This window comes from Sorex fumeus, unplaced genomic scaffold (assembly GCF_029834395.1).
Source record: "Sorex fumeus unplaced genomic scaffold, SorFum_2.1 ptg000015l, whole genome shotgun sequence".
In the NCBI taxonomy this organism is placed as follows: Eukaryota; Metazoa; Chordata; class Mammalia; order Eulipotyphla; family Soricidae; genus Sorex; species Sorex fumeus.
Genome location: NW_026606072.1, coordinates 1068463 through 1212641, shown reverse-complemented (window position 1 = coordinate 1212641; position 144179 = coordinate 1068463).

Below are 144179 nucleotides of genomic sequence, written 5' to 3'. Positions count from 1 at the left end.
TTAATTTTGAAGATAAGTAATTTTATTTTTTCAAGTTATAAGAATAAATATCGTCAAAAACTATGAAATAGGTTGGGTTTTTTTTTGCCTTAGTGTGTTTTTTTTCTAACACAGATTTCTTAAGATCTTTATATTTATTTACTACACCTCTTGCCAAATCTGATTTCAAATTCTTTTTAAAATTTAAAGTAATAAATAACTGGTGGAAGACCTCACCCAGGGGATAGTTTCAGTTAATCAGGATTAAATCCTTAAGTACAAGAGTTGGCTTATAGAACGTAAAACTTTAGTTATTAGCAAGCTTATATAAAGGATTTGTTTTCACTTTGAAGCCCCTTGAGACCTGATCACATGATTTTGTGAATGCCTTTGAATATAATGTCTAATGTTCTTGCATAAGGAAATTATCAAGGGCACATTTTTTTCTATTCAGATTTTTCATTCTGCTGGAATTAAGCAACTCTTTTTATAATCATTCAGCAAATATTAGTTTATTGGTAGGTCTTTTATACTGTAGAAAAGACCAGAAATATTTTTAGCAACTTAATAATTTTTTTAGTTTTAATTTCTAGGTTACATAAATCTTTGTATGCTTTTAATTTTAGACCTTTTATAGTAAACTGTTGAAACTGAGGATGAAGATGAACATAAGAAATATTGTTGGGGCTTTCTTTGATTGAACAAATGCCAATACCAGATAAAACACATCAAATGTTTTTATATATCGACGTCTATGAATATTTTTTATTTTCTCACAGATCTGGCACAGATTTCTATAGTCCTATATAGATCATAGTTTGTTCTTGGGATAAATTCTGATTTTTAAATCATCTACTGATATTTTTATTATGCTATAGATTCCTCTATCATTTGCACATCTTCCAAAGCAGTCTCCAGGATACCTTTCACTTACTTGTATTGAAATGGTTCAAAAGGCAGATGCAAATACCTTTGCTAGCCAAGTCTGGTGTACTTGAAGCTCTTTTGGTTCTAAAGAGGGAACATTTATGCAACTCTGTGCCAACACTGTCAAGTACTATAAAGAAGTCAAAGAAGTAAATTTCTTTCATGCAATTAAATATTTTGCAATTGTTCGTGTCCCCTCATAGTCCTATGAATATTTCAGACTCATTTGTCATTATAGTGTGGTTAGATGTGCAAGCAATAGAACACAGATTATAGAGTATAAACAAAAAAAAATCAGTGAAACAGAAAACGTGTCAGACTAGACCAAGATGATGACAGAAGATGATCTTTGTTTTATTCCCTAGAGGGACAGCTAACAATTAAATAGATGGATATGTCACTGACAGTTCAGAATGAAACCGAGATAAGCTTTGCACCTCAGAGACTCACATAGACATAAGACAATGCTGATGAGAGTCATACTTGATTGGACAGCAGGTAAGTGGAGGGAAAATTCTGGAGGCTGTGGTCTGTGGTGGGAGAAACAGACAGCAGAACTACAGATCCAACCTCGGATCACAGAAAACAGTTGAAATTTTGTGGAAATTCATGTTCTTGATCTAGGCGAATCCAGATAGCTGGGGTGCTCCACATAGGCTGGGACTTAGCCTGGAGGAAATCAGGGGAAATTGCCTAGACTATGCTACCCGTTACACATCCCTCAGGATGAGTACTGACCTCCTGAAGTATACTGACTGTGAACACTCTTCAAGTCCCCCCTGGGACTCCAGAGAAGAGGGACATTATAGTGCTACAAACACAGGTTCTCAACAGTAGCTGTACCTCTTCCTGCGTGCCCCCAACCTACTGACACAGCAACGGCAAGTACAAACCTTGGTACCTATGGAAGCAAACAGTGGTCAAAAAATGAAGCCAAATCAAATAAATCTACAGCACGCTCAAGTAGGAAAGTAAAAGTGGTTCGACTTACTAAATTTCTGATCCAGATTATTTTTTTTAAGTAGAAAAAAATGAGAAGATAGAAAAGTTCAAATACACGGCCACTTAAGATCTCAAGGTAACATGGCATCTCAAGGAGAAAATAGCCTTGCATAATCCAAACTGAATAACATAAAAGATGATAATCTCTTCACCATTCAGAGACAGATCAAAAGTTTATAATAAAGAAATTCAAAGTGGTAGAGGAGGACTTAAAAAGGAAAAGTGGTTCAAGGGAACTTAGAAAAGATAAACATAATTAAACTAAACATATGAAAACAAATGAATGAAATCAAAAATAATATCAATGAACAGAATAAGGAATTTAGTCCTTGCATTCACTGGACCTGGACTAATGTCCTTTACCTTAAATCTCCCAACCTTGCTGAATGTAACCCTGGTGGCCCCTGATCACTGCCAGATGTGGCCCAAGGGGCCCTTAAGCACCACTGCAGTGGTCTTGGTATAATCCCAGGCCCAGCATCACATCATTCAGTCCTAGTAATGAACCACCCACTCGGTCGGCCAAGAATTTCTGAGAATGGTCCCCAGGCCCTCTGAACATTTCTTGAGAAACCCCCAATCCTGAAACTAAATGGAGGTCTCACATTCCATAACTTAAAATATATTCCAAAGTGATCATATTTAAGACACGATGGTATTATAATTAAAAGAGACACATAGATCAATAGAACAAAATCAACAGCTCAGAAATTAAACCACACATGCATAGTAACCAACTTCTAACAAAGAAGCCAAGAATCCACAATGGAGCGAAGAAAATATCTTCAATAATTGGTATTAGGAGAAAACAAAGATAAACACATGCAAAAAGAGTAAAACTAAACTACTACCTAACAAATACATAAAAATTAATTCTGAATAGATTAAAGACTTTGATATATAATCTGAAACTGTCAGATACCTAGGAGAAAACTCCAGATATTTATTGACTTTAGTCTTTGTCAATTCCTTGACTTTGTCAAGACCTTGAATTTGATCTTTGTCAATTCCTTGACATTGTATTTGGAGAATTGCCTTCAATAGCAATGGGAAAAAGCATAAATAATGAAATAGGGACATATCAAATTAAAATGTGTCTGATAAATGATATTAGATATTTTTGAATCATCTCGCAGCCAACATGGCCAACCCGAGTTCGATTCCTCCGCCCCTCTCGGAGAGCCCGGCAAGCTACCGAGAGTATCTTGCCCGCACGGCAGAGCCTGGCAAGCTCCCCGTGATGTATTCGATATGCCAAACGCAGTAACAACAAAATCTCCAATGGAGACGTTACTGGGCCTGCTCAAGCAAATCGATGATCAACGGGAGGGCCTTTACCTTTACCTTTACCTTATTTAACAAGAGTTAATTCCAAAATATGCAAATAACTCCTAAAGCAAAGCATACAAAAAAAACCTGATGAAACATATTTTAAAAATGTTAATTAAATGCTAATTAAAAAATGAAGAGTGTCTAAACAGATACATCTCAAAAAAAGATATATAGATGGTCAATAGGCACATAAATATTTTACATCAGGGAAGTATAAATCAAAATAATGTTATCATCTCATTTCATTTCATTTCATTTCATCATCCTGTTAATCGTCGATTGCCTCGAGCAGGCCCCAGTAACGTCTCTTTCATCCTAGCCCTGAGATTATATTCACAGCTCTTTAGGAGAATGAGACCCATCATTGTTACTGGTATTTGGCATATTTGGTACGCCACGGGGAGTTTGCCAGACTCTGCCCTGTGGGCAGGCTACATTCGATAGCCTGCAAGTTTGTCCAAAGTAGGAATGAGATAATAAGATGTCATAAAAAAAGTTCTGACAGTCCGTTAGACTCGATGGGTTATCATCTCATACCTGTAATAATTATTGTTTTCCCAAAGATAAAACAATGCAGATGTTAGAGAGAACGTGGAGGGAACGAAGGGAACTGCGATTTACTATTGGTAGGAATATAAATTGCTGCAGACACTTGGGAAATATTAAGGATATTCCTTCTTTCTGTTTGGGGGGCTGGGGTTATACCTGGAGGTGCTGGCACTGTGGGGCGGATGCCAATACTACTTAGGGCACTATGCAGTGCCAGGGTTCAAACCAAAGTCAGCCTAATGCAGCAAATCACTTTAGTCCCTGTATTGTCTTTCTGGACTCTGAATAGTCTGAAAAAAGTATAAAAGTAGTTGCAAGAGAGATAGGATAGTGGCTGAGGCACTTGCAAATCAGACCTGGGTCCATTTCCCAGCACCTCATGTTGTCCTCTGAGTCATTCTAGAGCAAGGAATCAGAAGTGATCTCAGAGCAGAGAAGCATGAGTAAGCCCTGATGATAGCTGGATGCAGCCCCAAACGTGTGTGTGTGTGTGTGTGTGTGTGTGTGTGTACACATATGCTTATGTGTATAAATAAAAACAGGATTTTCATACTATCCAGTTATCCTAGTTTTGCTTATTTACTCTAAAAATACAAAAACTAATTTAAAGAGATATATGTACTCCCATGCATATTTTCCCACTACTTGCAAAAGCAAAGACCTGAAAACAACCTAACTCTTATACAGAAAATAAATATATATGTACACACACACACACACACACACACATATATATATATATATATATATATACAGCGGTAGGGCGTTTGCCTTGCACGCAGCCAACATGGCCGACCCAAGTTCGATTCCTCTGCCCGTCTCGGAGAGCCCGGCAAGCTACCGAGAGTATCTCGCCCGCACGGCAGAGCCTGGCAAGCTCCCCGTACTCGATATGCCAAACACAGTAACAACAAAGTCTCCAATGGAGACGTTACTGGGCCCACTCGAGCAAATCGATGATCAACGAGAGGGCCTTTACTTTACTTTTATATAGTTACCCATATGTGTGTGTGCATACATCAAGTTGCTCAAGTGGGCCCAGTAACGTCTCTTTTGTGAGACTTGTTACTGTATTTGGCATATCGAATATGTCACGGGTAGCTTGCCAGGCTTTGCCGTGCAGACGAGATACTCTCGGTAGCTTGCCAGGCTAGGCCGGGCTGGCTGCACGCAAGGCAAATGCCCTACCACTGTGCTATCGCTCCAGCTCGTGTGCATACATATATATTATATATGGATTATCCAGCTATACTTGAAATTTTGGAGAGGTATGGGGGTATTGGACCATAGCTGGTAGTGCTCAGCAGTTAGCTAGCTACTTGTGACTCTGTTCTTAAGGCAAGTGACTCTATGCAGTGCCAGGATCAAACTCAGGTAGGCCACATGCAAAGCAAGCACCTTACCCTTGTACTATCCCTATGACCCTCCAGCTATTAAAAACAGGCAGGTGCCAGAGTGATAATACAGCAGGCAGGGCTCTTAACTGGCATACAACTGGCATACAGATTAGCTGAGTTCTATTCCCAGCACCACATATGGTCCCCCAAGTCCCGTAGAGAGTCAGGAGTAAGCCATACTGCTGGGTGTGACCCCAAAGCAGAGAAAGGAAGACAAAAAAAAATGAAATCTTGTCATTTGAACATGGACCTAGAGGGTAATAAGCCTGAAGGAGAAAGACAAACACTGGTATTAACTTAAGTAGTATGGCATAAATAGAGAGATCAACAAAAAAGAAGTTTTTAAGCTATAAAACATTTTAAAATGTAAAATGTGTCCAAGTCATAACTGTTAGGGAGAAAAATGAGATAGGAAGTGGATTGAGAAGGGAAGAGAATGATTTGCATTTTCATGTAAAGTCAGCAGAGATTCTGCATTAAAATAGTGACACTTGAATGTGATTACTTTTGCCTGCCTACTGTTGGCACCGTGCAAACATCGTGCAAGGTGAGAGTAGAACTGGCTTGTTTTAAATACCTCAAGGAACCTAGCATTAGTACAATGGATTTTTACAAAAAGGGATAATAATCACAAATTGCGTCTGAAAGTTAAGAGAATGGCTGACCTAATTTTGTTGTTTTACAGGCAATTGTAAGAATGTGACTTTCTTCAGCTTTAGTGAAAAGGGCGACTTTGAAATATTCTGAATAGAAGCCTGGCTTAATTTAACACTGAGTTTTCAAAGGAGGGTTTTAAGGTTTTTGTCTTAAAATTAAAAGTTATAAGAAGACAAACAGTCTATGTTTGAGGCAGAGTACGAAGGGTGATATTCTAGGTTTCACCAAACTCTAAGTTCCCTTAGTGTCTTGGATTGACAGTGACAATTAATCACTCCTACCAATTATTACCGAGAGTATCCCGCCCACAGAGCAGAGCTTGGCAAGCTACCCGTGGCATATTTCATATGCCAAAAACAGTAACAATAACAGGTCTCATTCCCCTGACCCTGAAAGAGCTCCAATATGGCAGCATTGGGAAAGATGAGTAAGGAGAGGCTGCTAAAATCTCAGGGCTTGGACGAATGGAAACATTACTGGCATCCGCTCGAGTAAATCGATGGACAACATGATGACAGTGATACAGTGATACCAATTACCTGGTTTCTTTCACTGGTTCCCTTCCACCCATCCACTCCATAAACTCACTTCTATACCTGCTTCAGTGTATGTTATCTATTTACTTCTAGGACCCTGCTGTCATCTGAGGAGGTGTGAATTACAATACCAAAATTTAAGAAGTGACTGTCAAGTAGGCGGGGGGGGTGGGGGGGGGGGGCTAGGAGGAATCCTGGTGATACTGGCGGAGAGAAGATGACACAGGTGTTGGAACATTTTTTCTAACATTTTTTTCCTAAAACTACTATGAACTTTGTAAATCTCAATGCCTAAAAAAAATTCAATTCATTTAAGATTTTTAAAGAAGGGTAGGTAGGTGTGGTGGAAATAGATCAGCGACACTAGCATTCATGCCTGGAGATTCAGTTTATTGTGAATTAGTGATTATCACTGAGGTATTATGTATAATTGTAATCTATAGTAATTTCTGTATATTCATTGTAACTTTTCTTTATATAAGTTAATAGTCCTTATTTTATTTTGCCTTTTGAGAATATATTAGAGGCATATTATAAGGAAGAAATAATTTTGATTTGCTTTATGACCTTTCAAAAAAATCATGTCACTTCCCTGAGTTTTAGTTTCAGGCTGAGTTAAATAACCACGGGCACTGCAAATAATGGATTTGTATCTCATTCAGGGTCTTTAAAGAAAAGTTGTTCAAAGAATGTAAGTAAGGTTGACTGTTTACTCTCAAATGATCCATTTGTCAAACAAAACCCACAAATGCTGACTAGAACTGGAAGAGGATTTGGGATGCGGGAACACCGTGGGTATTTGGCAGCCAAAATGAATGTCCTTTCAAACTTTTTCCTGTCTTTTGTTTTTTGTTTTCCGTCAGATTAGATTCTTTTAGTCAGAATCATATGACAGAGGCAGACAACAATCTAGAGTTTGATGACAGTCTAAATATTGACCATTGCTTGCATGCATCCTCTGGGTCTTCTTGCTGAATGGTCCATCTAGGAATGCCACAGTCACACAGTCCCGTAGTACAGCAGTTGGGTCCCTCTGGATCCCTGGCCTTTAGCTCCAGGAAGATAATTCTTAAATCTCCAACCATCTCGTGCTGCATTTTTTTCATTCCTCCTCTTCAAATAGTATCTAATTACCAGTGTTCTGCTGGGAGAACCTGGGGAAAATGCTAGAAGGAAACACAGCTGAGAGCCACTGTGGTTTGATAGCACTCCAGCTACTTTGAAAATATTTTGGCAAAAACAAGATTTTATGTCAAACTGTTTCCTTTGCTAACATACCCTGAACTGCAGGTTATACATTTTCTGTTTTCATGAAATGGACCAAAAGGAGAGAAATAAAAAGGGGGGGGGAGAGGGGGGAGAAAAAGCTTTTTGAGAGGGGAAGATAGAATCTTAAGGGGAAGCAGCTTTGCATGAGATGCAGGAATGAAGGCGTATCTCACATTCTCTCCCTATTCCTTTGTGCAGCTAAGGAATTTCTCCTGTCAAAACACGATATTCTCCTTTTCCCTTAGATGACCTGGAGGGATCGTCTGGGGTGACCAGGCAAGGGTTTGTGTTATTACTGACGATAGGATGATCGATAGTGAGCTTGGGAAGGTCAGCAGCGTGTGATGATCCACAGCAGACAGACCCAGGAGAGGAGGGAGGAGTGGTTTTCATCTCAGCCTGCTGCATGGTCCTGGGAGAGTATGCTTATCTTGTCTTGCTTCATTTCCTGGTGGGTCACAGTGACACATGAAGTCCTTCAGCTCTGAAAAACTCCAGGCTCTCTTCTATCTCAGGGCCTTTGTAAACGCTATTTTTTTCTCTCCTCCGGAAGTTCATTCAGTCCACAGACTCCAGCATCACTCAGGGAATCCTCTCCTATCCTCCTGATGATACTGGCTCCCTGTGTTTGCCTTTGCGCCATCCATTTACGTGTTCTGCAATCATCTATAAATTATTCAATTTATCTGTCTACATGTTCTGCAATCATGTATGAATTTTCAATCCATTCTTCTATCCCCAAGGCCCTAGCACACTGTGGATGTTGAATTTACAAGTGCCCGTTAGTTGTCTGGAAATCTGTCTACATTTGCCCTCTATTTCTCAATCACTCTCTTCTTTTTAAAATTGTTTTTTTTGTTGTTTGGGTAAACCCCAGTTGTACTTGGTAGGGCTTACTACTGGCTCTACACTCACGGTTCACTCCTTCCAGGTCTCAGGGGACCATATGGAGTCCCGTGATCGAACCCAGATTGGCAGTGGACTGTGTACAAGGCAAACTCCCTATCCACTTGTAATATCACTTGGCCTCCCACCCTGTTCTTTTTTTTTCCTTTTTGGGTCATACCCAGTGATGCACAGGGGTTACTTCTGGCTCTGCACCCAGGAATTACTCCTGGCAGTTTTCAGGGGACCATATGGGATGCTGGGAATCAAACCCAGTTGGCCACATGCAAGGCAAATGCCCTACCCCCCTGTGCTATCGCTTCAGCCCCCCTTAATCATCTATACTTTTATTGAGTTTGTTTGTCCCATGCCTCCTCTATGTATTTCTCCTTTATCCCTCCTTCTTTATATTTTGCAGTCCTTCCTAAAGAAAGGTTTGTACAAAACATAAATAAAATTTTATGGCATTGACAGAAGGTGCTCAGATAGGTGTAGTCAGTTGTCCACTGACACAGCTGATTTGGAACAGAGTTTTGACTAGAATTTTAGAATCCTGTTTATTCCAATATTGTTATCACATTAAATGAAGTGTTAGAGAAGAAGAGAGCCCCAAAGTACTAGTCAATTCAAGACAGCACAACTTCCCTATCATCCAACAGTTAAAGCCTTGTTGGAGAGAAAAGACACCTTCTGACTCCATTCTAAACAGTCGCCATTCTAGGAATAACACTTAAAACTTTTATAATCAACTTCCCTCAGATTCAAGTAATTCCATCTACTTTGGACTAATTCAAGTATGATATTTTGTTCTTAAAAGAAATGTTAACACAAAAGTACATTGATAAGGTGGGTGGGTAACTCAAAGGGCAGGAGCTGTGAATGAGATTTATGGCATTACATGGTCTCTTGAGCTTCTCTAGGGTGACTCTGGCAATGCCTAACACCAAAGCATCACTGAGCTGCTAGAGTCATCCCAGGTTCCCTGTGGTTGGAAGCCCCCGTGGATTGTGCTTAGAAGCTCCCTCTCTTCCTGCAAAAGGGAAAAAATGTATATGCCAATATGCAATTGAGAGAGATAGGGAGAAAGAGAGAGGGAGGGGAAGGAGAGAGAGAGAGAGAGAGAGAGAGCCTAATCAGTAATGATGACATTTGTCACTATATCTGGTTCTGTTCTAGAAACTGGTTCTGACCTACATTTACTTCTGTTTCAACCCTCACTCCCCACACCCTGCCAAACCCTGTAAAATACTGTTATCCTTGTTTTACAGATGAAGTTGCGATGCCACAACAATATGGTATCACTATTCAATGTCTTTAGCTACTAAACCGAAAGTTGAGATTTTAACTTGGGAAACTCACTCCAAAGACAGCACCTTATGAGCACCTTGGATAAAGCTTCTAGCTGAGGAAGAGGAAAGGGAGATCAAATGTGCAATAACTTCTACAAAAGATTCTGTTAACGCAAATACAGCTTAGGAGCCTGAGGTTATCTGGAGTCAATATCGGCTGACTCCTTTCACAGTTGTATGTCTGACTAGACAGTCTGTTCCCGAGGAACTAAATTCTGAGAGATTTGTTTTGTCTGTCTTCTCTCAATAACTTTCTCCCATTGCCAATTCATTCAGTCAGTAGAGTTGTAGTTGATCCTTTCTCTCATGCTGAGAGGCCTATAAAGGTTGTCTTCAAAGAAGTAAACAAGAGACTCCTCAGAAGTTTGTTTTATTTCTGTTTCCCCAAAGCACTCAGAATAAAATCTGTCACAGAGTCTTACGCCATCAGGGCCTGGTCATTGACCTATCTGCTTCTTGCTCTCTAACCATTGCAGTTCTGTTCCAGAATTGGAAATCAACCAGTATTACCCAAAGACCTGTGTTTTTTCTCTTTCTTCCTCTTAAATCATTTTTTTCCTAAATATCTTACATCAGTGCTTTCATTCAGTTCTCAGTTCGCCTACCATCTTTTAGTAAAACTGGATTAGTTTCTACATTCACTTTATTCCTGTGACTTTTCTATATTCACTTTATTCCTGTGACTCTAAGAATTACAACATGATTATTGAAATTTTATAATGAAAGAAGTTCAAAGAAACAGTAACAGCAATGCCAACAAAGGTGGCAAAAACGTCAGCACATTTTCTGAACTCCTTGCTTTAGTAACACTTTTTCCAAGGCAAATTATTTGTTAATTAAAAATGAACAAATTAAGGTTTGAAGATGTAGCTCAGTGGTAGAGCCCATGCTTTGCATAAGAGACCCTGGGCTTAACTCTGGCACAAAGATTAAATTAAATAAGAAGATTTAATTTAAAAAAAGGTAAACAAATAAGGTTAAAGGGCATTAGCCAAACCAATTTTATTATAGTATTATTAATATAAGAAATTCTTCCAACAGTCTTAATAAAGTAACATTAATTTATGACAACTCTGTTTCAACCATTATTTTTACTCCCATAAAAAATGTCTTTCCCTCTTAACCAGTTAGTTCATGATCCAAGCATCAGTTTTACCTCTCACCACAATCATTTGTTGAAATTCTAACCCACAAAGACTATGCTATTTGAAGTTGGGATTTAGGTGCCTAAATCACAAGAGTGGTGCTTCATGAATGGATTAGTGTCTTATAAAAGAGTTCCAAAAAGATCTTTCTTCTCATCCACCATAAAATGACACTGTAAAGAGAATCAGGAAGAAGGCCCTCAGCACAGCCAAGCTGGCACCTTGTTCTTGGATTTTCTTGCCCTCAGAAAGGGAAAAATTAAATTTTTGTTGCATATTAGTTATGTATTTTATTATAGCAGCATGAATACATGTGAAAAAAGAAAGACATCCACACTTTAAGAAAATATTAGATCATTGGTAAATGAAAGGTCTAGGAGTGAGGGGCTAGAGATAGTACAGTAAGCAAGAGAATTACCTTACCCACAGTTGACCTGGTTCAACTTCCAGCACTCCATATGGTCTCCAAACTCACCAGAAGCAAGCCTTGAGAACTGCCAGGTATGACGCAAAACTAAAAGAGAGAGAGAGAGAGAGAGAGAGAGAGAGAGAGAGAGAGAGAGAGAGAGAAGGAGGGATGAGAATAAGGAAGGTGTGAAACATATCTATTTTAACCCAGTGCAGAGTTTAACCTGAACATTATTTCTGTTAATCCCAACTTTTAAGGAACAGTCAAGATGCATGTGTTAATTATTTAAGCAGAGGACCATGTTCGTCTGGTGCCAATGAGCCTATAAAGGATTTCTGTGCATATTATTAAAAGCCACCAATGATGAGTCTGGTAGTGTTCTCCTGAGGTTATATTTGACGAAGTTGCCTTTCCAAAGTCCGCCTGCTCTTCACACAAAACCCTGGTCTGCACAATCTAGAATTCCTGCACATCAAGCAAGTATTTGATATAAATTCTAGGCAATAAATTAACAGAGCTATAACTTTTAGGAGTAAATGTTATATTAAACTATTTAAATCCTCTCCATTAGCATATGGAATAAAATATACATCCATTAGCACATGGAATAAAATATGCATTAGATGTGCTCAAAGATTACCTTGCTAATAATTAATAGCAGAACAAGATTTAAATCTTACATTTCAGAATAATTAATCCACCTGGGGATGAAACTCTATTTCAAGCACTTTATTCAGATTTTGACTTTTAAAATTACCTGCAGAGCATGAAGGACTTTTCTAAGATCCTAGCAGAAAGCGGCCCGGGAGTTATAAAAATCAACCTTGGATCTGATCTTGGTCTATGGCAAGGTTTCTCAACCTGAGCATGACTGCTATTCGGGATTGGATAACGCTCTGTTGTGGGCGTCTCTCCTATACATTGCTGAATGATTAATAGCACCCCTGTCCTCTGTCCCCTGGATGTCATTGACACGTTTCCCTAATTTTTTCTGTAAAAATGTTCCTTGTGGGAGCTAGAGATACAGTATAACATGGAAGGCACTTGCCTTACAAACGGCCGATCCAGGTTCAATCTCCAGCACCCCATGCGGTCCTCTGAGCATTGCTAGGTGTATTCCCTGAGTTCAGAGCCTGCAGGAAACCCTGAGCACCATTATGTGAGCCCCAAAACAAAACAAAAATTGTTCTTTGGGGATAAAAATACCCACTTTTAATGGATAGGGAAACAAATGATCCAAGTATTCAGAAATATAGGCGGATAACTTTATTTACTGGATTCAAAATGCAGATATTGTACCTTAGGATGGTGCTTTTTTTGTTGTTGCTACTTTTACAGGCAGAGTTACATTCACTCACATGGTTAGATGAATCTAAGTTATCAAATTATTAACAATATACTATGCATGTGTCCTCAAAGGGTCATACTATCAATCTTTGGAGGTCACACAGTCACTGATTTGGGTTCCATCTGATGCTTCACAAACTTTACTTAATCACATTGTCATATGGTTCAAAAAGGGATAAAAATTTGATTTATTATCACATTTTCAAGTTAAAACTGTTTTAAAGTTACTATAACTCTAAGCAATAGCACAGCGGGTAGGGCGTTTGCCTTGCACGCAGCCGACCTGGTCGACCCGAGTTCGATTCCTCGGCCCCTCTTGGAGAGCATGGCAAGCTACCGAGAGTATCTCGCCCGCATGGCAAAGCCTGGCAAGCTGACATATTCGATATGCCAAACACAGTAGCAACAAGTCTCACAATGGAGACATTACTGCACCCACAGGAACAAATCAACCAACAATGGGAGGACAGTGCTACAGTAATATACAATTCTATGGTGGTAAAGAACACACTATGTTACCTGAGGCACATTTGAAAAACTCAGTAAGATGTAGTTCTTTAGCAAATCTTACTGTTTCCGGTGTTTTTAAATTCAAGTCCAACAATATGCTTAGAACGTACAGATGCAAATCAACAGTTGAATGATTGTTTTCTAAGAAATTTAGATTAGCTAATTTTGGCCCATTTTTCAAATTTTGCAAACACAATAAAGCTCATCTCAAAACTACTATATAGTGGAGTGGATTGGTCTCAGAATAAGTTCACTGCTTTACCATGAGATAGCACCAGCTCTGCTCATTAATGAGTGTCTCCAAAATTTTTCTCTTACACTTATTTATTTATCTTTGAAAGTATGTTCCACCAAGTATCAATCCTCTCATTCCTTAGGGATTCCAAACAAGACCCAATCAGACCAGCTGCCAATCTTTGTCACCACAAATAATTAACCCTGCCATGAAGTATTTAAAATATGTACAGGTTAAAAGATCATAAAAATGAGACCATATGTCCAAACATACCACGTGTGCTTTGGCAAGGGGAATGTACATGTTAAGACAAGTCTTAACCAGCCTGCCAGGAAATTAGATCAAAACAATACAGAGAGATTTCTTTCATATAAGCTAGGTATTTCCCTAGCGCTTACACTGAGACCAGCCTGGATTAAAAAAAAAATCAATCCTCCCATATATCTGAAAATATCTTCCTTAAAGTTGAAGAAATAACAGGCCAAGTACCTTATATTTCAAGGGACATGAACGCCTTAGACCACACTCTGGCTCCACATTGAACTCTATAAGCATTTTAACATATAGCAAGATATTGAAACATCTGTGAGACTCAGTGTTCTCATCCATAAAGTGGAAATATATCTTTCTTCTGTAATATTTTAAGAATTAAATAAGCTAAAATCAAAGTGGTTAGAAATTTTCCTAGCACATTATGAGAATTGTTGTTCTTATTAAACAAGAAAATTAATGAGAGTAGTTTCAACCCATTCATAAGATATTGTCGTAGAATAGCCTATTCCATTTATTTTGGTACAATGAATTGAAATGAGTAGGCTATAAAATTTTCCATGAAAGCAGAGAAAAATTAATTGTATACAGCTAATATTGGGTCATATTCATGTCACATTTCTTATCATTTAGAATGGATTGTCCTGTATTTATTAAAGTATTATTTCAAATTGTTAAAGTAAAAAAAAGTTAAATTTTAAAAATTGAAGCTCACTCTAAAATTTAGCGAGGAATGAAAAGTAGTTTATGTGTATATTTACAATATATTTACAACAAATATAGCTCTTCATGTTTTAAAAACCTTTTAAAATTTCAAAAAATAATAAACCATTCCATTAATAATAAGAAGTATAAATAATAACCTAGCAGACTTTGTTGAAACTATAGGCTTCAGGAGTACCAACTTCAATTTTAGTTCCAAATCTACATCTTGCTAGACCCCACCAACTCATCTTGGACCCATCTTGAATCTGAAATAGATTAGATTATCAAATGCCTTGAGCAATTTAGGATTCGGTGTCAGTTTCCCACCCTCTTCTCTTTGCAAATCTAAATAAGCCGCACATTCAAAAATATTTCACTCAGCACTCACTCTAGATGTTTATAGTATGAGATTTTTTTTAGTATATGTAGCCCCTTCATTTTAAAATAAAAATATCCTCCCCACTGTGAGTTTGAAATGTTTTATTTTACTGCATATTTGTCTCTGACCCCATTGTTAAGCTATGAAAGCAAATAAAACCAAAATGACCGTGAATATAATTGGTATGCTTTAGAAATTATTATAAGGGCACAGAATTTTCTATGGCAGAAAGTACTTTTTGTATCTGAATAGGACATATTTTTAATAGTTGCGAAAGAATAGCTAAAAGCACACTAGTTGTTTTTTTGTTACTCAGTAAAAGTAAACTCACCACCCAAACTCTCCTGTCCCCTTTCAAAGGGTTTCTATAAATTCCCCTGTTCTAAGAGAGATTTTCCTTTGAGTTTGCAAATACCAACATCTCACCTAAAGTATGTAGAGTTAATGAGGAAATCCAGTCTGCCTCTTTACTAAACCTTTGATTCCAACACTCTTCTTACCATAGAAGAATGGTTGCACAAACAATTGCTCTCTCTCTCTCAGTATTTTGTTTTGTCTAAGGCAGGCAAGGCTCTGATGAGTCCTGAGCCATCACACTGGAGGTCTTATATTGGTGATTTTGTTCAATAATATCACTGACTTACACTCCTATCTTTGCACCCTGGCCAGCTGAACACTGAGTTCCTCTCTCAGTGTTCTCCCTGGAGGATCTCAACTCCATCTTTATCACCAGATTCTGGTCTTCATATCCCAAGACTGAACAGCTAGTGTCACGAGTACATCATTACGATCATATGTTTGCCACAGTTTCCTGGACCCAGACTTAAGGAGTAGATATTTATCCTAAAATACAAGCAATTTTAAGCCAGTGAGAATTACTACAATCTAAGCAGTGCTGTCATAACATGGGGTGAGGTCACATGGGGTGAGGTCACAACAGTGATAAGAGAGAAAACTCTATCTCCCCCCATCTGTACAAAACAAGCTTAGAGCTTCATAGCCGTCATTAGCCTCACTGTTATTCTCTGCTCTGTCAATACATCAAATTCTAAGAAGTTTGTTTACTCGGACAAGTCTTTCATAGAATCTGCAGTATTTTGATAAAGATTTGGCCAAAGTATCCCTCTATAATAGCTCTTGAAAAGGAATCTGAGGAGAATAATATGAATATGGTTAATATTAAAACTATTTCAATTATACAAGGAGACATTTTAAAATATCTTAGACACTTGCAATAACAGTATAAATAACAGCATATAACAGTTTCTTAAATTATATCCATGAAGAATTTCTACTGGAAACTTTTGCAACTTAGACCAACTAATATTTTCTACCTGAAATTCACCTTTTACTTTGAATTACTAAAATATTTTTATATACAGCATGTTTTTCTGTGGAGTTTAAATTCTCCTTTTACTAGACCTGCTTTTTTCTCTTTCTGGCGTAATGACTTTGTAATCACCATTAATGTCTGCTATCTCAAAAACTGTGGAAGAAAACTTATGGAAGTTTTAAGAAGAGTATGAAATTGGAAAATAGAGAAATAATAATTTTGATTTTACAATATATCAAAATATATTTTAAAAACTTCTACATAATGACTTCAAGCTTAGGAAGTACTTGTTACTAAAGTTCTGGAAAATCAGACACTATTTTGGGGGATTGCAAACAAATCTCAATTAGAATTTCAAATGTTTTTATAAACTAAATATACATATGGATATAATTGTCATCTTATTTGTATATATATACTATTATATATGTATATAAACATACACACACACATACACACACACACACACACACACACATATATATATATATATATATATATATATATATATATATAAAGCTTGGGAAAGTACAAAGAAACCAGCATACTGTTTTCATAACATCTCTACCATTTAAATTTCTATTTTTTTAGCCTTTCACGTGAAATTTTCTGATAATCCAAACTTTAACATTGTATAAGTAATATTCTGTTACTAAGCCTTAGTCCATTTTGTCAATTTTTACCTCTATTGTGTTTCATTTCACTTGTCTTCTAGTCTTCTATGTGATTGTTTTAGGTGTTTATCTGAAATATATGTGCCTTAAAATTAGGACCTTGTTCACACATTTTTATATATGATGTGGTATTTGCAGTTTACTAAATTACAACATTTTTTGTTCTAAATTTACAGTGAATTTTTGTTTTTCATTTAGGAAAAAATAAGTGACTCAGGTAGTAGTGTCTCTTTTCTTCCTGGTGACTCTGAGAATCTGTTACTTGCCTTTTTCTGATTTCTAAAGTCTTATCCTGTTCCCTGTCCTCTATAACTACATGCAGTTCTTCAACTGTAGTGCTTCTATCACTCCACATAAGTCCCTTATGATTACCTTGAGCCCAATCCAGAGTGTAATTTTCTATCTCTAAACTCTATACTTTAATCATATCTTCAAAGTTCCTTTGTCTTGTGAGGTAGAACACTTAAAGGTTCTAGCAATTAGGATGTGGACCTCTTTAGGCATCCATACTGATTCTTGCAAACATGCAAACTGTTGTACTCAACTACTATTTTGGAATCTTTACTAGGTATATTTTCTCAGACTTTTCTGGAGAAGCCTCAAACCCTTAAGAAGAATAATCCATTTTAATGTGGGATACCAGTATGCAATTTCAGATCTTGTGCAAACCTTAATAATCTTTGTTATGACTGTATAAAAGGATCTTCTTTTAAAATCCACAGAATGGTGATGCAGAAACTTTCTGTCAGACAGTACCAATAAACCCAGTGCTGGGAACCCAGTTATCCAGAGTCCTTAGAGCAGAATATCTACATATTAACACATAGCCAGAGCTTTTGAACTAAGTTACCAGATCTCTGAAAAATCTAGAAACGTGACGTAAAAGTGGATTCCATGAAACCGCTTACTCATATTCCCAGATAGTGGTCCTGCTGTAGTGATTACACTCAAACTAGAACAAGTGGAATGAAGAATGATACAGGGGCTGGAGCGATAGCACAGCGGGTAGGGCGTTCGCCTTACACGCGGCCAACATGGCCTACCCGAGTTCGATTCCTCCGCCCCTCTCGGAGAGCCCGGCAAGCTACCGAGAGTATTCGATATGCCAGACACAGTAACAACAAAGTCTCCAATGGAGACGTTACTGGGCCCGCTCGAGCAAATCGACGGTCAACGGGAGGGCCTTTACCTTTACCTTTACCTTTTAGAAAATCATCTGGCCAACCACCTGCAAATAAGTAGCCCCAGGATTGATCATCCCATAAAAATCGAAGCCATGAAGAGCTGGCCTGAGTAAGTTGAAAGTATTAGAGAAGCACCATTGGTACAGGAAATTGGGTAGAAGGATTACCCTGGGTCTCCCTTTTTCATATTCTCTAGTCTCTCACCTTAGTGGCAAGTTGCCATGTAAGCCTGAAAATAGAAAGGTTGCTCCCTTCCTTCCACTTATTCCCCAATTACAGAAAAGAACAGGAAATGTTCTAATTAAGGATCAGAACAATGGTCAGTTAAATTTGAGCAATGGTGACTTGAAACAGAACAATTGATTCCTTAACGAGGGTTTCATATATAAAGAGTAAGATTCTCTAAGAAATATTATATAGTTGAATTCTTTTATGGCATATTATTGTACAGAATTCACCCTCAAAGAAATATGCTTTGGGAAACCCTCCTCAGGTAAACTAATCCAGGAGAATAGGACTAATTTTGTAGAAATTTCTCTGGATTGGCTGCAAGAGTAAGAGGATTTTTATTAGTCACCATAAACATTCTTCTTTGGAAATATGAAGGAAATTCAAAAGAGTAAAGGAAACAAGGAGAATCCTATAGTTTTTATTGCTGCTTCCCAGAAGGATCATTGAAGAATTTGATTTTTACCAATAATCCTTAATTTAAGACCACATTCTAAGTTTTGAAGATTCAAATGAGACTAACTAGTGAAAAAAAGGAGACATTTTCAAAATAGTAAAGGAAGGCAAGGAGAATCCTATGGGTTTTTGTCACTTTTCTTAGAAGGGTTACTAAAATTTTTATTTTTATTAATAATCCATAAACCCAAGACCACAATCTGTATTTTGAAGATTCAACCTAAAGATTAAATGGTGAAGAAAGAAAAGGGGCATCTTGAAAAGTGCCATTTGGGAGAAATCAGTTTTTCTTGTAAACTAATTTTTTTTAGTTGATATAGACCAAGATGTTTTCCCAAGGCTGGTCTACCTGCCAGAAAGTCAGCAGATTGGCAAAGACCAAGCATTCTCTAGTGGTTGAATAGGTAATGAAAACAAAAGAACATGCATCTCCTGGTATTTTTCGGCATGTTTCTCTTACCATAGACAAAAAATAAAAATAAATTATTGAGAGCTTTCACAGCATGATTTCCTGAATAACTGAATTAAGCTTGTTATTTCTTTTAAACAGCTGTTTATTTCCTGAGAAATGTTTATTTTCAATAGAGATGTTACTATTTGAATCTAATTAAAAATTCTTTGTTTTGTTTTATTTTTGGGAGCCCATTGGTATAGTCAAAGCTAAGACTATCTCAAATAACAATTATACATGAGACATAGGAAATTGTAAGGAGAAAGGCAATGTTTAAGAGAAATTTTAGCCTTATCTAAATTCTTAAATTGAAGAGATTATGTGCTATTATACAAAAGTCTTTTCAACATTGAATATTTCATCTTGACCCTCTACTTATTAGCCATGTGAGCTGTACTGATTGATTATTTGTCTTGATCACCACCAACCCCCTTTTCTGAGAAATGCAGAAGAAAGCCCCATGTCCCTTTTTAAAATTTTTTCAATTTTATTTTCATAAAGTTGTTCACAATAATTGATTACATTCAATATTTCAACACGAATCCCACCACCATTATACATTTCCACCATCATTATTTCACATTTTTCAATCACTACTCAAGCTTGACCACATGCAGATAGTAAATAATTTATTTTGTATTGCTTGTTGTGAATAGTACAAGATGCTCCTGGAATTCTAAAATTTTAAATAATTGGGGTCCAGAGACATCTCTGAAATGTACTGGTCTCTTCAGAGACTCATTTGTGAGTCTCTGGATAACGGCTGTTAATACGCATAAATGACGCCCATAGGCAGTTCGTGGGCATGACTGCTGGGATACTGGAAAGGTGGGGAGATGGGAAGGGGCTGCCCAATACCGACTTGGTGAGGCCTGGAGCTTTCAGTCACTGGTCTCGCATACCTGGATTTTTCAGCAGATTCATTCTCATGCATGGGGGACTTAAGATGAGCCTGTGAAGGTCGGCTGTGAGCATGACAGTGATTGGATTCTGGAGCTTAGCAGTCACCAGGGTTCATTCGGGCAGGTGGAAGGACAACGTCTGCTCCCTTCTGTGTCCTGGTGAAATCAGTCAGGCACAAGGTTCAAAGACATCTCTGCAGCGTGCTGCTCTCTTTCAAGATTCATTTGTGAGTCCCATGTCCTTTTATCTTTAATGTCGTCTCTGAAACTTAAAATGAAATCATGTCAGGATGATACTTCTAAATGAGCTAACTCTGTTCTTTAGAAGAGGATAGACAAAAAAATAATAAAGCACATTTCCTCTGACAGTAAGGAAACCTTAACATGCTAAACTACCTAGCAAATATCTTATAGAAAGGAATGACTGTCACTGTCACTGTCCTCCCGTTGTTCATCGATTTGCTCTAACGGGCCCAGTAACGTCTCCATTGGAGACTTTGTTGTTACTGTGTTTGGCATATCGAATACGTCACGGGGAGCTTGCCAGGCCCTGCCGTGCGGCGAGATACTCTCGGTAGCTTGCAGGGCTCTCCGAGAGGGGCGGAGGAATCGAACTCGGGTCGGCCATGTTGGCTGCGTGCAAGGCAAACGCCCTACCACTGTGCTATCGAACTTTATCTGTCCTCAGAAATTTTTGATTTTCTGCAAATTATTCATAAAATTAACATCTAGTGGAAAGTAAATGTGATTTGAAGAGGATTAGCATTGAGAAGCCAGGATTATTGGAGGTTAAGGACTCCAATAATGAAATAATTTTTTTTGATAGCACCATGAGCAGTACTCAAATGGTTTTGGAAAGTACCCCCAATATGTGACCTCTCAAGTCTGCAGACATTTTTTTAAAATTTTTATTAGTGAAACACCATGAGGTACAGTTGTAGATTTACAAATTTTTGTTCTTGGGTTTCAGTTATACAAAGATTGAGTACCCATCTCTCCACCAGCGCCCATTTCCCACTTCCAATGCTCCCAGTATCCCTCCCACTCCCCCCCCACCCCATCCCACCCTACTCCTGTGGCAGGGCATTCCCTTTTGTTCTCTCTCTTCTTTTGGGTGCTGTGGTTTGCAAAAGAGGCATTGATTGGCTATCATGTTTGGTCTATAGTCTATTTTCAGCATGTATCTCTCATCCTGGGAGGGTTCTCTCAAAACCCTTTACTTGGTGCTCCCCTCTCTAACTGAGCTGCCTTCTCCTTCAGCATGTGCGGCTGGCTTCCAAGCCATGGAGTGAAAATCCTGGTACTTATCTCGGCTATTCTTGGGTGTTAGTCTCCCAATTTGTCACTTTATATTCCCCAGATGAATGCAATCTTTGTATGTACAGACATTTTTTATTCTGAATTTCCTATATATGATTTATCCCATTTCACTATGTGTGAATTATTCTCTCTTGACCAAGTAATGGTCTTGACAATAACCATCAAGTCAATTGCTATTCTTCCAAACTCTATGAATGCCAACATTTCATTAAATAAACCGATTTTTGTGTTTATAACATAATTAGTGACATCAAGTTTTCCAAGATGATCTGAAATAACATCAAAATTAAGTTCAAAATCATCTTCCACAGTAGTTTGCAAGTTTTATTAGCAACACATGCCTTTTGTAATTTTTTTCTTTTTGGATCACACGCAGCAATGCTCAGGGGTTACTCCTGGCTCATGCACTCAGGAATTACTCCTGGCAATGATCGGGGGACCATATGGGATGCTGGGAATCAAACCTGGGTTGGCCGCGTGCAAGGCAAACGTCCTACCCTCTGTGCTATCGCTCCAGCCCCAACACATGCCTTTTGTAAAAATAAAATTTTGAAAACACCACTTATAAAATAGATTTTATCATGAAATTTGCCACTGTGAGCATGGAACAAGACAGTATCTTGTTGCACGCAGTCAGTCAGGAGACAGATACAGAATGACCCCTCTACTATACGGGATATAAAGAAACATAATATTGAAGTAAGGAAGGGTCAAAGATAGAAGAACCTGAGAACTTATTTACAGATCTGGACATACCAGACCAGGAGCTGAGGGGTTAGTGAGAGGGGACCCTGAGACATGGTGGAGGGTTTGATGTTACAACATTGTATGTATGAAACCCCATTGTTAACAATGTTGTAAATCATAAGACTTCACACAGAAAAATCAAATACTTTTAAAATAAAAAGCAAATAAAACATGTAGCAGATTGAGAGAGTAAAAACTATTTTGGTTAAGGGCTGGAGCAATAGCACAGCGGTAAGGCGTTTGCCTTGCGTGCAGCCAGCCCGGCGAACCAGGTTTGATTCCTTCACCCCTCTCAGAGAGCCGGCCGCATTGGCCGCACGGCAAAGCCTGGCAAGCTACCCGTGACATATTCAATATGCCAAACACAGTAACAACAAGTCTCAAAACAGAGATGTTTCTGGGTCCAGTCGAGCAAATCGATGAACAATGGGAGGACAGTGTGTGTGTGTGGGTCTGTGTGTGTGTGTGTGTGTGTGTGCGCGTGTGTGTGATTTTGGTTAAAGAGGAAGAAGGAGCACTAGCATATTAGACTTCTTGCTTCTTTGCTTGATTTCACTGAAACTACTTGAAAACTCATCTATGTTATCAGTCCACTCTATATCCGTCTAAAGGTGCCAGACTGCACCTCCTCAAATGCTTCATGCTCTTTTAGAGTTACCACCAACTAGGTTTGCAGTGACATCCATTCTCCAAGAAAGGCTATCTCTTTTGGAATGTTATACACTTACTTATTTTTAAAAATCACTTATTATTTATGGTTTCCTTAGGATTTCTTTCTGTTAAACCAAGAACAAAACTAGATTGTGTGCCATTCCATATATTTAATTATCACATTCTTCTCAAAATATTTTTAATAAGTTAAAAAGTCCATATATTTTCAATAATGCAAGAGTATGTGATCCTAGTCTCTATGCAAATTGCTTTTCTTTGAGTTTCTTTTCTTTCTTTCTCGCTCTTTTTTTTTTTTTTTTTTTTTTTTTGCTTTTTGGGTCACACCCGGTGATGCACTGGAGTTACTTCTGGTTCATGCACTCAGGAATTACTCCTGGTTCCTGGTGGTGCTCGAGGTACCATATGGTATGCCAGGTTGGTCACATGCAAGGCAAAAGCCCTACCCACTCTGCTATCACTCCAGTCCCTTCTGAGTTTCTTTCAGTTTATCAGTGACAGTTTTAATTTGTGTGCCCAGAACTATAAACAGTAATTTCCATCCTAATTATAGCCATCGACTCACATTTTGAACTTATTCTTCTGCTAAGTATCATGTCATCTATAATTGCTTCTGATTTGGAGGAGTCTCTTGAAGCTTATCCTTGATCATTTTTGAATATGCTACTGCAGTACAACAGCTATCTTACTTTAATTTGTAAAATTTTTATGGTTTCAGATGATCACTTTTTCCTTCCTTATGAAGTCAGCCATATGTTTATATTAGGAAGAATCCTAGGTTATTGTATTTTATCACGTCTAGCTTGTGAATGTTGCTAAACCAATAACTGTCTAATAGTTTTCAACTTATTTTGTCAATTATATGATACTTTCTTCTAAATAATAGCAATGTCCTTTTTGTATAGACATAGGAAGACAGTTAATGCTATGCCTTTGTAACATGGGAGTTTATTGACTCCTAAATAATATTTATTCCTGGACATCCATCATATTTACATGACTTAAACCTCAGCTGCCTTTACTTTTTAGCACCCCCCAAAAGCAGGGTCCCAATGAAGGTACTGTATGAACCCAGGGCAAGCTGCAAAAGCTACACTGGCATTGAAAGGAGAAAAGCTAAGCACCATAAGTATAATAAGAGCATGGTATTGGAACAAACTCTGTCATGACCAATAATAAAGTAACTGAATAAGGACCCTGCTGGGGTTAGGAAAGACTAACCTGACCTGAGGACTATAGTCTGAGATATATAGTGAGATGTCCCCAAGAAGAGCCAACCTTTAAGTTTAATATATCTCTTACTGTGTTCATACAAAATGACTAGAAATATTACTGTTTAAATAGATTGTTTAAATGGATTACTGTCTGAGGAAAGGAAAAAGCAATACACCTTAGATTGAATCCCGTCCTTGAGCGAAACTCCTAGTAATCTAGAGTGCTGAGCCCTCAGATGAGATTTTGTCCTTGAGTTAATCTTGAATTCCTCTGAAGGAGTGGCTTTATTTCTCTTTTCTGTTATGACAATGTTTAACCCGACCTTTGTGTACCCCCACCCCTCATGATTTCTTTCCCCTTACTATGCTGTAAGGGGGAAAGGGAGATATATAAGGATGTCAAGGAAGGAGAGGACTTTGAGGTCTAGGAGGAGGAAGAAAATAAGGAAAACCAGAGGATGAGGATAAGGATGAGGGAATTATGATGACTAGGACTATGACCAAAACTGCGACTATGATTGTGCTGTAAGGGACTATTGGACTATTCTGGGAAGGAGAGGAATAAAATGTCTACCAATCACCCTGGGGCCCAGTCCCTGTTTCTCTGTTCCCCTGGTCCTTTGTCAGTCTGTCACCATGGACTGGCTATGGGAACGCTTCTCGGACACCAAATGCTCCAGTCCCGCAAGTTCCCCCACACTTGTTTCTTTGAAAACTCATAATACCCTCCTACCCAAAATCTTCCATTTAAACTATGGGTTTTATCTATGTTAAATACATGCCTTTTGAAGCATCAGTCTAAATTTTTATTCTTCCCTAGGAGTTTTCACAATTCTGTCGGTTTTAGCTAGATTCTTTGCCTTCCTTGAACATATATTTTCATGTGGTCTTATAGTATTTATTCAACATTATTTTTCACTAGTTCTCTGTTTTTAATTGTTGGTAACCATTACAGTGTGGAGCTTTGCATGGTGCAGAACTGATTTATCCATGTTAATGTCTGAGGAGACCATGACCCATTTTATTTGCTGCGTGGTCAGCCTGGTATTCATGGCAGTTTTCTGAATATTTTTGATGAAGCCTTTAAGCACATGTAATTCTAAAAACACATTCCCATTCAGTAAGACTTATCCAGGATGGCCAATATGGCATAAAGTTTCTAAAAAATTCCATAAACATTAAGCATATTTATGTCATAGCATTAAGTTTGGTCAATTTGAAACTCACTGTATTGTAGTATAAGAGGCATTTTGTTTGCTTATGTTGACTTTCCCAGGAGTAAATGCGTTTTGGTTAACCACAATGGCAAACTTAGTCAAGACACTTATGTCAACAAATCCTACTGCTTAACAAAGTCACATTCTTAGTTTCTAGGACAGCAGACTGGATTCTAAGTAATAACGTGTTTATAAGGCGTGCTGTAAATCTGGGACTATAAACGTGTCTACTTTTCTGTTAAACTTACTGCTGTGCATGAGGTACAATAAACTCTCTTTTCAGTTTTATGGTGGCCAGAATGCTGGCTTGCCAGTCTTGATTGCTGTTGATTCTACTGTTCCCAAAGCCTCCTGCCAAATTCTTGACCCAAGTCACGCGCCTCAGTGATGTCATAATGCCACTAAGAATTTGCTCATTCACTGTACCTGCAGGATGCCCCCAGAGACACATACTTTTCTCATTAGTCACACATCAGTTGGAGAATAACATCTTGAAAAAAGGTATGACCCCTCCTTCCCCTAATTTCATCTGTATCACATTTTAGGATCTTTCATAATGAGTATATAGATGTAGTAAGATGACTAGTATAGAACTTGAATTTTATTCTGGATGAATGGTTTTTGGGTGAAACCTGGCTGTATTCAGTCAAGGATTACTCCTGACTCTGTTCTCATGGACCACTACTTGCTGGGCATGGGGAACCATACGTGAAGTCAGGATCAAGCTTGTGCCAGTTGTATGCAAGACAAATGCCCTACTCTCTGTACCAGCACTTGATACAGAACTTGTTTTAATTAAACTTCTTTACGATTTAACATTATTAATTTGGTGTATTAATTTGACAATAAAATCATTTTCTTAGTTTTCATAAGAGTATCTCGCCCACACGGCAAAGCCTGGCAAACTACTCATAACGTATTTGATACGCCAAACACAGTAACAATTGTCACAATGGAGACATTACTGGGCCCACTCGAGCAAATCAATGAACAATGGGAGGACAGTGACAGTGACAGTGTTCATAAGAAAAATTATTTTAATTCACATTTGACAGTCCTGGCAAATTGAGATTATCACCAAGATTGTTAATGTCAAACATCTAGAGAAAGGGAGACAACTGATCATTTTTCTGAAAGTATTAATTACATACCAAATATATAATTTTTTAAAATGTGATTGATAAATTTCAAGTTAAGTTTTCTTTAAATATTGAGCATATAATTTGAATTCTGCTGTACTTCACACTTTTGAGTTCCTCCAAAAGTGCTTACAGAATAGTATTCCAGAGGTCCTATTAGACTAAATATAAAAATAAAAAACAAACCAACAACAAAACCTCACCAAAAATTCTTTTGAATCCACTGGTTTAGAGTTCATTCCTAAACAAATAGTTCATATATTTGTTCACTTTGTTTCTGAGATGAATGTACCAAGATAGTACTGTTGTTTTACCAGGCAGAGTACAAATACAAATTACTAAAACCCACAAGTTAATTTTTAATGTACCATGATAGAATTAGAGTTTATCCTTTGTCTTTTGATAGGTCAGAATTTTTCCCCTGACATTTCATATTTATTAAAAGAGAGTATTTTGTAAAAGATTTTCCTGTTACATTCAGGAAGAAACTATCAGAAAGTACAATCTTTAGTCAAATATTTAAAGCTTATCTCTGGACAGTTCTGATTTATTATATTTATATTTTAATCTAAATACCTGACATACAATTTGCCATTCACATGCATTAAGAAAAAAAGAAGCTTTCTTAAGAAAGTTTTCAACCATAAGTAATATCTCTAGGCATATTTGAAAAGAAAAAAGTATTTATGGGTTCTCCAATATTAAATATTTCATCGTAATGTTAATTAAACATTTAATCTTGTACAATAAAATAAAAATAAATGCACAAAGTAGATTTATATTTATGAAATCTATAAAATTCAGTTTTAATTTAATGTAACATATAGATGGCTTAGTGGCATAAAATTACTTACACTGTAAAGAATTATAAAAATTGTTCTGTCACTATACTTTGATGATGACAGACCTATATCTGGTTTCTCTCATTATTGCTAGATCTTAAGAAATAACCGAGAAAGAATGAGGTATGGATTCTTAGAGATGCGATAAACTTTCAATTATTTTTGCAATTTATATAAAAACTTTCAAAATAATTTCCAAATAGCCAAACAAAGATATACTATGACTTTATACCGAAAACGACAAAACATTTAGAGAAGTTAAGAGGAGCTAAAAAAAACAATGCAAGGGCATACCATATTCATGAATGGGTGATTCAGAATTTAAATATGCCAACTTACCTCCAAATTAATAAAAACAGAACACCAAAATGCCAACCATGAAAAAAATGTATCAGCTAAAAGTACAAAAGAAGACAAAACAACATAATAAAACCAGTGACTTCTCTTTCTGGAATATATTGAGTAACATGGACAAGACTTGCTGTCAATCACGATCACAATCATGATCATCCTGTTGTTCTTCGATTGCCTAGAGCAGGCACCAGTAACGTCTCCTTTGTCCTAGCCCTGAGATTTTAAAAAGTGCCATATTCAAGGCTCTTTTAGGGTTAGGAGAATAAGACCCATCATTGTTACTGGTATTTGGCATATTGGGTACGCCACGGGGAGTTTGCCAGACTCTGCCGTGTGGGCAGGTTACATTCAGTAGCCTGCCAGTTTGTCCAAAGCAAGAATGAAATAATAATAATAAACACAGCCGCGTGCTGCTGGAAGCTGGGTTTTATAGTCTCTGGGTCTTGGCCATTGATGGGATTACACGGCGCCGGTGGGGGGGAGGCAGTTGGTGGGTGTGACCCCTGCCTACTGGAAGGTGGAGGATCTGGGTGGAGGATGCTCAGCCCCGATTGTAACAGGATTGGAGATCTCAGCCCTGGGACCCGCATGCCTTTGTTCCTCTGCTGGTACCTTCATGCGTGTGGAGAGTGTTCTCAGCATGGTGGTGGCTGATTCTGGAGGTCTTCGGCTGCCAGAGCTCTGGTCGGGGTGCGGAGGGAAACTCAACCCGCCCCCCTCCAAGGGGCCCCAGCGAGAACAGCCAGGTGCGGGGGAAGGAGACTCTGCGCTATTCTCTTCCGGTATCTGGGCTTTATAGTCTCTTAGTCTTGGCCGTTGATGGGATTACACGGCGCGGGGGAGGGGGGGTGCCGGGGGGGGGGCAGTTGGTGGGTGTGACCCCTGCCTACTGGAAGATGGAGAATACACACAGAATGAAAAAAAGATTTCTCCAGAGTAACAATGTAAGAAGATATTTGAACTTTATTTTTCAAGTTCCAAAGGAAAAAATTGTCAAGTTTCAGTTCAATATCCAGCAAAATCTCGAGCAATAAAACCAGTGACTTCTCTTTCTGGAATATATTGAGTAACATGTACAAGACTTGCTATCCCATATTAAAGAGAAATAGTAACAAAAGTGGACAACAAACTGCCATTCTCAAGATAATGAAAATCAGGGAGTAAAGTAAAATGAACTCTGAAAGATAGATAAGAGATGAGAATAGCTCTGTTTTGACTATTTTTGTTTTGACTTGGCTTACTCCCTTGAGAGAGATAGTCTGTGACAGAAGGTGGAGGAACCCAGTGCAGCCCAAAAGACATTCAGAATTTTGGAGAAAGAGCAAAGTGTCCAGGGAGACAGAAAGCAAGAATTAATAGGACAAAATACTAAGCAAAAAAAGCTACACAAGTAAAGAACTCTATAGATAAGTACTTAAGCAAGCACTGGTTAGAATACATATATGAGGAAACTACTCGAGGCAAAGAAAAAAACAATAGGCAATTATTAGTGAAATGATTACACAGCACTAACCCAAGATCAGAATACAATGTCTGCGATTGATGATCATAAAACTGGGAGAAAAGTCAAAATAAAGTTGCTTCAGGGAAAGAAATTTAAAACTAGTTCTACACTAAGCAATGTTCGAATGACACCTATTAACAACTCTAGAAAGCAGAGAGTAGAGATACATCACATGGATTTAGGCACTACACTTGCATATGATTAATTCCAGTTTCATCTCAGCACTGCACATGATACCCCAAGCACCTACAGGAGCACTCCCTGAGCACAAATCCAGGAGTAAGCCCTACAACTGTGAGTGACCCAAGCACGCCACCCCCAAATGACAAAATCAAAACCAAAATTAGCAAACCCTTTCCAAATGATTTAAGTTAATAGCTCATACAAAGTTGCAAGACAAACATCCAGAATTAAGGAGATAAAATCATAATGCCAATTTAATTGGCATCTAATTAAAGATTATTAGGCATATAAAGAAGAAATATATATCTTATGATGAAGAAAAAATCAACAAACTGAAGCCAATTCAGATGTTAGAATTAGCAGAGGAATAAAATTGCAAATATAGGCATTAAAAATCATTATAATTTAACAGAAATGGAGAAGATATATAAAAGAACCCAAATCTATCACAGATGACAATAACAATGTCTGTGATAAAAGTCATTTAATATCATAACAGTCTGGGCATGTTAGTAAGGAAGATTAGTGAAATTTTGTACCACCAAAGATGGATGGAGACACAAAATGTAGTTATAGAAAGAATGTCGCCAAGTTTACCAAATGTATTGAAATATATGTGCCATCAATTCTAGAAACTTTATGAACCATAAGTACAAAAGTATAAAGAAAATTAGAGCTCATATGAATATCAAATTGCAAAACAAGTAATACAGCTAGAAAAAATTCTAAAAATAGTAGTAGAATAAACAATCTGAAATATAGAGATACACACAATGAAAAAAAGATTTCTCCAGAGTAACAATGTAAGAAGGTATTTGAACTTTATTTTTCAGGTTCCAAAGGAAAAAATTGTCAAGTTTCAGTTCAATATCCAGCAAAATCATATTTTAAATGAATAGGCATACTAACAGATCTTCAGCTAATAGAAACATTATTGTTTCTGTTATTGTTTCTGTTATAAATTATTCATTATTGTTTCATTATAGAAAGAAATATAAACATGCATAAAGGAATGAAGATAGTCATATCAACAAACAGCAAACTACAGAATAAATATTTAAGATTTTAATTATTTAAATATCCCTCTAAATGATAAGAACAAGGTATAATTAGATAGCTTTCTCCCTCCCCCAAAATCCAGTATTATATCGAGGAGTATTAAAAAGAATATTTTATAGAATACATATTATATGTGAAGTACTATATCACTTGAATGTAGACTGTGATAGGTTAAAGAAGTGTTTAATATATCCCTAAAGCAACAGTCAAGATTTCATTGAAGTTTTTAAAAACCAATACTTGGCTAAGTACTGCTTACCAAAAATTCACTTTACATACAAACACATAAGTAGTTAAAATAAAAGGATGAAAAATGATAGCCCGCATTAAAACTCATCAAAATAAAGTTATAGTAGCTATTATTATATTAGAGAAAGTAGATCCCAGAGCGAACACTTTTCCCAGGAATAAAGGTTATTTCATAATGTTAGAATAGTAAAATACTCCCCCAAAATAACAATTCTAAATATGTATCTGTCTAATAAAACAACTAAAAAAATTATAAATAAATACACATAGAAATTTTAATACCTTTTTAGAGAAGGTATACACAAATTCTAAGATTATAGGAGATTTCAATAACATAAAAAACAACTTGAGGAGATCGTGAGTTGCCCCCCACGAGCAGTTCTCCGGCACGACCATGGCCACAGAGGCACACAGACCAAATTCAGAACCTAGCAGCTTTTGGCAGAAATGTGAATGGACTGTGCAATAAGCTATGGCGCCGTGCCTCCCTCTCCCCCGGGAAAGAAAGCGGGTCTGTCTCTTCCACCCCACCACCCCGCCCCAGCGGCACGGCTGCTGCAACCTCAGAGCTTATTGGACAACCAGGTACAGCCTCATGGGATGGGGGACAGAATCGGCACGTCCTTCTTGCCCCACCAAGACCACAAGTTGCTCCCCACAAGCAGCTCTCCGGCATGGCCATGGCCCTAGAGGCACACAAACCAATATTGAAACTATGTGGCTTTTGACAGAAATCCCTCCAGACTTAATTAGTAAAATATCAGAAATCCAAAATCATATGGTCTTCATAATCAGCAATAGAAAACAAATTATTTCATCATGCCTTTTCAGCAGGTTTGATTGTTGTGGGAAAATTCCAAATAATAATGGCGCATCTTTTTCGAAATAATGAATGTGATCAAAGTAGAGACAATTAAGTGGAAATCATCTGCCTCACAGGCATGGGGAGGGGTGGGATGGACGGTATATTGGGGTTCTTGGTGGTGGAAAATATGCACTGGTGAAGGGATGGGTTTTTGATCCTTGTATGATCGAGACTTAAACTTGAAAACTTTGTAACTGTTCTCATGGTGATTCAATAAATAAATTTTAAAAAGTAAATAGGGGCTGGAGAGATAGCACAGTGGGTAGGGCATTTGCCTTGCACACGGCTGACCCGGGTTCAATTCCCAGCATCCCACATGGTCCCCTGAGCACCGCCAGGAGTAACTCCTGAGTGCAGAGCCAGAATTAACCCCTGTGAATTGCCGGGTGTGACCCAAAAAGCAAAAAAATAAAAAAATTAAATAAATAAAAATTAAAAAAACAAATAAAAATTTAAGAAAACTTGACTAAAATAATGTTTTCAAACATTCAGCAGCATGAATGTGTGTGTAGCCTTTTCAAATTCAACCAGAGAATTAACAGGATAGATAAATAATCTGGGTGATAAGATAACCTTATAATTTAGAAAGATTCAAGTCATACCAAGTTTGAACTCTGAATATTATGCATATAAATTAGAAATCAATTTTAAAAAGACTAATATAATTTATCAAAGTCTAACCACACTCACCAGAACAGAAGTATATAAGACAACTTACCAATTTGAATAATGAAGTGATTTTAATGCAGATTCAATTTCTACATGTACTTTAAAAGGAAATTTTACATTAAACATTATGTTAATGAATTCAATAACATACATGAAGTACACAAACTAGACAAAATTGCATGCTACCAAAGTTTAATCAGAGGAAAAAAGATAAAATAAATAATCTTATCTGTTAATGAACAATCTACATTTCAACTTTCACATTACGAAAACTCTAACCCCATAATAAAAAATTCTACCAAAATTTTATTAAAGAAGTATTCAATTTTAGGAATTAAGAGAGAAGAATTTACCACATTTTAAAAAATCAAATAAAAACCCTTCAGATGAATAGATGCAGAAAAATTATTGAATGAAGCAAATGCATATTGACTTTTGTAAAAACTTCAATAAAACAACATTAGAATATAACTTCCTTGATATGATAAAGGGTAAAAAAACACTAGTCCAAGAATTTAATGTCATAAAACTAATTTTTCTCCTAAAATAAGGAGCAAGACATAGATATCCACTATCATTTTTTGTTATTCAGCATTGGGATGAAGAATCAAGTATAGCTTGATAGTATAATTTAAAGTTGGAAAAAGAAGAGCTTCCCATCTTTATTTTTTGGAATTGTTTTGGTTATTTGGAGTTTTGTTATCCTTTATAAATCTTAACAGCATTTGGTTCTTGTTCTTAAAAAATGCCATGGAGACTTTTTAAAAAAGAAATAGACAAAACACTCCTGAAATTTATATGGGACAATAAACCTCCACGAATAGCTAAAGCAATTCTTAAAAAAGGGGATATGGGGGAAATCACTTTTCCCCAATTTCAAACTGTACTACAAAGCAGTAGTAATTAAAACAGCATGGTATTGAACCAAAGAAAGAACTGCAGACGAATGCAATTGAGTTCAATATCCTGACGTAGGTCCTCAAATATATGAACATATAATCTTTGATAAGGGAGCAAGAAGAATGAAGTGAAACAAGGAAAGTTTCTTCAACAATGGTACTGGGAAAACCGGGAAGCTAAATGTAAAAAATTTTATGCAGACCTTTTTCTAACACCAAGCTTTATGCAGATTAAAATGGATTAAAGACCTCAGCATCAGACCTGAATCCATATGGTACATGGAAGATAACGTTAGCAAAACCCTCCATGACATTGAAGCTCAAGGTTTTCAATGATGAAACATCACTGACCAAACATGTGGAAGCAAACATAAACAAGTGGGGGTGCATTAAACTAAGAAGTCTTTGATCCTCAAAAGAAAAAATGACCAAGATACAAAGACAGCCTACGAAATGAGAAATATTATTTAACCAAAACCCATCTGATAAAGGGTTAATATCTAACTTATATAGAACACTGGTAGAACTTTATAATAAAAATCATCTAACACCATCGAAATATGGGAAGAAGAAATGAACAGAAACTTCTTCAAATAAGAAATTCAAATGGTGAAAAGGCTCATAATAAAATGTTCCACATCACTAATCATCAGAGAGATGCAAATCAAAACAACAATGAGATACCATCTCACACCACAGAGACTGACACACATTCAAGTGAACAAGAACAACCAGTGCTGGCATGGATATGGGCAGAAAGGGATTCTCATTCATAATTGGTGGGAATGTCAACTTATCCAGTCTTTTTGGAAAGCAATATGGACATTCCTCCAAAAACTAGAAATTGAATTTCCATTTCACTCAGAAATACCACATCTGGGAATATAGCCGTGGAACCCAAAAACACACAGCAGAAACGTCATCTGCACTTCAATGTTCATTGCAGCACTATTCACAATAGCCAGAATCTGAAAACAGTCCAAGTGCCTGAAAACAGATGACTAGATAAAGAAACTAAGGTACATCTACAAAATGGAATACTATCAATTGTTAGGAAAAATGAAGTCATGAAATTTGCTTATAATAGATTGACATGGAGAGTATCATGTTGAGTGAAATGAGTCAGAAGGAGAGGGACAGGTATAGAATAATTGCATTCACTTGTGGGATATTAAAAAATAATATATATGTATGTAGTATGAGACTAATATCCAAGGTGAGGGTAAAAAAAAGGGCCAGGAATTTGGAAGCTTGCCACAAGAGTGTGAGTGAGGTGAAGAGTACAGGTAAAGGGATATACCTGATAACATCTCATTATGGAGCGATAGCACAGCAGTAGGGCGTTTGCCTTGCACGCAGCCAACATGGCCAACCCGAGTTCGATTCCTCCACCCCTCTCGGAGAGCCCGGCAAGCTACCGAGAGTATCTCACCCGCCCGGCAGAGCCTGGTAAGCTCCCCGTGATGTATTCGATATGCCAGACACAGTAACAACGAAGTCTGCAATGGAGACGTTACTGGGCCCGCTCGAGCAAATCGACGAACAACAGGAGGGCCTTTACTTTTTACCTTATCTGTATTGAAAACCATAAGGCCCAAAAGGAGAGAGAGAAATGGAGAGAGAAGGAAAAACATGAGAGAGAGAGAGAGAGAGAGAGAGAGAGAGAGAGAGAGAGAGAGAGAGAGAAAAGTGCTTGTCATAGTGGCAGGTGGGGTATATGGGAGGGAAACTGGGACCATTGGCGGTTTGCAAAGTACACTGGTGAAGTGATGAGTGTTGGAACATTATATGACTGAAATCCAATCATAAACAACTTTGTAAATGTGTATATGATTGTGATTCAATAAAAAATAAATGAAAAATTTAAGACAAAAATTTCACGAATGGGCCAGAACAATAGTATAATGGGTAGAGTGTTTTTCTTGCATGTCATTGACCTGGGTTCAATCCCAGGAGCCATATATGCCAACCAGCAAGTCTTCCAGAGTGATCCCTGGGCTCAGAGCCAGGAGTAAGCCCAGAACACCACCATGTGTGATAATCCTTCAAAAAAATATGACTTTGATTTTTTAATGAGAACTTCACTTAGCCTGGATAATTCCTTGGACAGGGTGGTAATTTTAACCACATTAATCCTTCCAGTCCATGAAAAGGGGTTTTGTTAATATTTCCTTAATCTTCTTACATTTTTACTAGTGCTTCGTGCTTTTTCTTTTTTTAATAGATTTTTTTAAGTTGAATAACTATGAGATAAGCTGTTCATGATTGGGTTTCAGTCATACAGTGTCCCAACATTCATCCGTCCCCCAGTATACATTTCCTACCACTAATGTCCCAGTTTCCCTCCTATCAACCCAACTTCTTCCCCACACAGCCTGTGTCTATGGAAGGCAGTTTCCTCCTCCTCCTCCTCCTCCTCCTCCTCCTCCTCCTCCTCCTCCTCCTCCTCCTCTTCTTCTTCTTCTTCTTCTTCTTCTTCTTCTTCTTCTTCTTCTTCTTCTTCTTCTTCTTCTTCTTCTTCTCCTTCTCCTTCTCCTTCTTCTCTCTCTCTTTCCTTCCTCTTGGACTTTTGTGGTTTGCAATACAGATACTGAAAGGCTATCACATATCTCACTTTACCTACTTTCAACACTCAATTTTTCTCCAGAATGATCATTTCCAACTATTATTGTCATACTGGCCTCTTCTCTATCTTACCTACCCTCTGTTTCCCATATACATGTGGGAGATTTAACCATTGACCAGTCCTCCTGGACCATTTTCCCTGGAATATTTTGAATATTACACATTTTTATATGCCACAAATGAATGCAGTCATTCTATATCTATTCCACTCCTTCTGACTCATTTCACCCAACATGATGCTCTCCATGTCCATCCATTTATAGGAAAATTTCATGACTTGATTTTTCCTAATGATTGCACAATATTCCATTGTGTGGATGCACCATGGTTTCTTTATCAGTTATCTGGTCTTGTGCACTCAGGTTGTTTCCAAATTCTGGCTATTGTGAGTACTGCTACAATGAACATTGAAATGAAGATGGTGTTTCTGCTGTGTGTTTTTGGGTCTCCAGAATACATTTCCAGAAGTGATATTGCTGGGTCATATGGAAGCTCAATTTTAGTTTTTTGAGGAATGTCCATATTGTTCTCCAGAAGGGCTGGACCAGCCACCATTCCCACCAACAATGAATGAGAGTTCCTTTCTCTCAGCATTCATGCCAGCGCTAGTTGTTCTTGTTTCTTTGAATGTGTGCCAGTCTCTGTGGTGTAAGATAATATCTCATTGTTATTTTTATTTGCATCTCCCTGATGATTAGTGATGTGGAGCATTTTTTCATGTGCTTTTTGGCCATTTAAATTTCTTCTTTGAAGAAGTTTCTGTTCATTTCTTCTCCCAATTTTTTGATGGGGTGGATGTTTTTTCTTATAATATTCTATCAGTGCCTTGGAATAAAGACAGGCCCTAAGACCAATAGAATAAAGTTGAATATCCTGATACTCTCACTCAAATATATGAACACTTATTCTTTGATAAGGGAGCAAGAAATAAGAAATGGAGCAAGGAAAGCCTCTTTGACAAGCAATGCTGGGAAAACTGAGAGCTCATGTAAAAAAAACGGCAAAACTGACCTCTATCTAATGCCCTAACTTTAAGTCAGATCAAAACTGATTAAAGACCTCAACATCAGACATGAATCTACAAGGTACATGGCAGAAAATGTAGGCAAAACCCTCCATGATATTGAAGTTCAAGGCATTTTCAAAGATGAAGTACCACTGACCAAGCATGTGGAAGCAAAAATAAACAAATGGGACATCATTAAACTAAGAAGCTTCTGAACATCAAAGGAATAGCGACCGGAGCTGGAGGAATAGTACAACAGGTAGGACATTTGCCTTGCACAATGCTGACCGGGGGTTTGATTCCCAGCTTCCCATGCGGTCCCCCGAGCACCACCAGAAGTAATTCCTGAGTGCAGATCCAGGAGTAACCCCTGAGCATCTCTGGGTGTGAGCCAAAAAGCAAAAAAGAAAAAAAAAGAAACAGTGACCAAGATACAAAGTCAGCCCATCAAATGAGAAAAGTTATTAACTCAATACCCGTCTGATAAGGGATTAATGTCAAATATATACATGGTTTTCTTTATCTAAACAAACAACCCCATCAAAAAAATGAGAGAAGTGCTAACCAGACAATTCCTTAAAGAAGACATACAGATGGTCAATAAGTATAAGAAAAAGTGTCTTTCATCACTTAATCATCAGGGAAATTCAAATATAAACAATAAGATATTTCCTCATATCAGTGAGATTCATACACATCAAAAAGTGAGAAGCAATAAGTGTGTGTGAGCATGCAGGGAAGAACAAACTCTCTCCTGTTGTTGGTAGGTGTGACCTCGTCCAGATTCTATGGAAAACATAGAGATGTCCCAAAACATTAAGAATTGAGCTTTTTTTTTTATAATTTTATTTATTGAATCACCGTGAGAGCAGTTACAAAGCTTTCGGGTCTAAGTCTCAGTCATACAATGAAACACCCATACCTTCACCAGTGCCCATTCTCCACTACCAAAAACCCCAGTATACCCCCATCCCACACCCTCCCCCTACGTGTGGGGCAGATGATTTCCAAATTACTCTCTCTCTACTTCTATCACATTCAATATTTTGACACCAAACCCACTATTATTTCAGATTTTACCCCAACACTCAGATCTGCTGAAAACGCAACAGTACACAATTTGTATTCTATTTCTGGTTATGAATAACATGATGTAGCATGGCTGCAGTAGGGCCACGTGATTTTGAAATTCCGAAATTTTTTTTAAACACCATGAGGTACAGTTGTAGATTTACAATTTTTTGTGCTTGGGTTTAGATTATACAATGATCAAATACCCATCCCTCCACCAGTGCCCATTTTGCACCACCATGAATAATATCCCTCCCACCCCCATCCCTCCAATCCCACCCTGCCTCTGTGGCAGGGCGATCCCTTGTGTTCTCTCTCTCCTTTTGGGTGTTGTGGTCTGCAAAAGAGGCTTTGAGTGGCAAACATGTTCAGTCCATAGTCTACTTTCAACATGCATCTTCCCCCCTGGGAGGATCCTCCAAACATCCTTTATTTGGTGCTCCCTTCTCTATCTGAGCTGCCCTTTCCCCTAGAATGCCTGGCTGGCCTCTAAGCTATGGAGTAATCCTCCTGGTGCTGATCTCAGCTATTCTTGGATATTAATCTCATATTTTGTTACTTTATATCCCCCAGATGAATGCAATCTTTCTATGTCTATCCCTCTCTTTCTGACTCATTTTGCTTAGCATGATACTTTCCATGTTGTACCACTTGTACATAAATTTCATGACTTCATCTTTTCTAACAGCTACATAGTACTCCATTGTGTAGATGTACCAAAGTTTCTTTAACCAGTCATCTGTTCTTGGGCATTCAGGTTTCTTCCAGTTTCTGGCTATTGTAGAGCTGCAATGAACAAACAAGTGCAGATGTCACTTCGACTATACATTTTTGCCTCTCTGGGATATATTCCCAGGAGTGGTATTGCTGGGTCAAATGGGAGCTCAATTTCTAATTTTTTGAGCATCATCCATACTGTTTTCCAGAAGGGCTGAACCAGTGGACATTCCCACCAACAGTGAAGGAGTGTCCCTTTCTCGCCACATCCACGCCAGCATCGGTTGCTTTTGTTCTTTTCAATGTGGGCCAGTCTTTGAGGTGTGAGATGGTATCTCATTGTGGTTTTGATCTACATCTCCCTGATGATTAATGATGTAGAGCATTTTCTCATGTGCTTTTTTGCCATTTGAGTTTCTTCTTTGAGAAAGTTTCTGTTCATTTCATTGCCCCATATTTTGATGGGGTTGGATGTTTTCTTCTTGTGGAGTTCAACCAGTATTTTGTATATCCTTGATATCAACCCCTTATCAGATGTGTGTTCGGCGAATATCCTTTCCCATTCTGTAGACTGTCTTTGTATTTTGGTCACTGTTTCTTTTGAGGTGCAGAAACTTCATAGTTTAAGATAGTCCCTTTTATCTATCTCTGTTTTCACTTGCTCGGCCAGTGGCGTGGCATCTTTGAAGATACCATTAGCTTCAATGTCATGGAGGGTTTTGTCAACTTTGTCTTCAATGTACCTTATGGTTTCTGGTCTGATGTTGAGGTCTTTAATCCATTTTGATCTTACTTTTGTACATGGTGTTAGGCAGAGTTCTGAGCCCACTTTTTTGCATGTAGCCATCCAGTTCTGCCAGCACACTTTGTTAAAGAGGCTTTCCTTACTCCATTTCACATTACTTGCACCTTTATCAAAGATTAGATGATCGTATGATTGAGGGAGATGTTAGTGTATTTAACCCTATTCCACTGGTCTGCAGTTCTGCCTTTGTTCCAGTACCATGCTGTTTTGATTATTACTGCTTTGTAGTACAGTTTGAGGTTCGGGAGATTGATTCCTCCCATTTTCTTTTTCCCAAGAATTGCTTTAGCTATTCGTGGGGGCTTATTGTTCCATATAAATTTCAGGAGTGTTTGCTCCATTTCTTTGAAGAATGTCGTGGGTATCCTTATAGGGATTGCATTGAATTTATACAATGCTTTCGGTAGTATTGCCATTTTGACAATGTTAAGTCTCCCGACCCATGAGCAGGGGATATCTTTCCATTTCCTCATGTCCTCTTTTATTTCCTGAAGTAGCGTTTTGTAGTTTTCTTTGTACAGGTCCTTTACTTCCTTAGTTAAGCTGATTCCTAGGTACTTGATTTTCTGGGGCACAATTGTGAACAGGATTGTTTTTTTCATGTCGCTTTCTTCTCTCTCACTGTTTGCATATAGGAAAGCAATGGACTTTTGGGTATTGATTTTATAGCCTGCAACTTTACTATATGAGTCTATTGTTTCTAGGAGTTTTTTGGTGGAGGTTATTGGGTTCTCTAAGTATAGTATCATATCATCTGCGAATAGTGAGAGCTTGATTTCTTCCTTTCCTACCTGAATGCCCTTAATATCTTTTTCTTGCCTAATCGCTATTGCAAGTACTTCCAGTACTATATTGAACAGCAGTGGAGATAGTGGGCATCCTTGTCTCGTCCCTGATCTTAGAGGGAAGGCTCTCAGTTTTTCCCCATTGAGGATGATGCTTGCTGTAGGCTTGTGGTAGATGGCTTTAATTATGTTGAGGAAATTCCCCTCTATACCCATTTTGGCTAGGGTTTTCATCATAAAGGGGTGCTGGATCTTGTCAAATACTTTCTCTGCATCTATTGATATAATCATATGCTTTTTATTTTTTCTTTTGTTGATATGATGGATTATGTTGATTGATTTCCGAATGTTAAACCATCCTTGCATCCCTGGGATGAATCCCACTTGGTCATGGTGTATGATCTTTTTGATGAGTAGTTGGATTCTATTTGCTAATAGTTTGTTGAGTATCTTTGCATCTGTGTTCATCAGGGATATCGGTCTGTAATTCTCTTTCTTTGTAGTATCTCTGTCTGCTTTTGGTATCAGTGTGATATTTGCTTCGTAGAAACTGTTCGGAAGTGTTTTTGATATTTCAATTTCGTGGAAAAGCTTAAAGAGGATTGGGAGTAAGTCTTCTTTAGAGATTTGGAAGAATTCACTAGTGAATCCATCCAGGCCAGGACTTTTGTGCTTGGGGAGACTTTTTATTACCATTTCAATTTCCTTGATGGTGATAGGTCTGTTCAGGTATTCCAGGTCTTCTTGGTTCAGCCTTGGGAGTCTGTAGGAGTCTAGGAATTTATCCATTTCCTCGAGGTTTTGATGTTCCATGGCATAAAGCTTCTCAAAGTACTCCCTGAGGATCCTTTGAATTTCTGTAGTTTCTGTTGTAATGACCCCCTTTTCGTTTCCGATTCGGTTTATTAGGGTTTTCTCTCTCCCTTTCTTTGTGAGTTTTGCTAGAGGCTTATCGATCTTGTTAATTTTCTCGAAGAACCAGCTCTTGGTTTCATTGATCTTTCGGATTGTTTTTTGGGTTTTCATCTTGTTAATCTCTGCTCTGAGTTTTATTATTTCCTTTCTCCTGTTCGGGTTGTGCTCCTTTTTTTGGTCCTTCTCCAAGCTCTTAAGCTGTGAGGTTAGGTTACTTATATGTACTCGCTCCTCCTTCCTGAGGAATGCTTGTAGAGCTATAAACTTTCCTCTTAACACATCTTTTGCTGTGTCCCATAAGTTTTGGAAACTCGCGTTCTCATTTTCATTCGTTTCTAGGAATCTTTTGAATTCCTCTTTGATTTCCTGTCTAATCCACTCGTTGTTCAATAGCGCACAGTTTAATTTCCAGGTGTTTGATTTAGTTTTCTGTTTCTGTGTGTGATTTACTTCTAATTTCAGCGCATTATGGTCTGAGAAGATTATTGATACAATCTCTATCTTCTTAATTTTATGGAGGCATGTTTTGTGGCTCAGCATGTGGTCTATCTTGGACAATGTTCCATGTACGCTTGAGAAGAATGTGTATTCAGCTTTTTGAGGATGAAGTGTCCTGTATATATCTACTAAGTCCCTTTCTTCCATTGTTTCCCTCAGATGAAGTATGTTCTTGCTAAGCTTGAGTCTGGTTGATCTATCAAGAGGTGACAAAGCGGTGTTGAGGTCTCCCACTAGTATTGTGTTGCTATTGATGTCTTTCTCGAAGTCTATGAGTAGTTGTTTTAAGTACTTTGCTGGTCTCTCATTAGGTGCATATACATTTATTATTGTAAGTTCTTCCTGTTGTACAGATCCTCTGATCAATAAGAAATGGCCTTCACTGTCTCTTATGACCTTCTTCACTCTGAAATCGATGTGGTCTGATATTAGGATGGCTACCCCAGCTTTTTTATGGGAGCTGTTTGCCTGTAGGATTGTTTTCCAGCCTTTGTCTCTGAGTCTGTGTTTGCTTTGACTATTGAGATGTGTTTCTTGCCGGCAGCAGAAAGTTGGGTTCCATTTTCTAATCCATCCTGCCACTCTATGTCTTTAAATTAGTGCGTTTAGCGCATTGACATTGAGAGAGATTATTGTTATGGGATTTTGTTCCATTGTTCTGTTGAAATTTGGTGTATTTGACAGGCCTTTCTTGCCTTAAAGTAGTCCATTTAGTTGTTCTTTTACCCATGGTTTTGAGTCTATGAAGTTCCTGAGCTGTTGTTTGTCTGTGAAACTATGTGTTGTTCCTTCTATTATGAATGAGAGTCTCGCTGGTTAAAGTATTTTTGGAGAGGCATTTATTTCATTGAGTTTTTTCACTATGTCCCACCACTGTTTTCAGGCCATGAGGGTTTCATCAGAAAAATCAGCTGTGAATTTTAAGGATGCTCCTTTGTAAGAGATTTCTTTCTTCGATCTTGCTGCTTTCAGAATTTTGTCTCTGTCTAAGGTTTTGGTCATTTTGATCAGGATGTGTCGTGGGGTATTTTTATTCTGATTTCTTCTAGCTGGTACCCTTCGGGCCTCCTGAATGTGGTCACAAGTTTTCTTCAGCTCTGGAAATGTTGTAGCAATGATGTCTTTGACAGTTTCTTCTTCATCAAGGTTTTCTTCCTGTCCCTCTGGGACTCCAATAATTCTTATGTTAGACCTCTTGGCTTCGTCACGATCTTCTCTTGCCATCTGTTCCCGAATAGTGAGTCTCTTTTCCATTTTCTGCTCTTTCCTGGAGAGTCTCTGAACTTCATCTTCGAGCTCACTGATTCTGTTCTCAGCAGCTGTTACTCTGCTGCTAAGGCCTTCCACTGAGTTTTTCAATTCGCCTACCAGGTTTTTCAGGTCTGACATTTCTGATTGCATTTTCCTCATTTCTGCCTTCAAATCTTCTTGTCTTTTATTGGCATTGCTTTCCATTGTTTCTTTTAGTTCCCTAATCATCCTAAGTAGCTCCCTTCTGAACTCCTTGTCAGAGAGGTTGTCTAACACTACAGTACTGTTGATGTCTTCTGGACTAGCCTCTTCAATAAGAAAGTTTGGTGGGCTTTTGCGTTGCTTTACCATGGTGACAAGTGTGGTTTAATCCTTCACGTTCACTGTTACTATTCTGCTTGATATGCAGTGTGAGTTGAGATAGGCTTATGAGTTATTGGCTACTGAGTTTCTAGTGGCTGAGCTAAAATAGAGAAGATTCCATCTAAGAAGGTAGCTTATGGTTCCTAGGGCATATGTAGTGGGAGAATATTTCGTGGCTGCGTTAGCAGCCACGGCTCAGGAAAGGATCCCTGCACTGGTCCTGCGCAGATCAGGGGGGGAAAACCGGCTGTCCTATGAGATCCAGCTAGCTGCGCATGCCCAGAGAAAGTCCCAGGCCTTGGGGGCGGGCTCTACCTTAAAGGGAGGGGAGAGAGTTTTCGGAGACCTTCAGCTTTGTTGCTGGGAGGTGGGCTCGGTTCCCGTCCCACGCAGATCAGGGGAAAAAAACGGCTGTCCTATGAGATCCAGCTAGCTACGCATGCCCAGAGAAAGTCCCAGGCCTTGGGGGCGGGCTGTACCTGAATGGAAGGGGAGAGAGTTCGCGGAGACCTTCAACTTTGTTGCTTGGAGAAGAATTGAGCTTTTCTATTGACCCACAAAATCCACTACTTGGCATCTACCACAAGAACCCCAAAATATTTGCATTCCTATATACTGATCACAGCATTATTCACAATAGTTAAGATTTAGGAACAATTCAAGTACTCAAGAACAGATGAGTGGATGCACAACGGAATAATACTCAGCTATAGAAAAAGATGCAATCATGAAACTCACCACTAAGTGAATGGAACTGGAATATATCATTTTTGCAAAGTCAGAGGGGGAGGAACAAGTACAGAATGAACTCTCATATGTGAGACATAAAGATAGCAAGGTAATAGCAAATGGACAATAGTGCCATATCCTGATAATCAGTCTACAGAACTGAGTTTGCCAACGGTGTAGATGGGGGTGTGGGAATAAAACTTGAGATTTTGGTTAAGCGACACTAGCACTATGTTGGTGAGTATGGTATTAGAGCATTGTATACTTGTAACTATTAAGAATTGTGCTGTCCATGAGAAAATGCTCTACATCATTAATCATCAGGGAGATGCAGATCAAAACCACAATGAGATACCATCTCACACCTCAGAGACTGGCCCACATTCAAAAGAACAAAAGCAACCGATGCTGGTGTGGATGTGGCGAGAAAGGGACACTCCTTCACTGTTGGTGTGAATGTCCACTGGTTCAGCCCTTCTGGAAAACAGTATGGACGATTCTCAAAAAATTAGAAATTGAGCTCCCATTTGACCCAGCAATACCACTCCTGGGAATATATCCCAGAGAGGCAAAAATGTGTAGTCGAAGTGACATCTGCACTTGTTTGTTCATTGCAGCACTCTTTACAATAGCCAGAAACTGGAAGAAACCTGAATGCCCAAGAACAGATGACTGGTTAAAGAAACTTTGGTACATCTACACAATGGAGTACTATGTAGCTCTTAGAAAAGATGAAGTCATGAAATTTACATACAAGTGGTACAATATGGAAAGTATCATGCTAAGCGAAATGAGTCAGAAAGAGAGGGATAGACATAGAAAGATTGCATTCATCTGGGGGATATAAAGTAACAAAGTATGAGATTAATACCCAAGAATAGCTGAGATCAGCACCAGGAGGATTACTCCATAACTTAGAGGCCAGCCGGGTATCCTAGAGGAAAGGGCAGCTCAGATAGAGAAGGGAGCACCAAATAAAGGATGTTTGGAGGGTCCTCCCAGGAGGGGAGATGCATGTCGAAAGTAGACTATGGACTGAACATGTTTGCCACTCAATGCCTCTTTTGCAGACCACAACACCCAAAAGGAGAGAGAGAACACAGGGGATTGCCCTGCCACAGAGACAGGGGGGATGGGGGGATGGGGGTGGGAGGGATATTATCCATGGTGGTGGAAAATGGGCACTGGTGGAGGGATGGGTATCTGATCATTGTATAATTGAAACCAAAGCACAAAAAATTGTAAATCTACATCTTTAAAATAAATAAAATAAAATAAAATAAAGGAAAAAAAAAGAATTGTGCTGTAGACTATAGACCAAACATGATTGTCACCCATTGCCTCTTTTGCAAACCACAACACCCAATAAGAGAGAGAGAACAAAAGGGAATGCCCAGCTACAGAGGCAGGGTGGGATGGGGAGTTGGGTGTTGGGAGGGATACTGGGATCCATGGTGGTGAGAAATGGGCACGGGTGAAGGGATGGGTATTTGATCATTGTATAATTGAAACCCAAGCACAAAAATTTGTAAGTCTACAATTGTACCTCATGATGTCTCACTAATAAAAATTTTTAAAAATAATATAAAAAAAGAATTGTACTGTACATTATAGTGCCTAAATAAAAATTGAAAAAAATTAATAAATAAACTAAATTCATATGGAAATGAAAACAGAGCTAGAGTAGTTTATAACTTTTAAAAATAGAGAATTTTGATGATTAGCATAAATTTTTGATACTTATAATAAGCTGGAAACGAGGCATTATTTGTGTCCTGACTCAACCGTTAATCAGTCATGACTAATGGTCAGAGCTACTCCTTTCAAAGCAGCTGACATTATTGTTGACTGGCACTGGGTCCCCGAGGCAAGCTATCTCCTGGGACAAGTGTCTTAAAATAGGCTTCATTCTATGGAACAACTTTCAAAATCCTTCCCTTGCCGCTATATTTTCTTCAGGGTCCATCATTAAATATAGAAGCTGGACCAGAGCGATAGCAAAGCGGGTAGGGTGTTTGCTTTGCACGCAGCTGACCCGGGTTTGATTCCTCTGCCCTCTCCAAGAGTCTGGCAAACTACCAAGAGTATTCTGCCCACACAGCAAAGCCTGGCAAGCTACCCTTGAGGTATTTGACATGCCAAAAACAATAACAATAAGTCTCATAATGGAAACGTTACTGGTGCCCACTCGAGCAAATCAATGAACAAGAGGACAGTGCTACAGTGCATAATGAAGCTAGCTATGGTGGTTAAAATTATGTAGTACTGGCATTAAAATGGAGAAATTGGATTATATCAATGAATCAGATCACTGAAATTTAGAAATAGATCAGTATTTGGATAGCTGTTTCTTGACAGAGGTGAAAAGGAAATTCATTAGAAAGCCATTAGGTAGTCTTTCTTTCAACAAAGTGATGAAATAAATGTACATACATCAAAAAAGCTTCATATCTCATATCATAGACTTAAATATAAAACTTTACAAGTATAAAACTCCTAGAATATTTGTGGCTTTGAACTTCCTAGATTTGTCTGGGAAGTACTCACTTACCATTCATCCAAATGCCCTTTAAAGATTGTCATTTAAACATATCATTTATCATTTCTTCATTTCTTCAGGAAACTGAAGGGGAGATCCCACAGATCAAATTTGAGAACAGTGCTCCAAGCAGAATGTGATCTTGAGAAAAGATTATCTTTTTATGGTCCAATGAATTAGATGAGAGAAGTATTTCTTAAGCAACCTAGACCCTAATGCTGTTTCTATTGGATATTAAGAATGCACTGTAGGGGCTGGAGCGATAGCACAGCGGGTAGGGCATTTGCCTTGCATGCAGCTGACCCGGGTTCGATTCCCAGCATCCCATATGGTCCCCAGAGCACCGTCAGGAGTAATTCCTGAGTGCAGAACCAGGAGTAACCCTGAGCATTGCCGGGTGTGACCCAAAAAGTGTTCATTGATTTGCTCAAGCAGGCATCAGTAATGTCTCCACTGTGAGACTTGTTACTATTCTTGGCATATTGAATATCTCTCCTATTATAGATATCAATTATGGTAATTAAAGTCAACAAAGCAGAATCTAAGCAACAATCTCAAAACCATTAAAAACACCTCATATGAATCTTTTGCCTCATTTAAGTACAGATGTAAAGGGTAGTTCCTTTCAGATGATAATTTTGTTATTGTTTCTGTCTTTGTGCCCCACCTGGCAGTGCTCAGGGTTTACTCCTGGCTCTGAGCCCAGAGATATCTTCTGGTGGGGCTCATGGGACCATATTGGGTGCTAGAAATTGAATCCAGTAGGCTGTATACATCGCAAGCACCGCACCATCTGCACTAAGACTCTGGTCACATCAGCTAACAATTTTTAAGGCAAATATTTAAGATTTCTGATAATAAGACCCACTGTGGTTCTTCATATTGACCTTTCTGCTATAGTAGCCTTGGAGAGCATATAACTACACTAGCAAGCGAACTAAATTGGGATATTCTCTGGGTCAACAGAGTCTTCGATTTTCCTGGATAGATTATATTGCAATGAATCACCATCCAAAATACTGCTAAAACAGGCTCTAAAATGTTTAGAGAAATGTGGTTATTTATTGGCATACACTCTGGACAATCCTATATTGTGCTTTCTCCATCAGTAAAAGAGTGGAGAATATTCAGAAATGCCATGAGACTGGCTGAATAGCTGCATGTTTCATATGGCAACTCCTAGATTGAAAGAAACACTACTTTTGGTTTTCTGTATCACTTCTTCCTTACCCCACCCCCAAACTTGTCTTACTTTTCACAGATATGGTATAGCACAACCCAATTTTTTGAACTCTAATTTGCTAGAAATCTAAGTATGCCTTTTTAATCAGAGAATACTACTTATATATCATCTCTTCTGAATTTTGCTAAACAGCTCATATTTGACTGTGCTCTTTTGCAAATTTACTCTAAGAGGTTTTTAGGAATTTGCCTCCACCTTAAATGCCTCCAGACTGCTTGTTTTGTTTTGTTTGTTTGTTTTATTTTGTTTTCTCTTCCCTCCATGTCAATGTTATTTGTTACTGTGGGTTTCTCAAGTTGTTCTTGACTTATAAAAGCTCTCTTTTTGCTTCCTTTAATTTGTGGCCTCCAGTATACTTGGGTTGGAAATCAGACACTTGTATTATTAAAATCACATAAATACAATATATTTTTACATATATCTTTTAAAGACATTATTCGCATTAGCATTATTAGAGATGAAAGATGACTGAAAAAAATCATTATTCTAATTCAATTCTTATGCAAGCAGAATATAGGAGAATACCAGCCTAGTGCCAGTCATATGGTAGTATCATATATATCATACACTCCCTCTGTATAACCTCTTGGCAAAAAGTCTATGAAATATAATTTGGAAGCCACTTTAAAGTCAAATAGAATAGACAGATCAAATTCTAAAGTGTTATTGCCAAGAAGGTCTGCTAAATTGCAAAAATTCCTGGAAATGATATCACATTTGGGCAATCAGCTATTCAAATCTGACTGCTAATATCTCCAATTAAGCATTACAGAAAATCTGGTAGTGGCAAGACTGGTCAATTCTGAAGGAGGAGAACCGTGGAGCTTGACAGTCAGCATTAGAGTACTAGTGCCTGGAAATGAAAGGCTGGAGGAGAAAGCCCACACAGAAACCTGGAAATAAAGGCTAGAGGAGAAATTCCACATAGAAAAGGGAAAATAAAGCATTGTGTCACTTCACTTCCTTCATTATTCTGCTTGAGATAGCTCTAGATATGCTGCATGCTTGTTTCATGAACCCTTTCAAAAGTTATATGAAGGAAAAGTCATGTGTAATCCTTTATATATTTTATGAACATAAAAAACATCTCCCTCAGCATTTTTCCTATGTCGTCATGAGCCTGTTAAACTCATCCAAATATAATTTTCAACCAAAAATACTTCAAAACTAGATCCCTCGGGAGCTGAGTACCTTATTGAAAGACTGCTGAGGCAAAGCACTGCTTTCTATTATATATGAAGTATATTTTTGTACTTGTCTAAATAAATAGAAAAAAATGCTTAGCCGAGACTGACCAGATACTCACCAAATGTTTATTCTTCCTAGGTACACTACTAAATTACATTAGCGAGACTTTCTTATATTTTAAACTATAGAAATAAGTCTTACTCATAGGATGAATAGAACTGAAGAAATTTAAGAATATAACTTAACCATATTTCTTTTCTCTTTTCTCCATCTGCTGGTTGAATTATACCAGGGCAATCTAAGGAAAGCACAAGATGAAAACAGTATGACCACAGTACGTGGGAGTAAAGCCCTCTACTGATTGGGTTAGTGAGAAAGTGAGAAAGAAAGTGAGAAATAAAACTTTGTTGGGTGAAATAAGTCTTGTGTGTGTTTTTTTCAATATCCAGTACTGCTTCATCACAATTACCAAACTAGTTTACTTTGGGAAAAGAAAAGCATGCAACTATATTTAGGTGAAACAGAGACTTTCTCAGTCATGGACTCTAGATACAAAGTCACAAAATCATAAAAGTATGAGAAGTTACTTAATATGCTCTGTCTGATTAATCTCTGGTTTGTTGATTTCCTCAAATGAAATTCCAGGGGTGCAGGAAAGAGGCTAGAATTCATACTATACTATTTTAGTTCTATAGATTGTGGGCAACAGAAGAACAATATGAGTCTTAAGAATTAACCATCAAGACTGGTTAAAGAAACTTTGGTACATTTACACAATGGAGTACTATGTAGCTGTTAGAAAAGACGAAGTCACGAAATTTACATACAAGTGGTACTACATTGAAAGTATCATGTTAAGCAAAATGACTCAGAAAGAGAGGGATAGACATAGAAAGATTGCATTCATCTGGGGAACATAAAGTAATGAAATAGGAAACTAACATCCAAGAATGGCCGAGATTAGTACCAGGAATTTTACTCCATGACTTGGAGCCCAACCACACATACTAGGGGAAAAGGGAGCTCAGATAAAGAAGGAACACCAAATAAAGGTGTTGGGAGGATCCTCCCAGGATGGGAGAAGCATGCGGAAAGTAGACTACAGACTAAACATGATTGTCACCCATTGCCTCTTTTGCAAACCACAACACCCAATAAGAGAGAGAGAACAAAAGGGAATGCCCTGCCACAGAGGCAGGGTGGGATGGGGGAATGGGTGGTGGGAGGGATACTGGGATCCATGGTGGTGGGAAATGGACACTGGTGGAGGGATGGGTATTTGATCATTGTATAATTGAAACCCAAGCACAAAAATGTGTAAGTCTGCAACTGTACCTCATGATGTCTCACTATTAAAAATTTTTTTAATTAAAAAAAAAGAATTAGCCATCAAGTTTAAAATCTTATATATGGTTTGAATCATGGCCATGTAATGAATTCATTATTATCTTGCATATATTGAAGTTATGAAGTTATGAAGTTATTGAAGTTATGAAGTTTGTACCTTCACTTTCCATCTGTAAATTACAAGAAAATAATAGTATCAACCTTGGAAATAAAAAATTGCTAAGTTATATATACTAGGTGCTCAGGATAGTACATGACACACAGTAAATACGATGCAAATGTTTTGTTTTTATTAACCATTAAGATGACATTGAAATTAAGTGGTAAATAAATAAGCTACCCATGACGTATTCGATATGCCAAACACAGTAACAAGTATCACAATGTTACTGGGCCCTCTCAAGCAAATCGATGAACAATAGGAGAGCAGTGACAGTGACACATATACAAACTTAATGGTTATATCTGTAAAATAAAATTAATAAATCCTCTGATTAATCAATCAGAGGTGTTGTACATGGCTACCGAATGTAGCCTGCCCACACGGCAGAGTTTGGCAAACTCCCCGTGGCGTACCCAATTGCCAAATACCAGTAACAATGATGGGTCTCATTCTCCTAAAGAGCCTTGAATATAATCTCAGGGCTAGGATGAAGGAGACGTTACTGGGGCCTGCTCGAGGCAATCGACGAATAACAGGATGATCTGTGATCTGTGATCTGATTAATCAAAAGGCAAATACCGTATTACAGTACTCTAATTATATACTGACTTCCAATGAACCACACCATTGGCATCTACCTTCTCTTTGCATAATATTCTTCATTGACTCAGCACTTGGTGATAAGACTTGCTTTTTAAGAAATAAGCAAATGTGACGAAAGCAAAGGGCTTTATGAGCACTTGTATCTTGGAGCGCTGCCTCTGTCATTAAGACAGTTGGACAAGTCTGTGGGAAATGCCATGTGATGGAGAGCTGAGGCACTTGGGTTACCTGTGCTGGGAAGAACTAACATCTTGACATTAGAGAGTGTCTTTGTAGATTTCCTCATATACATCTGGTGTGCTAAATTTATTCTAAAATGCTTTATTTATAGGATACTCACATAAATAACATTGTGTCCAAAATTTTAGATTCTGTATTTTATTGTAGGTGTATGGGGAAGGATAAGCTTTGGATATTAAACTTGTATTCAGCAACCTTGCGATAATTAATATTCTAGAAGTTTGAGGTTTATAGCCATGTACAACACACATATATGCATAGATATATATACACTTACATACAAGCATGTCATCCATGAACAGATAGTTTTATTTCTTCCTTCCTAATCAGCCTACATATTTTCCTTCCTGCCTTAGCTAGGACTTCCAGTATTCCAGTATAATGAAGACATCTTCGAACTTTATCTTTCTAGTTTCTATTAAAGTTTCTAGTATCTCATTGTTAAATATGATGTTTGATATAAAATTTTTGTTTTTCATTATCAAGTTGGGAATGATTTTTTCCTACCTACCTAGATTGTGAGATAGTGAACATTGGTCTATGTATCTTTCATCTATGATATTGTATTATATCTATCTATCTATCTGGGCTGGAGCCATAGCACAACGGATAGGGCGTTTGCCTTGCACGTGGCCGACCTGGACCACCCAAGTTTGATTCCTCCGCCCCTCTCTGAGAGCCTGGCAAGCTACCGAGAGTATCTCGCCTGCACAGCAAAGCCTGGCAAGCTCCCCGTGATGTATTCGATATGCCAAACACAGTAACAACAAGTCTCACAATGGAGACATTACTAGGCCCACTCGAGCAAATCGATGAACAACAGGAGGACAGTGCTACAGTGCTCCAGTATCTATCTATCTATCTATCTATCTATCTATCTATCTATCTATGTGTATGTATAGACACACAGCACCCCCAAATCCTGGCTCACAGCTCCCCCAAATCCTTGAAATTTCCAAGGAAGCATTTCCATTATAATATTTATTTCTTACCCTCAGTTAATGAACTTGCTTAGAGATATAAATAGTAAATGAATAACTTTTTAATCATAATAAGCCCTTATCACGTATCTACAACTGAGATTATGCCACTTAAAAGATGGAGGGACTCAGTACTAGAGGAACCACCTAGAAGGGGTTTGGGACTATCAAGATTTGAAAAAACAAATCACAGGGCAAAGCAATAGTACGGTAGGTAACGTGTTTGCCTCGCATGCTGCCCACCAGGGTTCAGTTCTCGGCATCCCATGTGGTACCTCAAGCATCATCAGGAGTGATTCCTGAGTACAGAACCAGGAGTAACCCCTGAGCATTGCTGGGTGTGACCCAAAAACTAACAAATAAGCAAACAAACAAACAAAAAATCACAGATGGGAAAAACATATTTGCAAAGAGTATCTGATGAAGTAAAGGTATCCCAAATATATAAATCGCTGCCAAAATCAACAATAAGAAAAGAATCAGTAAAACAAGGTAGCAAACTAGATGAAAATAAGCATATGAAACTGTGTAGTTTAGACAATAAAAATGCCAAATGACACTAAGGACATGCAACAATAGGAACTATCTACTTACCATAAATTATCACCAATATTTAATTATCAGGGGAATACAAAATGATAAATCTCTTTGGAAGACATGTTTGGCAGCTTCTTAAAAACCACATTGTCTAACTTCATAATTCAGCAGTTGCATTCCTTGGTATTTACCCCACATTTTTGTTCACTCAAAACCTTCACATGAATGTTTATAGAAACTTTATTATGATTTCCAAATGTGGAAGTAACCAACTGTCCTTTAGTAGGTGACTAGATTATGAACTATGCTACATCCAGGAGACTCTGTGTTTTTCTCTTCCGGGAGCTTGGTTTTACAGTCTCTGGGTCTTGGCCATTGATGGGATTACACAGCGCCAGGGCAGTTTATGGGTGTAACTGCCTAGCTACTGGAAGATGGGGGATTTGGGTGGAGGTGGCCCAGTCCTGATCTGAGCAGGCTTGGATATCTCAGCCCTGGGTCCCGCACACCTGGGTTCCTCTGCCAGTTCCTTCATGTGCGAGGCTTGTCCAAGTGTGTGGAAAGTGGTCTTAAGCATGACTGTGACTGGGTTCTGGAGGTCTTCAGCTGACGGGGCTCTGCTCAGGGCGGGGAGGGAAACTCAACCTGCCCCACTCCACAGGGCCCCGGTGGGTACAGCCAGGTGCAGGGGAAGAAGACTCTGCATTGTCCTCTTCTGGAAGCTTGGTTTTATAGTCTCTGGGTCTTGGCTGTTGATGGGATTACAGTTGGAGCCTCAAGCATGAAGGAACCAGCAGAGGAACCCAGGTGTGCGGGACCCGGGGCTGAGATCTCCAAGCCTGCTCAGATCAGGACTGGGCCTCCTCCACCCAGATCCCCCATCTTCCAGTAGCTAGGCAGTTACACCCACAAATGCCCCCAGCGCTGTGTAATCCCATCAACGACGAAGACCCAGAGACTATAAAACCAAGATCCCGGAAACTCAAATGAAGCCCCACAACCTCTTATTGTCTAGTTCTCACTCTCGGAGAACCCGGCAGGCTACTGAGAATGTTCTGCCTGCACGGCAGAGTCTGACAAGCTCCCCGTGGTGTATTCAATATGCCAAAACTCGGTAACAATGATGGGTCTCATTCCCCTGACCCTGAAAGAGCCTCCAATGTGGCACTTGTTAAAATCTCAGGGCTAGGACGAATGGAGACATTACTGGTGCCTGCTTGAGAAAATCGATGAACAATGGGATGACCGTGATACAGTGACATTGACACATCCAGACAATGAAATCGCATTCAGAATTAAAAACAAAGGATTTTTGAGTCATGAAAAACATGGAAGAAACATATGAATATTACTAAATTTAAAAAGTCAGTACGATACCAACTTATGCCATTCTAGAAAAGGTAAAGTTATAGAGACAGTAAAAACTCGGTAGTTAATTGCCAAAGATTAGTAGTAAAATTATTCCCCATGCTACTATGATGACATATATGCCATTATACTTCTGTACAAATCAGTAGTTTGCACAGAACCAATATTAAACTCCAATATAAACTGGGTTTGGGGAATTAATTATGTGTGAATAGAGGTCACCTATTTTTAGAAATTAACGCTTTGATGTGGAATCTTAATATTGTATGTGCATGAGGGGTGTGTATATATGTATACATATATAGGTAATATCTGTATTTTTCTGCTCAGTACTTGTTCTAAATAGTTGTTCTAAAAAGCATTTGATGAACTAGAGAAATATAACTCAAGGACTGAGTGCATGTTTCAGATATAGGAGACCTAGGTTTGATCCTTGTACCACTGGTTACCCACCACCTCCCATTAAGTATCACTGGGAATAACCTCCTCCCTCCCAAGCAAAGAACTAGGCATATCCCCCAAGCATTACTGGATTAGACTGCAAAAAAACATTTTAGTCTAAAAAATTACCAAGGACATAGGTCAAACAGATAGTACAGGATTTAAGGTTACTGACTTGCATGTGACTGACCCCATTTTGATCCTAGGCAACACGTGGTTCCCCAGCCATCATAGTGACCCCAGAGTACAGAGCCAGAATTAAGCCAACCCCCACCCAGAGTTTTGCAATACAGGACATGGGACAACAAAAATAAACCAAATATCTACTCCAGTTCCCATTCTCTCCACAGTCCCTTCTATGACCCTTCTCTGGATATATGAAATTTATTTTCAACATCACTGTACCACTACCATCCCATTGTTCATAGATTTTCTAGAGCTAGCATCAGCAACGTCTCCATTGATCCCAGTCCTGAGATTTTAGCAGCCTCTCCTTACTCATCCTTCCCAACTCTGTCGTATCGGAGGCTCTTTCAGGGTCAGAGAATGAAACCCATTATTGTTACTGTAGCTTGTACAGTTAGCTTGCCAGACTCTGCCATGCGGGCAGGATACTCTCGGTAGCTTTCTGGGCTCTCTGAGAGGCCGGGCTGGCTCTTCAGGAAAACTGCCATTTGCAACATATAAAATTTTATATAACCTCTAAAACAAAAAAAAATTCCAATTGCTAAAATGACTTTGGACTCCACACATAAGTAGTTTAAAATGCAAAAGATTTCAAGGTCAAGGCAAGTTACTGAATGCGTAAAGCGGGGGAGTAGATAAAAATAAATAGGACTTGTAGAGAGGCACAGTCTGGAGAAATCATGGTTAACTGAACCATGCAGGCTTTTCCTAAGAGAATTCAAACTTATTTTAAAATAAAAATAGTTAAAGCAAAAAAAATTTCAAAGGAAATATTATATTTCATTGTACTGTTAATTGCATACTTATTTTCCCCAAATAAAGACTTTAAATACTCTTCTGGATAAGAAATTTTGATAAACAGACTTTTCTGCTAAAGAATTTAGAAACTCTGAACTGAATATATATTGTACATAGATGATGGGTTTATTTGATTCTGTTTTTGTGTCTCAATCAGAATTACAATGAAAAAGTTTAAAGGTCCTCAGAATAAATTGGGCTAGAGCGATAGCACAGCGGTAGGCCGTTTGCCTTGCACGCAGCCAACATGGCCGACCCGAGTTCGATTCCTCCGCCCCTCTAGGAGAGCCCGGCAAGCTACCGAGAGCAGCTCGCCCGCACGGCAGAACCTGGCAAGCTCCCTGTGATGTATTCGATATGCCAAACACAGTAACAACAAAATCTCCAATGGAGACGTTACTGGGCCCGCTCGAGCAAATCGATGAATAACGGGAGGGCCTTTACCTTTACCTTTACCAGAATAAATTAAAAAGTAAAATAAAGATCACGCTTGTTGAAAAAGTCTTCACTAGATGTGATCTCTGTTCTCAACTAAGTTAAAAACAGGCAGCCCACCATCAATTAAGCAACACCTAGTTCTTGGGCTCTTTATTTCTCCCATAGGCAGTTATAATCTGTATGGGTACTGGAAGCAAACCTGTATGTCAAGAAGCATGAATGTATCAAGATAAAGGATCACAAAGATAAGTGCTCTTGAAATGCAATTGTTAAAATGATTTTTAAAAGAATAAGGTATCATTTAGGGCCCAGAGAGATAGTACAAACATTAAGTCAGTTGTGCAGCTTTCAACCAACCCCCAAACATGGTTTCACTATTACCAGTCGAGTGATTTTGCAGCATAGAGCCATGAAGAAGCCCTGAACACTGCTGAGTGTGGCCAAAAATACCTCTCTCCCAAATGTTTTTATTCTTATTGGTGCAAAGTTACAAGTACTTATGCAACTGTGTCTGGCTTCCTGCATTTATAATATAGAGAAAAGTTAAATTTCAGTTTGAACTTGTGAAAAATTATAAATTTTATTATTCAGGTTTACAGTATATGCATATTACCATGTCCAGCATTTTACACATACTTTTCAGGGGTTAGAAGTCCCTGGATGAAGGAAGTACTTGAACTTATAGCTTCTCTAAGAACAATAGTAACAGGTTCTATGAAATCAGTAGTCACTCCATTCTTGGTTTTATCTCTGAACACTGAGAGGAATTCTTGGGAAAATGCTCTACCGCTCGCACCCTGATGTTGGCTTAATCTGATTCTCTTCCCTGGTCACATGAGTCGGGACTCTTCTTTAAATATTAGTGCTAAATATTAATTTGCATCAGTCCTTGTTATTCACGATATGAGTAATTAAACCTTTTTAAGTGTGCATTTTCTGCTAGTCCTGATTCTCTAAGAAGCAAAGTCCCACATACTTAACTAGGTTCTTCATATAAGAGTATCCGTACAACTTGCCTGTATATGTATATTCTTTCCACACACATTTTCTCTGAGAAAGAGTGAAAAACAGGTCACATTCAAATCAAGCTTTTAAAGAACTTGTATAAATACTGTTAATCTGTGGTCAGTTTACACCTTATCAGTCATGGATGCTTAAATATCCATCTGCGAAGTGGCTTTTTGAATTTCTTTCTGTTGCCCTATCTCCTCTCAGTTAACAGGAGAAATAAATCCCTTGGTATCCAAGCTATACTATCCAAAGAATGCGTAGTCTGCTGCCCAGTAATGACTGGTGACTAGGCAGTGCCAAGTAAAATTTTATAAGTAAACACTTAGAAATATTCCCCTGGTGGCTTTCCTGGTCTTGACACACTTACCTGTTGACTGTATCTGTCAGTGCCTCCTTCCCAGTAGAGCTGTGTTGGCCCTACAAATCAGAGAATCTATTTGCTGAGAACTAGCAAACCTGGAAACCTTTCAACTACAAGTAATCTGAAAACATTTACCTGCTTAAACCAATCTGCCTTTTGATATATCCGCTTAGGTGCTGATGAGCTGGGTGATGTCTCAAACAATGTTCTTCATTTCTCAGAAACCTAATGTAAAATGATTAAAGTCTGACAAGACTGCCCCAAGCCATATCTTATTTTGTTTAATCGAGAGAACATTGCAAAAGAAACTTAATATAGCAACTAAATGAATTCGTGAAAGCTGGGATTGACTAGATTCTGTCTGCTTCTTATCATATACTTCCAACTACTGACTTTGCGGTAATGTTATCATGTTAAAATACAGATACATGGATTTATAAGAGCACAGTCTGTTTGATTTGGTTTTATGTTCAAGCAAAAAATGTGCTCGGGAGTGCTCTGTATTATATATAAAGAATATATATGTAAATATATATATCCCAGAGTGGAGTTTTTACTTTGCTGTGATTCAGTGCTGATGGTTTAGTAAAAATAATGCTAAATAAAGAAAATTAAATAATCTGATTCTTCTTGGCACATTTGAAGTCAGTACTCAACTGTACTTCCTGCTCCCTTGAGGTTTCAGAAGCTATAACTTTACACTGCAATGTAGTAGAAAAATCAGTCTGAATCATTGCATACCCCTCCCTCAAAAATTTCATTTTTCTCTTCTCCTAAAATAATAATCCACAGTGATATCTGCCATATGAAGGGAATGGACTTGCCAGTTGGCATTAGATTGTCTTTCTCCATTCTCACAGGCCTATGCCTTGGGATCTCCAGAGAAGAGAGACTGACTTCAGGGAAAGAGCCTGAGGATAACGCAGAGTCCCCTTGGCTAAGGTCAATCAGGCTTTGGGTCATACAAATGGAATCAGTCCCTCATGACTCCCTGTCCCTCATTTCCTACATACTTCTACCCCACTCCCCTGCTCCCACCCCGCCCCTGTCTATTCCTATCTATTAACCTTATCCTTGTTCTTCTCCATAGTGTTTATCCCCTCTGGTATAATGGCTACTTTTGCTATAGTTGATTATTTCCCTTTATTACGATGAAATCTCAGGCTGGAGCAATAACACAGTGGGTAGGGTGTTTGCCTCGCATGCAGCCAACCCTGTTCAATTCTGAGCATCCCATATGGTCCCCTAAGCCACCAGGAGTAATTCCTGAGTGCAGAGCCAGGAGTAACCCTTGAGCATCGGACAGTGTGGCCCAAAATGTCGCTGTCACTGTCTTCCTATTGTTCATCGATTTGCTCGAGTGGGCCCAGTAACGTCTCCATTGTGAGACTTGTTGTTACTGTGTTTGGCATATCGAATACATCACGGGGAGCTTGCCAGGCTTTGCCGTGCAGGCGAGATACTCTCAGTAGCTTGCCGGGCTCTCTGAGAGGAGCAAAGGAATTGAACCTGGGTCAGTCAGGTCAGCCCTGTGTAAGACAAATGCCCTACCACTGTGCTATGGCTCCAGGCCCAAAAAGTAAAAAAAAAAAAAAAACTCTACAAAGGCAAGTTTATTTTTTTCATGGTTCCACCCTTAGACTTAGATATCCCCTGATACAAAGAAGGTACTTTAACATTAACTAATTTATTAATCATAAAATTAGAATTATTAAGTTATGAATTAATGAGCAGCATTCAGAAATTTTTCAAGCAAAGAGGATTTTCCAGGATTGCATCTGTGTAATGAAAGAAGAATAAGTTATGGGTGTTTGATCTGGGCATAAAGGAAGAGTGGAAGAAGGTCCTTGCTTCACCTGTGATTATTCTGTGTTTCCTATTTATGCCATAGATGTAGCAACCATTTGTCCAGAACTTCGACATCAGACCTGACTTTAAATATTGTGTCAATTTTTCCGTTGTTTACTATAAACTCTATATCACACATTAGCAAGATTTAAAATATTGTTAAAAATATGAAGTCACTATATCTATATACCTAGATACTTTCAAATTCCAGGTCTATAAACTTATAGAACAAAACTCTGATATGCATTGTTTTCCTTTACATTGCAAAGACTTGGGGCATTTCACATCTTGAGGTTTTATTCATTTTATAGCAGCAGTAAGGTGTAGTAGTCTGTTGGTACAAATGAGTCCCTCTCAATAGAACCTCTATAAGAAAACGCAGTACAGTGATGCTTCTACCAGTAATAATCCTTACAAGCTGGACTATTATAAATAATATTATTTAATTAGCACACTAAAATTCTTTTTTTATTTAAACACCATGGTTTACAATGTTGTGTCTAATACATTGTTATGGCATTCAATGTTCCAATACCAATCCCACCACCAGTATGATCTTCCTTCCACTATTGTCCCCAGTTACCTCCCCATCCCCCAAGCTGCCCTCTGAGCAGGCACAAAGAATAATTTATTTTATGTTTCCTGTTACAATTAAATTACTAATAAAATTATTTAAAATACTCAAAAAAGAAAATGAGTGAAAATTGTTATACTCACCATGGGGTCATTAAGTCCTTGTCTGAGGGTGTACTAAGCTGTTTGTTGCTATTGACATTTCTGTTTTATTTGGTTGTTGTTGTTCATTGAGCTTAGTTAGCTTCTATATTACTTCCCCATCTAATTTGGTGTGCTACTACTGGGATGTCAGTATTGTGGAATTTAACGGTGTCTGGGAACTCCGAGATCTGTGCAACCAGGTGAATGAGCTTATATGGCGGCAACTGTGGCATGTGGGTGTGAATGCCAGTGCTTCCAGAGGAGTGGGGATTTGGGAGGAGGCTGCTCACTACCACTCTAAGAAGACCCCAGAGTTTTCAACCTGAAAACTGGTACACTTAGAAATTTCAGAAGTTTGCTGTTCTCTGCAGAGATAAATCATCAAGCAGTGGAGTTGGGCTGTTGACGTAATAACAGCGATGGGTTGTGATTGCAGCTACCAGGGCATCAGCAGGGTGGATACTCCACATGCCCCTCTCCCAAGGGCACTCATAATTTTCAGTCAGAAGACCGTGTACCTGTGAAATTTTGAAGTTTGGCTTGCATCTTATCTGAGATTAGTCATGCATCCTACAACTACCATCATTTGTATGATGGTAGTTGTAGAATGTGAGTGTCTAAAATTTCAGTGACATATTACTACCATTTATTGTCATAAATCGATATATTCTGCCAAAACACACTAGAATTTACTACTGGGTTAGAGAAATACATACATTCCACTTAGGAGACTCCAAATTAGAGTGTTCTAAGTAGTTCGTTACCTTATAAGGACAAAAGTCCTTAAGTAAACCAGCCCAAATTAAAAGGGGATTGCCAAAGCACCTCATAGACAATTTTTGATAGCTGATTCTGTTACTCTGAATTCCTCTTTCATAGCATTTGATTTTCTAAAAAATTAATAAAATGAAGAGATAGGAAGAGTTCAGGATAAATGGTACGGTTAAGGACATCAATCTATTTTAATCTTGTTTGGAATCTTTCTCGAGCCTATGTTAGAGTTTGTGAGCTTTGGTTCTCTAGAATATTTTTCCTCACAATTATCTTTTTTTCCCCTTAAGACAGATATAGAGAGAAGGAAAAGATGTTAATTGGCAGAGTTTCTGTGTTAGCCTCTACTCACCTGTCTAAGAACTTCTATGTGCCACACACTCCACTCCTTTTGACAGGTGGAGACTCTCATCTACATCTTATAAATGAGGCCACGGACTCATAATGAAGTTAGTAAGCAACATGCCCAAGTCACTTTGCCATGACCTTAGTCAGGAGGCAAAAGCCAAGTCAAGAGTGCACCATACAGTGTCTGTCCACTTAACCACTAAAGTTCCTGCTGCTTTAAGCACCTCCAAATTTACTAGGATGAACACTAACATGCCAAGATGGAATCAAGACATCAGGATGCTTTTGTTCCCAAATACCATTAAAGTCTAACTCCTACAAACCTAGAGTAAATGTCCATTTTTCTTAGAGGCCTATCAGGGGCTGATGGTAAGAGCCAGGGCCTTGGGTTAGGGTAATATGACAAATGTTAAACTTTAAATAAAAATATACTGTGAGCAAAAACTTGGTATATTTGTGAGAAATCAAATTTCTACCACATTCATAATATAATGATTATAATCAGGTTTTCAGAATAATCAACCAGAATCCACTGGCCTCTTGAAGATAGGAATGCATAAACAGATAAAAGACTGTTCAGATTTTATTTTAATCCTCACCTCCATGCTTGTGGTATAAATGGGCTTCGAATTAAAAGCAAATGATATTTCTACCCCTTCCTTCCCAAGGCAGGAATTTGCTTTTTAATTTTGGAACACTTAGGGGAAAATCAAATAAAATGCTTTATTTACTATTTTTGAGTGCTTTTCCCCCCTTCTTTCCAGGAAAAAAGACTTTGCTTTCTGATTTGTAGATTAAGTCCCCCAAGTACCCTGGAAGAGCTGGTTACTGGAGCTGTAGCAAAGGTATTTGTGCTTCACTTAAAGAAAGGAGACCAAATTCAAAGTATTCCTGTATGAAATAGATATAGCATTTGTTTGTTCGGTTTTTTTTTTACATTTTTTATTGAGGTATCATAGTTTGCTATTGAAGTTGTTTTAAAGTTGCAGAACTTTTACACACCATGTGGAATGAATTTATATCTGAGCATAGGGGTAAGCTTAAACCGAACTCCAAATCAGGATGTTTATGCACAAACAGGAAATAGACTTTAGAAAAGATGTGACAAGAGCCCTGCTTTTATAATAAAGTCATCTGTATGCATTTATCAGCAATTCATAAACCATAAAACTATGAAAACAACACAGAACTTACTTACCAAGCTTAGTCTCTACTCACCTTGGTAAGAGGGCAGTACAATTTATGATCCATAAGCTTAGAAAGACACTTGAAAGCAAAAGAAAATGCTATTTTAATTACCCTGGAACAGTGTATGACACTGGGGCTAAATCAGTGTGCTAGCTTGAATGATCAGCCAACTCAAAAGTCAGGTTTTCTTCTCAAACAAAGAAACTGATTTAGCATAGAGAGCTTGATGACAAGTACAGAACCGAAGGAGTGAAGAATCAGGAAGAGAAAGTTTCCCATCTGGAACTACTTTCAATACAAAAATTTAGAGCTGGACAAAAGAGTGCAATCATTGAATCCAACCAGATAAGGAGTGAAAAGAAGTTGGAGATGTTACTGGCGCCCGCTCAAGCAACTGGAAGATTAATGGGAAGTCAAGTGATCAAGTGATTTGTTAAAGTGCCGTGTATCCATAAAACCAATTTCCATTCATCACCTAGCAGTAAACTGAGATATATGAATAATGAAGAGAGGGGTGGAAAGACTGCACACCTGGTAAGGTGTTTGCCTTGCATGTGGCCAACCTGGGTTCAATCTCCAGAACCACTTCCAAACCTGCCTGCAGTGATTACTGAGTTCAGAGCTAGGAGTAAGCCATGAACACTGCTTGGAGTGACCCCAAAAAACCAAAAACAACATACAAAAAGAATAATGATACAAGGGTAGGTGAACTTTTGTGGGAGTAGGGCAGTTTCCAGGAGATACAACACTGCAAGTAGGAGCAGGTGGTAGAGGGCCTTCAACAAATTACCCAAAATGACAAGATGGGCTCATGAAGTTTCTGACTGTTGGAAAAGGAATGGCAAGAGTGACTGAGAAAGACATCAGAAGAGAAGAGAAAAGTTCAGAAGGAAATTTTGGCATCCACCTCTCTTTGGCATTAAGACTTTTTGAAAGGTAATTAGAAACTTGAGTTCTTTTGTGGAATGGAATGAGTGCCCAGAGCACCCAAGAATATTTTCTCTGCCTTTGATTGTGGGCAGGAATTTAAGAATCAAAGACCAAGAATCAATTATTCCCCTAAAGGCAGGTTTCAGTGCATATCTGTTTTTGACGCTTTAGTATTTCCCCCCAAGTCAAGGTGTGTTGGCAGGGAGAGAAAGATGAATACTTTCCAAATATAGAATCAAGCTGTGGTAGCCTTGTAGCCAAGGAGATGCATCTAAGGTACGGTTATTGCTCGTTGAACACTTTTCCCAAAAATGGTATTGACCTTTTAACTATCGTTTATGAGAACACTGTTTTAGACAATGAGTCCAGGGAAATTCTCTTGCAAATTTCAAAGGCACAAATAGAATTCTGGCATCACCTGTAAGAAAAGAGCAATTTTTGAGATATAATCAGCTTATCTTTGGTAGTGTCTCTTGCATAATATCAGTGTTTTTAGATGAAGCTGGATAGTTCTTTGGGAAAAAGAAGCCATAGTATTTTCATACATTTTTGCCTTTCACACACCCCCACACACACACCCCCACACACAATTTGTATCAAATATTTTATAAAATAACTTTACTTATGTAAGACATAAATAACTTTACTGTACCAATTGTTTTTCTATTTTTTAATACTGCTTCATTTTAAGTTCATCATAAAATGGATAATTTGATGAGTCCTTCAGGATTTTATTTATTTATTTATTTATTTTAGTATCTTTCTTTCTTTCTTTTTTGTTTTTTACTTTTTAGGTCACACCCAGCAAAGCATAGGGGGTACTCCTGGCTCTGCAATCAGGAATCAATACTGTCGGTGCTCGGGGGTCCATATGGGATGCTGGGAATCGAACCCAGGTCTATTGCATGCAAGACAAATGCCCTACCCACTGTACTATTGCTCCAGCTGCCCTTCAGGATTTAAGTCATAGAATAATTCCTATCACCAATATGGTCTGTTGAATATTTGGTAGTTTATGGACAAAAATTTCAGTTTTTACCAAAATACTAACTAGCATTAAAGACTAACAGATTTATATAAGATAATAAAATATATTCCTCAAGTTATTTTTGTTAGATCTTAAGAGTGCCTCTTAAGTTTTCCTTTATTAAGAAGTATTCATTAAGATACACTATTACTGACTGGAGCGATAGCACAGCGGTAGGGTGTTTGCCTTACACGCAGCCAACATGGCAGACCCGAGTTCGATTCCTCCACCCCTGTTGGGAGGACAGTGTGACAGTGTGACACTATTACTACTCTGTTATACCTGAAATGAACTAAATATGCATTTTGCATTTAGTTCTTTGGGAAAAAGAAGCCGTAGTATAGTATTTTCATACATTTTTGCCTTTCACATACACACACACCCCCACACACAATTTGTATCAAATATTTTATAAAATAACTTTACTTATGTAAGACATAAATAACGTTACTGTACCAATTGTTTTTCTATTTTTTTAATACTGCTTCATTTTAAGTTCATCATTAATCTAGTGCTTAATGGCCTACAACTTGAAATACAATATACTTAATAGTTCTGAATCAGATGCCTGAATAATATTTGTACTTTAATGCTGATTTCCCATGAGAAACTTGGGCAGCAATTGTCTATAGATATCTCTCTCTATTGAAAAAATACAGGAAAATTGAGGCAATGTGCAAACAATGCCAAAGGAAGGCCTTTTCTATGTATAACTTTATGAAAATCAACTCAATACCTTAATAGTGAAAAAAAATTGATATTGACATAAATGTACTGTTCAAATCGGTCAAAATTCTCAATACTACAAATTTCTATCTCCTCTAGGCTTTAGAATTAATAAATGACTGAGAAGTACTCTACAGCATTTCTGAAAAGGTCCCATAAATGAGATTAAAATTAATTTTAAATTTATGATTATCTTTGTGAAAGATTTTTGAGCCTTGCCTCAATTTATTAGCATTGTCAATCTGTAAGCAAAACTTTTTAAAAGAAATTAAGAACCCTTTCAATCTGCCATTACACTTGTCTATATATATATATATATATATATACACATTGAAAATTGACCATTTCAAGCTTTAGATGGGAGACCTTATTTCCCTATCTGCATTTACAATTTTCACAGCACTAACAGAAGTCTTCCCAGCATTTGCTTTGACTTCCATCTTCAGCACCTCTCATGGTTTTTGCACAGATCTGGTTGTACGGAATGTGTCTGATGCCACTTTGATATCATTAGGTCCGCCGGGGTGTCACAATGGTGTGGTGAAATTGTATTAGATTTAGACTCACTTGCCCAGAAATGTAGAAAGGGTAAGGCACTTGCTTGAATGCAGCTGAACCAAATTTGATCCCCAACACAGCATACAGTTCCCTGTGCGCTACGAGTAGTAATCCCTGAGCACAGAGCCAAGAGTATGCCCAAAGCACTGTGAGGTGTGTACACACACCCCAAACATAAGAATTATATTTGCTGTTATTCACTGATTCCCATCTCAGTTTGAAGAATCATCCTTTATTTTAATAGAAACAGTGAGAATTTTTATCAGGAATAGGTATAGGATTTTTTTCTAATTAATTATTCTACTTCTACTCAGATGATCATATGGCTCCTTAATATGGTGTATTAGAGAGATTGATGTTTAAATATTAGTTATGCCTTGCATTCCAAGGATGAATCACACTTGGCTGTCAATATTAATGTAGTTTGGATTTGGTTTTATAATCTTTGTTAGACATTTTTGCATTGAAGTGCATAAAGAATACTGGTTTGTAGTTTTGTTTTCTTATGTCTTTGTCTGGTTTTCCTATAAAAGTAATTATAACGTCAAAGAATAAATTGGAAAGTGTTCTCCAATTTCCTGAAAGGGAATTGGCATCAAAACTTTATTAAACATTTGGTAGAATTTTCCAGTAATGCCAGTAAAGCCATCTGGACTTTGAGTTTTCTTTATGGGAAAGTTTTAAACTATAATTTCTAGGAATTTAATGGACAGAAGGACTAAGGTTATTGATTTCATCCTAATTTGCCTTAATAGTTTATTAATAAGTATTTTTCTTTAGTTTGTTACTCTATTCTCATAAGATTGTTTTATAATTCTTATTATTCAATAATATTTGTAGAACCCAAGGTGGTATCTTTTCTCTCATCTTTAATTTTTATAATTTATGTTCTTTTTCTTTTAACCAAGGTCATCTAAATGCAAATTATTTTATTTACAGTAATCTTCAAAATAATCCCCATTACAATAATCTTCACAATAATTAAGTTGTGTGGCTTCATTTAATTTTTAACTTCACTAATTTATATTTTTATATTAATACATTTATTCTGCTTCAAATTTATTCACTCTTTCAGTCTCTTAAAGTGACATTGCTCTTGAGAAATTTTTTCTTTTGAAACAGAAATACATTTTTTAGCAGTTAACGTTTCCTCTGGGTACCCTTTCTACCTTCATCCTTTAGTTATGCTTTCATTTTTATTTTGTTCAAAATCACTTTAAATTTTCACTGTTATTTTCACTTGACTTGGGTTTAGGGCAATAATAGCTTTGAGTTATTAGGGAATTTTCAGATTTTTTATTATTGATAACTATTTCATTTTGTCGATATTGAATGTTTTTCAATAATTTTTAATAATTCACTTGTTATTTGAACATTATTATATTTTATTTGAATATTATTATTTGAATAATGTCCAGTTTGGATACCTTAATCTGCTGGATATAGCTGATGTTTTATCTTTTACTATTATGAACTTTTGTACAATTTCCAATTATGTCAATGGCTTGATATTTCATTTTCTATACATTTAATAATTTTTGATTTATATTTGTCTGCCTTCCCCCAATTTTCATTAAGGTAACATGATGTACTATTAATGGCTTCATGCATACATAGTTTCAACACCATATCCACCTCCAGAGTCTATTTTTCCACCACATTGTCCTAAGAACCCCCCACATTCATTCCTTAACGCCCTCCATAAACTCAGTTATGTAGACAAATTCCCCAGTTCTGATGCCTTTCACTGTTCATTGCCCCCTGACTATATTCCTTTGCATCCCACATGTGACAGAGATCCTTTATTGGTAGTAAAAGCTGTGACAACTAAACACATATAGATAAATAAAGTTTAATTCTTGATGTTCCACAAAACTGTAAATCAGTTAATTGACAAATAATTGATAAATTAACAAATGCTTTCAAAATATTTTTGAAAAAAATCATTTTAAGTCTGTTTTTCAAAAAAGCTTCAATATCTTTTGTACATGTAATAAATTTTAAAAATAGTGTGAATAATCATATGCTAAAATATTTTAAATTTTTTACATAAAATAGAATTTTTAAAAGGGAGCAATAGCACAGCGGTAGGGCGTTTGCCTTGCATGCAGCCAACATGGCCGACTCGAGTTCGATTCCTCCGCCCCTCTCAGAGAGCCTGGTAAGCTACCGAGAGTATCTCGCCCACAAAGCAGAGCCTGGCAAGCTACCTGTGACATACTCAATATGCTGAACACAGTAACAACAAGTCTCATGATGGAGACGTTACTGGGCCCGCTCCAGCAAATCGATGAACAATGGCAGGACCATGACTGTGAGTTAAAGAAAAATCTGAATAAGCCTATATAAGTATGAAAGTGTATAGGATGGGAGAAGCATGCTGAAAATAGAATATAGACCAAACATGATTGCCACTCAATGCCTCTTTTGCAAATCACAACACCCAAAAGGAGAGAGAGAACAAAAGGGAATGCCCTGCCAGAGAGGCAGGGTGGGATGGGGGGGATGGGGGTGGGAGGGATATTATCCATGGTGGTGAAAATGGGCACTGGTGGAGGGATGGGTATTTGATCATTGTATAATCAAAACCCAAGCACAAAAATTTGTAAGTCTACAACTGTACCTCAGCGATAGCACAGCGGTAGGGTGTTTGCCTTGCACACAGCCAGCATGGCCGATTCAAGTTCAATTCCTCTGCTCCTCTCGGAGAGCCCGGCAAGCTACCGAGAGTATCTCGCCCGCAAGGCAGAGCCTGGCAAGCTCCCCATGACGTATTCGATATGCCAGACACAGTAACAACAAAGTCTCCGATGGAGACGTTACTGGGCCCGCTCGAGCAAACTGATGATCAACGGGAGGGCCTTTACTTTACTTACTTTACAACTGTACCTCATGGTGTCTCACTAATAAAAATTTTAAAATTATAAAAAAATATATAAAAAGTAGTATTTGTTTGGTTAAAAAATATCATTTTATAAATAATGTATTCATGTAGATTAATAACAAAAAGAAAAATATAAGTGTGAAAAAAATCACCTGAATGGACAGAAAACACTCAAAATTAATGAAACATTAATTTGTTGTTTAATGCATATAAAATCCTTATCAAGTGAGAAATAAACAGACCTTTCTTAATCTAGTAAATGGCGACCATAACACATAAATGAATGTCATGCATAACAGTGAAGAGTTAAAAAGTTTGCCTTGTCTTTTAAAGAATCTCCTTAACTTTTCTTGCAAAACTGGTTTCAGTTTCAGGGCCATGAACTATCTAAGCTGTTGTTTGTCCATGAATTTTGGCATTATCATTCAAATCTAAACAGTAATCTAGCTGGATTCTTAGAGAGATATCCATTTCATTCAGTTGCTTTTTGTTTGGGGGATTTTTTTTTTTTACCATTATCCCATCATTCTCTTCTGACCTCTAGACACTCACTTGATAGATACTCTGTGAGTCTGATGAGAATTCATCTGCATGAAATTTCCTTTTTGATCACACTGCCTTCAGTTTTCTATCTCAGTCTTTGGCCTTTGTCATTCTAATTACAATGCATCTTGGTCTTTTGCTGTTTGGGTCTATTTTCACTGGGACTCCAGCCTTTAGAATCTGGGTTCATGCACTCCTCAACTCTGGGAAACTCTCATCTATGATTTCTTTGACTAGTGTTTCTTTATCTAATTTGCCTTCCTATTCCACAGAGTTTCCAGTGAATTTTATATTGAACTCATCCTGGTCTCTGGGGTACATCCTGTTCATTTCTTTTCAGACATTTTTCTATTTTCTGTTGTTCTCTAGAGACTTCGTGCATCTTATGTTGGAGCCCACTAATTTTTCCCTTAACTGATATTACTCTGTTACTCTTATTTAGTTTTTCAGTTGCCTCTGACCTTCTCATTGAGGCCTTCTATTGAGTTTTTTTAATATAACATACCACTATTCACTTCTGTTATTTCTGTTCTCATGATCTTCTGTGCTTTATTTACAACATGGACTTTTCATGTAAGTGGATTTTATATGTTATATTATATTATCTTATATTTTGTCACTAACTAAACATTGTGTTTTCAATTCTTATACTGTAGAAGGTGTTAGGATTTTATTTCTTTTCATTGCCAAATAATATTCTATCATGCTGCATTTGTTCATTCATCAGTTAAAAAGACTTGTTTCTACTTTTTTACTTATTATGAAAAATGCTGCTATAAGCATATATGTGGATGTTTGTATATATATGTATATATATGGAATTCTCAGTAACACTTTGAGAAATCCTTGAGGTTTTCCAAGATTTAGGGCCATTTTATAGTTACCTGCGGGCTGCAGCAATAGCACAGCGGGTAGGGCGTCTGCCTTGCACGCAGCCAACATGGCCGACCCGAGTTCGATTCCTCCGCCCCTCTCAGAGAGCCCGGCAAGCTACCGAGAGTATTCGATACGCCAGACACAGTAACAACAAAGTCTCCAATGGAGACGTTACTGGGCCCGCTCGAGCAAATCGATGATCAACGGGAGGGCCTTTACCTTTACTTTACTTATAGTTACCTGCAATATATGAAAATTTCATTGTATTTCATCCAATGCATCCTCATCAGCATTTGTTATTATCTCTCTTAAAAGTTACATCTATCCTAGTGAAAGTAAAAAATTCATGATGTTTTGACTTGCATTTTACTGATTGCTAATGATATTAATCATTGTTTATTGTGTCTATTGCCCATTTGCTTCTTTTAAGAATAAATGTTATTCAATACCATTTTAATTAGTTTGTCTTCTTATCACAGATATGCTCATTTATCATGGATATGAGTTTTTCTTCTTTTTTTTGGATATGAGTTTTTCGACACATAGTTGGCCCCCATCTACAAGAATAGAAAATTCATATTATATGATTAGGCCTACAATGTACAATTTTTATGCTATAAAAAGTATAACAACTATTTACATATTTTTGAGTTGAATAAAATATCACAATCAACCTAGAGATGATTTAAGTACATTTAAAGTACATTGGAGGATATGCATGTTGCATGTAAATACCACACAACTGTGTATAAAGAGTTTGAGCTCTTAGATTTTTATTTCACTGGATCCTGGAACTAATTCTCTGTAGATATAGAGGGACAATAATGAATGTTTTATAAATAATTCCTTTCATTGATGACTATTTGTTAACAATTTCTAGTAGTTTTTAGTGGAGTCTTCAGAATTTTGTAAGTATTTTCATATAAGCAAATTACAGCTTATCTTCTTCTTTTCCAATTTGTATAACTTTTTAAAATTGAATCACCATGAGATACAGTTACAAAGCTGTCATGATCAAGTTCCAGTCATACAATGTTCCATCACTGATCCCTCCACCAGTATACATTTCCCACCACCATATCCCCAGTATCCCTCCTGCTACCCCACCCCAAGATTGTCTCTATGGCAGATACTTTTCTTCTTTCTCTCACTCTCTTTGTTTTTTTGCACATTTCATATTTTATTGCTGATTACTCTGATTAGGATTTACATTGAAATACTATGTTGGATAATTGTCGTAGAAATGCACATCCTTGCCTTGTACCTACTCTCAGAGAAAGTCAACTTCACCACTAAATACATTAGTCCTGTGTTTGTGACTTTATTGTGCTGAGATAGATTCCTTTTAATCCAATTTTTTGATTTATCATAAACGGGTGATAGATCAGTGTCTATTTATATAATCACGTGATCTTTATCTTTCATTTTATTGATGATATGTATTGCATTAATTTATTTATAAACTCGAACCATCATTTTCTCTCTGGAAATAATACCCCTTTTTTATGATTCTTTTGAAGTACGGTTTAGTTTGACCCACCAAGAATTCATTGATAATTTTTGCCTCTTTATACATTAGAGATATTGGTTTAGACTATTTACTTGTGTTGACCTCTCGACCTAGGTACACATAGCTGTTGCATTCGGAGATGGTCATTCCGTTGAGAGCGAATGGGGCGTCAGGAACGAGGCTGTTTCTCATAAACATTGTCTTCATAAAATTCAGCTGTAGTCCTACCTTTCCACACTCACAGTCAAAGTCGGCCAGCATTTGTGCCGCTTGGCTAATGTTTGGTGTTATTAAAACAATGTCATCAGCAAAGCGGAGGTGGTGTAGTTGCTGACCATCTATCTTCACTCCCATTCCTTCCCATTCTAGTCGTCGCATGATGTTCTCGAGGGTATCACTGAATAGTTTCGGTGAAATGGTATCACCCTGCCGCACCCCTCTCTTGACATCAACGATCACTTCTTTGTAGAATGGTGAGATCCTGGTAGTGAATCCGCAATACAGCTCACAGAGGAGCCTGATGTATTGGGCTTGAATGCCCTGATTGGCTAGGGCTTCAATGACCGCTTCCGTCTCAACAGAATCAAAGGCCTTCTTTAAATCAATGAACGTTAAACAGAGCAGCATCATGAACTCCCGAGAAACCTCAATGAGCTTGGTTATCGTGTGGATATGGTCGATGGTGCTGAATCCTTTGCAGAACCCGGCTTGCTCGCATGGTTGTCCTTCATCTAGTGTTCTGCCAATCCTATTTAGGATGACTCGAGTGAACAACTTGTAGGTGACAGACAATAGGCAGATGGGGCGATAGTTGCTAATGTCATGGATGTCTCCCTTCTTGAACAGTAGTACAGTCCTGCTGGTTTTCCATTGGGACAGAATCTTGTATTCAGACCTATCTCGACCTATGTGTACCTAGGTCGAGAGGTCAACATGACAAATGACCTGGCACCCAAGCTGCGCAGGAGGAAGAGAGCGGCTTGGAACGCCTTCAAGAACGTCGAAGAAATAGCTAAGAGGACAAAGAACCTCTGGCTCCGGGCACATCTCTTTGATTCCACTGTTCTTCCTGCATTAGCATATGCCTCAGAGACCTGGGCCCCACACAAACAAGATGAGAACACTACTCAGGTCTCCCAAAGAAGAATAGAAAGAGCTATGCTTGGAATATCACGTTTCACTCAAATGAGAGAAAGAATCCGGAGTTCTGACATCCATCGACGATCAAGGATCAGGGACACTGTCTCATTTGCCAAGGTGTCGAAAATCAGATGGGCTGGTCACGTAATGAGATTTAAAGACGACCGCTGGACTAGAGCTGTTACCAACTGGATTCCACGGGATGTCAAAAGACCGCGTGGCCGCCCACCTACCAGAAGGTCAGACTTCTTCATGAAGATCATGAACGATCAGTTTGAGGCCCTTCATGTTCCCGGAGCGAACAGATGCCATTGGGCTACACTAGCACGCGACAGGGACAAATGGAGAAGTTACTGGCGCCCGCTCGAGCAAATCGATGACTAACGGGAAGTTAAGTGATTAAGTGATTAAGTGATTTACTTGTGTGTCATACTTGTCTGCCTTGGGGATTGAGGTTATATTATCTTTCTTGAACATGTTCAGGAGCATAAGTTCTTCTGGTTCTTTGAAAATGTTTGAAACAGACATTTGAGCGTTTGGTAGAATTCACTTGAAAATCCCTGCCACCTGCTTGGACTTGAAGCCTGGTATTTGATTTTTTTCTTCTTGGGAAAACTATTAACTATGGTTTCAATTTCTGTACTTGTATCAAGTGTGCTCAATTTATTTCTTCCTTGTTTGCACTTAAATTGTATGATTCCAAGAATTTATCTATTTCTTCTACTTAGCCAGTTTATTTTGCAGATAGATATTTATAGATGTCTCATAATCTATGTTTCTGTAACATCTGTTTTATTTTGCTTAGTGCATCTCCGATTCTTGTCATTCTTTTAATTTTCTTTACAAAATGTCTAAGAACTTATCAATTTTGTTTGGCCTCTTAAAATATTATCTTCTTGGTTTGTTGAATATTGTAAAAGACTTTTGATTCAATATTATTTGTTCCTTCCTTATTATTTCCTTTTTCCTATAGTCATTTGGTTTCAGTTTTCCTTTGTTTATTAGTTTTATTTTTATATAAGGTTAGACTAGTTTTATAAGACTTTTATTCTTTATTGATATGGGGCTTATCTTCCTATGAATGTCCTTCTTAAAACTATTTTGGCTGCAAGACAGCAGTTTGATGTGATAGCTCAACTCTTCTTTTTTTGTTTCCCAGATAATGTTTTATGTTAAGTTCTATATTTACTCAAGAATTATGAATTAAACATATTTTTCAATTTTCCCATGCTTGAGCTTCTTCCAGACTTTTTGTTTGTTTTTTATTTTTAGTTTTGGGGTCATACTGAGCGATGCTCAGGCAGGGCTTACTCCAAGCAATGCACAGGAGACTATATAGGTTGCCAAGGATAAATTCTGGGTCAGTCACATACAAGGTAAATGCCCTATCCACTATGCTATCGCTATGAGCCTCCTAGTTTTCTTTTTATGGTTGATTCTTACTTCATATCAGAAGATAAAAAGTGGGGTTGTTTAAGTACTGGTTGAACTCCACAAAAAGAAAACATCCAACCCCATCAAAAAATGGGGAGATGAAATGAATAGAAACTTTGACAAAGAAGAAATCCGAATGGCTAAAAGACACATGAGAAAATGTTCCACATCATTAATCATCAGGGATATGCAGATCAAAACCACAATGAGATATCACTTCACACCACAGAGACTGGCCCATATCCACAAGAACAAAAGCAACAGGTGCTGGCGCGGATGTAGTGAGAAAGGGACACTCCTTCACTGTTGGTGGGAATGCCAACTGGTTCAACCCTTTTGGAAAACAGTATGGATGATTCTCAAAAAATTAGAAATTGAGCTCCCATTTGACCCAGCAATACCACTCCTGGGAATATATCCCAGAGAGGCAAAAAAGTATAGCCGAAGTGACATCTGCAATTGTCTGTTTATTGCAGCACTCTTTACAATAGCCAGAATCTGGAAAAAACCTGAGTGCCCGAGAAAAGATGACTGGTTAAAAAAACTTTGGTACATTTACACAATGGAGTACAATATAGCTGTTAGAAAAGACAAAGTCATGAAATTTACATACAAGTAGTACTACATGGAAAGTATAATGTTAAGCGAAATGACTCAGAAAGAAAGGGATAGACATAGAAAGATTGCATTCATCTGGGGAACATAAAGTAACAAAATAGGAAGCTAACACCCAAGAATGGCCGAGATTAGTATCAGGAATTTTACTCCATGACCTGGAGGCCAACCACACATACGAGGGGAAAAGGGAGCTCAGATAAAGAGGAGAACACCAAATAAAGGTGTTGGGAGATGGGAGAAGCATTCTGAAAGTAGACTATAGACCAAACATGAATACCACTCAATGTCTCTTTTGCAAACCACAACACCCAAAAGGAGAGAGAGAGAACAGAGGGGAATGCCCTGCCATAGAGACAGGGTGGGATGGGGGAGGATGGGGGGGTGGGAGGGATACTGGGATCCATGATGGTGGGAAATGCGCACTGGTGGAGGGATGGGTGTTTAATCATTGTGTAATTGAAACCCAAGCACAAAAATGTGTAAGTCTGCAACTGTACCTCATGATGTCTCACTATTAAAAAAATTTAATAAAAAAAAAGTGGGGTTGTTTGATATAACTTCTATCTTCCCTTATTTACTGAGACTTGTTTTATATCCCAACCCTAATCCATAATTGATATTGTCTTTTGTGCCCCTAATAATAATGCATGCTTTTTTCTATTATTACTGAAATTTTTGTATATGTATTTTAAGTCCATGTGGACAATCATTTTATTTAAGAAAAGTATTTACTTTTATTTTCTTTCTTTTTCTTTTTCTTTTTTTTTTTTTTTGCTTTTGTTTTTGGGGCCATGTGACTTGCTGTTCAGGGATCACTCTTTGCAGGTTCAGAGGACCATATGAGTTGCCAGGGATTGAATCCAGGTGGTCCATATATAAGGCTAGTGCCCTTCTCACTGTTCATCTATCCAGTCCTGTTTACTTGCTCATTTTTTGTCAGAGAGAAATATTGACTGGTGTTAGTGACATGTTGAGATCCCTGCTATTATTGTTATTTTCTGTTTCTTGATTTATATTCGTTCAAAAGAACCCTACATATTTAGATGCAATTGTGTTGTGCTGAAATGTTGTATATTTTCTTGTTATTTCCTTCATTGCTAGATTGTGTTCATTGTCTCCTATTACCTTCATCAGCTAAAAGTCTAGTTTATCAAGCATGAATAGAGTTGTTTCCTGTGTTATTTCCTTGAAAAACCTCACGCCAGACTTTTCTAAAGACTCTACGACGTGGATCATTTGTGTGCATAATGCAGATGGTTTTTCTTCCATACAACCACTCAGTCTTTCAACTGGTGAGTTTATACTATTCACATTCAGGGTGATTATTAATAATTATCATTTATTTTCTTCATGATAGTTTTAAATTGGATGTTTGCTAGACTCCCCTTTTTCATGTTGTTTAAACTGATTTCTGAGAATTTTGTTCCTTATTGTTTGTTTTACTGTATTTAATTTCTCTTAGCATTTGCTTTGATTTTCCAGTAGGAGGTGCTATTGCACTAGTGGGTCTGTTGTTGATTTCATGTTTGTTGTTTTTTTCAGGTTCTAGGCAATGTGGGGGATGAGGGATTAATCTTCTGGGAATTATTGTTTTTCGAATTTGAGTCCCTGGTGAGCAGAACTGGCAAGGGTATAAAATCCCTCTGCTGCTGTGATCACACCCATTCTCTGTTTGAGCTCAGTGACTTTCTAAGATCTTATGTATTTCCAATTAAGAGGGAATGGGTGTTCCAAACCATGCCAGGGGTCCCCTCTGTAGAACCTTCTCTTAAAGGGCAGGACTTTGTATCCTGAGCTTCTGATGATTAAAGATGCTTGTCAGTGCTGAGAATGTGGGTGGAAAGGGAGTGCAGCATAAGGAGGCTTCCATTCTTATGCTGTTTCTACTAAAATTGATGAAAACTTTCAGGGAAATTTTGTTTTCAGCCTTGGACAGATGCATGGATTCTGTCTGTGAAGGAGCTGCTCGGTGCCCTAGAGAACTCTGTCCTCAATGCCCAGGCAATTTCCATACACTGTTCACACCCAATAGGGCTGATATCCCCCTATGCTTAGCCCAGTCAAGGGGCAGCACATGCAGCCTAAGGCATTAGAAACCGATCATTGATGGGGGAAAGGCTCTTGAAATGCTACGTCTGCCAAAATTTCTGGTCTGCAATTTTCACCAAGTCTACAATTTCCTCTCTGTCTAGCAGGCAACAGAGCTCCAACATGCCTCTACCTACTCTTCCAACTCAACAGGCTTTTTGTCGAGTTTGAAACCTCTACCTAGGTTTCAAAATGAAGGTGCCCAGGTTGACCAGAAATCCTCCAGTGATAAATTGATGCAAATTTCAAGAAATACATTGCTGGTTTCTGGGTTTTGTAAGGGATTTTTCCCTGTCCTACTCTATTCCTCCATGTTTTTGTTTTGTCTATTTTTCTATACTGTTGTTGCTTTGTTTTGTTTAGAGAGGTGTTTGTTTTAATTTTTTGAATTCCTGGTAACTTTTAATTAGATCCAAGGCATTGTGAATTTAAAATAGTTCTGTGCTTGATTTTTTTATAATCATATACATGTATGCTCTTTTGTAAGTATAACAGATTTAATTTGAAAGTTTTGAGGAAGGGGGGAGAGAGAGAGAGAGACAGAGAGACAGAGACAGAGAGAGAGAGGAGAGAGAGAGAATAACTTGCTTAAGAGAGAACACAGGAGTGGAGAAGGAGCCCCTGTACACATTCCAGAATGAAAGTACAAAGATATGAAAGTACAAAGACATCTCAAGAGGGGTGACACATGTGCTAGAGTACCACATGTTTGCAATAGCAACACATGGGCACAGTCAGCTCACAGTCTTGGGCAGCATATGAGCTGTTCTTGAGATTTATACTGGATCCTGGTGAAATCTGAGGTTTTGCTCTCTAGCTGATTTGGACATGAACTGTTTTCAAGATCACCAATTGGAATTGTTTCCTCTACTTATTTCAGGTGGTCCTTCCCATAGCTTTGCTCACACCAATATAGTGATTAATATTCTTCTGAGGAATTGAACATGGCCTGTAGATATTCAGAGTAGATGTACCTCTACTCTTACCCCTGCCTCTCTCTAAAACTCTGAATTTTTCCTAAGAACTTTAACTGCCGTGGACTCCCCAGATTGCCACATTGTCTTCTCAACTCAGATGACCACTGATTTCTGCCTGCATTTTCCTGTGTTATTCCGTAGTCTGAAAAGTTATTCCAGGCCATAATTTGGAACAATTGAAGGAGTTATCCTGTTTGATCCAGGCCAGTGTTTGTAAACTATATTTCACATGTTTGTCCGTGTTTATTGTTTCAAATGAGGAGAGTAAAGCAGTATCTTTTACTCCAACTCCATGGTAAACTATTCCACTAAATTTGAGCTACTTTTAGAAGAGACTACTAACATTCTTGCTAAGTTGGTGAATATAAACATGTATTTAGTGTTTATTCTAAAATGGGCATGCATAGAATTTATATCCAAATGCTTTGCACTAACTTTGTTAGTATTAATAACATGCATTTGGATAGAATTTTGGTTCGTTTCCCCATACTTTTGTCTCTTCTATTACTGAATGTTTGTATCCCTTAACTATTCATAAATTGAAATCCCAACCCCGATATAATAGCATACAGAGCTAAAAGGGATTTTGGGAGATAATTTTGTCATAAAGGTGAGTCCTTGTGATCAGATTATATTGTAAGAAACAGAAAAGCTCTTGCTTCTCCCCCCTCTCGGCCATGCCATGTGGGAATACAATTAGAAAATGGTCATCTGTAAGTCATAAGTAGGCTTTGCAAGATTAAAACCATGATAGCACCCTGATCTTAGTTTTCTAGATTCCAGAACGATGAGAAAATTTCTCAAATGAATTTCTCATAAGTCACCTATTCTGTGGCATGTTGTTGTCAAACTCTGAATAAATAAGACAAAATCTTTCCTCACCTTGAAAGGGAGGCCTGGTATGGTTAATCAAGAATAACATTCTTACCATTAGTCAATTATGTGCTGATATATCATCTAAAAAGCCATATTTACAATAGGCTACTTGGTTTCAGAATTATAAGCCATGGAAGGTTCATAGAAAAGGTGAGAGTTCCAGTGGTTCCTCTCTCCTGCCTGGTTTTTAACTTCTTTATGCTCTTAACCCAACAGCTATTCTGCGGCCTTTCCTCTTTTAGGCTGGACTCTAAAACTCAACCCTTTTGCATGCTTTTGTCCTTTTCACAATCATTAGAGGACTCTAAATAAAAATCCTGCAGGTCCACTTTTCTTCTTCATAGCCCTATTACTAGTCCCAAGTTCTTCCATGGATTTTATGTAATTCAATAGTAAAAGAAGATAAGACAGTGCCTTGAACCCTACAGGGAAGAGGCCAGTTTACCACACCACAGAAAAGGTGTGAAAAATAATGATTGTGTGGTTGGTATTGGTAGGGAAGGAAAGCCAGTTTTACTGCTTCCCTTTCATAGAGAAGCAAGCTTCACGAGAGGGAGAGGGATTCAGAATACCTTCAAAGGATTCTATTCACGTCTTCATCAGAAAACTAAGCACATATGTGAAAAAACAACACGAAAACAAGGACAATACTACCTGAAATGAACAATGAAAATCCCCAGAAATTAGTTAAGAAAAGCAAAGTATATAGTTGTGTAGATAATAAATAATAGAGTTATGAGTAATTTTAGTTTCCTGGTTCTAATATCCACTTATTCTTTTCTTTCTTTTACAATATGGTTTATGGAAATTTTCCTCCAAAAGAATGCAGCTGAGTTTTACACATGCTCCAAATGCCACCAGTTCACATCTAATCCTTGGTGAGAAGAAAAGATTCAAGTACCTAGTTTACTTTTCAATAATATTTAAGTCCCTGTATTTAAAAATAAACATTTCAGCTCTGTTATTGGTATGTGTTTCTTTTATGCCCTGGTAGGAAATTTCCCCCATGGAGTTGTTTTTGAGGTGATAGTATATACTCTAAATTTTCAAAAGACTCACATGTTAACATATGGAATTATTTTGAGGACATCTCTCCACCTCCTCTTCTCTTAGAACAAACAGTTCTAAATTATCTGTCACTCTGCAAAATCTCATGAACTTCAACAAATGCAAACATGTTTAATTTATGGAAAGATTCCATTCCAATATTTTCTTTTTGCATTTTTTCCTCATGGGTTTCCCCCCAACAGTTTCCAAGATATGGGGAACTCTTAGTCCTTTGCTCAAAAAAACAAACAAAACACAATCACTTCTTACAAGCAATAAACTTTAGTTAGGCAAATGAACCTCTAGTATTCTGATTAACTCATTTTTAAAACAGTTTCGAAAACAAACAACTATAAATACAGGAAAGCTTCTTAAGCCTAGTGTAACTAACTTTTAAAAAAAGAGATATTTTAGATTATTCTTCCTCCCCACCCCCTCACCCCCCAGAATGTTATTCTCCTCCCTTTTTTTGACAATTTATTCCAGAACAGGCTTCATAGCAAGAACATGTGTGGTCTTTTCTTAAAGCCCTATTAAAGAAACTAAATTCAAGACAATCTGGTCTTCAAGTATATAGCAGCAATCTATCCAAATCTTATGGAAAGCAAAATATAAACTTCTCACTTTAGTTTCTCTAAGAAGTATTCAAGAAAAAAAGTGTTAAAAAAAACTTTGTAAGTACTGTTGCAAAGCATGAAATGACCTTTCTTAAATTTAACAAGTATGAAGCCATGTCTTATTCCTGCTCAAAATTCTGTCTCAAACAACAACAACAACAAAATGTCTAAAATGTTCTACTATTAAACATTCACTTGTCCATCTTACTTTCAACTTTCCAAAGAATATCTAGTTTTTAAATCCTATACATAATCTCATTCTCAGTGGTAATAAAATAGATCCTTTACACTAAGATTAATAACAAGGCAAAAATGTCTATTTCAGTATCATTGTAGAAGTCCTATCTGATGCGGTAAGTAATGAAGGAGGAGGAGAAGAGAAAAGAAGAAGAAAGAAGTTATTCAGAAGCTAATGGGAAAGAAGAAAGACAATAGATTTTTGTTCCAGATGACACAATTATCTTACATGTGACTATGCCTGGTTCAACTCTCGGGTACACAAAATAGTCCCTGCAGGTAGAACTGATCCCTGATCCAGGAATAAGCCCTTAGCACTGCAAGGTGTGGTTTGAAACTTACCACAGGTCCCTCCTCCCAAAAAAATGTTTTGTATAAAAGCAAATATTGAAATTTTTATAATATTGAAAAAAACAAATCAGAGCAATTGAACTAACCAACTTGAATAGTTATTATGAACTCTTGGTATTGATAATGTGGTATTGATAAAAGAAATGAGCAGCTAGATCAATGGAATATAATAGAAAGCCCTGACATATGTAATCAATTAATCTCTGACAAAGAAGAAAATAAAAACCAATTCAATGGTAAAGTAATAGTTTTAACAAATCATGCAGAAACAACTGGATATCCGTGTTTTAAAAAATGAATTGAGTAAGTGAACTTTCAAAAAAAATAACTCAAAATGAATGTGTTGTAAATCCTGACAGAAATTTGGAAATAGTCATATTTTAAATGTTTCCTGACTCCTCTTGTAAGCCTAAAACTTTTGTACAGAAAAAAAATCCTTATGAAATAGAAATAATTCCATCCTTATTTCTTGGATTTTTAATTCAATGCATTTAATTTTTCAAAATGGGTACCCTGTTAGGGAATTGAATAAAAAGCCTTAAATATTTACTTGAATATCCATGCATAAATTGAAAAACTGAATGTGACTAGGGAAACCTTGATGGAGTGGATGAAAACGTCAAAGCCGGGGCATTTTGGAACGAATCTTCATGTAATTATATCAACAGTCATAGATTGAATGAGACTGAGACATCGAGCTATAATCAGTGCTTGATGGAGCAAAACACAGAAGTGTATGATCATAAATCAACTGTATTTCCCCCTAGTGCTTCCTTTCACACTATCTTAATGGGTTAGTTGCTAACAGATCTTTCTCAACTAGGAAAGGAAACTCAGTCAGGACCTTTAAGGATCTTGAACAAAGACTGAGTCCTCTGGTAAATCACAACTCAATTTTCCTTTTAAATTTTTGTTTGTTTTGGGGCCACACCTGGAAGCACTCAGAGCTTACTCCTGGCTCTGCACTCAGGGATCAATCCTGCCAGTACTCCAGGGATCATAATTCCAGGAGTCAAACTCAGATCTGTCAGGTGTGAGGCAAGTGATCTACCCGTTATACTCTCTCCAGCCCCCTCAATCCAATGACTTTTTCTTTTTTTTCAATTAAAGAACTGAAATCTACAAAGTTATTTATAGTTGCATTTTAGGAATATGGTATTTCAACACCAATCCTACTACCAGTGTCAACTTCCCTCCACCAGTTTTCCCATATTCTCTCCCTATCCCAACCCACTCCATTCCCATCTGTCAACTTGACAGGTCCAGATCAGTATCAGAATCACAATTCCACACTTTCTTTAAAAATTAAAAACTGTATCTGAAGCATTTAACTCTTTATTGCAACTAAGACACCTTTGTGGGAAGATGGCACCTGATCTCCTGTTTCTGAGTGTTTCATTCTCCTCCTTCTCCTCCAGGGTTAGATTTTGGTGCAGATGGAGAGATAGCTAAAGAAAAACGTTCACTGCCTAGAAGAACATTAATCAAACACTGGTGCCCCAGTTTCTAAATACCAATAATTTTCTGGATTCCTATCAGGTTCTTCTACTGGTAATATCAAATAGCAATTCTCACACTATTGGCAATCTCTGTACTAAGGTGTTAACAGCCCTCGGGTCCTAGGAACCTGGCACTCACTCCACAAAAGGGCCTTTGCCTCACCAGTGACTCTGTTGAATAACACATCATTTAATCTGACTCTAGGCCAAGCCTCTCTCAAAGGATAACCATTAGGACCAAGATCTGCATATACAGTGTGGTCTGCATATACAGTCCCTCAAAAGGTTTTTCACCTCCAATACAACCTCTTTTTCTCTTCTCAATAAATCTGATCCCCCAAGAATATAAGAATTTCAGAAATTTAAGACCAAAACTCCTTTCAAAAATATCTTCACAAGTGGAGCTACATGGAAAGTATCATGCTAAGTGAAATGGGTCAGAAAGACAGGAACAGACATAGAAAGATTGCATTCATCTGGGGAATATAAAGTAACAAAGTAGAAGACTGACACCTAAGAATAGCTGAGATAAGTACCAGAAGGTTCATTCCATGGCTTGAAGGCCAGCCGCATATCCTAGGGAAAAAGGCAGCTCAGATAGAGAATGGAGCACCAAACAAAAGGTGTTGGGAGGATCCTCCCAGGATAAGACATGCATGCTGGAAGTATACTATAGACTGAACATGATTGCCACTCAATGCCTCTTTTGCAAACCACAGCACCCAAAAGGAGAGAGAAAACAAAAGGGACTGCCCTGCCACAGGGGTGGGGTGGGATGGGGGGATGGAGGGTGGGAGGGATACTGGGAGCACTGGAGGTGGAGATTGGGCACTGGTGGAGGGATGGGTACTCAATCATTGTATAACTGAAACCCAAGCACAAAAAATTGTTAAGTCTACAACTGTACCTCATGGTGTTTCACTAATAAAAATAATAATTAAAAAAAATCTTCACAGTAACTGAGCTTTTTATATATTTATTTATTTATTTGTTAATTTATTTTCGTAAATCTGGCATCCTCTTTTTCCACCACCTTCTCATTTGTTGTTGAACCCTACAGCATGTGATTTTTACCTTCTAGGACTTGTAGCAACCTATAGTATTCCATTTGTTAGACTGAACTCGATGAAACCTAAGTACTTTATACTCTCTTCCTCACTGTGAAAGTTTTTTCATTTCCTTAAAGGCTGTCTCTCCCCTCTCCAACTCTAAATTATGAGCTTTGGTCATAATAAGTGTAACATAGGTTTAGCAACTACACTGGATCTTAGCCAAAAGGTTAGCAACGCTCTCGGAGAGCCTGGCAACTACCGAGAGTATCTCGCCCGCACGGCAAAACCTGGCAAAGCCTGGCAAGCTACCTGTGACGTATTCGATATGCCAAACACAGTAACAACAAGTCTCAAAAAAATGGAGACATTACTGGGCCTACTCGAGCAAATCGATGAACAACGGGTGGACAGTGTATTACAGAGTATAGGTTTAGCAAAATGAAAACTCTTTAGTACTGTTAGGACCTTCCTTTAGGCCTGTCTCCCTACTCTTACATGATAAACTGTCCATCCTGATAACCTTAAATTGCATTCTATTTATTATGTTCTTTAAGGTTACAAGGTTGAACAGTTATAACAACAATTAGAACTGCAAAAAACAAACAAAAAAAAAAACAAAAAAAATGGAGATAGTGGTGCTGAGTCTCTTTTTCTTCATAGTATATGATAGCTTGGAATTACACTTAATTCTATGTTTATATCTTTCATTACATCTGATCCCTGCACTGAAATGTGTAGGAACTGTAAATGCTGTTTTTGTTTTGTTTGTTTGTTTGTGCTTGGAGGGGTGTTGGGCCATATCCAGTGGTACTCAGGGATTTTTTTCTTGTTCTGTGATTAACAATCACCCCTAATGTTGCCCTGTGGACCACCTACAGTGCTGGGGATCAACCTAGAGTTGACCACATTCAAGGAAAGAACGGTAACTAAGCAAAAGCACTTTTTTCTATGTGTTTATAAAGTGTTGGATATAATTGTAACTAAAATTGTAAGTTGTAAGTCAGAACACTATTGAATCAACTTTGATAAAAGATAAGATCACTAAGACATTCTCTTGAACATGTGGCAAAACTGCTTGCCATTCTTTGTTAGAATAATCTATGTGGAGATGACAGTCAGAGGACATTCACATTCCAAGGACCATAAGTAGAAATACCAGAGAACCAACCAACAGGGTGAAATTCTTGTTTAATTTTTATATTTCTCCACTGTCATAATTTGTCATCATGAAATCTTTTCCTTTTTAAAAAAAAAACTGATGACAAAATTTCCCATAATGTTCTCCTATTCACTCCTTTTCCACATTACATTTTAAAAGTTGTGATTGCTGCAAAAATTAATATTTTCCAATTTTTATACATGCCACTTAACCATGTTTGATAGGAAATTATATTTAGTCCCTTTAAGTGTGGTAAGGAACACATCCAAGTCTTGATAATAAATCTATTATCTGTGGGATAATTTAGTTTTTTCCTTAACTTCATCATAGTTTAATTCCCTTACACAAGTGATACATATTCACTTGTTATTTAGAAAGTGTTAGGCCTGTTTACTTTTGCTTCATATAGGTTTGAAAAGAAAATGAGAATGATGCAAATGATTTAACTCTTTAATAAAATTCTTGTTACAGTCGATCATGAATAATTGCTTCAATTATATATCTATCACTAGATAAATTTTACACACAGAATCTATGCCATGTGATAAGCATCCTGGTCAAGAAACAGAACCAACTCACAGCCTTCCTTTCTTTCCTCCTAACAACTGAGAAGAACACGGGATACCCTAAATGGAACTTGCTTCCTGATGACAGAACAGATTCAGTTTTCCTCCTTAAGCTTTATGTAAATGAGGTTATACAGTGCACAGTCATTTAAGTCATTTTTCCTTCTAGGTGAGTGGTTTCCCACTGCTGGCCCACAGATGTATACTTGTCACTTGTCACTTGTCATCCTGTTGCTCATCTATCTGCTCGAGTTGGTGCCAAGTAATGTCTCCATTCATCCCTGTCATGGGCTGGAGCGATAGCACAGCGGTAGGGCGTTTGCCTTGCACGCAGTCAATATGGCCGACCCGAGTTCGATTCCTTCACCCTTCTCGGAGAGCCTGGCAAGCTACCGAGAGTATCTCACCCTCACGGCAGAGCCTGGCAAGCTACCCTTGATGTATTCGATATGCCAAACACAGTAACAAGTCTCACGATGGAGACGTTACTGGGCCCGCTCGAGAAAAATCGATGAACAACGGGAGGACCGTGGTTCCGTGGTTCCGTGGTTCCATCCCAGTCATGAACTAGCGTGGCCCAATGGCATCTGCTTGCTCCAGGAACACAAAGGGCTTCAAACTATTCATTCAAGGTCTTGACGAAGAAGTTTGACCATCTCATTTGTGGGCAGGCAGGCGTTCTTTTGATGGCCATGGAATCCAGTCGGTAACAGCTCTAGTCCAGTGGCTGTCTCTGAATCACATTACGTGTCCAGCCCATCTGATTTTCAATGCCTTGGCAAATGAGACAGCGTCCCTGATTCTCAATCGTCAACAGCGTTCGGAACTTCGAATTTCTTCTTTCACTTGGGTGAGACGTGATATTCCGAGCATAGCTCTTTCAATTCCTCTTTGGGAGACCTGAGTGGCGTTCTCGTCCTGTTTTCATATGCCCAGGTCTCTGAGGCATATGTTAATGCAGGAAGAACAGTGGAGTCAAAAAGGTGTGCTCAGAGCTAGAGGTTCTTCTTCCTCTTAACAACCTCTTTGACGCTCTTGAAGGCATTCCACACCGCTCTCTTCCTACTGCTCAGTTCAGGTGCCAGGTCATTCATTGTGTTGAATTTTTAACCTAGGTACACATAACTGCTGCATTTGGAGATGACCGTTCCATTGAGAGTGAATGGAACATCAGGGACTAGTCCATTTCTCATGAACATTGCCTTGCTGAGATTCAGCTGCAGTCTGACCTTTCCACACTCACAGTCGAAGTCAGCCAACATTTGTGCCATTTGGCTAAGTTTGGTGTTGTTAGAACAATGTCATCAGCAAAGCAGAGGTGGTATAGTTGCTGACCGTCTATCTTCACTTCCATTCCTTCCCATTCCAGTCAGCTCATGATGTTCTCGACAGTGACACTGAAGAGTTTTGGTGAAATAATATTGCCCTGCTGAACCCCTCTCTTAATGTCGATGATAACTTCCTTGTAGAATGGTGAGATCCTGGTGGTAAATCCATAATACAGCTCATGGATGATCCTGATGTACTGAGTTTGAATGCCCTGTCTGGCTAGGGCTTCAATGACTGCTTCAGTCTCAACAGAATAAAAGGCCTTCTTTAAATTGATGAACATTAGACAGAGCAGCATCTTGAACTCTCTTGAAACCTCAATGAGCTTAATCACCATGTGGATATGGTCGATCGTGGTGAATCCTTTTCAGAACCCAGCTTGCTTGCATGGTTGTCCATCTAGTGTTCTGCCGATCCTATTCAGGATGACTCAAGTGAATAACTTGTAGATGACGGACAACAGGCAGATTAGGTGATAGTTTCTGATGTCATGGATGTCTCCCTTCTTGTACAACAGAACGATCCTGCTGGTTTTCCATTGGGACAGAAGCTTGCATTCAGACAAGTAGCATGTGAAGAGCTGAGCCAGTATATTTATGAGTACTGGCAGCAGGTTCTTCAGATATTCGGGTCTGACTTTGTCTGTACAGTGTGCTGTACGCTTCTTTACCAAGGAAATGGTGTGTCGAATTTCAGAAGGGAGAATGCTGGGAATGACACATCCATCCTGCGGAATTTGGTATGAAACTTGGTATGCCAAAAACAGTAACAAAAATGAGTCTCATTCCCCTGACCCTGGAAGAACTCCCAATATGGCAGCGTTGAAAGGGACAAGCACGGAGAGGCTGCTAAAATCTCAGGGCCAAACTAGGCTGCCAAAACAAAAAAGGACTAAAATGACTGTCTGCACTTTTAACTCACATATGCTGGCATCGGAAGCATCCATCAAGGATCTGATGGTGCAAGCGCAGAAGATCAAGTACACTGTCATTGGATTGACCGAGATGAGAAGGCATCAATCACATCACGCTGTTTTGGACACTGGAGAAGAACTGTTCCTCAAAACATGTAACAGTAGAGGCATCAGTGGTGTAGGTGTCCTCTTCAACACAAACTTGGCCATGAGCATTGATTTGTTTGAGTGCCTAACCCAAATTGGATGCTTACATTTGAATAGATGTGGCTGATTGCCGGCAGTTTCTGTCTTCATTGTCTATGCACCAACATCCAACTACGACGAAGAAGAAATTGAGAAATTCTACATGGAGCTGGAGAAGTTCTATAAAGAAGACCACACCTTCTATAAGGTCATTGTTGGTGATTTTAATGCCAATAAGACTGAGAAGTTCACATGAAAAACTCCACATCAGGACCCACGTCCTAGAATGGAACAGAGGGTGAAAGATTTTCTGATTTCATCATGTTGACCCAGACCTCCATGGTAACTCGCAGTTCCAGAAAACCGAAACTAGACATTGGACATGGAAGTTTCCTGGTGGACAATTCCACAACGAAATTGACCACATCATATTAAATTGAAGGTTTTGTCTGACCAATGTCACTGTTGTCCCAAAATTCCAAACAGAATCAGACCACTGTCTCCTTCATGCAAAATTCTACTTCATGGAGCAGGGAGAAAGGGCTGCAAAGTTTAAGAAGAGAACTCCCAGAACGACAACCAACTGGGAGCTCTTTGGCACTATTGCGGCAATATGGGAAGGTGCCGTCGTTGACAATATCAATGAGGAATACGATCGACTGGTTCAACACCAGATTTATACTAGTCTGCATAAATTTCTCACCCAGTCCTGGAAAATTGTCTCAGCTGTGTGATCCAGGCATATTATGTATTAAGCAGCAATAATTTCTTTGTAGACTGGCCACTGGAAAACACTGATGGAGCCGGAGAAATAGTACAATGGGTAGGGCACTCATCTTACCTGTGTCTGGTCCTAGTTCAAACCCCTCTCACCACATATGTTCTGCTGAATGCTGCTGGGAGCACTCTTGAGTACAAGGCCAAGAGTAAACCCTGGCACCAACAGATGTGGTGCAAATTTTTAAAAAAAGAATAAGAAAGAAGAAAGAAAAGAGGAAACATTTTTAAAAAAAAAACATTACATAAGTAATATTTGTGAGACATCCATATTGCATGTGTCTGTGGATCACTAATTCTCATTTCCGCATAGTGTTCCATTGTAGAATAGCAAACAAAAACAAACTAAGACTTTGAAAGGGAAATTTTACAAAAAAAAAAAGTATTGTTGTGATAGGGTACAAAGAGCAAATATCAGAAAATATTAATGGGCTGGAGCGATAGCACAGCGGGTAGGGCGTCTGCCTTGCACGCGGCCAACATGGCCGACCCGAGTTCGATTCCTCCGCCCCTCTCGGAGAGCCCGGCAAGCTACCGAGAGTATTCGATATGCCAGACACAGTAACAACAAAGTCTCCAACGGAGACGTTACTGGGCCCGCTTGAGCAAAATCGATGATCAACGGGAGGGCCCTTTTATTAATGGTCTCCGTAAAGCAGAAACGCACTTTTATTACTTTTTAAAAATTTTAATCCTCTGGGGTTGGAATGATGGCACAGAGGATAGGGCATTTGCCTTGCACACGGCCAACTCAGGTTCAATTCCCAGCATCCCATATGATCCCCTGAGCATCACCAGGAGTAATTCCTGAGTGCAGAGCCAGGAGTAACTCCTATACATCACTGGGTGTGACCAAAAAAAAATTTAATCTTTTTCTTGAGATATAATTGTCTTATAATGTTGTGTAAGTTTAACGTGAGTAAATATTATCTTGATACATTTATATTTGTAATGGGGTTGCTATAGTAGCTAATACTATAGTCATATCACTAATTTCTCTCTTCTTTTATATGAAGAGGAAATGACTAGCAGAAAAGATTTATGGAAGGAATGTGTGTTTAGATTTCCTCATGACTGGCTAGTTTTTAGAATCAGCTGTTAAGGAGAAGGTTTCTACTTTTGAATGACTTGCAGGGAGCCACAAATCTAAACCAAAGATCAGCCTAGCCAAAACTAAGATCACAGTTAGGCATTTGTAAACACTCAACCAGTGAATATCCCATGCATTTAAATAGACATTGCCTGTTGGTCAAAATGGTTGTAAGTCACACTCATACCTACAATTTTTTTTATTATTTTTAATAGTGAAACACCATGAGGTACAGTTGTAGGCTTACAAATTTTTGTGCTTGGGTTTCAGTTATACAATGATTGAGTACCCATCCCTCCACCAGTGCCTCCAGTGCTCCCAGTATCCCTCCCACCCTCCATTCCCCCCAACCCACCCCACCCATGTGGCAGGGCATTCCCTTTTGTTCTCTCTCTCCTTTTGGGTGCTGTGGTTTGCAAAAGAGGCATTGAGTGGCAAACATGTTTGGTCTATAGTCTACTTTCAGCATGCATCTCTTATCCTGGGAGGATCCTCCTGACACCCTTTGTTTGGTGCTCCCTTCTCTTTCTGAGCTGTCTTTTCCCCTAGCATGTGCGGCTGGCCTCCAAGCCATGGAGTGAACCTCTGTGTAAACACAAAAAAGAACGGCAAAGGGACGCCAGATGTGTAAACACAAAAAAAGGGCCGGCAAGGGGACGGCAGCAGCCTATCTCTCCCAACGTCCGCATTTGGTAGTCTCGGGCCGTTTCCCCACTCCAGGGAGGTCAATGGCAACGGGCAGGCGAAGGAAGGAAACGAGGGCCAGGCTGGTTGGTCTTAGCAGTGGTTTATTATATGGAAGAATTGTATGTCATGACGGACCCAGGATCTCTCATTCTCTCAGGCCTGTGTTCCCATCCTCATGGGCTTGTGTTCCCAGGTTCTCTAAAGTATGTGTTCCCCCAGAGAGCCCCGAAAAATCTCCTTATATAGATCATGGTACCTCTAAAGGAAGCAATATAGTGATGTCATCAAAAGGAGTTCCAGAAAGAACATTGAGGTGGCAAAGCATACATTGTTTCTTTACATCTGCAGGCCAGTAATGTTGACCTCTGGAAAGAAGATACAAAACCAAGACTGAAACCTTTCCCAAGCACTTTCACAAGCTTCAAGCACTTGGATTTGCATCCCAAAGACTAGCCTGGCTAGAGCCAGGAATCTACATCCCAAAGATCAGCCTGACTAGCACCTGAGATTTCTGTGAGGAAAGGGAAAGTGCCTCTTACAATATACTGAAATTATTTACTGAAGGCAGTTTGAGGGGGAGAAATGTTCAGCCTCATCCAAACTAGTCAGGACACACGGGAAAGCCGCTACTAGGACAGATTCTCATTTAGCAGATCAACCCACCCTAGGACGGAATCTCCTGGGTGTGTTTCTCCTCTCCTTGTCCAACAAACATATAAGCATGCATAATATAAATCATTTTGTACAGACACAGTAAGAAATACCTTAAGATCATAGAATTGCTCTCCTCGGGCCATCCCAATCTCAGACTACAGTGCTCAGGCCAGATATCTTTCCTATTCCTAGCTGGGTCCTAGCCTTGTAGTTCTTGTAGTTACTTTTGGATCATGACAGCATTTGCCTATGATCAAATTCTTAACCTATAGTTAAGAATCGTGGCACCTTGGCCTGGCCCATCTAAATGCCAGGGTAGCACGTAACCTACCGGCTTGCCCTGGTTCCATCTAGTCCCTCTGTCGGGACCCTGCCCTTGGAGTGCTAGGAAGTGAGGGCAACTGAGGTTTAAGTTGAGAAAGCAGATGCCCGGGAGTGAATACTATTCAAAGCCAATTAAATCCTAAGTTACAAAGCATAATATTAATTGTCTTCCTGTATCTATACAGAAAGGACGTTGCATTTAAACTATTCAAAAGACATAAGGAGAGGAGAAAGGAAATATTAACTTAAAATACAAGTTCAGTGTCCTAGAAGGATCTGACCTCACAAATTAACAGATTATGATCAGAGGACAAGCTGATTAACTGGTTGGGGAAGAGAGCATAGAGAAGTGGTTACAGATAAACAAAGTAATGGGAGTGACTGGTGTAACCTAATAAACCTAAGTTTCTTGTATTCTAACAAACCTCTTGGTACTTATTCTTGGGTGTTAGCCTCCTATTTTGTTACTTTATATTCCCCAGATAAATGCAATTTTTCTATGTCTGTCCCTCCCTTTCTGACTCATTTGAACCACATGATACTTTCCATGTTGTACCACTTGTATGTAAATTTCATGACTTCAACTTTTCTAACAGCTGCGTAGTACTGCATTGTCACACCTACATTTTAATTTGGTCTTTATCTTCACCCACGTTAGATACTGCTTTTTTTTTTCATTTCATATCTCATGGTAGTTTAAGCATTCATCTGCCTGATGTCTGAAAAATTGAGTACCATTTTCTTTTATAATATATATTTTAATGTATGTTAATGCTTTTCCTTGAAATAACACTGCTTTGCAAGAGTATAAATGTTTATACAGAATTAAAATTACCACATCACACTCATCTCCAACATGCCAATATCCCTCCACTGTAAAAAATATATGCTCACACACACGCGGAGGGGATGTGTGATGATGTGTGTGTTCGCGGGCTGTCTGGGCAGCTCTCTCTTGCTGTCCCCGTTTGGCGCTCTCAAGCTGCTGTGTATGGACTAGGTCAGATGGCTGTTGGCGATGTGCAGGCAAAGGAAGGAATGAGGGCCAGGCTGGTTGGTATCAATTGCAGTTTATTCCAATCTCCTCTCCATTCCCCTCTGATTCCCCTTTGGCTTCTCTCTCTGGAGCCCTCTTGCTTGCTTCTTGACTCCATGACCCTCTTTTTTTTTTTTTGCCTCCAACTCTGACCCCTGATTCTCACTCTCCTGATTCTCACTCCTGATTCTCACTCTCTCTCCAATCTTACACTCTTAGTTTATATAGCAATCACATAGGGTGGTGATACAAAGGTGGATTGAACATTAACAAATCAAAAAAGAGAGGTAAAACCATTCCTCCAGAAGATTAAGGCAAGGAGGAAAACTCATCTAAGGAGATTATTCCAGATTACTCAGAGATCTGCTCAAGGGCGAGATGCCATCCAGGGTGTGTCCCTTTCTTCTTTCCTCAGCTAGTAATTCACTTGCATAGTTGTAGTAAATCTACTTCTAATATTTCTAGCAATGTCACTCTGTATGAGCACAGTAAGAGATATATCAACTTAAAGTTTGGTTCTTTCTGAGGACATCTCGCTATATATTCCAGACCACAGTCCTTAGGCCAGGTTAATCTTCCTAACCCCAGCAGGGTCCTAGTCTCATTGTTACTTTTGGATCTTGACAGTATTTGTCCATGACCATACTCTCAGTTTATAGTTGAGTATTAGGGCACTTTGGCCTGCTCATTTCGATGCCAGGATAGCTCACAACTTGCCCTGGGTCCATTCAGTCCCTTGTTGAGCCCTGCTTTTGGGGTGCTAGAAAATAAGGGTAACTGAGTCGAGAGAGCAGATACCCAGGAGTAAATATTATTTGGATTCAATCAACTTCCAAGTTACAAAAACATAATATTAACTGTCTTCCTGTGTTCATACAGAAAGGACATTGCTTTAAGGTAAACTAAGTTCCCTGTGGCAGGGCTAAAAAGACAAACCCAATGTTATCCTACACTTCGCCACTGTTCCCTGACCAATTTATTATGCCTACATTTTATTTATTTATTTAGTTAATTTTTTTTATAGTTCCGGGTCATACCCAATCGTGCTCAGGGCTTACTCTTTTTTTAATTTATAAAGTAGTTTACAATATTTGAATATATTTAATATTCAAGCACCAATCCCACCACCATTACACCTTCCCACCACCAAATTTGGGATGTTTCTATCCCAAGCCCCAATCCCTTGTCCCAAAGCACAACAAAAATAATACATTTTATATTGTCCGTTATTAAAAACCACTGAAAGTGCTACAAAAAAAGAATCCATAGAGGAAGCAGTGTGAAGATTGTTCTATTTTGGTAGAGGTCATTAAGACATTCTTTAGGATATCACTAACATGTTGTTGTGATATCAACAACATGTTAGAGCCTGACAAGCTACCTGTGGCATACTCAATATGCCAAAAACAGTAACAATAACAGGTCTCATTCCCCTGAAGGAGCCTCCAATATGGCAGCATTGGAAAAGACAAGTAAGGAGAAGCTGCTAAAATCTCAGGGATGGGATGAATGGAGACACTGCCAAAGCTTGCTCAAGTAAATTGATGAACAATGGGATGACAGTGATACAGTGATACAGTGATACAGTGATTACTAACATGTTGTTAAAAGCTGAGTGGTGTGAACTTTCATATATATCTGAAAATATGTATATATGCATATATATGTATATATATATTTTTTTTTCCGCTATGATTTGTTGTCTATTATTTGAACCACATCAAATGTGGTGTGGTACTATATGGAGAATGGGTAGGGAGTGTCTTAATGATGTGTCGCGAGGCCACAAATTCTACCTCATAGTCCAGGAATAAGTTCATTCTTACATGAGGCTGAGCGTTTGAGGAGCAGCCCTTAGGAGAAAAAGCCATGTGATCTGGATAGTGGCTGATGACGAGATTATCTGGTGCCGGCAGGAGGTGGCTTGTGGGCATGGCCCCTGGGTCACCAGAAACTGGGGGTAATGGGCAGAGGATCTCCACTCCTGGTCCCGTTGAGCCCAGAGTCCAAGGTCACAAAGTTCCACATTACCTGGGTTTTGTGGGACTTCATTCATGCGTGAGGCTCAGCCTGAACATGTGGGGAACGGCCTTGAGCGTGGCAGCAGTTGAGTCCTGAAGCTTTTCAGCTGCTGGGGCTGGGTCCCTTAGGGCAGGTGAGGGCTTACTCTTAGCTCTACATTCAGGCATATTCCTGGTGGGTATTGGAATACCATATTGGGTTCTGGGGCTCAAACCCAGGTCTGCTGCGTGTAAGGTAAGTGCCCTACCTACTGTACTCTCTCCTGCCCCTAATACCTGCATTATAAAATTGTTCATTTTCCTCAGGCAGTAATTGAGCTCTATCACACAATTTGTCATCTTCATTATCTACTATTTGTAAATACCTGGCAATACCCACTGTGGTCTCTTCTTAGACCTATAAGTTAGATTTATTTTAAAACGCAGGAAGAGCCCAGTTTGCTCAGTAATGGTGTAATGAGAAAGGAGGCATTGTAGGTTTTGACTTGCCATTATAACCCTCCGTGTCTAACAAGGCTCCTGGAACACAGGAGGTGCTCAATAAATATGTTTGTGGAATGCATGAATAAACTAGTTAGTTAATTCATTGGAAGTGAGAAGACAGAAGACATCATGAAAGACATGTGACATACTAAAGAGTTTGGGGCTGTCCTCTGACAAAGATGAAGATCCATTAAAGGGTTTTATCCAGGTAATGAAATGATCTGAGTTGTGTCTGGACATATTAGTTTTAACATTAATAAATATAAATAATTATAGTAATAAATTCAAATTAATAATATCTGTGTGCCAGCCATTAAGTGTGTATTGAGAACTGACTGGATGGTAGGCATGAATAGTACTAATCAAGATCTAGTGAAGTCTGATGGAAGAGACTTGAACACAATTTATTTTGACATCTCCAGGAACTGGTTGTTCACAAGAGTAAAATGTACTATATTTAGAAAATAGTGCTAAAGGAAAAGCTATCACTGATATTACCTTTTCTACTTGTTATTCTTCTGCTAAAATGGAAGGAGAAATTGAGTAATCCATTACTTTTTTCCCTCTATTAAGTACTGTAATCGGGCTGGAGTGATAGCACAGCGGGTAGGGTGTTTGCCTTGCGGCCAATATGGCCAACCTGGGTTTGATTACTCCGCCCCTTTCGGAGAGCCCGGCAAGCTACCAAGAGTATCTCGCCCACACGGCAAAGCCTGGCAAGCTCCCCGTGACGTACTCAATATGCCAAACACAGTAACAACAAGTCTCACGATGGAGACGTTACTGAGCCCGCTCGAGAAAATCGATGAACAAGGGGAGGACACTGACAGCGACGGTGAAGTTCTGTAATAGTTTCTCCTTTCTTTGGTGAGAAGAACAGCTCCTGCATTTATTCCCTCAAAATTGACTGCCTTTTTATTCTATAGTTGCTCTTAATACCTGCATCTTGCTCAGCTTTTCCTTTTGGTACATTTTCCTGAATCCTTTCTATTGACTATTGACAGGTAGTTCTTAATTCCAAATGGTCTGATATAGACAAACAGATGCAAATAGACCTTAAATTTGACAAAATGATAAATTCCTACAGTAGATGGATATATGATTATGTCTGTTCTGTAATTGCTTTTTTAAAACTGTACCAAAAGAACATATGAGAAATTTTCTAGTGCCTCACCAGCTAGATCCTTCCAAGATGGCAGGATTAACAAAATGTAGAGACTGAAAGAACGGCTGAATCCTTAATGATGCCAGCTGCACAAAGGTATTTGGATAAATCACCTGCCAAATTGTAATAGATGAGAAGCCCAGATAAGCGTGTTCCACCTTAAATATTAAAGATGCCTGTTCTAAAAATATTACCTTCTTTATCTCTTCATTTCATGTCCCATCTTGAACCACATTAATTCCTTTTTTCCTAATTTCCAAATCAATTTATGTTCTAATTAACAACTAACTGCTGTATCACTGTGATATGAGTGTGAAAGTGTTATATATTCATGGCATTCAGTGTTTGGAGAAAGATATCCAGGAGTGTGTTCATCATTTCCAAATTCTGGAAAGTTGATTATGTTGTCATCTACATCAGATTTTAGTTAGTCTCCTAAAACATTCGGCCAAGTGCTAGATCCAAGAGATATAAAGACAGATGATGAATAAAACTGTTTCTTCTCACCCTGAATTAACAGTATTATCAGAAATATCAACTAAATACATAGTTCTTTTTTAAAAAAAATTAAGTTTCTGTATTTACAATACTGTTACTGGTAGTTTCCCACTTATATAATTTCAGTATCCAGTACCACACCCATGACCAGTGTACCCATCTCTTTCCCCATATGATTCCAACATTCCTCCCTCTCAACTTCCTCCACCAACTCAATTGTATGAAACACACATTTTTTAAAATGGGATGAATTCTCCAATGAAGATATCTAGATATAGATATGGATATAGAAAGGTAATGATTAACTACCTGCAAGAAAGAAGGGAATTTCCAAAGAAGGCTTAATAAGAACTACTTGATCTGAGTTTTGAGGTGTAAGTGAAAATTCAACAGAAGGTCTACTAACTGATCTCTCATCTGTGAAGATTTCCAAATTTTCCCCAAATTTCAGGTACCAATTTGGAGGTGGTACACGTGCCAATTATCATATCCAGAAGTCATGGTGACCTCTTCCCCAAATTCTGCACAGTTCCTACTCTACTTGAATTGCATTCCTCATGCTATTTTTGTGATGAAGAATGACAGGATAAATACCTCATCTATAACTCATTGCAAGAGGACCGGTTTTAACTGACTCCCCCTGGCCACATGCCCACTGATGTCTCAATAAATAAAAAGGACATTTGGCCTTAGATTTTTACTGGGAACATTTCATTGCTTTCTATTTATCTATTTAATTCTGTTTGTTTGGTTTTGAGTCACACCTGGCAATTATCAGGAGTTTCTCCTGGCTCTGTGTTCAAAGATTATTCCTGGCAGGGCTCTGAGAACCATACAAGATGTCAAGGATCAAACCCGTGTCATCTGTGTTCAAGGCAATCACCTAACCCACTCTACTATTTCTCTGGCCCCTTAATTGCCTTTTAGCACCTAAGAGAACTGACAGGAAATAATAGGGATGAAGTAGTGTTTAATTTTTTTGATAGTTTGTTTTAATTCGTAAAAGAATTTTTAAAGAAAGAGCTTAAGAATTACCATAAAATGAGATTGGAAGACCTCTGAGGATTTTAACATAATGTTCTATTCTTCTCCCCAACAATTGTCTCAATTTGACAGCTTTTATGGTAAGCACTTTTGTTAAACCCTCTGAGCAAATTCCATTAGGCTACAAAATATACCAGATCTTCTGGCATGTGATGCCAAGGGGAGGCTGATAAAAAGTTGGTCAGTGTTTTCAGCCCTTACTTGCTTCTCCCAAATGTCATCTCTCTGGGCTCTTCCAACATCAAGTATCAACTTGAAGACTCTCACAAAGCAAACTGACAAGTGCAAGAACAAATGTTATGTGGTAAAATTTGTTTTTCCAGTGTGATCACCTGGAAATTTTACTTGTTTTCTGACACTCTGCAAGCCTTTGTTACCTGGATTCTTGACTGGATTCCTTCTCCCAGTGACATGCAATATTTGGCTTTGCTTCTCCATTCCCTGCATAATCAACACCTCCATTTGTAATGACAAAGTACATCCACTAACTAACTCTCTTGAGCTACTTTTTTTACAACTACTTTTTATAAGGCCAAGGAACTGATTTCTGCTGGATCCCGTACTCAGAGCTCGCTGGCAACCCTAGGAGAGAACACATTGTGACTTTTCTTGGAAAATGTCAACACCTCACACTTATCAGAAAATGGTTTGCTCTCGATGTTCACTCCAATGTAAAACCGTCTCCTGGGTGGTGGTGAATTGCTCTTCTGGACGGATTGGAAGCTGGGTGGGGAAATACTCTGGCTGCCACACTGCTAGACTTGAGCCCCTGCCTCTGTTGTTGTCAGTGTGATCAGACACAGCTAGCATAACTGGAATTCTTAATTCTTTAATATGCGATTTGATAAAAAAAAAAAAAAGTAGGGCTGGAGCAATAGCACTGCAGGTTGGCTTTTGCCTTGCATGCAGCCGACCCAGATACCCAGATTCGAGTCCCAGCATCCCACATGGTCCCCTGAGCACCGCCAGGGGTAATTCCTGAGTGCAGAGCCAGGAGTAACCCCTGTGTATTGCTGGGTGTGACCCAAAAACAAACAAAAAATGTTTCCACAACTTGAAGGAAAATGTAAACACAAATATTCAACCATATGAAATGGTTCTGAATTTCCCAAATGGATGCTTGTAGAAAAGCCTGTGGCAGGATTTTGACATTTTCCTTTCCCAAATCCCCATAACAAAATGGAAAGCAAGCCATTGCTTTTTTTTTTTTTTAGTTTAATGTTCAATGGGTTAAAGGGGCCAGCAAAAGTCTTCCTAGATACTATGGACTGAGATGTATCCTCTCCAAACACACCTCCAGGTCATATGTTGAAGTTCTTCTCCCCATTGAACTGAATTTAGACAGAAGATCTTTAAGGAAACCGCTCATGTTAAATGAGGTCCTAACTGGTCATATAGCACTAGTACCTCTATAAGGAGGGTGACACTCGGTATAGAGCCGCACAGAACAGAGGCCACATAGTAAGAGAAGTACTGTGCAAGGCAGAGGGCAGTGGTGTGGCCTCAGGAGGACCCAATTTAGTTACCCCTTGACCCTGAACTTCTAGTGTCTTGAATTGAGGAAATATGTTTCTGATATGAGCACCACACCTGTGTTGACAGAGCACTAACACGCTAGTACAATAGAGAAATGTCTTCATGGATAAAGGGGAGAAAGTCAAGTCTTGAGCTTTCAACCCTTTGTGGATTCTGTTTATTTAACTTGGTTGCTTTATATAAAAATAATTTCATCTTTCTATAAAAATATTAATATCAGAGTACTCAAAAGAAAGAATCACTTTGTTCTTTGAAGAGTTAAAATTTTTAAAAAATCACCCTATTGATGTGTGATGTATTTAGCTCTGTATTAGAAACCTGGTAGAATATTAAGTGTCATGAGTTCCACAAGAAATAGCTAAAGAAATAAAAATTACTTATTCCTGACTTACAAGTTGCTAGCATCAGACAGTCGCTGTATTCTATCAAGCTGTTGTCATTTACTTTTTTCAATTGCATTTTATTTTTATACTTTATATGTCTTATGTATTTAGAGATCTGATGTAGATAGAAACAATTATAATTATAATTGCAATTCTAGCCACAATTTTTCTATGGAATATTGTATGCTTAGACTGAGGCTCAGTTTGATGTGCCATGGATGCGGTGGGATACATATGATAAATAAATTAAGCACCATGTGAAGGAGCTTGAATTATATTTCAGCAACTTACGGGCATCATGGATGATAAGAAGGGTAATAGTGTAAAGACAGAAAAGAGAGTCAAAAATAGGTAGAAAATAGATAGAAAATAGGTAGGAAGATATGTAGTAGTCCCTGAGAAAGAAATGGAATGGTAGGTCTGGAGATCAAAACAAGAAAGAGAGAATAGAGAAAAAGGCATTTTATACATGGAAATATCAGACTTGAGGGTGGATTAAACATAACAGAGAAAGAAATTATAAAGTTATGACACTGCAAAATTCCCAGTTGAAAGGATTTTAAGAATGATAACAATAGTGTGAGGAATCCCCCAAAAAGGTACAATAAAAAATGCTTTCAAATAAATGAAAAACTGATATTTATCTCTATACAAATGTGATAGGAGCTTTGAACAAAACCAGAATCAAAGTAATGGCTCATATTTCTGAGTGAGAATTTAAATAGTGACTAGTGAACACAGGATAGAACATTAGAGAAGGTCCCAGATGAGAGTCTGAGCAGATAGCCATGGAGAAAAGAGCAGAACTAGGCAGCATCTGAAATAAACATCCAAGAGAATGGGACCATACATTTGTTACTAAAAACCTTTCTGTAGGCTTACCAGGGCAGATGCATGCGCGCTTTTTGACCTAATTGAATAAACAGGTTCAGTAATCAGGGAAATCACACTAGTCACAGAATCAACAATAGGTTGGAGCCTTGCTGTCTACTATAAGACCCAGTTGACCTTTGGTTCTCAGACCCTTCCTTCCTGCTTCTTGACCTGTAACAAGACCTTCTGTGGTTCTATCTTCAACATGTAGGGAACAAACTCTGGCTAAGAAAAAAACTGCCTCTACTCCAAGTACCTCCTCTGGTTTCTGTTATCCACTATCAACTACGACATATGCAAAGTTGTGATTTCAGACAGCAAGAGGCTTGAGAAGTCCATTTCTACCTTTAGCAAGTTCAGAAATCATCCAGTCAATAGGCAAAGAAAAAATATTTCAAACAATAATAATGAAAGGTGTTAGGAGCTGAAATTGACACGCACCCAAGAACACTATGGTACTGGGAGCTGGAGTGATAGCACAGTGGGTAGGGCATTTGCTTTGCACACAGCCGACCTGGGTTCGATTCCCAGCATCCCATATGATCCCCGAGCACCCCCAGGAATAATTCTTTACTGCAGAGCCAGGAGTAACCCCTGTGCATCATCGGGCGTGACCCAAAAAGAAAAAAAAAACACTATGGTGTTGACTGACCTAACTTCAAATCCACAACTAGCCTCAGATACGCACACCTACATGAGCTGACTGATGCTCACTCTCCTATTCTTAATTACTAGTTCACTTCTCCACCTCTACACTCAGCTCTCCCACTCCACCGCCTTTTCCTTTATTCCCAGTGAAGTTATTTAAAGATGATAGAAGCAGTCTCCATTCTCTTCACTTTCAAATCTATCAAATTATTTCTCCTTCCAGTACCTAATTCTGTCTTTTATAGCTACATTGCATTTAGTATCATTGCTGGCGAGATAAAAATCTCATCCCTCCCTCCCTCAATCACTTGGCTTCTATTCTTACCCCTTCCGTACAGAACGTTTCCATCAGTTCAGAAACATCCTCTGATTAACTTTTCAGAATCTCAGCTCCACTAGTGGAAAGTCTATTTTCCAAATGTTTAGGTTCCCCTAGCAACTCTGGCTTTGAAATCACCTTTCTCTTCTTTAAAGCCCTCTTATATCTGTAAAACCATACACTACACAATTTTTTAGGGCACAGTACAAATGAGACCACAATTGTGAAGTAAGGCCCTGCCTTGACTAATTATTTTTTTATTGCTTTTTAGGCACAACATGTTTTCTCAGTCCCTACCAGTCTTCCAGGCAATGCTACCTGAAGATAGGAGACAAAAAGTGTCAGCTATTAGTTTAATAACAATAGTTTATTAACAAGAGCATGTTCATTGAAACCATATTTCTTTTATGATGAGTGAATCTAGGGGAACAACAATCAACGAATTGTTAAAAGAATGATAAAATTATAGGCAAAATATAAAATAAGGTTAAGATATTATCCCTTTTAAGCCTTAAGATGAGAAAACTAAAGAACATTTTAGTGATTGCCGATTTATTTAGAGGACAGTGAATACTGATTGTCAATACTATCAATAATAATGGCAAAAAATAGGGGATTTTTTGTTTGTTTGTTTTATTAGTGAAACAGCATGAGGAACAGTTGTAGACTTACAAGTTGTTGTGCTTGGATTTCAGTTATACAATGATCGAGTACCCATCCCACCACCAGTCCCCATTCTCCACCCCCACCAATCCCAGTATCCCTCCCATCCCCCCATCCCCCATCCCACCCTGCCTCTGTGGCAGAGCACTCCCTTTTGTTCTATCTCTCCTTTTGGATGCTGTGGTCTGCAGAATAGACATTGGGTAGCAATCATTTTTGGTTCATAGACTACTTTTAGCAGGCATCTCCCATCCTGGGCAGATCTTCCCAGCACCCTTTATTTGGTGCTCCCTTCTCTATCTGAGCTGCCTTTACCCCTAGAGTGTGCAGCTGGCCTCTAAGCCACGGTGTGAACAACCTGGTATTTATCACAGCTGTTCTTGGGTGTTAGTCTCTTATTTTGTTACTTTATGTTCCCCAGATGAATGCAATCTTTCTATGTCTGTCCCTCTCTTTCTGACTCATTTCGCTTAGCATAATATTTTCCATGTAGTACCACTTGTATGTAAACTTCATGACTTCATTTTTTCTAACTGCTACATAGTACTCCATTGTGTAGATATACCAAAGTTTCTTTAACCACTCATCTGTTCTTGGGCACTCAGGTTGTTTCCATATTCTAGCTATTGTAAACAGTGCTGCAATGAACAAACAACTGCAGATGTCACTTTGACTATACTTTTTAGCCTCTCCAGGGTATATTCCCAGAAGTGGTATTGCTGGGTCAAATGAGAGCTCAATTTCTAATTTTTTGAGAGTCACCCATACTGTTTTCCAAAAGGGTTGAACCAGTCGGCATTCATCTTTGATAAAGGGGCAAGAAATGCAAAGTGGAGTAAGGAAAGCCTTTTTAACAAATGATGCTGGCAAAACTGGATGACTACATGCAAAAAACTGGGCTTAGATCTCTGCCTATCACCATGTACAAAAGTAAGATCAAAATGGATCAAAGACCTCAACATCAGACCGGAATCCATGAGGTTCATTGAAAACAAAGTTGGCAAAACCCTCCATGACATTGAAGCTAATGGTATCTTCAAAGATGTCACGCCACTGGCCAAGCAAGTGAAAACAGATAGACAAATGGGACTATCTCAAACTAAGAAGCTTCTGCACCTCAAAAGAAACAGTGACCAAATTACAAAGACAGTCTACAGAATGGGAAAGGATATTCTCCAAATACACATCCGACAAGGGGTTGATATCAAGGATATACAAAGTACTGGTTGAACTCCACAGGAAGAAAACATCCAACCCCATCAAAAAGTGGGACAACGAAATGAACAAAGAATTTCTCAAAGAAGAAATCAGTATGGATAAAAGGCACATGAGAAAATGCTCTGCATCATTAATCATCAGGGAGATGCAGATCAAAACAACAATGAGATATCATTTCACACCACAGAGACTGGCCCACATTCAAAAGAACAAAAGCAACCGGTGCTAGCGTGGATGTGGTGAGAAAGGGACCCTCCTTCACTGCTGGTGGGAATGCCGACAGGTTCAACCCTTTTGGAAAAAATAGGTTTTAATAGGAGCAAGATACACTGTAGCACTGTAGCACTGTCCTCCCGTTGTTCATCGATTTGCTCGAGCAGGCCCAGTAACGTCTCCATTGTGAAACTTGTTGTTATGTCACAAGTAACACAAGTGACATATTGAATACATCACGAGTAGCTTGCCAGGCTTTGCCATGCAGACAAGATACTCTTGGTAGCTTGCCAGGCTCTCTGAGGGAGGCGGAGGAATCAAACCCAGGTCAGCCAGGTCAGCCATGTTCAAGGCAAACGCCCTACCCACTGGGCTATCACTCCATCCCAGGAGCAAGATAAACTTTGTTTATTTCTTAGCCACCCACGATTGATATTCATGACAAATAGTTTTATAATTTCCTTCTCTAGAGTAGATATTTTCACATAAAACATAGCTAACTCAATTCAGAACACTGAAGGGATGGTAGGAAAACTGGGGACACCAGTGCTGGAAAATTACAGGTTAAGGGATGGGTGTTGGAACATTGCATGACTGAAATGTAATCATGAACAATTTTGTAATTCTCTATCTCATGGTGATTCAATAAAAAAATATAGAACCCTTGAAATTAACAGAAAGTAATATTCATAACTCCACAAACACTTCTATAGCTGATTCCAAAATATTTTGTGCTACCATATTATTGTTATTTTCTCTTAACTCAATAAAATATTTTGCTTCCTTAGCTTTAAACAAGACTCCCAGAAACTGGTAGCAAAATACAATTAAATTACTTCTACTTTGAAAATCTCTCTGTTCTCTCCTGATTCTCCTAAACAAATTTTTCTGTAAATGGTGCTCTTGTCACATATATTACTACACCCTTTATTTCATCTGTTTGCTTTTGCCCTTTTTATTTCTGTCCCTTTTCTTTTAACTTTTCTTTTATGATACAGGGTAGCTAGCATGGCCACGATTTACATATTTTTGACATTAAAAAATTATGTGCTATGTGTTCTTTGGTAACTATAAAAAAGCCACAAAATGGTATAAATTGGTTTCTTCAAGACAAAATATGTTTTACTATATAATAGTCATGAATATGCAGAATCCATTTGGTCCTATATTAATGTATTCCTCATTATTAGGCTAGATACTCAGATACAGTATTATATTTCCATTAATAGACTTTTAGACAATATTATATTTCCATTAATATACTTAAGGAATAGACTTTGAAAAGAACATTAAGCGGTTATTTTGCTATTATTGTTTTGCTTATCAAGGACTTAGGGATCTATACTATATGTGATTATATTTTTAAATGGAAAGAAATAAATACCAACTAAGACATTAGCCATTCTAAAAAGTACTAACAAACTCTACATTGCCAAGAAAATTTAAAATTTCCTAGAAAAAAGAAACCTTCATCCACTTTTAGTGAAAATGTCAACTGTTTCAGCCTCTTTAGAAAACAATGCATGCTCTTGTCAAAAACTAAGTATAAATTTGCATAAAATCCAGCATTTATTCTTCTCAGCAACTACTCAAGAGTCTAAACATTATTTCAAATGTGCCCCTCTATTCATTGGACCATTAGTCACAGTAACCTTGTGTCCAAAAGCAGACGACTGGATAAAATAAATAAATAAATAAATAAATAAATAAATAAATAAATAAATAAAAGTGGTATAGAGGGGATTACTAAATCTCTCTTGGCTCCAGAGTATAAGGAGGAGAAGGAAAGAAATCAATTGGAGAGGAGAGAGTGAAGAGACAGATGAGTTAGGTGAGGGTCAAGGGGATTCTGGTGTTATTAAGGAACAACAAAGATAAAGATCCAAACCACAGAAGCACATGGAAATCCTGAGACCCAAACTTTAACAACCAGACTTAAAAAAAGGTGCTTGTCAAGATGACAGGCTGAGTGTGGGGGTGGGGAAGTAGGACAGGGAACCTGGGAACATTGACGGAGGGAAGTTGACACAGGGGTGGAATTGGTGCTGGAACATTGTATGTCTAAAACCCAACCATGAATAACTGTAAATACAGGTATTTTAATTCAATACTATTTTAAAACATTTTTTAATTGCAACATCGGTGCACAAGGCAATACTATTTAGTATAAGAAAAATGAAATCCTGTGATTTGCTGCTACTTGGATGAAACTGGAGTATTTCATGCTGAGTGAAGTCAGTCAGAAGGAAAGATCACTCTCATTTGTGGGATACAAAGAAACATAGTAAGAAGCAACAAATTGCAAAAGGCAGCAGGACTGGAAAGTTGTTCTATAGAACTGAGTTTATCTGAAGAATAGGAGGAGAAAGGAGGAAGGTAGTGGGCACTCTGGTGACGGGTGCAGTGCTGAAGGATGTATGCAGGTGAAATGTTCAAACTGCACACGTAGGTATATTGGAGGCATAGGAAAAAGAATACCAGTCATTGCAAATTTTATTCAAGGCTTAATTGGCCTGTAATGTTAGTTTTAAGTACACAACCCAATGAGTTGATATTTTTATATGTTGCCTACAATATTATATTACTTTCAAGTATACAACCTTAATAAATTGATATTGCAAAATGATCACCACACGTAATCTAGTTAGCTTCTATTCCCATATAGAGTGAAAAGTTATTTTTCTGTGATGAGGACTTTTAAGATCTACTTTTTTTGGCCACTTTCAACATGCAGTAAAACACTATTAAGTACAGTCCTTTTAAAGATGCAACATGGACTACCTTTAAAAGCACCAGTGACATCACTGGAATTTCCAAAAGATACACATAGACATATTAATTCTGTTTTACAAGATGATATATTTTTCTCCTAGCATAATGGATACTGCCAGAGCTCTATTTACCATTTCTGTATGACCTCCTGCTAACCTCTGTATGCTCTTCCTTCCAACCACTCACAATAATGACTTTCTTTGGAAGACAATTGTGTCCTAGAGTCTTAGCCCACACAGACTGGGAGTCAGATTTTCCCCCAGGCATCCCTCAGCCAGGGACTGACTGAATGGTGAGTATTAAAGGACCAGCTTCCTAGTCCTGGAGCAAGGATAAATGCTAAGAAGATACTCAAAATGAAGGCAAAGAAATTCTGCATTTTTGGTCACCCATCTGCCCAATACAAATGACCTTCGATAGATCTTTTAAAATAATATACCCTATTGAATATACTGACATCTCCCCCCAAGCATACGAGCATCTTATCTTCGATAAGGGGGCAAGAAAAGTGAAGTGGAGCAGGGAAAGCCTCTTTAACAAATTGTGCTGGCAAAATTGGACAGCTACATGCAAAAAAATGGGCTCAGATCTCTGCCTAACTCCATGTACAAAAGTAAGATCTAAGTGGATTAAAGACCTCAACATCAAACCGGAATCCATAAGGTACATTGAGGAAAAAGTTGGCAAAACCCTCCATGGCACAGAAGCTAATGGTGTCTTCAAAGATGTCACACCGCTGGCCAAGCAAGTGAAAACAGAGATAGACAAATGGGACTATCTTAAACTAAGAAGCTTCTGCACCTCAAAAGGAACAGTGACCAAATTACAAAGACAGTCTACAGTGCTGCTGTCTTTGTGGTTTAGATATATACAGATAACATACCTCTACATGGGCTGGAGCGATAGCACAGCGGTAAGGCGTTTGCCTTGCACGCAGCCAACATGGCCGACCCGAGTTCGATTCCTCCACCCCTCTCGGAGAGCCCGGCAAGCTACCGAGAGTATCTCGCCCGCACGGCAGAGCCTGGCAAGCTCCCCGTGACGTATTCAATATGCCAGACACAGTAACAACAAAAGTCTCCAATGGAGACGTTACTGGGCCTGCTCGAGCAAATCGATGATCAACGGGAGGGCCTTTACCTTTACCTTTACCTTATACCTCTACATCACTTGAGGCCCCTAACCCCTGCCTCTATTACCTCCAATCTGTTCCATCTTGCTCCTTGCATTCCCCTTGTCCTGTTACTCTGTACACCACAGAGAAGTGAGATTATCCACTATTTGTCCTTCTTCTGACAAACTTCACTTAACATGACATCCTCCAATTCTATCCAACTTGCAAAATGTTATGTCATTTTCATCATTATTTGCACTGCATGGTATTCCATTGTATTTATATATATATATACACACACACACACACACACACACATATATATATTCAACAGCTAAATTATTCACTGTCATTGGACACCTGGGTTGATTTCATATTCTATCATACTAAGTGCTTCAATGAATAATGGTGTGCATATATGTCTTTTTGAATGAATGTTTTTGTGTCTTGGAAGTAGATATCAAGTAGTAGAGTTGCTATCTTATATAGAAGCTTTATTTTTACTATTCTGAGAAGTCTCTGAACTGTTTTCCACTGGGATTGAACCAGACAACATTCCCACCATCAGTAGACAAGAATTTTTATATCACTGAAACCCTTCCAGTACAGATTAAAAGATTGTTTACACATATGTACACATATACATATATACTGTATATATATGTAAACAATATATAATAGTCATATATGTGAACAATATATATAATAGTCATATATATGTGTTTGTGTGTGTGCCATTCTCACTGGTGTGAGATGGTATCTCACTTGTGAGATAATATTAATGATAAGGATTTCCCAATTCTGGATAATAAACCTTTATCTGATGTGTTGATTGTGAATATTTTCTCCCATTCAGTTGGGTATCTTAGTTTTAGCCCATGTTTCTTTTGCCATTAAGAAACTTTTGAATTTTATGTAGATCCATTTGTTTATTATTTCTGTTGCCTTTGAAATGAAATCATATAATTGAAAACATCATTGAGGTCCAAATCCTGGAGTGTTCTGCCTCTATTTTCCTTGATGTAATTTATAGATTCTGGTCTGAGATCAAGTTATTTGAACCACTTTTAATTAACCTTTGAGTAAAGTGTATTATATGGATATAACATCATGTTTTTCACATGTGGTCTTCCAGATTTTCCACCAACATTTCCTGAAGAGGCTATCTATTTCTCCTTATACACCTAACTTCTTTGTTAAAAATTAATTGACCATATAAGTAAAGTAAAGTAAAGGCCCTCCCGTTGATCATCGATTTGCTCGAGAGGGCCCAGTAACGTCTCCATTGGAGACTTTGTTGTTACTGTGTTTGGCATATCCAATACATCACGGGGAGTTTGCCAGGCTCTGCCGTGCGGGCGAGATACTCTCGGTAGCTTGCCGGGCTCTCCGAGAGGGTCGGAGGAATCGAACTCGGGTCGGCCATGTTGGCTGCGTGCAAGGCAAGCGCCCTACCGCTGTGCTAAATCTGGAAATTTGTCATTATTCAGTTCTAACCCATTGATCATAGGGGTTATCCTTATTCCAACTGTAGGTATGAAAATGTAAACATCCTAGAGGCAAGGCAAGGTTGGGTCTTTATTTGAAGCCTCTCATCAGTAGTAGAGCACATATCTTACATGCATGAGGCCCTGTGTTCAACTTTGTCATCGCAGATAAATTTTTAAAAGTTCACGGAAAACTGAAAATAGAAATATATTTGTCATGGATTACCACAATGTAAGTAGGAGGACCTAGTGCACAGGAGGTAATAGTAATGTCATAGACAAAGGAATAAGTAAAATGAGAAAGATGTGTCCAGAAAGCTTTATTTCTTCTTGAGCTAATTCAGTATTGCCTTGCCTCTTTTGTATGGCTAGGGCTACTCTCTACAATGTCCCATTGTTGCTTCATTTCTGAGGCGACATTCATGTTCTTGATTTTACCCTTGCACCCAATACTTTATGTTCACATGACATTATATCTGATAGTTGAAAATAATGTCATTTTTCCTGAGATAGTTTGGAATGCAGTTATACTAAGAAGTGTTATTATAGTCTTTCCTGAGTCATAGACATGTCAGGTGCCGTGAGTCTTTCTTTCCCCTTCACTTTGGCTAGTTGGTTCTAGGATGTCAAGCATTTGCAATTATAGCAGCAACAGCCAGAAAATACACAAATGAAAAAGAAAACTAAATGAACTTTAGAAAGATAAGTAGGCATTTTATATAACTTTCAAATTTTTCTCAATGTCTTCCAATTTTTCATTTTGGATTTGCACTCAACTGGCAGGAACATTTTCAAGTACAATTTTCTCTGGGTGACTATTATTTCTCACTGTTGCCCTTTAAAAATGCTCACAGTTGCAAGTTGCACCAGATACTATCAAATGTAGTTATCCCTGGGGCCCTAAGATACTGTTCTTTTTCATCTTTTATTTTGATCACTTAGATATTTTATAAAGTCTATCCCCAATAGTAAATTACATTCCAATTATTTGAGTCAGAGCAACGTTTTAACATGCACCCAAATGCAGGGTTGCTGTTTTGCTATGAATTTTGCTTGTAAATGGGGATTTTTTTCAGATTCATTTAAAAATATCTTGAAACCAGGAGAACCTGGCACAATGACAATCAGTGATGGGTGAGCTTCAATGAATTCTTATTCAAAAGACAAGAGACATTTGATACTTTTATTTCAAATACACAATGACACACACCCCCCAAAAAATCAAAATTAAAAACAGACCAAAACATAAGGGTTCAAATTATAAGGGAGCAAATTGTAACAGCAAAGGCTACTCTTGGGTATATTAGAAGTAGTTTCATAAGTAAATTGTAGAATCCCCTACAAAGGTGTTAGAATTTGGACAGTTTTATAGGTTTGTACCAGTCAGAAAGAGTTGGGTAAAGAGAAGTTATGTAACCTCCTGTCCTTTCCTAAATATTTATGTCAGAGTAATACTGAATCATTATAAACTTCATGGTCATCTTTAACTATCCAAAATAGTTCAAGGAAAAGCATTTTGCACAGTACTCAAATGGCATGGTATTTTCAGTTGACATTCAAAATTAGGTAAAAGCAATTCTGGGTTATATTATTAAAAGTAAAATAAAAATAAAAGAACTATTATCAGCAGCATTAACATAAATGTATTTTCACTGAGATATAAAGTGGATGATGTTCATGATATTCTCACCATAATTTAACTAATCATAAACTTGAAGGAAGAATACTTTTGACATTCAGAAATGACTGTTAAGCCTGTAATTCAGGACTTCATACTTTATACTGGATACAAGTGATGGGTATACAAATGAAGAAACTAAAATATACCTTCATGTAGCCTACAGTCTTCTAGAAATAGAAGCATTAAAGCAAGCAAACATAAATTGCAAGTTACAAAATTCTAGGAAGGTAATAAATAGGACACTCTAATGGGGAATACCAGAAAACTTTGAATGATTGGAACTCACTTTCTACTTCATTTCTGGGTTATATTAAAGGAATCCAAATGCTATTTTAGGATAATTTGTTCAGTGGAATTGAATGTTAAATATATTACTGTGGTTTGTCCATGTTTAACTACAAACAAATGACTATTAGGACCAGAAAGATAGTGCAGGGTTAAGGTGCTCACCTTGCATGTGAATGACTGCTAACTGTGTCACTGGACACTCCCATCACTGCCAGGCATCACTGTATCACTGTATCACTGTCAGCCTGTTGATCTTTGGTTGATTCGAGCAGGTGCCAGTAACATCTCTATTCCTCCCAGCTCTGAGATTTTAGCAGCCTCTTCTTACTCATCTTTTCACAATGATTGGAGGCTCTTTCGGGGTCAGGAGAATGAGACCTATTGCCATTACTGTATTTGGCATATCGAATATGCCACGGGGAGCTTGCCAGGCTCAGCCTGTGTGGGCAGGATACACTCGGTAGCTTACCAAGCATTCTGAGAGGCATAAATGGGTAGAAAGTGTCTTATAATGTGTCTGGAAAGTGTCCTGGAGTGTAGCGGTGATTGGGCAGTGGAGATCAGCTGCTGGGATTGGGTCCCTTGGTGGGAGGAAGGCTCTCACCCACCCCACAGCCTGGTGCGGAGTCTGGTGGCATGGTTCTGGGGACCTCCTTTTATACTCCCATCTGGGAGGAGCATCTGTGAGTTCTGGGGAATGGACAATGAGGAGAATATCTGGTGCTGGCAGGGTGTGGCTTATGAGTGTGATTCCTGAGTCACTGGAGACTGGGGGAAGCAGGCAGAGGATCTCTGTTCCAAGTCCTGTTGAGTCCAGAGTCCAAGGTCACAAAGTTCTGCATTATCTGGGTTCTGTGGAACTTCATTCATAAGTGAGGCTCAGTCTGAGCGTCAAGAAAGTGGCCTGGAGCGTGGTGGTGTTTGGGCAGGGACCCAGCCCCAGCAGCTGACCTCCACTGCCAGGCATAGCCCAGATAATCCCCACTATTTCCAGGTTCCAGCAGCTCTACATCTTTGGGAATTACATTGAACATAAATTAAAAAACACGTTGTAACTTAAGCAAGTGTCATACTTGGTATACTATCACTTTGGTCCCCTCACACACTTGGTTTTTATGCTTACTAGAAGTCACATGTAAGGCTGCCATGCTTGCAAAGACAGCCTCACATGTAGAAATGGAAGCTACATCATATATAAAACCTGAACTTCTAATGACTGTGTGAAAGACCCATGGATCAGAATATCTATCTGCAACAGCCTGCCTGATTGACCAAAAATCATCAATGGAGTTCCCAGGCTTACTAAAACCACCAAGTTCCTCAAATCACTAGTGCATATGGCTCAATAAGAAACTGCCTTCATAACTAAACCATTTAATTTGGAAAATTAATAGGACATAGTGAAAATCACTTTGTTCAGATATGCATAGGCAAACAAATCTATTGTTTGAGTCTTTTCACTCTTTACTAAAAAAACCTGAAAATTAAAATAAAAAATAAAGCTGAGACAGGATAAATTTTTATTTCTGAGAAATTTGAAACCAATAGTCATTAAGAGACTTTCAGACATAAAACAATGATTCAATAATATAGTATTTAAAACCTAATCCAATAGCTGCTTATCCTACTTTTCACTGTTATTTAATTAATTCTACTTCACATTAGAATTTGTTCATTACTTTTCCTGTTCCCATGTCTTTGTCTTTGCCAGAAGATAGACTTGTCTAATTGTGCTTAAAACCTCTACATGTTAGTCGAATTCCAAATGTCTGTTTCCTCAAGAACGAAGACAGACTAAATTTCATGACTCCTCTGCCATTAATACGCCTGTTAAATAAGTGCTGTCAATGGAACACAACTAGAAATGACATTATATTTCCAGGCAACTCTCAGGAAATTCTTCCACATAGTCCCCTAGATACTCTTTTCACATTATACAATGAGTGGAAAGAAGGTATTTGGAGGAAGTGGAAGATACATCATATAAAAAGACTGAACTTTCAATGACTGTGTGAAAGACCCATGGACCAGAATAGCTATCTGCACTCTTTGGGTTAAGTAATACATTAAAATTATATTATGCCATGAGGTTTTAGAGGAACATGTCAGCTAAAAATCACTTACCCTAACTAATATAGTAATATTGTTATTGTTGTTAATTTGTGTTTATTGTAGTTGAGATAAGTAACATGAAAGTGATCATGCTAGCATCTATGCTTTTGGTATACAAAGTTACTAATACCACCAAACTGTCATGTATATTTTTTCAATCTTCTTTTGTTGATGTTCTAGAGTCATAGTCAGAGTTGGAGGATATATTCCATTTTTGATGGATGCTGTAATAGCTTGTCACTAACTTAAATTAACCTTGATCTCACTGGAGTGAAATCAAGATCTTGGTATAGCTTTATTCCTTTCTGGAGGTTGGGGCTGGAGCGATAGCACAGTGGGTAGGGCGTTCGCCTTACAAGCGGCCAACATGGCCGACTCGAGTTCGATTCCTCCGCCCCTCTCGGAGAGCCCGGCAAGCTACCGAGAGTATTGGATATGCCAGACACAGTAACAACAAAGTCTCCAATGGAGACGTTACTGGGCCCGCTCGAGCAAATCGACGATCAACGGGAGGGCCTTTACCTTTACCTTTACCTTACCTTTCTGGAGGTGCTCAATGATAACCTGCTTTCTTGCCTCCTTGCTTTGGCTTATTGTTCCCTTCCACCTTCAAATCCAATAATGACAGTGAAGTTTTCCCATATCATTCTGACACTGATTTTTCTGCCTTCTTGACTACATGTAATGTCCCTTGAAAACTGCAATGTGTTTACTGAGATAGTCAAACATAATTCTCTAATGTAAGGGTCATCTTATTATAGTCTTAAGTTAACCTGCAGCTCTCCACACACTCGGGCCAAGCATCACCCACAGGGAACCTCCAGAAAACCCAGGTATGTGGGACTTTGTGACTGAGAATTCTTGGTTCAATGAGACTGGGAACGTAGCTCCTTGCCCATATCCCTACCCCACCCCTGCAACACCCCCCCCACCTCAATCTCTGTTGACTCCTCCCAACCCCAAGGGACCCAGTCTTGGCATCTGAAAACCTCCAGAACTCAACCACCGCCCTGCTTGAGGCCACTCTCCACATGCTCAGGCCGAGCCTCACTCACGAGTGAACCTATTACTGGACCGCATACCACATACCCTACTCATACTCCAAGAGTACCATATCACATTTGATGGAGTTCAAAGTAGAAGGCAATCAATCATAAATGGAAATATTCTTTTACAGATATATATATCTGTAAGGTATATATATATACCTTGAGACCACTCTCAACACTTTCAGACGAGCCTCACACATGAAGGAACTGGGAGAGGAACTCAGGTGTGCGGGACCTGGGGCTTAGATCTCCAAGACTGCTCGGATCAGTACTGTGGCACTTTCTAAAATCTTAAGGCTAAGACGAAAGGGAGACATTACTGGTGCCTGCTCAAGGAAATCGATGAACAACAGGGTGACAGTGATACAGTGATATATATAAAAGCATACAAGGCTCAACTTCTAACAACATTTTGGTGATCTCTTATAGAAAAGCTTAATGGCCCCTGGTGGAATACAACAATCTTCACCTTCTTTCTTCTAAGCACACTTTCTGTTATCATTTTCAGTGTTTTTTTTATAAAAAAACAAGTAATACACAATATATTATTTTGGTTCTGCCTTGGGGCAGGGATTGGGGTTTGGGTGGAAACACTCCATATATGGTGGTGGGAAGGTATAATGATGGTGGGATTGATGTTTGAATATTAAATGTAATGAAATATTGTGAACTACTTTATAAAATAAACAATATATAATATATAAAAAATTCACCTTTGCCATGTAACCCATGTTCACATGAATTAGATCATAGATACTTTTGAGGGGCGGACATTGTTCTCTCCTTCTATCTGAAACATTTCTTATTAATGAGAAAACTACACTCTAGCCCTTTGAGTTATCTCCCTGGTTTCTGAGCCCTAATTGTAACCTATGGCTAATTTTTTATGTAGATATTAATTATTTTCTGCTATTTCCCAGTGTAAAAACTAGTGTGGCTCTTATAAATGCCAAAAAAATCCTTGCTATCACATGTCTTTTAAAAAAATTAAGGGATTATTTGCCTAACATCACATGACTACTATTCAATTTGTATATTCTTTAGTGTTGTTATTTTTCCAAGACAGCATGTGGCCATATTTGAGCTACATTTCAGGACAATTTCACCTAAGCAAGAACTGGGGATGGGCAGTAGGTCTTACTGCTGTAAATATCTTTGCATCATATAAAGGTTACTCAGTGGGCCTGCCTTTGCATTCTTAGCCCCAGAATTTTCCGTTTGAAAGGAAGGTCTAGCTCTGTGTGCATTCATACATGTGCATGCATCCACATGAGAAAGAGACCTTCCTCCACCCACCCCACCCAGGGAAGGGGGAGAGAGGTTGCGAGCAAAAACGAAGAGACCTAAGCTGAAGTTATAATGAGAAAAGACACTGCAAAAATAACATTGTGGCTTATGTGGGATCCCATATTTATCCTCTCAGATGCTTCCAGAGCAAACAGTCCATTTATAAATGAAAGGAGGATTTTGCTGTCAGCCGTGAAGCTCCACCTGAGATCTGGGAAGAAAAAGCCCCACCCTTGCTCTTTTAGTCTCTTACCTCACTCCCTGGAGCAAACACCTCCCACCCCTGAAAATTGGTCTCGGTCTCTCAAATTGTAGACAAAAGCATTTTGCGTGCCCTCCCTTGCCATCCAGAAAAGGGAAGCGCTCGGTATTTAAATCTACTCAAGCAAAAGGGATTCAGCATGATGAGTCCAGTCTCAATGAATCAACTTGAAATCAATGACTGCACTTTCATGGATTCTATCTTAGTATGGAGTATAGCAGCTGCGATCGTGTTACTCAAAAAACAGATGGGTAGCAGGAAAGGTGAGAGAGAAAGGAGATGTGTCTGTTCCCTCTAACATAACCCCCATCCTGGTCCCTAACACGCTCCTGGGAGGCATGACTGTAGTGGAAGCTTGACATATAGACAGAGCTACATTTGAATCCTCACTCCACTCACTATACTTAGTATCTGACTATAAATAAATTCTCTAAACCCTCTGACCCTATATTTTCTCATCATTTCTACCCTCAAAGAATGATTTTATGAAATTAAATAAAAATATGTTGGGAAGAGACGCTAATTCAGCACCTAACCAATAGAAAGCACTTAAGAACTTTCTCCTTTCCCTTCCCTTCCTTCCTTCCTTCCTTCCTTCCTTCCTTCCTTCCTTCCTTCCTTCCTTCCTTTCTCTTTCTTTTCTTCCTTCCTTCCTTCCTTCTTTCCGTCCTCTCTTTCTTCTCTCTTAGTTTTCAAGAAACACCTGGCTATACTCACAGCATACTCCTGGATCTGCTCAGTGATGAGTCCAGTAGTTCTGAAAGATCCATATGTAACATCAGGGATCTAACCTTTCCTCCTGTGCTATCTCTCCAACCCTTAAGAATATTTTTAAAGCTTTCTGCAGTCCCAATCCTCTGTAAGACTGATTTCTTAACTTTCCCCTGCCATTTTTCTCTGTAATGCAGAGGGGATGACATTCTTGACCGGCACCCTTCCCTGGATTCTCTCATTACCTGGCTGGGATGGACCCCTGAAAAGCACTGTGAAAGGTAGAAAAAAGTCAGGAAGAATCCAACATATTCTTTCCCCTCAACAACCCCTGCTTCAATGGCTAAGCAGACATTTTAGCAGGCAGGCTCACCAGGATTCCTCTGATTAGTTGGAGGAATTCTTTTAAGTACAGTTAATATTACCACCTTCCAAGGTAATATCACTACCCCTTAGGTTGGTCTACGTGATGGTTTGTCCTCAATTTCCAAATAACTTTGCATCTACACCCCATAAGTTCCCTACATTAGATACTCAAAGTCGTTTCTGTTTTTCTGGTAAGACTTTATCTGATAGTTCTTTTCTATAGAGTCACTGTCACTGTCACTGTCTTCGCGTTGTTCATCAATTTGCTTGAACGGGTCCAGTAACGTCTCCATTGTGACACTTCTTACTGTGTTTGGCATATCAAGTACATCACGGGCAGCTTGCCAGGCTTTGCCGTGTAGGCAAGATACTCTCGGTAGCTTGCCAGGCTCTCGAAGAGGGGCGGAGGAATCAAACTTGGGTCAGCCATGTCAGGGAGCAAACTAAAGATAAGAAACAAGATTTGTTTCCATTGTTTTCTCCTAGAAAACTTTTAGTGTTTTCGATCCTAGTTTTGACCTGCCCCTTACCTGTTCCCTTTATGCTTATGATCAAGTAGCTTATGAAATGGGAAGTATCAAGTCTCACCTACTGCTATCAAAGTGGATGACATCAAATGGAATAGCTAATGGGTACAGCTGTTCATCACCCTAGACATCAGAGACTAAGGTTTCTGACATAAAATAAGGGTACAGACATGAATTGCCATTATGTGCCGACAAGGTAGATAAGATTTGAAGCATTAGGTATCTGGTGAAAAACCTTTGAGGAAGCTGTAATCACTTCCCATAGATATCTGCTCACATGAACACTCAGGAAGACCTTCCCTGGCCCCCTAATCTAAACCATCACCATTACCATCATTCTTTTCTTCTACTTCAAAACACTCAGAGATACTAAATTTCACATAGTAACCCATTTATCATCTACTGCTTCAATTATCCTGGAATCGCAGGAGGTCAACAGCTTTGATTCATTTATCACTAAATCTGAAAAAAAAACATTGTACCTGTATACAGTAAAATTCAGAAACTACAAGAAATAAAGAAATAAAGAAATGTGAGGCTTCTGGATGCCTCATGTCTGGCTCTGTTCTCTTCTTCCTACAACATACAGTCTACACCCAGTCTGTAGTTAGTGTTATTGCCTCCTCCCTTCTCCCTGAAAAATCTCAAGTTAACTACCAGTAAGACCTTTTCATGACTAAACAGCACAAATGTAATGGCCTTCAAGTTTCCAGTAACAGCAGCTATCTTTGTTTTTTGATGCTGTCCGTTATCTCATTTCACTTTATTTTGCCTCTTTGTTCATTAACATTTCTTTGCTTTGCTTTGCTTTGCTTTGCTTTGCTTCCTGAATATCTACCTTCCTGAATCTTTCCACCTATAACTTGAACATCTATTTGCCTGAATATCTTAGCTAGCCTCAGGCCTGATGTTTTTAAACTTACTACAAATTCATGTATGTGTCTTGAGTTCTTATTCTTGACCCACTTACCCTGCACTCAATTCTTGGTTTTCTTTTTCTTACATATATCCATGTTCCATCCCACTGGTAGAATAATTTAAGAAAAAAGAAAAGTAAAGTGGGAGAATGATGCAGAGGAGAAAAATAGGATATACTGAAAATATCTGTATATCCTATTCTGCTTTATTTCTTTTGCTAGGGTTGGACTTCACCAGACCCCCTTGAGCATATTGGTTTATTTGAGTTAATGACTTAATAAATAACCTTGTGGGCAGTTATTTCACCATGTGGAGCAGATAGCCCCAATAAAACTGTGGTACAAAGCAGAAAGGTCAATGCTAGTGCCAAGCAGCACATTCCAAGGGCCACCTCTAATCCTGGACTGATAAATAATAAATAAAATTAGCCCTGCTAATCCCTAGTTGCTGCAAAACTTTGGTGAGATATTCCTGCAGTTGAGGTAACACTCTCAAATTCTTTACATAACAGTAGTTCGTGCTTGTAACTATCTCATGGTTCCCTTCTTTTATGGAGCTTTCCAACCTCTGGCAGAATGAAAAAGGATTGGATCTAAGGGTTAAAAAAGATGGATTCTGGCTTCAACTCTGCCATTCATGAATTCTGATTTTGGACAATAGACCTCACTGAAACTTAGTGCTCTCACTTCTCAAGGAAACAATCTGTACTTGTATCAACTTGAAAATCATTTCAATTCCCTAGAAAATAAGTGGGATTGTTGGCATGTTAGATTTTTGTCAAAAACACTCCAAAACAATACCTGAACTGTGTTATAGAAAAATTGCCCCCAGATTCTCAATGTTACTGCTTTCAGTGATTCCCTTCTGTGTCCCTTCTTAGCTTCTTTTTCTTTACCTATATAGGTAGGAGTTTAAAATATCAGAACTTCCTTTTTCTCTTAAAGTTTTACAATCCCTGAGATTCTATCACTGTACGCTCATTTCTGATTGATCATAAACCAGATCTCGTCTTGGATGAAGGTGGTTCACATGGAATCAATTATTACATTTTCTGGGTTGAATCCATTAACAGAAATTGATCTCCTATGGCCAGTGTCTTACTGACTTTTTTCTAAACTGACAGTAATATTCTCATGAATCTTCCACTAAAAATAATTTAAGTGTATTGTGAAATAACAATTAAAATTATAGTAAGAATAACAAGCACTTAAACCCAATTATTCAAATTTCCTTTATTTTTCCAACATGGCCAATGATACTGTGATTTTTTAAATAATGCTGAATGAGCTAGATTTTCTTATGAAAGTCTGTGGACACTAATGCACAGTTACTTGAAAGAAAGACTGGCATGGTAACTAAAAGGGACATATATGTAAAAGTACTTAGCATAGTGCCTAGAACTCGGTGATTCTCTTTCCTTCCTTTCTTCTTTCTATCATTGGATTCCTGAACAGTCTTCAAAATGGCTCTGAATCTTGAAAGTTCTAAATCTTCCCCACTGTATAATCCATGATTCCTATGCTGTTTTAATACAGCTTAATAAATAGCTCTTTGCTGCATATACCCTTGGGCATTCAATTTAATCTACTGATGTCTAATCAAATGAAGAGCACAAGACATGCAGAGTCAAGATTCAGCATGTCTTCAGAATTCTGTCATACACAGACCTATTTTTAAGTTGTGGGTTGTTAGAACACACCATGTATGGAAAAGGAATACTGCCTGTTCAGTCTTTCTTGGTTTGAGCCCTTTCCTATCTTCTTATGGGGCTGTGAAATTCCAAACGTGTAGATGGAGACCAAGCATCCTCTTAAACCACGCCTGAACAATCCCTTCCAGAGCTTCCTGACTTTAGGCACAAACTGACAAGGTTAATAGATTCTAAACTGCCCCTATAAGTCACCTATCTTAAAGATTATTGAACTCCGTGTTCTTCATCATTGATCTATGACAAAAGCCTTACCAGATTCTTTTTTTATGTAAGAGTACTGCTATTTATTCAGCCACTGATTAGGCTGATTTAATTGGGCATGAACTCCACCTTACTTTTTTTTTCCATTTTTTATAATTTTATTTATTGAATCACCGTGTCTGGCATATCGAATACTCTCGGTAGCTTGCTGGGCTCTCTGAGAGGGGCGGAGGAATCGAACTCGGGTCGGCCATGTTGGCCGCGCGTAAGGCGAACGCCCTACCCACTGTGCTATCACTCCAGCCCCCATGAGAACAGTTACAAAGCTTTCGGGTTTACGTCCCAGTCATACAATGAAACACCCGTACCTTCACCAGTGCCCATTCTCCACCACCAAAAACTCCAGTATACCCCATCCCACACCCTCCCCTTACCTGTGGGGCAGATGATTTCCACATTAGTCTCTCTCTACTTTAATTACATTCAATATTTTGACATCTGACCCACCATTATTATTTGGGATTTTACCCCAGCACTCGGAACTGCCAAAAAGGCAACAGTAGACAATTTGTTATCTATTGCTGGTTATGAATAACATATGATGTCACGTGATGCAGTAGTGGCCGCACAATTTTGAAATTCCAAAATTTTAACAATTAAATCTGAAGGGATTCTTGCCAACACCTGCTGGGTTCTGAGATTTGTTTCTTAGTCTCTGGAATCATGGCCATTAAGCAGCTTGATCAGGAGCCAGAGAGGCCATTCATGGGCAGCAACTTGGGGTCTCGTTGGGGCGGAGAGGGAAGGGCTGGCTCCACCCCCATCCCATGAGGCCCCGCATGTCTCATCACTCAGGGCCCAAACCTGACTGTCCAATGGCCTCTGGAAGGTGGCGGCCACCAGGCTGCCAGGGGGAACAGGACAAGGCACGAAACCTATTCCCACCTGGGGTAGCCCATGGCCGGTAACCTACTGCAGGGACTGGCCGCATTTCTTCCAAAAGCTGCTGGGTTCCAAGATTTGTTTCTGAGTCTCTAGGATGATAGCCATTAAGAGGCTTGATCAGGAGCCAGAGAGGCCATTCATAGGCAGTGACTCAGGGTCTCATTGGAATGGGGAGGAAAGGGAAGGGCAGGCTCCACCCCCATCCCATGAGGCCCCATGTGTCTTGTTACTGCAGGCCCAAACCTGACTGTCCAATGGCCTCTGGAAGATGGTGGCCACTGAGCCGCCTAGGGGGATCAGGTGGAGGGACAGCACCCTTCCCCTCTGGGGTGGCCCGGGGACAGTAACTTACTGCGCAGTCCGAATGCATTTCTGACAAAAGCCGCTAGGTTTCGAGATTTGTTTCTGAGTCTCTGGGATCATGGCCGTTAAGCAGCTTGATCGAGAGCCAGAGAGGCCGTTCGTGGGCAGCGACTCGGGGTCTTGTTGGGACAGGGAGGGAAGGTCTGGCTTCAGCCCCATCCCGTGAGGTCCCATGTGTCTCGTAACTGCAGGCCCAAACCTGATTGTCCAGTGGCCTCTGGAGGATGACAGCCACCGGGCCACCAGGGGGAATAGGCCAAGGCACAAAACCTATTCCCACTTGGGGTGACCCAGCACTGGTAGCCTACTGCAGGGACCGGACGCCTTTCTGCCAAAAGTTGTTGGGTTTTGAGATTTGTTTCTGAGTCTCTGGGATCATGGCCATTAAGCAGTTCGATCAGGAACCAGAGAGGCCATGCCTCCAATTATATAGCTGAGCCGGAGGTGATTTGTGGGTATTTCTTCCTTATACCTAACTTTTGGCCGTTTACTTTCTTGGTAAACTTTGCCCCAAGTCTTTGGGGTCTAGCAAAGACACAGCAGCAATTTTGGGGTATCTGGAAGTCTGAAGGCGCCATCAGGCTGCTGATGCACGAGCCTCACAGGTACAGACTGACCTGCTGGCGGCACCATACCCCCCTGACCAGATTTTTTAATAGTAATCAGAACTCTCTAAAAATGTATTTACTCTATTTATATATCTTAATTTATAGCAGTAATGTATCATATACTTAGTTTATTTATACCTATCCTTTTAATACAGAGGATTGGCCTGGCTTTTAACAAAATGAATTTATGAGCTAGAAAACCAGAGCCAAAGAAAAAGGGGAATGCAACTGTGCCAGTCATGAAAGATAAGCAAATTTCAGATGGCAATTTTTGTGAAATCGTCCCCTTAACTATAACCCCAAGTTTAGGATAGTCCCTAGTACAAAAACAGAATAAACCTTAAAATATAAACAGACAGCAAAAATTCACCCAGGAATGAATAGAATAAAAAAGTTTAAGTATTTCTTGAAGTAGAAGACAACTTGGACAAAAATACAATAGGAAATTGTCATGATTCTAAGTTTTAAGGGTGCCTGCTGTGTGGCTAAGTGAAATATCCAGTCTCTGCTCTTATGTATCCATTGAATTTTGATGTGCTTACTAGCTATACTTAATATTTCTAGCCACTTAAACAATAACTCATGTGTTGGAAATGAGAGTAGGGAAGCAATATTGTATCAAATGTATGGCCAGCCTGTACTCTTCACTCAGGGCAGCCTAGATGACTCTAAAGCTTGGACAGTCCTTATGCCCCATTTTCTGTTATTGACCTCCTCTGGATAGAGGTCAAAAGTCACAACCCAAAGGCTTTAGACAGCAATTGTTTGTGATTTTTTTAGACATCAATTGCTGATGGCAATTTTCATCAGGACATTAGAATAAAGAACATAAGTGAAATATGAGTTCTAAAAGTATCTATAAATGCAATTGACCCAAGATATAAACAAGGGCTTTGTATAGAAGTGAAGAGAGTTATAATGTACCCAGAACTCCACCTTCTACAACTCAATTGCTAAAGGAAGACAAGAAATCATACTCTCAGACTACCAGACTGAGATAAATCGTAGTATACTAGGAGTGCATCTTTATACTTGTAAAATGAGATGAACAATAGACTCCAACACAAATTGAAAACCACTCACCTCTATATAGGATATATGTGTGTGTGTGTGTGTGTGTGTGTGCATGCACGTCCATTTGTGCATATGAGCATTACATAAACAGTCTCATAAATAATCTGACTTTACTTAGCCAAACTAGAATAATTAAGTATAAGGTCTTTTTTGCCAGGCTAGGTTTTTCACACACTTTCCCATCTAAGATACATCACATGTTTTATTTCCTAGTACCCTATTCAAAAGTAGACCCTCTTGCAAACAACAGCATCCAAATAGAGAGAGAGAGAACAAAAGGGAATGCCCTGCCACAAAGGCAGGGTAGGATGGGGGGAGTAGGGGGGGTGGGAGGGATTCTGGGACTCGTGGTGGTGGAAAATGGGCACTGGTAGAGGGATGGGTACTTGACCATTGTATAACTGAAACCCAAGCACAGAAATTTGTAAGTCTGTAACTGTACCTCATGGTGTTTCACTAATAATATATATATAATATAATAAAATAAAATAAATAAATATCCTAGCCCAAAAAAGCAGACCCTCCTAGTCCCTCAGTTAACTACTCATTATGTTTCAGTAATAATTACTCATTCAATGTTTACCCTCCCCCTTCAGATAGAAATAAGTCTATCTTTCTCCTTTCAAAAGTTCCTAAGCCTGGTTTAGTGTCTAATTTACTCAGACTTCAAATTCCATTTGTTAAATAAAATGCCATTTCAAATTTTTTAATGTTGTTTCATAACTTTTTCCTTCTTTTCTCTGATGATGTTGAAATAATGGGAGTTGCATACACTCTGTATTGTGGTTCTCACACATTTAGGGTTGGAGGGGGTGGTGGTTAGGCCACACCTGGTGGTGCTCGGGGCTTACTCCTGGCTCTGCACTAAGAGACCACTTCTGGCAGTGCTTGAGGGAACATATGAAATACCAAGAACCAAATCCATGTTGTTTTGCATGCAAAACAAGTGTCATACTTGGTATACTACCACTTCGGCCCCCTCACACACTTTGTTTTGATGCTTACTAGAGATCATCTGTAAGGTTTCCATGCTTGCACACACAGCCACAGTGCCCAGTAGGGGTCACATTCCGGTAGTTGCACATGTGCTTGCCAGGGATCACATTCTAGTTGTAGGACTTGCTCAGATTCCAATTGTAATAATCACCAGGGGTCACTGAAACTCTCATACATGTGTTCTCACACCAGGGGCTTACACATATTATGTTTATAATAATAAGATTAATTTAATAACAGTAAAATTTTATTATTAAAGTAATAATATTAAAGTAGCAAACTCACAGGGGCCATAATGCTAGGACATTCTTTGTAGTAATGGTGCTTAACATGGGTTGCACCTTTAGTTGTGATGCTTGTCCTTACCACCCTGCAGTACACACTCTGTCTTCACACTAATATTTAATATGGGCAACTCTTTGCTTCTTTGCTTCAATCTGTTTTTCTTTGATAAAATGTTGATATTAGATATTTTATTTCATTACTTCTTAGTTACTTATATTAAGTTAAAAAGTGTTTTAATTTATGGGATTAGAGGTAAAAAGATGAATCAAGAAGGTGACTGTTGGTCAGGGCTAACCAACAACCCTAACTAAGTACAGCATCACTCTTAGGGACTAGAGACATGAGGAAAGTTATTACCAACAGCAATGTCTCTGTTTCTAAGGTGGCCATTAATTAACTTCAAAATTGGTGGTCTTAAGAGTTAGTTCTATTACTAACAACATCAGAACAACAGAATAAATAGGGCTACACCCCTGACAAATTTAGAGTCATCTCACCTGGTTCTTGATTTAGCATCAAACTAGTTCTAGTTCTTGGCGGGGCGGGGGGGAGCAAGGATGAAGGGGAAGGTTATTGGGATACACCAGCAATACTCAGCAATATTCAAAGATTACTCCTGGCTCTGAGCTCAGGGATCACTTGTGGTGGTACTGAAGGATTATATGTAGTGCCAGGGATTGAACTGGGGTGGCTCCCTGCAAGATAAGTGCTTTATTCTTATACTATCTCTCCAGTCCTAGAACTCATTTTGTGAGCTCTAGTGGTTCTCCCAAACAATTTTATTCAGTATATCTTGTGGGTGGTGCTTTTTTTTTTTAAATATTAAGGCATTTCACAACTCTTTGTACAGTTTCCTTCATTGTGCCCCCTTGAGGGACCAAATACATATTTCAATGTTGCAATTTTTCAAAATATTTTTTGTAATTTAATCTGTCGGTTCTGAGTCAATTCATAGTTTCTTTTAAAAGATAACCTGAAAATATCTTGTTAATCTTTTTATTCTATTTATCTCACTGTACATTCAGACACTCGATAAATATTTGACTTCACTAAATGGAATTCTAAAATTAAAAGTTATCTTCAGAGGATGAAGACTCATTATTACTGAATTTACTCCATAGGCCAAAATTCAGAAGGAAAAAAAGAAAAACTGGAGAGAAAAAAATGAATGTAAACCATGCTTATCTCCTCTAGGCTTTAAGATTATAAATAAGACATCAGAAAGCAATAATGAACAAGACCAAAAAAATCAAAGTTTTCAGTACCAACATGAATGACTTTTAAATTAAGAAAACTCTATTTTTTACACACTGTGCCGCAGGTACTTTCAAAGAATAATTTCTCAAATAGATTACATAATATTACCATTTTGGGATGGTGTGTACAACTTTCAGAAGTGATTACTTTGAAAGGGACAACACACATTTAGATGAGGACATTCTGTAATGTTTGCTTTTTAAAAAATCCACTGCTTTATAATCATGCTTCTATTTTAGATATTTTCATGAATATAAGTCATGACATAGATCCTATGAAGGACATGACTTTAAAAATAAGAGAAATAAACATTCAAAGAGTAAGCAGATGACACTTAGGGTCAGGGCGTTTACCCAGGGAGTAGTGGCTGAAAGATACACTCTTTTAGGGCTCTCAGTAGTTCATCTAGAAACCCTGCCTAGAGATAAGCAAAGGGACATTTGCCCAACCAAATATTTAAAGACTGAGGACAAGCATTATCATTCCAGTTTTAGGAAACAAAATCAAAGTATTGAAGTACTAAAAAATTAGCCTCCCTTGGTTGGGGAAGGAGGAACTACTGAGCTTTCAGACGAGAGTCTGGAGAGAACTTACACAGAGGACCCACATCAATACACGTATATTTCTGTCAACTGCAGAACCAACTCAAACAGCCACACCCCTAACGCAAACCACCCTATAAACCAAGAACTAATTAAACACAAACAGAGCTGTTATCACTGCTAGCTGGAGAGAGTGGAATATGGGGAGAGCTCTGAGAAAGAGTGTCCATTATCAATAGGAAGTCTTACTATGAGGACTTTTTTGACACTTGCTCAGGAGAGCATGGAAAAAAGAAGGGTACTGTGGCTGGTAGCTGAGAAACCCAGACCGTCCAAAAGCGTCCAAAGCTGCAGTCTCACGGGGAAGGCCGTTTTGACCAGCTCCTGCCGCGCGAGGCTCTGGCCTAATGCTATGTTCAGGATCAGATGTTCCTGGGTGTCTGCCCTGTGGGTGAATATGGGGCTAGGCGTTAAAGGAGGTGGGGACGGTGGGAAGCCAAAACCCGTTCCCCTCTCACAGTGAAAAGGAGAAGCGTGCTGCCTGTTGTAAAAAGAAAACATTGTAAAGTGCCTGTTTATGTGCTGAAGTAATTTCTAATTACTGGAGGCGGGGAGCGTGGTCTGGTGTGGTTACAGGAGGGCGCGCAACCCTAGGACAGGGACCATTCTGTTCTCTCCTCTTCCCTGAGCCGCCTCATGTGACCGGCTGCAAGTCCCCTGCATCCTGGCTCAGAGCTCTCAGCCGGACGATTTGGGCAGAACTTCCCCTTCATCCCGTCCTTACTTAGCGTCTGGCTTTCTCAAATCCCTTTTAAAAATTAGGCTAATAAATGGTATCCCTTTGAGGTTGTAAATTGTCATTATGAAGATGCTGCTGCTGCTGCTTTGGATTGATGGGGGCCCACAGAGTTGGAAGTGATTGCTCTCCTGTTGCTAGGACCCCCCCAAGTGTGAGCAAGAGCAAATCCTGTTATCACCATTCAGCCCCACACCCTTCCAAACCACACCAGGGAGCTTATGGGGTGCTCTGAGGATACATGGAGTTATTTACTCATCCCTTGGGGCAACTCAGATTAGATATTGAAGAAATACAAAGCATTTCTGATACAGACAGAACCTTTGTTACCGTAACTCATCACCATTGTATTTGTGTTCAAACCAAGGCTCACTGCAAGGTTCCTTCCTGTTCACTCCCTTGGAAACTGTCACAAGGAAAGACTGTTGGATTCACGTTGAGTTAGCAGACCCCTTTTAAGCAGTGGTTTTCTGTTTCAAAAAATCACAACTGGGTTGGAGACATATCATTTGCCTGGCATGCGCGAGGTTCCAAATTTGATTCCTGTCACTGCATAGCCTTTGAGCACCACCAAAAATAGCTCTCTGCTGGTGGCCCCCAACATCCCTACGGAGATAGCACGCACCCAAAGAGGCCAGTAGACCCCTGAACATAACTGGGGAGGCCCCCAAATAAAATAAAATTTTAAATTGTGGCATGCTTCTTTTAAAAATTAAGTCCAAATGCTTGAAATGCACAGCAAGACAGCAAAAGGAAACAATACTTGTCCAAAGACATCCCCAGCTCAACACTGCCCACATAATTGTTGGTTCTTCTGTTAGGACGCGGATCGTGATCTCCCTTTAACGACAAAGAGACTCCAGAGACTGCAAACAGCAAGCAAGATTTATTGTAAGACTGGCTAGCCAGGGTCAAGCCGCCTACACAGACACGCAGGTTAGGTGAGGCAAGACCCTGAACTTCTTCAAAGGGGATCTTATATAGGCCTTCACTGGCCGTTACAGCAAAGCCCGCGCATTTCATAGCCAATAGATTTGTAACAACATATGCTTTCTTAACCAATCCATTTAAAAGTACATCACTCCTTAGCCTATAGATTCAAAGATCAGCATTTACGTACATAGGCATTGTGGCTAGTGGGCATCTGGTAACTCGGACATTTGGTTATCACCAGGCTTCCTTTGATTCTCAGGCCTGCATTCCGGAGGTGGATAAGGGAAGAGTTCCTAAGGGAGGTAACAGATAAGGAGGGCCCAACAAATGGTTCCCGAATTTACGTTCCAACAGGGAAGAGTTTCACTTTAAAGCTCTGCTAGGGAGGGGGCAGGAAAAGGAGAGTTATTAATTTATAGAGTTTTAACTCTGGAATCTCCCTCAGGGTCCCTAGGTACCTAACACTTCCAAGCAATAACAAACATTAATAAATATCCAGAAAGTCATACCTCACTATGTTCAGGTATTCCAGTACTTTCAGCAGCCAATGTCATTGTCTCCTTGCTCAGCCCCCTTGGCCAAGTTCTCCTATCTCTCCACCCTTCAGTTTCCTTGCCTCTAAAATGGAAATAACTAGAGTTCTCGCCTCTTAGGGATTTTTTAAACTAAGTAAAATATCCATTTTTGTCATAAAAATAAAATAATTCAAATGGATATTTTAATTAAATAATATTCATTTATATAAAAATACATTTAAGAATATGGACACTTCTTTATTCTGCAAATTGGAGTTATTCCAAGCATGAGTTTAGCAAAGAGGCTTATTTCCATCATTCTTTTATGTGTTTATTTTTAATTGAATCACTGCTAGCTACAGTTACAAAGATTTCATGTTTCACTCATACAATGGTCTAACACCCATACCTCCACCAGTGTACATTTTCCACCACCAATGTTCCCAGTATGCCTCCCCCAACCTGGCAACCCAAGCCACCCCTCCCCCTGCCTCTATGGCAGACAATTTTCCCCTTACTCTCACTCTATTTATGGGAATTATGGTTTGCAATACAGATAATGAACCAAACATTACTTTAGATTAAAGGATTTCTCCTATATTAGTGTGCAAAATCAGTAAAATAATAATAATAATAATAATAATCACTGTCTGTATCACTGTCATCCCATTGTTCATCGATTTACTCGAGTGGGTGCCAGTAACGTCTCTATTCATCCCAGCCCTGAGATTTTAGCAGCCTCTCCTTATATGTCTTTCCCAACGATTGGAGGTTCTTTCAGGGTCAGGGGAATGGGACCTGTTATAGTTTCTATTTTTGGCATATCAAATATGCCACGGGGAGCTTGCCAGGCTCTGCCCATGTGAATAGGATACTCTCAGTAGTTTGTCGGGCTCTTCGAGAGGTATATAGCACAGCGGTAGGGCGTTTGCCTTGCACACAGCCAACATGACCAACCCGAGTTCGATTCCTCCGCCCCTCTCAGACAGCCTGGCAAGCTACCCATGATGTATTCGATATGCCAAACACAGTAACAACAAAGTCTCCAATGGAGACGTTACTGGGCCTGCTTGAGCAAATCGGTGAACAATGGGAGGACAGTGACAGTGACATATATATATATTTCTCTCTATGATTTGTTGCCTACTGTCTGAACCCCCTCAAACATGGTGTGGTAATTACAGAAAATGGGTAGGAAGTGTCTTATGATATCCGGAAAGCAGCCTGGAGTGTGGCGACGGTTGAGTAGTGGAGGTCGACTGCTGGGGCTGGGTCCCTTGGGGCGGGGAGGGCTCCTACCCGACCCCCTCAGGGCCGCCTTGAGTGAAAACAGCCTGGCGCAAAGTCCAGTGGCATGGTTATGGGAGCCTCATTTTATGCTCCCTTCCAGGAGAAGCAGCAGTGAGTTCTGGAGGGTGGTCCATGAGGAGATTATCTGGCGCCAGCAGGAAGTGGCTTATAGGTGTGACACCCTAGTTGCCGGAGACTGGGGGAAGCAGGCAGAGGATCTCTGCTCCTGGATCCCATTGGGAAGGAAGGAAGGAAGGAAGGAAGGAAGGAAGGAAGGAAGGAAGGAAGGAAGGAAGGAAGGAAGGAAGGAAGGAAGGGGAAGGAAGGAAAGGGAAGGAAGGAGAAGGAAGGAAGGAAGGAAGGAAGGAAGGAAGGAAGGAAGGAAGGAAGGAAGGAAGGAAGGAAGAGAAAGAGAATTCTGTTATTGTCTTTTATTCTTTCATCCTATTTTCCTTTTTTGTCAGGTTAGGTGGAAGTTGAATTATGTAATTGTGTCCAATTACCTTCCAAGGTAATTAAAGGCCTACTACCATTTTCTCATAAATTAATTGGTACACTTTTACTTATATATGGCATATAGACTAATAGTAGTTACTGCAGATTTTTTTAAATGCCATCATTTTATTTATTAATTTATTAATGGTATCAATATTATGGAATTTCAGGGGCTATCTTCATTCTTCTATATTCATACAATAATCAGCATTGCCACCCCCAGTCAGATTGCCCCTCACTCATTTCTCTCACCCACGCTTCTTTCTCTTTTTCTTTGGTAAGTGGCATAATTTTCACCAAGGTTAGATGTTACTTTTGTTGGTTTTCTTTACCATCTTGTTGTAGCTATTTATGTTACTCAAATGAGAAAAACCATCCAATAATTGTCTTTTAATTTCTTACTTTTTCACTTAGCATAATCTCCTCAAGATCTATAATTTTGCCCTCAAAGATGCAATTTCATCTTCTCTGGCGGCAAAGTAATATTCCATTAGTCTCTTATAGCTCCTTTTTCCAATTATCTACCAGTGGGAAGTTAGGTTGACTTTATGTTTTAACATTTGTTAATAGTGCTACCACAAATATAGAATGCATATATTCTTTTGTCTTGTCATTTTCATTTCCTTTGTGTAAATGTCTACAAGTAATATTGATGGTCACAAGGAGTTTTCATTTTTGTATAATTTTTAGACATTTTGAAATTAGAGAGTGATTTTCTAGGACATTTGAAACATACAGTACTCCTGAAATCTATCTCAATAGACTATGGGTTTTATCTTCAGGAAAGGTCCTCTTCTTGTTCTCAGATAGATGGTTGTTTTGTCAAGTTGACATAAGGCAGTAGCTTTCAGACAGTTCTTTGGAAAAGTATTAAATTGAAATGCTAAGAATTTGGATTCATAATATAAAATCAGTCTATTAGCAAGCCATAATGCCAAAGATTTGACAATTTAAAGTTTTGCCTCAAGTTTCCTTTTGCTAAAAAGTATTATTTGTGTCTATATTCTTCTCTAAACACTGACTCAAAAGAATGGGTGTTTGGTGAATGGTCTAGAGAAACAAGCAAGAGTGACCATCCTTTCAATTCACCCTTAACAAGGGACTGTGAAATGCATTAGACCAGGGTGTGGAGAGATCTGACTAAATCAATGATTTCTAAACATGGTGTCATTAAAGGCTTTAATAACCCAGGCATCTGGCTTTGACGCATATACTGTGAACTGTTTTCATTGCCGTGATGAGTGGGTTAGGCCATATCTTAGAAGTGACAGTTTGACATTTACTTGAACGAAAAAAATATATTCCTATCATGATTCATCCTGGGAAACAAAATAAAACGTATGGTGATGATTCATTATTATGCCCACTGTTAGAAGTTGAGCTGGCTCCACATCTCACAGAAGCTTGACAAAAGTTACACAAATAACGTGAGTGTGGGTCTGGAAACTTCTGGGAGCAGTTATATACAAAGATCTTGACAATGAAAATAAGCATCATGGTTCCTTACTTGGCACTTTTATATGTGTAACAAATCTTCAAAAGTCCTGGGATGGGGCTTAGCTATACATAAACACAGTCATTTGGTTTTGGTTTTGTTTTTAAACTTGAAAAGTAAAATGTGTTAAAAGTATAATGTGTTTGTATTCTTTTTCTTACAGAGTTCAAAATTATGAAAAAAAAACCTCATCTTTTCACAGAATCTGGTTTTGTCCTAATTCTAAGGTTATCTATATTAATTTTTAATAATCTCCAAATCTTTGACAAGTTTCCATTAAATGCTGTAGCATTGGCTATTTGTTAGAGAAAATAGAGGGGACTGGTTCTGCACTTGAGGTGAAATGGCACAGGGTCAAAGCAATATCCAGAAAAAAAACTGATTGCAAAACCCAATGGTTGAGCAGCAGAAAGTGGGTTGAAGGATGAGGAGTCATGGAGGGCATGGGAAAGGGTGAGCCAAGACTGAAAAGTTCCTCCACCAAACAACATGCCCTTCATCATTCTTACATACATTAGAGAAAAAAAGCAAGATTAGAGGAAATCTTTTGTGGGTGAAGAGATTTGAGATCCACACCCAGTGGTACCCAGGGTCTCTGCCTGGCCTTGTGTTCAAAATTAACCTCCCAGCAGTGCTCAGGGAACCATGAGTGGTGACAGAGATTTATTTAAACTGATGACAGAGATCTGAACTCCATGTAACTAGAGCTTTAACCTACTATCTCTTTGATCCCAGGGAGGAAATCCTTAACACCACTATTGATGTCTGTAGGTCCTAAGGGAATTAAATTCATTTTAGAAAGATAAGAAACCAAAAAGGCTAGGGGTCTTCAAATCACTTACATGAGACTATGAAACTCGTTAATAGAATGAATGGGAAGTCTTTGAATTTCATGACTAGTTTCTATCCTGAAAGTAATACTTAAGACAATACTTAAGACAATCTTAAGTCCATTTTAGTTAAGCTGCTATGAAATACTGACCTCTTTGTATGTAGATTTTGGTAATATCCCAGAACTTTTATTTGTGTCACAAATCTAAAACTGCATTTTGCTGTTGGGACTTCATTATTCTGAATCTATTGCCTATTTCTATTTTCAAAAAAACCTTAAAGCAGGAAAAAACAAATATGTAGTAATAGAAATCAAAAATTGATTAAGGATGAGACAAGGGGAATTAACAGGGAAAAGGGCAGAAAAGAAGTTTCTTGTTCTATATCTTTCTATAATCATCAAACCAAATGCCTAAGAATTGTGCATTTCGCTATAGTTTAATTAAATCCCAATCAAAATAAATAAAACTAACCCAAAGTTTAATATTTTAATTAAGCTATATTTTAATTAAACACCAATAAAAAATAGAACTAACCCCAAAAAACCCATCCAATTAAATTAAATAAGTTTAATTTAATCTTCAGAGGCAAATAGTAAAACTTTCAGTCCCAGGAAGGTAAAACTCTTTGTTCTTCCTGTTACAATGGAAAATGTTTCTCTACATTACTATGTGTCACATATCTGTCGCCTTTTAATCTCTCGCTGTCACCAAAGAACAATACCATTGACAGACATAATATGATTATCAGGGAAAACAATATTATTATTGGAAAAAATAGCAAGTTGTTTTCAGAAAAATCCTTTCAATTATAGGGTCGCATTTCCTTTCCTTCTATTCTCAGATACTCTAATCTCTCTGTTGATGTTTATTAATAAGCTCCACTATGCCCTATTATTCTCCATACGATGTTTCCATTATTCATTGTCTAATGCAACAGAATTAATTCCAAGTAAAGTAACTACAGACTTGATTTGTGGATTTTTTTCTTTTATTTCACTTTTGAAAAGTTTCACACTAGCAGCGTGCTCAGTCAATTTTTGTTTAAATAAAGCTATTTTTCTGATAATAAAACAAATATACCTGTGATATAAATAAATTTGATCCCAGAGATAACTGCTTTTCATATTTGAATGTTCTTTTATTTCACTATTTTCCATAGCTGAGATCCTGCATACTCAATTTTTATTCACCTTTTTTGGCATTATTAAACATAGCTAATATTTAACAATCATTTTTGGACACTATTAGTATCATTTTCTAATTCTTGATAACTATTATTTTTTAATTAGTTGAATAATTTTATCAACCCTCAGTTAATTATTTCCCACTATATTTACTATCATATTTTATTATATTATAGTGTAATAAGAGCTGGAGTGATAGCACAGTGGGTAGGGCATTTGCCTTGCATGCGATCAACCCAGGCGACATGAGTTTGATCCCTCCAACCCACTCAGAGAGCCCGGCAAGCTACTGAGAGTATCTCACCCTTGCAGCAAAGCCTGGCAAGCTGCCTGTGATGTATTCCATATGCCAAACACAGTAACAAGTCTCAGAATGAAGACATTACTGGGCCCGCTCAAGCAAATCGATGAACAACACAAGGACAGTGCTACAGTGCAATACTATAATAAATGAATCTATCAACAGCTGTTTTTTTAAGTTCCATGTTAATCAAACTATAAAACCCAGTTCCCAGAAGAGAACAGCACAGAATCTCCTGCCCCCATGCCTAGGTATCCTCACCGGGGCCCCTTTTAGGGGGGCGGGTTGAGTTTCCCTCCCTGCCCCGAGCAGAACCCCAGTAGCCAAAGACCTCCGGAACCATCCACAGCCATGCTGAGACCACTCTCCACATGTGCAGATGAGCCTCACGCATGAAGGAACCAGCAGAGGAGCCCAGGTGTGCGGGACCCAGGGCTGAGATCTCCAAGCCTGCTTGGATCAGGACTGGGCCTCCTACACCCAGATCCCCTAACTTCTGGTAGGTAGGTGTTACACCCACCAACTGCCCCTGGCACCATGTAACCCCATCAACAGCCAAGACCCAGAGACTATAAAACCCAGCTCCTGAAAGCGCGAGACATCTTATTATCTAATTCTTACTCTGGAGAACCCAACAGGTTACGAAGAGTAGCCTGCCCTCACGGCAGAGTCTGGCAAACTCCCCGTGGCATATTCAATATGCCCAAAACCAGTAACAATGATGGGTCTCATTTCTCTGACCCTGAAGAATCCTAGAATGTGGCACTTTCTAAAATTTTAGGGCTAGGACAAAGGAGATGTTACTGGTGCCTGCTCGAGGAAATCAATGAACAACAGGATGACAGTGATACAGTGATACATGTTAATCAAAATCAGATAATGACTTGTCCAAAATAATGGGCTGGAGCGACAGCACAGTGGGTAGGGCATTTGCCTTGCATGTGGATGACCCAGGTTCGATTCCTCCACCCCTCTTGTAGAGCCCAGCAAGCTACCGAGAGTATCTTGCCCACACGGCAAAGCCTGACAAGCTACCTGTGACGTATCCGGTCTGCCAAAATCAGTAACAACAAGTCTCACAATTTGTTGTGGTGTCTCACAATTTGTTACTGGTGCCCTCTCTAGCAAATCGTTGAACAATGGGAGGACAGTGCTACAGTGCTACAGATTTGTCCAAAATAATAGGTAGATTGGGAGCAGCTCGAAAATAGGGATAGTATCCCTCCAACTTTGAACAGTGTTGAAAAGCAATTGAAATAAAATAAGAATTTAGTGATTAAAAATATGATAATCATCATATAATATTTCTAAGAATCAAGACTGAGGAAGTAGGTGGATAGAGCTAAATGATGATTCTATCTTCTAAAAGTACAAGAACTATACTGAATACTCTCGTGTCAAAGAGATTAATTTTAGATTAGTTCTTTCTCTGAATTTATAAGTCACCTTTTAGCACCAATATGAACTATGCATTAACACTGCTTAACAATTTTTTCTTAAAACTTTAGGATATTTTAGCGATAACTTCTATATTTCTACTAGTTAGCTCTGAATGTTCTTAGTATAACATGCTATGGTTATTTGCATTAGTACCAGTTGGCCATCATTTGAATATCATACAGGCCTTTAGGAAAACAATTCAGGGTATTCTATAGATTCTTTATTTGTAGAATTATCAATTTTTTTAAAGTTTAAACCCAGAGAACATCTAAATGATCATCTTATCAATTATTATAGGGCTTTCTTGAAAAGCAAAGGTAATTGACTTACCAAGGTTATAGAGCTAAACAGAGCTGAAATAACAGTATTTTTCTGTTATATATGGGATAATACACTTCTTTTTTTGAATAGATTCTGTGTTAATTAAGAGCAACTCAAGTTGGGAAAATACTGTTTTCATTTTTAGCTAAATTATTAAGAAAACCAGGATAATTTATATAATGTAACTGCCTTTAAGCAAAACATTTTACAAGGTATTTTTATATCTTTGTACATATATCAGGTGCCAAGACATATAAACCAGATTGTGGGGACATTTTTTGATAATTCATTTTTTTAACCTTGTGAAAAACAACATGGATATAAAGTGTAACATCTCATATAACTTGAGATGTTATATGAAATACACATGTATTTTTAACCACCAACAATGTTAAGAAATAAAATGTTGCTAACTCTCAATTAGGTTTATTAATAATGGCTTGTATTGGCTTTTTTCTGTATTTTAAATTCACTCGTGTGTGCGTGTGTGTATCCATTTCTCTTAATAGTACACACAACATTATGACTCTGATTCCACTTGTGAGATCACAATGTATATGCATATTCAATTCTAGTAGATAATAGTAGAGTTTAGACTAGTATACATTTAAGCAGTTTATTCTACAGTAACTACTTTAATAATAGTTACTATAGATTCTATACTAATATTCTATAATAGTTACTAATCTATTAGTCACTACTCTCCTCAATTTAATACTCTCCTCAATTAGAAATTGATTCTTATATTGATCTACTTCATCACTAAAACATAGTATTGTTATGGATTTTAAATTTTTGCCAGTCTTGTCAGTTTGTATCATACAGTATTTTTAATTTGCATTTATCTAGTTGATGGGGCAATTGGGAAAATTTTCATATGCTTATTAGCATTTTAACTTTCTTTTTATGATGCACCTATGAAAATATTTAACCTACTATTTCAATTACATTCTCTAGAATTCTTTATATTGTGACTATATATAAAAAATATCCTTTTTCACACTTTCTTTCTCCTTTCCTCACCCTTATTAATATGCCTTGGGTTAAAAAATAAAGTTGTTTTTGAAAAAGTCACAAAGATATTTATGATTGTGTTTCAGGCATACAAATATTCAACACTAATCCTTTCACCAGTGTCCTCTATTCTCCAATTTTAATACTCAAATTTGGCATGGTTTTTTCTTGGTGGGGATGGAGAGGGAGGATGAGGAGTGTTAGTCCAGTGGGTAGGGTACATGCCTTGACTGAGGCCCACTTAGATTCAGTCCCCAGCATCCCATACGGTCACCCAAACATGGCAAGGAATGATTCCTGAGTGAAAAGCCAGGAGTTACTCCTGAATATCAACAGGCGAGCCAAAAAATCAAAACACAAATGTGTAACAGGTTTCTTTTTTGTTTATTTGTTTGTTTGTTTGCAGTTGGTGCTTTATGTCACATTTAAGAAATCTCTTTCTGCTTTTATGAAACATTTCTAAAGTATTTATAAAATTTGTGTTGTTCTACTTGTACTTGGACCTATAATTTACATTTCTAAAATCTTTGTTTTGCTTCTTATATTTGCGTGTACAATTCACCTGGATTAGTTTTGTGCATAATATGGTATCAGATCAATTTCCTTCTTTTCTTAAGAACCTTCCTGTGTCTCAGCACCATTAGAGAAATGATCATGCTTTCCTCAGTGTTCAAAGACTCTCTTGGATAGATCTCTAATGTAGCTCTTTCTTCTGTACAAATGATCTATTCATCTCTTCTAGCAAGAATACACTTACAGTTATTGAACTTTATAATACAGCTTCATTTGGAACAGCTTTGTTTCCTAATTTTCTGCTCTAAAAATCCATTGATTTTTCTCGTCATGATAGAGTAATAGTGACAAGACTTACTTATTTGGTCAGTAAGTCAAGAAAACTAATGAAATTAAATAAAAATGTGTTCAAATAATTCTAAAGAAGATGAAAAAAGATTAAAAGGCAATGAAAAATATGAAACAGGGAGAAAACAAAGAATTTTTTTTAATTTTTTTAAAAATTTTTTTAAAAAACCTCACATATATATAGATTTTATGTATATAATTATGTATATCAGGAACAAAGCAAGAACTGCCATTTTCACTATTTTTGGTTTCTATTTTACTAGTATCTCTTACCAGAGGAAAAGAAATTAAAGATACCTGGACTAGGGATGAAGGAAGTAAAACAATCTTCATTTGAAGACAGTGTGTTCAATTACAGATATATAATCTATAGAAAATCCTATGAACATACAAAAAAAGTTACTAGATTTACTCATATATGAGGACACACATACTCAAAACAAAGAAATGCACAGTGTGTTTATTTCTACAATCAATGAATAATCAGAAAATGGAATTTTAAAAAAATACTACTCACAACCCAGCATCATGGGTGCCCCCAAGCACAAGCACTGCTAGGGTGGCCCAGGCTATTCCCAGCACCACAGATCTCAAGCAGAGCCACACCTTGAACCCTACTATCTAACTATCTGGTAGGTTCATCAAGTATCATATGGTGTCCCTAGGCCTCCAAACACTACTCTGAGGTGTCTCGCCCCCCACCCCCCAAAAAAACTGCTTACAAAAGTATCAAAACTATTAATTTCTTATAGCTAAACCTAACCAAAAACTCTTGCAGGACCTATGTTAAAACCAATGTTAAAAACTACAAGTATCCACAGAGATGCCTCCAGACCCCACACAAGGCCGAGTCTCATCCACGGCACCCTAGAGGAGCAGGGTGAGCCCTCCATCCTCCCAAACACAGCCCTGGCAGCCAAAAATCTCTAGAACACAATTATCACCATGCACACGGCCAGACTTCACAGGCTCAGATGAGCCTCATCCAGGAATGAATCTTTTGAAAAACTCAGGTGTTTAGGTTTTGTGGCTTAAATCTCCGGGCTCTCACGAAGTTGGGGATCAGCAACCTCCCACCATCCCCCTGCTCTTCTGGGAGCCTGGCAATCACACGGGTTTGATTTCCGGCATCCCCTGTGGTCTTCCGAGCCCCACCAAGAGTAATTCCTGAGCACAGAGCCAGGAGTAACCCCTGAGCATCACTGCATGTGCCCACTGCCCACCCTACAACAAAATGAAAGAAAAGAAAAACATATCCCAACAAGGCCTGGGGTTCCTGCCTGTTGCTAAATGCATCACCCCTGGTTGCCAAAACACACAACAATCACACAATTTTTGGTGAGCACTTAATTGAATTTTAGAATTAATCCCACCAAGATAAATTGTCTATACTTAATTTTCTTCAAAATAAAAATTTCAGACTTGTAATGTAGTAAATAGAGGTGAAAGTGCTCTCATTGGAAATAAGCAACCCCCCTACTACCCCACCACCAGACCTCAACCTCAATCCACCTTCCTAGTCAAAAGTCACACCCCTCAGTTGTTACACCCCTCAGTTAGTTTTGGAACACCCTTGGGAATTATGGATGCCTTAGATGGGTGACTGTCAAGGAATACTATGCATTACAAATGGCCATCTAAACCCAATAAGGTAAAAACTAACCTTCATTTGGAAAACCAAGTCCATTCCTTCTTCTGCTTCTGACCTGGTGTTGAGAAAAAACACTGACTGGATAATCTGTAATGACTTGAATAATAAATTACCTATTAGAACCTAAGGATTTTAGGAACTGTCTAGGGGATAATTCTTGGCTTCTAAGGAAGCCAAGAAGGTCGACTTGGGAAGACTTTTGTCTTCTTATTTCTTAGTTATCGGAGCACTTGGGGCCAATTTCCCTAAATCCCCGCTTATAGTAGTCTGTCCAGATTCATCATCAAGAGCCTATGTCATGGTATCGAAAAACTGAGCTGCACATTGTCTCTTTTTCCTTGTAGAAAGAGAGAAATTGTTGGCCATATCCTTTTGATTGTTGGCCTAGTTTTCTGATAGACTTTAACTGAATCTCAAAGGATGAAAAAAGCTTCACAATGAAGTTTTTTTCCTGTATTTTCTCTCAAAAAAAAAAAAAGAAAGAAAGAAAGAAAACTAACATCTTGACAAAAGCCTGTTGAGTGACTTTCCCAAAGGAAAAATGGCCTTATTCTCTCCCCTCCCCCAGCCACCTTGTTTAAGGTGGGCCTCTCATCATGGTTGATCCATGTTATAAACCAAGAGATGGTGGGCGAAACTTAGGAAGTAGCAACACATACGTTGGAAAGGTTGAAAGAGGAGATTAAAAGACTAAGAAATTGGAAAGGAAAGAACCAAGAGCCATGCAAGATCACACACTCATCCTTGGACGTGGAGCGACTTTTTTCCGTGCCTCATTCTCCTTGCATCCAGGTGGTGGCACTGGTGCTCTTTCTGCCTTCCCCTGTGGGCAGTAGTCAGCCTGTCTCCCTAAAACAGGAGGTAAAGAAAGAGATGAGTGACTCTGGACTCCCTAGCAGGCAGCTTCCTGAAGGACAAATTCTTCTGCGGTACATTGCCTTAGCAAAGATGTGATAATCTCTGAGCAAGGGAAGAAAATGGAAAGAAACTGGGGCCACAGTGAAATGTAACCTCTGGGTAGAGCTACTCCTATTTTTAAAGACATTTTTGGTGTTAGTTTTATTAAACAATTTATATCCCAAATTGTGTACATTTTCAGACATAAACACATAAGACCAGGTATTATCACTGTCAAAAACTTGACTAGTCTCAAGATAAACTTCCTGGTTCTGGTACTTGACATGGTGCCTGGTTATATAAATGAAAATGGGGGGGGGGGGGGTGACAGATTGGGGAGGGGGGAACCTCATAGAGAGACCTGCTAATTTAGGCAAAGTCACCTAAAATGACAGTAATCAAGTTTTCTGAAGTCCCCTGTTGGGTGAGCAAGGACTTGATGTGTAATATGATAAACACAGTCACACGGCTGGGCTAAGAGCCTCACTTGGAATTTTTTCTGGCTAAACTAAGAAGTTCCCTATTTCATAAACGCGAACACATCCTTTACAAATAATTGTTTTCCTCTGTGTTTGTGACACTCAGCTGAAATAGAAATGAAGTTAAACTCATAGAGAGATTATTTCAGGTTTTCAAGTGATCCTGGAGCTATGTAAAGGCCCTCCCGTTGATCATCGATTTGCTCGAGCGGGCCCAGTAACGTCTCCATTGGAGACTTTGTTGTTACTGTGTCTGGCATATCGAATACTCTCGGTAGCTTGCCGGGCTCTCCGAGAGGGGCAGAGGAATCGAACTCGGGTCGGCCATGTTGGCTGCATGCAAGGCAGACGCCCTACCCGCTGTGCGATCACCTGTCTTATTCATCACACTCATGTATTGAATTACAGTTTACCAATAATATCAATAACATTGGCTCTTCAATAAAACTATGAGAACAGATTTTGGGGCTGGAGCAATAGCAAAGGTAGGGCATTTGCCTTGTACGTGGCCAACAGGGCTGACCCAAGTTTGATTACTCCGCTCCTCTCAGAGAGCCCTGCAAGCTACTGACAGTATCTCCTCCATACAGCAAAGCCTGGCAAGCTATCCGTGACATAGTCAATATGCCAAACACAGTAACAAGGGTCACAATGTTCCTGGGCCTGCTCAATCAAATCAATGAACAATGGGAGGACGGTGACAGTGAGTGACAGTGACACTTTATTGTGTCATCTTCCCCTAAGTCTGTCAGGTTATGTGATCTTGTATAAACTCTATTTTTCTGCCTAAGTCCCTTCTCCGTACAACAAATTCTCCTAGATTAATTTTTAATTAATCCTTTTCTGAACAAATATTTCTCTGCCTGAGCTTCCTACCTGAAGTCACTTCTAGCCAGAGCTGCTTTCTAAAATAATTTCACCTAAGAATTAAGTCTATGAAAAAATTACCCCAAATGGGTTACATATTCCTGGCCATCTTGTCAAGCTCTTGTGACTTTTTTCATGTTTCAAAACCACTCTAACACATTGCAACAGTATATAAAAATCTACTTTGACCATAGTATCCATGAGATGAGTCCATTAACTATATCTTATTTAAATAGTCAATATTTCTATCTTGAACTCTGTTGTCAACTATCAGCGTTTTAAAACAAGAGAAAATTGGGCTGGAATCACTTAGAGGCAGAAATGTCAGTTCCAGGAATGAATACCAGGCAAGATATTCCATGTGAGGCCCATCTCATAGGTAAAGAGAAGGTACAAGTAATATGGGTAGCAAAAATGAGACCATTTGTGGGTCAGATATTCACTGGTCTTAGATAATATAAAACTAAAGTAATACATGCTGTACTGTTGCAGCATACAATATTTTTGTGTCTGTAATGAATTGGAGTTGATCACTAACAAATATACATACCACAGATTTTAAGAGAAAATTCTGGCTGAGACAACTGACATCTTGTTCATAGATACTCAGATTTCCCACCTACCACATGTTTTGGGGGCTTGACAATCATGAGTTCACCATGTCAGTTTAACGTTTTTCCCACCCAATTCTTCTGAATTAATGAGATATTAGGTAGTGAAACTGTTCTGAATGTATCCAGTTTTATCCAAATATGGTTGGTCAGTGTCTGAAAAGCAGGCCAATCACATGAGCACAGGTGATTCAAGATGTGTTTAGATCTAACTGTTAAGAGTTCTGTGGAATCTTCTCTCCTAAGATATTATACATGGTAAGAAGATGCTTGACAGAATCTTTAAAAAAAAAATTCACTGGATGATCTGAGCAATAGTAGAAGAGCATTTGTCTTGCACATGGTTGACCCAGGTTCAATCTCCAGCATCCCTTATCGTCTCCCAAGCCCTGTCAGGAGAAATTCCTGAACACAGAAGCAGGAGTAATCCCGAAAAAAACACTATGTGTGGCCCCAAAACTAAAATAAATAAATAAAAATATAATTTAAATACACTGATAGGTCACCGAATGTAACCTGCCCACACGGCAGAGTCTGGCAAACTCCCCGTGGTATACCCAATATGCCCAATACCAGTAACAATGATGGGTCTCATTCTCCTAACCCTGAAAGAGCCTTGAACATGGCACTTTAAAAAAAATCTCAGGGCTAGGACGAAGGAGATGTTACTGGGGCCTGCTCGAGGCAATTGACGAACAACAGGATGGTCGTGATCGTGATCGTGATAGGTCAAACAACAACATATGTAAAGCTGCTATTGTTTTATAACAGTAAATGGGTATTTTCCATCTTTCTCAGAATTCAGATAGTAACACTGCTCATATTCAACTTCCCTTTGGCTTTCATTCCCTATTTAGCAGAACAGGCTATTTTCCTTTAAGATGAAAAGTTATGGAAGAAATATTTATAGACCTTTGATAATTTTCATTCTCTGGAACCCTAAAAGAAGTGTCAATGGCAAGTGGCAGGAAATCAAAGTAAACTTAAGCTCACTTAGACTCTTCTAACCCTAAATTGTGGTCAGAAGCTGTTGAATTTCTCAAAAGTAAACAACTTGTGCTCTAACCTCCTCTGCTGCCAACCTTCTGAAACTTGTGCTTTTGGGAAAAGCTTTGGCTGAAATTACAAATTAGCATCAGGAAGTTTCCCCCACTTTGTACTGCAGCATCGAACTGCTACCAACTGTCCCAGGATCTAATTATTTTAGCTCTATCTTCATTTAGTGCTGCATTTCATGACTTCCCAGGCAGAGAACTTTTCAAATGTTTCCAAGTCTTTGCACAGACATGGTCTTCTAAGCTTACCCGATAAGGCAAAGCAGATAAATGTCTGTTGAAATGTCGAAAAGAGCACAACACCCAACTTGATCTGTCCTCAGTACTTCTCCCCATTACCCCATTATCATATTCACACATTACATAAACATGTATTGAATACCAACTATGAATGCTTGGCTCTTAATTATTTATAGCCTTATAATATTTACCTAGTTATGTTGGAAGTCTCCATTTAAATGTCCACCTTCCTATAGATTGTGGGTTCTTCCTTGGATCCCTTGACTCTCTATAGAACAAAATACATCATACATGCTTAACATTCCTAAATATCACAGATTTCTGCTCAAATGCCACATTACTAGAGAGACCCTCACCACATCTAACTTCAAACCTGCCTCCCTCTGCGCCCTTAATATGTTTAATGTTTTTTCCTAACAATTGTAATCATCTTATAATTACAAAGATAGCAAGAGAGAACAGAGATAGAGGAGCAATGCCTCTTACTTGGTCACTATTCTATCCTGCGCATCAAGAATAGTATTGGTATTTAATATATACTCAATATATATTTGTTAGGGCTGGAGCAATAGCACAGCGGTAGGGCGTTTGCTTTGCGTGCAGCCGGCCCTGCCAAGCCAGGTTTGATTCCTCCGCCCCTTTCGAAGAGCCTGGCAAGCTACCAAGAGTATCTCGCCCGCACAGCAAAGCTTGGCAAGCTAGTCATGACGTATTCAATATGCCAGACACAGTAACAACAATTCTCACAATGGAGACATTATTGGGTCTACTCGAGCAAATCGATGACAAACGGGAAGACCGTGCCCATGACCATGATATATTTGTTGAACAGCAGATGAATGAATGAAGTAAGTAAATATAGTTATATATCATTAGCTCTTAAAACATGTATATTATCTTATGTCACTCACTGAAATGGCACCTTCTTAATAGTAAATCTAACTTATGTTTCTCTTCATCCCATACTTTTCTCTTTCTCCCTCTGTACTCAACTCAGAATCTAGCTTATGGCAAATGTTCCATATTTGGGGGCCAGAGAGATTATTACAGCAGGTAAGACTGAGCATAGATCTAGTAAAAAGCCCTGAAAACAGACTGGTATGGGCAAATCAACCGTTCCCCCCCCCCACCCACCCACACACACACACACACAAAAAAAAAATACATCTATTTAGTTGACTAATTGTGGGGGGAGAAAAAGAGAAATGAAGCTATAACTTTTTGATAGAGTTTCCATAGAAAATCATCACAGGTTGGTGGTTTAAACAACAGAAATTAATTTTTTACTATTCAGTAAACTAGAAGCCTAAGATGAAGGTGAAAGTAGGGTAGGTTTCTGGTAAATCCTCTCTCCTTGGCCTCAAGTTAGCCCCCTTCACTACGTTGTTCTATATCCAAATTTTCTCATTTTATAAAGTCACCAATTTCTATTATATCAGGTCACACTTTA